This window comes from Gymnogyps californianus, chromosome 2, assembly GCF_018139145.2.
Source record: "Gymnogyps californianus isolate 813 chromosome 2, ASM1813914v2, whole genome shotgun sequence".
Lineage (NCBI taxonomy): Eukaryota > Metazoa > Chordata > Aves > Accipitriformes > Cathartidae > Gymnogyps > Gymnogyps californianus.
Window position 1 is genome coordinate 42,286,550 of NC_059472.1, and position 126,081 is coordinate 42,412,630.

At 40.9% G+C, this 126,081-nt stretch overlaps 3 protein-coding genes and 1 non-coding gene across 7 annotated transcripts; 3 read left to right on the top strand and 1 right to left on the bottom strand.

The window, feature by feature from the left end:
• The first annotated feature begins 8,792 nt into the window (after nt 1–8,792).
• On the top strand, nt 8,793–11,647 carry RPS20 (ribosomal protein S20). Its single transcript, XM_050892864.1, has 4 exons — nt 8,793–8,877; nt 10,051–10,150; nt 10,911–10,984; nt 11,424–11,647. Exons 1-4 carry the CDS (start codon nt 8,875–8,877, stop codon nt 11,604–11,606), a joined length of 360 nt encoding a protein of 119 aa, XP_050748821.1. The 5' UTR covers nt 8,793–8,874; the 3' UTR covers nt 11,607–11,647.
• LOC127013903 (small nucleolar RNA U54) lies at nt 10,769–10,833 on the top strand. Its single transcript, XR_007766145.1, has one exon. It is a non-coding gene; the product is annotated as a small nucleolar RNA U54 (small nucleolar RNA).
• Nucleotides 11,648–14,602: 2,955 nt separating the features above from the next.
• On the top strand, nt 14,603–39,001 carry LOC127013816 (kinesin-like protein KIF20A). 3 transcript variants are annotated; one of them, XM_050892847.1, is made up of 19 exons: nt 14,603–14,667; nt 14,818–14,966; nt 16,095–16,169; nt 18,925–19,044; nt 19,959–20,097; nt 20,196–20,380; nt 23,877–23,973; nt 24,437–24,634; nt 24,719–24,830; nt 26,352–26,423; nt 28,449–28,595; nt 29,212–29,377; nt 30,835–31,005; nt 31,668–31,807; nt 33,051–33,216; nt 34,864–34,981; nt 35,064–35,131; nt 36,804–36,923; nt 38,138–39,001. In XM_050892847.1, exons 2-19 carry the CDS (start codon nt 14,835–14,837, stop codon nt 38,411–38,413), a joined length of 2,502 nt encoding a protein of 833 aa, XP_050748804.1. In that variant the 5' UTR covers nt 14,603–14,667; nt 14,818–14,834; the 3' UTR covers nt 38,414–39,001. The 3 variants fall into 3 exon arrangements, with proteins under 3 accessions (XP_050748804.1, XP_050748805.1, XP_050748806.1); XM_050892848.1 differs by having other exon boundaries at nt 24,440–24,634; XM_050892849.1 differs by having other exon boundaries at nt 14,818–14,909; nt 24,440–24,634.
• A 1,405-nt stretch (nt 39,002–40,406) lies between these two features.
• LYN (LYN proto-oncogene, Src family tyrosine kinase) lies at nt 40,407–94,975 on the bottom strand. 2 transcript variants are annotated; one of them, XM_050892852.1, is made up of 13 exons: nt 94,902–94,975; nt 73,765–73,901; nt 72,482–72,530; nt 72,284–72,389; nt 71,835–71,933; nt 71,625–71,728; nt 69,958–70,107; nt 68,513–68,665; nt 60,831–61,013; nt 59,850–59,926; nt 49,162–49,315; nt 47,256–47,387; nt 40,407–42,064 (listed from the first exon to the last, which is right to left on the bottom strand). In XM_050892852.1, the coding sequence occupies exons 2-13, from the start codon at nt 73,894–73,896 to the stop codon at nt 41,862–41,864; spliced, it is 1,542 nt and encodes a 513-aa protein (XP_050748809.1). In that variant the 5' UTR covers nt 73,897–73,901; nt 94,902–94,975; the 3' UTR covers nt 40,407–41,861. The 2 variants fall into 2 exon arrangements, with proteins under 2 accessions (XP_050748809.1, XP_050748808.1); XM_050892851.1 differs by having other exon boundaries at nt 73,828–73,901; nt 94,902–94,960.
• Between the last annotated feature and the right edge of the window lie 31,106 nt (nt 94,976–126,081).

Here is a 126,081-nt window from a genome sequence, read left to right on the forward strand (position 1 = left end):
CAGTTCGGAGTGGTCACCCGTTACCACCAGGTCGTAGTAGTCTCTTGTTTAGTCAAAAGAAGCGTAGCCTTCCACTCACTCCCAGCCCCAGCCCCCCAAAAGCCCAACTGTCCTGGCCCATCAAAATGAAAAAACGGCTGATTTTAGATGCTCTGCAAACCACTACCAGCCCCCAAACTGCCTGTGAGGTCTTTTCTTTCTTTTCTTGATGATTGCACTATGTGCTAATTATGATGATGATTAGTTAGTGCTATACTTTATATATAGTTATTATTTATATATTATGTATATTTGTATATAGTTACTGCTATAACACAAATGATTTAGCAATGTGTACTAGTACACAAGTAATGGTGGATTCTTCACTGGAAAAGAAATTTCTTTTATATACAGAAGATTTGAAGAGTAAAAAGCTTAGTTTTCTATATCAAAGGTGTGTTGTGTTTTTTTCAGGAAAGAGGAGAATCAATCCCTAGGTATTAGCATACGCATTTGTGCCTGCCAGAACAAAGTGATTGACTCTACCTCCCACCAGGAACATTTCACAAGAGTGTATGAGAAGCAATTCTTCCTCTGAACACGTAAGGGACTCTCAAAAAGGAAATATACCTGCTGCAAGGGTGCGGGAAGGGGGCCATTGATAGAACGAAGTACCTGCTGGGTGCTCTCAGAAACATCTTCCAATAGTCATAATTATTGAAAGATTATTTTGTAGTATAGGGATTGTGTACTTAAAAGAAAAACATGAGATCATAATGCGGAAAAAATTACAAGTATTAATGTTTCTTGAAATTTTTTCAGGGGACATGGCTACCATACTCAAAACCACCTTCTATGTACACCACAATAATTAATTTTATTTGCCTAAAAATTGAATGCTTGAGCACAACCCTCTCAAGTGCTAATACTGTCTTTTCCGCAGTTTTAAACCAGTAGACAATACTGCTCCCCTTGATCTGCCTCTGCAAAACCTGTTGCTGGTGTTTTCACTGTGCACGGAGGTAGGAATGTTGGAAGAGTGATTGCGTGCATCTACATATAGTTGCTCTTACAGCATTTAAGTGATTGTTGCAGGGGAAAAAGACTTTTCTATTTTATGTTATTTCCTGGGAGACTAACCAAACCATATTCCATATTTGTAACAACGACGTTTTAGGTGAAAGACAAGTTTAACAGACTTGCTGTACTCTCCTGTAAGTTGTTCTCTTAAACAGAACTGCTGGGTCTTCTATGAAATGACATTACAGACTCTACGGTTGTTGTTCCTGCCCCCCTACCGCAACCTCATAATTTGTACATAGTAAGCTGCAGCTGCCGCTTTGCCACATTAGCTTTTTAGAGAAGTTAGCAAGCCCTTTGAAACCAAAACTTCTTAATATTTGATGCCTCTTGGATCGCTTTCATGTTACGTTGTGGATCCGACCAGCTGTTCTGAACAATCACAGTGTAATGATTTCCTCAGTGGCTAATAATTCCTGTTTCTAAAGCACATCTTTAACACCACAGTATCTCCTTTAGTTCCAGGCCCTAAGTTTTATGTTATTATTCCTGTTTCTGTCAGGTTTTGAGTAATTTAACTTGGCTAGTTCACAGAGTGTCAGGTCACAACAGGAGAAGCATTACTGAATTGGCTTTAGTCTTTCTTTACAGACTCCAGGGTTGGGAAGGGCATCTCTTTGCAAGTCCCACAGAAGTCAATCTGACACCTGGATGTAATCTAGATAAAATTGTGAGATGCAACTAATATCCTGCTCTAATAGTCCTGTACCATCAAGATGGTGATTCCCCCTTGCTTTAAATCTCCTCATCATCTATGGCAAGCATTTGCTAAATTTTGTGCTTGCAAACGTTTATCATCTAAAAAGCAGTTGGATCAAGAATGTCGCAAAGAGGAAACTAATCTTAAAGGGATGAGGAAAAACTTCTCAGGAAAAAAAAACAAACCATGATGCAGTGATGCATTCTGTATCAAGAGAAGTTTTTCCTCTAGTCGTAAGGCAGTGTGAGGTCAGGATCATTCCTTAAATTATCCCTGCTCCATGATAGAGAGGCAGCACAAGCACCGTGAAACAATTCCCTCCTACTCTGTCTCGCCAAAGATTTAGATTAGATTAAACTGGTCTTTGGAAGAAAAAAATGTGATCAGTGACTTCATAACTGGGCTCTAAAACAGTAGACAGAGAGTCATGGGCAAAAATATATGCGGACTACATATATTGGTAAACATAATTGCTGTAAAATTAATCAATGTTTTCTTCCCCAAGGACAGACATCCAACCGTGCAAACAGTCTGCTGCTGGTAGCTTCCCATAAAGTCTTTGCAGGAGACACACATAAGGAGGAAAGACAACTCCGAAGTCTTTATTAGCACAGTATTGCGAGACTTCGTACACACCAGCATGTACTGCTAGTTCCTAAACACTCCGAGTACAAAGCGGCTGTAGAGAAGCCAGCAAGGTAAGTGTAGCAAACCAACCTGCATCCTGGAAGCCATTTCCAATTCTGTTGTTAAAACAGCTTGCTATGTTCAAAGAGTCCCATGGATATTATTTGAATAGATGCAACTTTTCAACATGTGCTACAAACTATTGCAGTCTTCTTGAACTGTCTATTTTTTCAAAGAGACAGATGACAACAAACAGTGCTAAGCAGTGCTGCCTCAAGTGGCCAAATCTGGATTGGAGAGATTTGTGTAGTTTGGAATACATTTTTTGTACTTGATATTAACCTTTCCACACATGAAGTCTTCCAAGGTGATTTCCAAACCGAAAACTGGATGCAAAACCACTGTTTTGTTTGTGTGTCCACTAGTTCTGCTTTCACTGGACTGATGCTGGGGATTTTTTGTACAGGAATTGCATGGCCCCCTCTTGGTAATGTGGCCTGGATAACAACAGATGATACGGTAGGAATGTGAGTGTAAATAGCGTGTGTGAACAGAATACCCAAATCGGCATGTTCTGAGAGGATGTTTGCCCAAAACCTGATAACGCTAAGAGGAAATTAACAATAACAAAGCTTGCTTAAAACAATGATCACCCAGATTAAACAGTAACCAGGGGATTAGATTACAGAGAGCCTTTTGAGAAAAGAGAGTTAGCTTGAAAAGCAGCATAAGAATTTGTCATTGTTGGACGAAACCTTGGAGTGGGAAAGCACTACCAGAGCAGCAGGTATTATTACTTCTAAAGCCTGGCAACATCCTCCCCAACAGACATGGTAAGTAGCTGCCACGCCACTCCCAGTACAGGCTAGGGGACTGACAGGATGAGGCGCAGCAGCAGGGGCACACCTCTCAGGAGCACGTATGGGAACTCACAGGGTATGTTTTCACCGGCACGTGGATTAGCTGCACAGGTACACGTGCCCACATCTCCAACAAGAAGGATTTAGAAACAGGAGAATCTGCACTCCCAAAAGTGGGAGTGTGCATTTGTAACCCGCACTTCTCGCAAGAGGGGATATGCACGTAGAACTGTGTGAATACGTAAGTGGGATCAGTTGTAGAAGGGTACGTAAGAAATTTGTAGGTGCTTATTAGCACTTTGTAAGCATCTAGTATTGTAATTTCTGTTGTATTGCTGACACTGATCCACAATATATAGTTCACTGATTACTGGCAAATTACATGTTGCTAATCAATAAACCACCCTGGTTTTGTCAAGACTATGTGAGTTGCACAGTTATTCTCTGCAAAAAGTTGCTGTTTCGTTATTACAAATTTGACAGAAGCATCACATCTGCAGAGCAAGGAGTGAAGAGGCAACGAACATTCTTCCAGACAAGCAGAGAAGACATTATTCAACAATTTGGAAAAAATCTTAAGACTGAACTAGAGCAGGACAAATGCAAATAATACCCTCCTGAAAGCAGCCCAGATGTACAATCCTGTTTCAATCCTGAGTGTTCAAAGACATATTGCAGTGATGTATCACAGATTCGGTGTCACTAGAAATGCACTAGCATATTAGCAGCTACGTAATTTTTGTCACTGTGATTTGTGTCAGGAGAACAAGGCAAAACAAGCTGACAAAGGAGAGGTTTTGCTCTAACTGGGTCAATGATATTAGAAGCCAAGGGTATTATATGTCAGGTGTAAAGCACATATTTAGAAGGAGAGAGCTTGTGGTGATAACTATGAAGTTCATCTGGCCCACTTGAAAAAGTCTTTTAACAATCAATATTTCCAGCAACATTTGTCAACAGTAAAGGACCTCATCAAAGCCCAATTGCTCTTTTTCTGAGTCATGGATCTAGTTCATGTTTTCCACTGTTACACGAGAAATTTTTAAGGTAAACAGAGCCTATATTTTGAGGGGAGTTGCATTTTTATATGGTGAGCTTTATGCCAGAATTGGCACGAAAAGTTAGAAAATTTAAAATGGACAGACTAGGTGCAATATGAGAACTCCAGCTGCAGACTGGTGCTCATGCCCTGTGCGTTCTGTCCATCTGCTACCTGCAGAGAACATCAGTTGCCAGTTAGCAACTACCCAGCTACACAAATCAATCTTTAAAAAGGGGATGTTTTCAGTTCCAGTGGGTTTTCTGGAAGTTTCAATAGCTGAGGCACTTGTAGACACAGTAAATACAGATGTTCAAAACCTAGAGAGGACAAAGGGATATTAACAGGTAATACCCAACTGCTGAGCAAAGAACTTGGAGGAGAGTTCTGAGACATGATACAACTGAGTAACTTCAAGTTAACACAAGAGGATTGGCAGATACCTCCAATTAAGACCAAGCAGATGTTGAAGCCTTTCTTAAAACGCTTGAAAATAACTTTCATTGGATTGCTGCTGACTGGTTTAGATACTCCACCACCTACTGATGATTTCCTGAGAAGCCTCGAGTATGATCCTGCTTCACAGGTACTTTATGACCAGAAGTTCAAAAAAAATCTTTAAAAGTGTGTTCAGATCTCAAAGACCTTGGAGAAGGAAGTGATTTTCAAGTAAATAGGGATATATTTTGGCAATATGTTAACCACCACTGAAAGCAAAGACTAGAGGCATTAGGCTGGCATAACCCAGGTAGCTTCCAGGGAGCTGCCCACATCAAATAATCATTATGAAAAATGACAAGCAGATTTAAGGAAGCTGCTGCGAGCCCTGCCAAAACCATCCACAGGCCACCTGTGTGAAATAAGTAGAATAAGTCTACTTAAAGAATAAATGGTGTTCACAAGCCAATTGCAAAGCCTGGGGAATATGTCTGTCCTTTGAACCACCCAAAGGTAAATCAGAGTTCAGCATTCACCAGACAACCGCACAAGCCTTCATTTCGAGAAGTTACTACAATCCTTTAGAAGATGCTGAGTGACAGCAGGCACATGCTCGTTCAGTTAACTCTTCAGTCACGTAGGTAGACTCATATCAGGATCTACTCTTGAATTACGACCACTCTAGCACTACAAGAACATCTAGGAGATCTCCTCAAAGATCCTTTTTGTCACATGAACAAAGGAAGACAGAAGGTTAATTGACATCTAGACTAAATGGATTTAGATTTGTAGAACATTGGGACACCTTTTCTGGATAAAAACGTGTATAATTTAGCCTGTCACAGAGGAAAAAAAAACCTTCCCAGGCAAAACTTAGCAAGATTAAATGCAATGGCATTAAGTAGCTGAAGAATCAGGTGACCATTCATTTAGCACAAAGTCAAGATGATCAGGCTAAAATTGAGCAAATGACCACAAACCTGACAAGAACCTAACTCCCTACACACACATATTTAATTGATAGGAACTGAATTACTAATTTGGAAGCATAAATTGAATCTAATTGGTTTTACTATAAGCTAGTGGAAAATATATGGATAACAAAATATTCAGTTCATTACTCAGGACTGTTTCTGAAGGACAAACTGGTCAAAGGAAGGGATAAAAAAACCCCAGTAATCTATAAAAAACAATATAAAGTCAGAAAGTGTCATGAATGCACATGGAACAATATTCTACGTGATAAATCATGAAATTAGGTATTGTTTCTGCTACAGACTACTAAGTCATGTTAAAAGCATGGCTTGCTTCTTAATTGTTTATCTTCTTAATTACGTGACATGAAGAAAACACTCCTGGAAGCTTCACCTAAAAAGCATACACCAACAGTGTATTATAAGACCAAAGTCACAATCTCATAACTAAAGTTAGCATTATCTGGGGAGAAAAACCTACGTTAAAACCAATATGTAACCAAAGGAAAACCAGGCATAATACAAAATACGAATTAGAAGCTAAGAATGACAAAATATTAAAAAGGTAAGCAAAAAGTTGTATTTACAATGGATATTTACTCATGGGAATAGCATGAAGGAATTTTTCTTTTTTATAGCATATTTCAGGAAGTTCAGATAAATTTCTGTTCTACAATTGTGGAGAAAAACAACATATATCAGAAAATTCTAACAATAGCTAAGGAAAGCCTTAAACATAGGAAGAGAAGTAAGGCGGTTTTTAAATCAGCAGCTCCAGATAGCTTGCATCCAAGAATTTTAAGACCTGGCAAAGGAGACTTGTGTGCTGTTAATGTGGATTTTCCATAAGCTTTGAGAAATCTGGGGAAGCTCAGAAAAAAAAAAATCTCAAAGAAAGCTGAGGTGATGCCAATACTAGAAAAAAAGAGTAAGAAAGGAACAAATTCAGGAACTTACTGTCAACTTTGCATTAATCCCAGGGAAAAAAAAGTAACTGACTTCTTGATATAGGAACAAGAAATAAATGAGGAAATTCTACTTAAATTACACAAATGTATGGAAAATATCTTTTCAGATTGACTTTTTTTCTTATGCAATTACAGCATACATTTGGTAGACAATAGGAACAGCGTTGCTACAACACATTTGTACATTGACTTGTTCAGTAGGACACAGAGAAACTGGCATAGTTGTGCATATATAGTTCATAGTAAGTAAATTAAAACTAAGGTTACAGTTCTGTGTCATCAATGAGGACTCAGTCAGACATATTTCTAATTGAATCCCACAGGAATTAGTTCTTGGCAGCAAGCTACTCAATATTTTATCTGGAAATAAAGCTTACTAAGAACGTTAATGAAAGCTCTAAGTAAATAATGTAGCAAGATTGGTGATTGGGAACCATCTGGATTACTGGAAAATTAAGTGTTTCAGCATGATCAGTGTGAGGTCATGTATTTAAGAGTGATAAATACAAAACACTTATAGATGGAAAACTTCCTCAGGAAGTAGTTGGAATAGCTGATAACAGAGTAAACATGGGTTCCTTATGCATAAGTGAGTTCAAAATTGTTAATATAATTGTTACATGGCTCAGAAAACAAACCACCAAAACCAAATGCTGCTTTCATTGCAGGGAGGAAGAGGCCAGAGAAACAGGACTATTATCAAAACAGATTTTTCAAGTACTGATCTCCATTGGCAAAAGACATTGCTGTATTTCAGGAAGCAACAACAGGATGACAACTTCTGTATCCACGTTTATTGGAACTGCTTTGTCAGAATATAGCATCTAGTCCAAAGAAGTTATTAGTAAGCCAGAGATTTCAAAGAGCAAGTACAAATGATCCAAGTGCAAAACAAGCCTAAAATTGAGCATCACAATGGAATAATTGGCATACAAAAGTCAACTCCATCACATGAGGTTTAAGGACCATATGAGGACCTATAAAGCATTTGGTAGGGGAAAAAAATTATATTAAGTGCAGTGTGATAGCCGAAAGTAAGTTCATATTAAAACACCAAGCAGGCTTTTTTGAATAACTGTAATAATTACTAAGCTTCCAAAGGTGGCAGTAGTTTTGCTAACATTATACATGTCTATGGTTACTGGATAAAGCCCCAAACTAGAATTAAAATATTATTTTTAAAAGATAAGCACAGTGACCTTGCTATAGGCCATCATTTCATAACATATAACATCTGTTTCTCCAGTTCAATAAATCTGTCAAGTAGTGATGTAACTAGAAACAGGCATGCTCTCAGCAAAATGCTTGGTTTGGGACTGACAGTTATCAGTGTCCAGGCCAAATCAATGACTGTTCTCATTAAAAAACATCCATCCAATGCCCTATCTGAATAAATCAAGGGACTTCAATAAGTACAATGAATTTAAGTTCTTAAATTTAAGAATGAAGGAAAACAGCATTTTTACTTAAAGCTTCTGTTCTCGCACCTCCGCTTTCAGTAATGACTAAAAAGAAAAAAAAAAGGGGGGGGGGGGCTTAGATGGGAACGGGCTCGCTATCACTGGAAGCAATAACGACTTGCTTCTATATCAGATCCCGGTACTTCCCCCAACAGAAAGCCGAAGTCTACCGGTAAAGGCAACTAGGAGCGGAAGATGCCCACGGGGCCCGAGAGGGAACGGCGCTGTGCCCCACAGAGCGCCGGCCGGGCCCGCTGCAGGGGGCACGGCAGCCCCACGAACCGCCCTCGCCGCAGAGACCGGCCCGCTCGCCAGGTCCCGCGGCGGGCCCCGGAGCTCAGCCCTGCCGGGTGCGCGGCGGCGGCGGCAGCAGCAGCAGCCGCCCCTGCCCCTCACCGCCGCCGAGCCCGGCTGGGCGGGCGCAGCCGCTCCCGGCCCCCTCTCCCCTCTGTTACTCGCTGTCAGCGCCGCGACTAGCGCCTACGGAGCCGTTACCGCCCGGCACCCGCCGCGCAGGATGCCAAGCCGGCCCTGCTTCCCCGCCCCGGCGCTTCCGGGCCCTGGCTCGGCGGGTGAAAGGTCCCGCAGCGCCCGGATGGAGGCGGTGCCGCTCGCTATATAAGCGCCCCGCGGCCGCCGCGCCCTCCTCTCCCCGCGCCGCCCGCCGCCTCCTGGCTCACCGCTGTTCGCTGGGCCCCGCGCCGCCCCTCGCCCGGGAATAAGTCGGTCAGGAAGGCTCCGCTGCCGCCATGGTGAGGCGGGGGGCGCCGGGGCGGGGGGGAGGAGAGGGGCCGCCGCCACCTCTCGCTGCCGGCAGCGCCGCGTGGCCGCCAGGCCCGGGCGGCCGCGTGCGCCCCGCCGGTGCTGGCCCTCGGCCGCCGCCTGGGCCTCGGCCCCCGGGGCAGGGCTGCGGGGCGGGGGGTGCAGGATGGATCCCCCGCTGCTAGGGCGGCTCTCGGAGCGCCTTCCCGCAGCCCCTGACAGGCGGGGACGCGGGAGAGGGGCGCCGCAGGCCGGGGCCTTGAGCCGGCTCCCCGCGAAAGCCGGCCTGCAGGGAGGGCGGTCCGTGAGCCCGGGCCGCGGCAGGCCGCGGCGGCCGTAGCGCTTCCTTCTCGCAGAGCTCCCCTTCGGGAGCGGCTCCTGTGGCGATGGGGCCGCCGCTGCCCGCGGGGAAGAGCGGGCGGAGAGGAGGCGACTTCAGCCCGGTGTGAGTGGTGGTGGTAAGGCCTGGTGCGTTTGCCCTTAAAGTCGGCTTTAATTAGAGGAACGTGCGTCAGTTAATACGACAGGTGGTATCTCGTCAATGTGAGAAATACCGTCTTTCATCCACGGTTTTTTAAGACCTTTCTTCCTCCATATTTTGACACTTATTTTCTTTCATCAGTTCACTGGGTCCACGGTAATGCCCAATGATCTGCACGCATTTAATTGCATCAGCTCTTCAAATCAGTTTCCTGAGTGGCAGAATTAGTCTTTCTGGCCAGATGCCCCTTTTTGTTCTCGCTGTTTAAGTTGTTGCTGTTTTGTTGATACTTTTGTTACTTAATTCGTGGTGAGATTAAGTTGTAAGATAAGTGAAATCTGAAATGTGTTTATTTTTGAGGACGAGGAGTATTTGTGACTGGACAGCCTGCTGTATATAGGCGAACCAGGGAGGGATGTTCTCGCAGCTTCCCACCGTGAGATGCAGTTACCCACTTAAAAAATTGCTCTTCCTCAAAGCAGTTAGGACTTTGCCCTTCCTTTCTGTTCCCACCTTTCTTCCATGCCACCATACCCTTTGGATATGTCATCTGGTCAGTAGAATAAAATAGTCCCATAGCTAAATTGTTCTTTATGCTCTAGAAGTCTGTTTTTCAGAGGCTGCGGATAGCGTTAGTTGGTGTTGACTGTAGCATCTGATGTTTGTAATTTCAACGTTTTAGGCGTTTAAAGATACTGGCAAAGCACCTGTGGAACAAGAGGTAGCAATTCATCGCATTAGAATTACTTTGACAAGTCGCAATGTAAAATCACTTGAGAAGGGTGAGTGATACTTTTTTTTTTAATTGGGGTAGCTTGTTAAGTAATGAATGATATATATGATACAACGTATTGCAAAATAGAATGTATTGAAACCAGTTGTAATTAAAGATGTTAGCGTTTGCCTGTTTGTGTGTGACTTGGCTAACAAAGTCAACCCAAAGCACTTCATACACTGACAAGTAGATTCTAATTTAATTTTTAATGGAAGATAGTGTTTGGGGTTTTTCATCATGCTGAAGACTTCGTGTCATAATGACTAACATAAGAGTGCAGCTTCTTCCCTTTAGTTCTTGGGGGGGGGGGTGTTTAGTTGTCACTATTTGAATGTATAACAACTGAAAGGCACCGGTTTCTTGATTGATATTTTGTCACTCTTGTTATGGAGAGTTTAGTTTAGAAGTTCAATATTCTTTAAGAAATTATTTAATCTTGTTGTTTAGGAACTGGCTTTGCCAGTGTTTTAATCATATAGTGTAAATGTTGTAGAATCACTGTTTGATGCAGGATCTTAAGGCTGGTAACAGCTTAAATACAGCTTAAGCTTGTAGTAATGGCTTTTGCCTACTGTTGTAACATGATTTTGCTCACCGTGGCGTAATGCTTCCACTTGTGTGTGGTTGGCTATGAGGATAACCCTTAAAATGAATGGCAATGATCAATTCATACGCTATTCTGAGCCAGCTTCTTGTTTGAAATCTTCACTTAAGAAAACAAGCAAAAGAAATACTCACAAACCTGAGCTATTTTTTTTTTTTTTCAGTCTGTGCTGACTTGATCAGAGGTGCCAAGGAAAAAAACCTAAAGGTGAAAGGACCTGTTCGCATGCCTACCAAGGTACTTAACACTGTTTTCCTGTCTTAAAAGGTTTTTTTTTCCTGCAAATGTGCACTTAAAACATCTTTAAAAAAAAAAAAAGTTGAGATGAAAAGCAGTACTACTAAATTGAGGGTGACCCAGTGTAAACAGATAATGACTTCACAAGTTGCTTTGACACTTGGGGCAACTGCTTAGTGCAAAACGTGTTGAACATGGAACGGGCATTTTTGTCCTTCAACTTATTTTAATTGTGATTTTTTTTTTTTTAAATTAAATTGAATATAGGGAAGGAGTGTTAACATCAGTGGAATATGACTTATTATATCTATATATAACTTAAGAAGTAACTTTCCAGTGACATAGATACCATACAGTATTTTTAGGTGGATTGATTTGATTGTAGATTAGTCTTCTGTAAGTATCAACTAAGTACCCTGTGTTGATGATTTTTCTTCAGACTCTGCGAATCACTACCAGGAAGACGCCTTGTGGTGAAGGTTCCAAGACCTGGGATCGTTTCCAAATGCGTATCCATAAGCGGCTCATTGACTTACACAGCCCTTCCGAGATCGTGAAGCAGATCACTTCCATCAGCATTGAACCAGGTGTAGAAGTTGAAGTTACTATTGCCGATGCCTAAATGATGGTCATCGTTGAATAAAGTTGGTTTACAAATTTTCATCACTGTTTGTTTTCATATGTGTGCCAAGAGTCTTGGGTAGCCCTATGATGATTTTCATGAAGAAGGACGACAGAGATCATAATCAAAATGCTGTGTGAGAGGATTGTATGATATTTAAGGAAGAATATGCCAGTTGTAAACATCGGGAGGATGAAACTTGGGCGTCATAGTTTCGTTGGAGGTTGGTGACTGTATGGACGTGCAGCACTTAAATTATTAAAAGTGTATTTTCCATAAAGGATTTAACTTTGGCTGAAATCTTAGTCTATACCCAGACAAGCAATAGCATTAAAATTGATGTTTAGGTAAATTACCAAGTTTTTAATTCTTAGTTTTTGCTATGCAAGGCTGAACTAACACTTAGCTTGCTTGGCTTTTTTTTTTTTTTTCCCCCCATGCTTTTCACAGTCAAAGGATCCTGAGGATGTTATTTATAAAACTTCATAATTTGTGGTGAATACGTTGAATTTAGCAAGTTCTTTCTTTAGACTTGCATGTAGAGTCACAAAACTAAGCTGTGGAATTCTCTAGTTGTCTTCCTAGGTTTAGATTTCCATAGATTTAAATATTAAAGGTAATATTAAAGGTGAGCTTCATATGTAAAGCACTAAAACAGCCATTTTCATTGCTGCTACTTAGGCTTCTCAAGTTTGGTGGTGGGTTTTTTCTTCTGCAAACTAATCCTTAAAGGAACTATGATTAATTCTTAAACCTACAAGACATAAAGCCCTGAGTTAAATGAAAGAACACTGTTACATTTCAGCCATTTAAGATCAGGTTGCCATTTCTGCTTCAAGCATAGGAGAGAACTTGAGTTCTAATTAAACAAGTGAGGAAAGATGCTGTTGTGTGGACCTCGAGGTCCCATTTGTATTTGCTAAGACCTGAAACAGTGGTGAAAGCTTGAGCTTTCTCACTCAAGGGATTCAGGAGTCCCTCACCTGCCCACTTGTCTTAATTTCATTGAATGTAAAGCCTTAGAAGGATTCTATCCTTCTAGGTAGCAGGCTCAAGAGCTTTGGTAGAAGGGAGAAATTAGAAACTTAGTTGCATTTGCACACGCAGATTGTGACAAGCTTGCTTCTTTGGGAAACATCTCCAAGAACTGTGTGAGCAGAGAAAAAAAACCCTGTGTCTTCCTAAAGGTCAGTTTCTAGTAATATGTTATAAGCTGCCTGACAAATACTTCTAGCCTTAATTTTAAAATTATTTGTATTTTATGAGGTGCTCTGAAAAGCATTCTAAACTTGACTTCATGACACCAAGCACATTAAAAGGGGATAAGCGGGCGAACAAGTAACAGACTAGGAAGTGTTTGAGGCTGACTGACCTTTGTGTATGATCAGCTGTTAACTTTCACCCAAGTAGTCTTCCCTCTGCTGAACCCAACAGCCTTCTGACTGAAAGCACTTGGAGGCAGCTAGGGAGAGCTGGCTGGCTTTAACGTCATTTCTGTCTTTGGTCTTTCCCGTTGGTGAAAACCCATTGCTATGAAATAGCTTTTTATTGGCTTACAGCTGGCTGTACCTCTGACTTACATGGCACCCCTTAAATATACCTAAATGACCTGAAGTCCCATCTATGTTCTTTGAGCAGCCGTGGCTCTTCAAAAACAAGTTTTCTGTGGTCTTTTGAGTGCGTTTCTTTCTTTTTGCCTGCCTCCAACTTACTCTTAAGGACAAATACAACTTCACCTTTGCGTCTGGGTGTTGTGCTATGCAGAAATAAAACTGTCTCCCTACTTTCTGAACAGATGGGCTCATACATGAAGGTTTTCCAATCTTCAGCAGAAAAGCAGATCGTTTGCTTGTTGAAGGTGACGGGCCGTAGGCTGCTGCGGAGTTCCTTCAGCAGGGAGCCGGGTCCCGTCTCCCCGCAGGGTTCATCCCCCCCCCCCCCCCCGCCGTGGTACGCGGTTCGCCCGACCCGTCCCGCTTCTGGCTTCGTGTAACCTGAACGCTTCGTGATTTATGTGTTTTCTGCTGAGTTTACGACAACACCGCGTAGTGTCGAAACGGTTACATAACGCCCGTAATAACTTTATATAACGCTTTTGATGGAAATATTTAGGTATCCGCGTCTCCCCCTTCCCGCCCCCTCCCCAGCACGCTCTCAGTCAGGCAAGACACCCCTCCGCTGGCCGCTAAGCTGCCGCTGTCGGTGCCGCCTGACTTCGCCGTTCAAACCCCTTCCTTCCCCCGTGCCTTATTAAAAACGATAAATAAATCCTGCGTCACGAGCGCACGCTGCATAACGCTCCCCCCCCTCGTCCCCCTGTCCCCCCCCGCCCCTGCCGGCGGCGGCTCGGGGGCTGGCGGCGCCGCCGCTGCCTTGCGCTGTGCGGCGGCGCCCCCTGCCGGGCGGAGGGAGCCGCGCCTGTGCCCTCATGGGCCTGTCCGTCACCGCCGCTCCACCCCCCCACCCCCCGTTCGGCCAATCAGCGCCCGCCTTCCCCCCGCCCAAATGCTCCCTCCGCCGCCTGCGCGGGGGGGGTGTTTCTCGGGTTCCCGCGCGCGGCGAGGTAGCGGCGGTTGGTGCGGCGCGAGCGCTCGCCCGGCGGAGCGCGGCTTGGAGCCTTGCACCGTGCCCCGGCCGTTCCCCGGCGCGGCTGCCGGCCGCCGCGGGGCTCAGCGCGGAGCCCGGGCGGGGGGTGCCGCCTCCTCTTCGCCGGTGGGCGGCCGCCCTTGCGCTGAGGGGGGTGCGGCCCGCCTGGCGATGGCTGCCCGGTCCCCCTCGGCCGTCCCTGTCCTGGGTGTAAACGGGGCCCTGTGTGAGCCGACGGTTCGTCGGTTCATTGAGGCAGGGGACGGCGGCCTCGGGGCGGAGCGCGGGGAGTGCGGGCCTGGGGCTGATGGTCGAGTCCCTGACGCCTGGGGAGTGTTGAGCCTTTCAGGGGTGGGGGTTACAGGCTGTGGCCCAGCACTTCCAGGCGGATGAGAGTAATGCTCAAGAGACGCCGTTAGTATGCTTCCACTTGCGTGTTTCTTAGCATAACCCAACTGCCAGTTGTTTTTTTAAGGTGCCTGCATATTCCCAAACTTCTTTAGAGGACCTTATTTTCTTCAGAAGTCCTTGTTTATATAAAAGCTACCCTGATCTCTATTTTGCTCCCTGTGTATTTTTGCCTGTTCTGTGAAAAAATGATGGATTTTTTTTTTTTCCTTACAAGTTCCTTTGCACAGAAAAATGGATAATGCGGGGAAAAACTGTGTTTCTGCAGAAGTATCTGATATGTTGGAATCAGTTTCTTTTCTGAACATAGCGGGTAAACCCACACCTATGGAGTCAACAGTGTTGCCTAATACAGAGGAGCAGGAGGTGTGGATTGGTTTTGTAATATGTCTTCTGATTATGTTTTTTTTTTTAAGCTTTAATTCTGGCAAATGTTTCTTTGGTAAGAACTGCTGTATTCCCCTGCCCCCAAGATGTTTGATTCTTCTGCTTACTCCTCATTGTTTACAAATAGATCATAGCCAGTAGCAAGTGCAGATGGTCAATGCTACGTGATGTGTTGTGCTAAGCTTTTGAGAAGGAAGGACTACAGTAATTGCACTTTGAATGTAATGTGACTGTACCATTCTTTTTAGTAAGCTAAAAGATAGAGATCCTTGTTGAAAGCTTGTTAGGTGCTTGGAAATAAAAATCTGTAACGCTGTGCTGCAGTACGCTTTTCAACATAGTATAGACATCTCTGCATTTTTAGAATGGTACGTTTCCTGATTGACTTCCCTCAGGTGACTTAATTGTGTATGATTAGTGGAATGCTGGTCATGGGAGGGCTGTGGAGAGCTCTGGTAAATCCGTCTGCTGAATGAACAAGTTGCCAAAGTAGCAACTTTGAAGCTCTGTGAGAAAGGAAGGAATGCTGGGATCCTTCTCAACATCTCCCTGCTATTATCACTTCACCTGGATGGGGAGACCTTTGTATAATGGTACGGGATGGAAAAGCCCACCTCAGCAACTGAGAACTGTTTCATGGTTGTTACTGCGAGGTAGATGAGAGGCTAGTGCCTGGATGGTGGTAATGAAGCGGTCCCTTGAGGCTAAGAATATGTCCATCTATTAACTGCATATGCTCCATACAAAATGGAAGTGCAGTACTATGGAGCAGCTGTTAGAAAATACAGCTTGAATTCAATACAGAGGGAGGCCAGAAGGTGGAAGCAGTGCAGTTTATACCTCCGATAGTGTGATCTTTTTAAATCAAAATACTGGCTTTGTCATAAAAGAACACTAATGGGGGGGAACAAAAAAGGGGTTACTTAAGGACATGAGGAGGTAAAGAAGCAAATGAAAGCTTAGGGTCTGAACTTCACAAGGAAGGAGAAAGTGAGGCAGTAAGATAAAATAGGAAATATTGCATCAGAGATGTGTGCTAATATGATTTGGAGGTGTTCTATTTAAAAAGTGGCCATTATAACGGTGTATTTTTTTTTTAATGAATAGGCATATCAACCTTTGAAAGTCTTCTTGAGAGTGAGGCCCTTTTCTATAGCAGAGCTTGAAAACCATGAATCTCAGGTTAGTTGTAGAATTAAGAAACAAATTTTTCTTCTCCCCTGAAGAACACCTAGTATTGTAAGCCAGGACTTTCTTTTATAAAAGCCATGTACTGCTTCTAAATAGAATTAGTGGACATGTGGATAAATGTGATTTTTTTTATCACAATTTTTATTAATTTGCGTGGTACAGACATGCACACCTGTAGCTCTGCAAAATTCCACTGGGTACATTATTTAAAAGTTGGTGTCACTCTTGATTCTGTACAGTGCTCAAGAAACTAAGGAGTTTCATGGAAGAGATTATGCAATTCTAGAGTAATTCAGGTATCTGACCCTTGAGTTTCTTTTTGGAATGCTTGAATAGTCTACTACCTTGTCCCAGTGACTTGCTGCTCATCCTGTCAAATTTTTCTATAACCTCTACAGTTTATATGGTCAGATTCAGATACTTCAGTGTTTTACACACACATACATGTGCACATGCAAACATACAGAAATACTACTCTCCCTTCCTCCCCCCCATCCATTATGAACACTGATGCAAAGAATTCATTTAGCTGTCCTTTGAGGACAAGGTCTCTGCAGCATATCTCTCAGCCCTCGTCTTTGCAGGGCCTCACAGGCTCTCTGATAGACCTCTTGTTCCTGACCTGTTCGGAGAAGGATTTAATATTAGATCTGATTTGCTTCTCGCGATTTGCTCTTTAAAAACGTATTCTTGCATTTAATCTGCAAGAGTTGGAATCTTTGTATTTTTTTCACTTGGATTTTTTTTCCATCAACTTCCATTCACCTTTCCTTAGGCAGTTCTTGGTGAGTAGTATGCACTGCCACAGTGCTTCCAGTTTGGTATCATTCAGCAGTCTGAGCTGGATGTAAGGGTAAATTGATTTACAAAATCAAATTGTTTTATGAGTTGTTTATCTCATTCCTCTTTGGAATGGGAAATTTCTGACTACCTGACCATTAGTGAAACTACTTGTTCTTAAAAGCAGGGAGGGAGGAAAAAAGTAAGTGTTGAAGTTTGTACTAGATTTTTTTTTGAAGCTCTTGTCTTCATGTAGTTCATGATGAAATAGTTGCTCTTCCAACATATTAGCTGTATAACCTGTTTTGCATGGTATGAAGGCTTTTTCCTCAGCCTCCAAAAACTATGAATGCTTGAAAGATCTTCAATGTCTTCAATATTTTCTACTCTCTTAACTATCACCTGAATCTGTGAGGAAGATGCTTGGTAACCAATGGGAAAAAACCCAACCAAACAAAAAACCCTTCCCATCTCTATAATCAATGAGAGATCAACTTAATTTTAGGTCCTTTTTTCCTCCCTGCCATGCATAGTTTTCAGGAAAGCATCTTTGTTCCAAATATGTAACAAGAAAAGAAAAAAAGTAGAACCCAAGCCCTATGTCTTATAGCTGTAGACTGATGCTTGAAACAGCGACAATCACCAGGTTAACTGATCTGTTGTTGCTTATAGAGGTAGTGATTTAGGCAAGTAAAGCCTCAGAGCTCTGGATGAAATTCTGTACTCTTGATACAACTGCCAGTGATTCTCTGGAGTCACCCACTGGAGAGCAGGAAGTTGTGTTCTTCGGATATAAACGATGTGTACAGTGCCAGAAATGGTCCAGCTCCTGCCAGCTTACCTGTGGCGTTAGCTGGGGGAGACAACAAGAGTGGTGTGTTACCAGCTGGATTCCAGCTCTGCAGATCTGACTACTTCAAGGCCTCTACTCATGAGCTCCTATGAGGCCGGTGGCAGCTGATGGCACATGCTGCAGATACTGGATTCTTCTGTAGCTCTCTAGGATTTAGTACATCTGACCAGCATTCCTGTTTCTGGCAATGTGGGAGGAATGTTAGAGAGTATATGGGTTTAGAGCCTGACACAGTGAGCAAGTGATTGGTCTAAATTCAGTACCCAGCTTCTTAAAGCTTCTATACCAGTTGATAAACAAACTTGTTAATTGAGACTCCTAGGAAGAGCAATACTTCCTGTGTATGTGCTACATGTGGATTATTAGTCTTACCAACTCTGGCCAGCCTCTGAACGTAAATTTCAGATTTAGTTACAATCAGTCCTTGTGGCTGATGCTTCAAGACACTGTTAAACTATACTGGTCATTCAGTTTGTATTTTTGGTAGCCTGTCTGGTGTGAAATAGATTTTCCTGTGATACTGCATTCTACATTTATCCAGTTAGTGAATACTAGGTAATTGTATATCGCCTTTACTTAGTCGAGAAATAGCAATCAAATTAGTCTTGAAACTAATTCATTTTCCTTCATTGCTGATAACACCATCTATCAAGCAAAGGATAATGCTTCAAATTTTTTTAACTATGTTTAAGCTGGTCATAGCTTGTTTCACACTGAAAATGATTGAAGTGCAAAACCAGTAAATTTCTATATAGCTTTGTTTTCATAGCTGTATAGGCTACTGCGAGCCACAATCACAAAATACTAGGGTTTAGAAAGTTTAAAAAACAAACAAACAAAAACCAAACAGTTGCTGAAAGGAATCCTAGAAAATTTTTAAACCTCTCAGAAAACTCCAGGCAATTGCCCTCACTTTGTCTACACTCTGGCTTTCATGTGAAGTGACTATCTCTGTAGTTGTTACATGCCTCAAGAGAGATTATATGTAAATTTTACAACTGTTCGTAGCTCTGGTAAATAGATTAAAACACTAGTTTGGGTTTTTTTTTCAGATAGCTGTCTTCCTAAATAATTTTGTGTGGTGTTTTGGTTTACCTTGTCGTGTTTTTTAAGGGTTGTGTAACTATTGAAGATCCCCAGACCGTAATTCTTAATGCACCCAAAGAGTCTTCTGCGATGAAAAACAGCGAAAGAGGGATTGGTCATTCTGTGCACAGGTTCACCTTTTCTCAGGTAGGCAGACTTTTTCCTAATTTTTAGTTATAGTTTGCTTTTTTCACTGTAATGATAAAAATTGAATTTTTTACTATATCATGCAATGCGGCTTTTCTTCTTTGAACTACATGTGGTGGTACTTGCCTTAAAAAAACCAGACTGCTGATTATTTACTGTTAGGCTGTCAAGAAAGCTGTATTACAATGGAGGTGCCTATTAGATGAAACAAGGAAGCTTCTTTGGCAGCTCTGTTGTTTTCTTTGATTAGATGCCACAGAAGCTTCTTGTAGGCACAGACTTACTGTGGTTCTGCTGTTCCTGCACATGCCCTCATCTGGAAAGTGTTACAGGAAATCACATGTTTAAAGGGACTTATGTAAGCATGTGTTTAGGGACTTACTTTTGAAAGAATAGTAGCCTGACTGCTTAAACCTTCTATACTGGAAGTAAGTTTCTTAACTCTGTTACCTACTGCAAGAACTTCTGTTCTTACAGTATCAAAAGATAAACAGCTCCAGACATTGAGTCATTTAGACCATTGTAATGCTGATCTTCTTATCAATTGTGAGTGACTGGTGCAGAGTGAGGAGGGGATTGTGCATCGCCAGCAGAGCTCTTGAAAGTATCCACTAAACAGTGTGTGCTCAGTAGCGTTCTGAGCAGTTTATTTTAGGAGTAGGAAAATATTCAAAAATAAGTGCAAGCCTGAGTGCCTCTCAGAATTAAGCAGGCATCCTATAGAACCCAACAGAAAACGTTGAATCAGAAGGGGTTCAGGCAAGACAGAAAACTAAGCTGGTATTTCCTACTCCGCTTGCTCTGAAAAACTAGTCACTATTAATCAGTGCTTAATATTTTGATATATTAAACTTTTGTGCCATTTATCACTCCTTTTTTTCTTTCTCTTTCCCCCCCCCCCGCCCTTCTCCAAGGTCTTTGGACCAGAAACTACTCAGAGTGAATTTTTTGAAGGCTCAATGAAAGAGATAGTAAGAGCATATGTTAATGGAGTGAACGGGCTGGTGTTTACTTATGGGGTTACAAATGCAGGCAAGACATTCACTATCCAAGGTATAAAATGTTTGACAAAAAGCATATATAACAACCAAGTCAAAATCCAATGAGAAGTCTATATGAATGTCTACATTTTATCTTTTGTTATTTTTAAGGGACTTCAAAAGATTTTGGTATTTTGCCTCGCTCACTTGATGTGATTTTTAACCACATAAGGGGAAGATATTACCTGAAGATGAACTTCAAACCGTATTTGAGCAACGACGTTAAGAAACTAGAAGATGCACAAGTTAAGCAAGAAGAAGCCATAAAAACTGCTATTCTTGCATCGCTGAAAGAGGTCAGTGACCAAATACCTTGTTACTGAATGAAGCTTCTTAAAAGCTTCCCATCTGACAGACTCTCTTTAAAATCTCTGTTTCACTATTGATTCTTTAGATTTATCTAAATCTACAGTGTGGATACTTGGTGAACCTTGGAATAATAAGGCAACTGGCTGGTTTTGGAGCTCAGGGTAAACTGGAAGAACTTTCTGCAGCAGGCAGCACACAGTTCAAACCAAAAACCATTGCAAAGCCAAAGCCTGGATTTCTATAGAGGAGCAGTTCTGACACTGGTGACACTAGCCCTTGAAAAGTCTCTGAGAGCTGACCTATCTCAAACCTGCTTCTTAAGTGAATCTTCTTTTGGGTCAGGTTCCCAGGCTGGATCTCGGGGCAGTTGCTCAAATTCTAGTACTAGCTCAGGAGAGATGATGACAACATCTTAGCAGGGACAGCAAAGAAGGCAGAAGAGTCCCTTTTGGTGGAAGACAGTCTTAAGGCAGATTAAAAAGTTTGTAAACCTGTGATTTATGTAACTTCATAAAGAAACTTTTCTGATACAGCAAGTGAAGTGAGATGCCACAAAATGAATTTCCTAAAAGGATTACAGCCTGCTTTAGAGGATTGTATGTATCTTTAACTCTGGTCTCCGAAGATCATAGGTAGAATAGAGGAGTCTTTACTGTGGCAGCCTCCAGTTCTCATTATCTAGTCATTTCCGTTTCCAGCGTAAGAAACGGGTCTAACCAGAAAATGGGCACCCTTGTGTGTGTGACAGTTCTGTACTTCTAAGCCCAGCTGCAAATTGTCACAAGATGTCTGGCTTTTTTTCCTTTTGTTCAGAACATTTTTAACCTGAACTGTGATTCTGTGCATTTAATCCCAAAATGCAGTAGGCTCAGCTGATTATCATTCAAAGCAACTCTGAATTCTGGGAAGTACAGAAGTAAAGATTTACTGGGTTTTCTTTTTTCTGTGGTCTTTAATACCAACATTGTTAAAGTACTCTAGTTAGCTCTGAAAGAATATCCTTCTATGAATCAAATTCATATGTAAAGTTCCACTCTAAATTCTATTGCTTAATTTAAACTCTGCTAACTGAACTTTGTTTAGTCTGAGTCTGGTTAACTTTTGAGGAAAGATCTCAGATGAAAAATCTAAAAGATGCTAAAGATTGCATATTTATTTTGAGAGTGTCTTAAAAGCTCACTCGCACTGTGTGTGTATGTGCATGCACAGGGGTTGGGGATCTTTAAATTAAAATTGAGATGGTCAGGAGGATAGTAGGTAAATATTTTTAAAAACTTTATGGAACCTACAAGCTTGCAAGAAGGAACAAGCAGGAGCTCAAGGTCTAGAACAGGAGGTCAAATACCTTATTTTGAAGATAACTATACTTTACAAATATTCCTTTCTGTTAAATCACAATCTGACTTTATTAATAGTTTAGTTACTGAATGTTGCAGTAGGTGATCTAGATGCTGATGCACTGCAGTGAAAAACAAGCAAGACTCCACCATCAGGAAGGAAAGGTAAAAATGCATCTAGAAAATAATACATGACAAGACCTTGCTTATGTGTTACAATGCTTCCATAGTGATAGCTCAGCTATTCCCAGTACTGAAGCTGTGCTTCTTGATAGCTTGTGAATGAATAGCATCACTGTTTGGATGCTCACTCAAGCTTGTAATCTCAGAGCAGATACAGTTTGGTGGGCTTGGTTTTGGTTTACATGGATTTCTGTAGGCCCTTTTCCCACGCTCAGTTTACATGTCATGCAGAAAGAGCTTGCTGTTCCTTTCATTCTCTCAGTTAAACTGCTCTGAGTTACTGCAATACCCCTGTATTTAATGTTCTACTGTTTATGTTCTCCATACAGTACTGCTGCAAAAACTCTTGCTTGGTATGGTTCACACCCTCTCTTTCCTTCCCTTTACATGTTCTATTCATGGGATTAAATACTGGTTTTTACTGGATTAAAAGCTGCTTTACTTGCATTCCTGTTGCCATCTGTCCTCGTATTTGCTATTAAATGTCAGCTTCTGTCGCTGGCAAACAATGTCAGTTCCTGTTCCCGCTTGTTTTCAGGCAGTCATCTTCATGCTCTTTTCTGTATTTGGTCTTATGATTTGAAGAACAGTACAGCAACATAGCTAATTCACTCAGTTTTGTTGAAATACCTTTACAAAATCTTACCACATGCACAAGTACTGTGGTACTGTTTTTTTTACATTCTGTCACATTTTTGACATGCATAGATGTGCTATGCATGTCAGTCCCATACCCTGCTTTAGAATTCTGCTTTGTACTTCACAAACAGAATGAATAGAATCCATGCTTGTGGCTATACTTGTAACTACTCAAGAAACATAAACGTATAGACAGCAGTCTTTGCAAAATGGTCACTTATAAAATAAATTACAATGAAATCATGTACTATTTATCTTTAAAATGGAAGATCTGAAAGTATGGCTTCATACTTTTCTATTTGTAAAAATTCAGTTTTGGATATGCCAAGTGAGTAACACAGGCATCAGTAGATGATCCATAATGAACTTAGCACTGCATTCAAATAGCTGGAACATTCAGGTTTAGTTCTTTGAATCTGTTCCCCTCTTCTACTGTAGGATGACCCTCTATCAGGATTGGGTTTGGGGACATCAGGGTGAATGTCCGAATGAGAATTTGTATCGGCGTATAAAATATGGGGAGGGAGGTAGCATGTGGAGATGTTGGAATCTCTAAATAGTGGGAGTTGCTACTTCATTACACTAGTTTTCCTAGGGGTAATTTGAAGCCTATGCTTTGACAAGTCTTGGCAGGTTTTTAAATTTATTGATGTAAAGAAATTCAGCAAATGTATGTACTTAAAGAAACCGTGCTGTTATTTATACAGGGTTTTTAATGGCCTTTTAATTCAGTCTGAATTAAACCAACATAGACTGTTGGTTTATCAGATCTTTAAGTCCTTTATGAAGCTATCATTTCACTCTCTTTGAGGTCTTAAAGTAAGTTTGACTCATACTTTCACAGACCTGGCACAAGCCTGTGATTTGCAACAAGCAAGCAAATTAGGAATCTCTGCTGCTTTAGTCTCTCCATTGTCTACCACCCTGCCATCTGTCCCTGAAAGAAACTTACTTCTCCAGTTCTTTTGGTTGACTGAAGTACTGTTCAGATTTGTCCAGTAGTTCATAAAGGCATTCTGGGCTGTCGCAGTCTGACAGAGGATCTTGTTTGTCCCAGAAATGTAAACTAACTCTCCGATGTTAGCAGCAATTGGTGTCCAAAACAGGTTGCTGGCAGTAGCAGAGAGCAGTAATTCCTGTGGGGGAAGGAGCATTTATTGATTTCAGTTCAGTATTGTTAAAAACATTTCATTTGCAGCCAGAGTAAGGGTGGCTTAACACTACTTCAATATTTAAATCTTAAATACTGGAATTACTGTCATTTTTAACTTGTGCTATTCTCAAGTCTGTTCATGTGGATGTAATGGTCTCTTCTTTTCTCAAGGAGACAGAAGGCATCTCAAATACTATAACAAATATGTGTGATGTGGAGTCAGATTCTTCCAACTGTACTTCAAAAAGTCTTCCTTCTGATTCACTAGGTAAAATAAAGTGGAAAAATTTTGTGGAAAAAAATAATAGAAATTTAGCAATATAAGTGAGTAACTATTGGTGGATTAAAAAAATCTCTGTACTATACTACAAAGTAAATATATATAGTTTTTAACCAAATTTTAATGGCTCAACTCTGGAGAAAGAGTATGTAAAAATATTTTTACTAGCTTTGCTCCTTTGGGGGCAAGAGGGAGACTTAGTTCTGCAAACTATGTATAAACTGCTGGAAGCTTGTGGTAGAGGGAGGCAATAGCTTAACTTGGGCATATTCTGGTTACAGGTGACTGAGAAGTTTGAACGTTCTTGGGTAAACTCAAAGTTACGCAGTACTGTGTATCTAATTGTACAACAGATATATACAAGCCTCCTCCTTTTAGAAGGTTCTATATACTGTAATTAAAATTTATCAATGAGTTGTTTGATTGTTGAACTTTATCTGTTTTGGGTTAGCAGAGAAGAACTTTGTTCCACTTGACGTATACAGGACTAATATACACCAAAAAACACAAGCATCTGTGTGGATTTCATTTTGTGAAATTTATAATGAATATGTGTATGACCTATTAAATGTATTATCTACATCAAAAACTCAGAAGCGCAGAGTCTTAAGAATTTGTGAGGACCAAGGAGGAAATTCTTATATTAAAGGTAATAATACTGTTTTATGACCTCGGCAGTTTCACAGAATTTCTTTAATGATCAGAAGTGTATGTAAAAGGTCTCTTTTCACAGACTTAAAGTGGATTAACATTCAGAGCACTGAAGAAGCCTGCAAAATACTAAAAATAGGAAACAAGAACCGAAGCTTTGCTTGTACTAGAATGAATGAGCAATCAAGTAGAAGGTTTGTTCCTCTAATTATAAGCATACTCTGTCCCTTTTCTTTTAAGGGGAGGGAGGAGGGGAAGGGAGGGAGAAGACTTTAGAATATGTTTGAAATGAACCACTCTTCAATAATAGTTTAAGACTTTCCTTGATTATTTTGGTTTTATTATGAAATTCTTTTTGAAGAAAGCTAGGAGAGGCCCTATGACTTTAATAGTAGCTGGACTTGGGTTGCTTTTCATGGCTTTGGACAACCAAAAAGATCAAATCACATTCATTTTTGAGTGCCAACAGGGCTATCCATCTTGGCAAATGCTAATGGTGCTAAATGGGAACGGCTGTGCAAGGACATTGAAGGAAAAGCTGGATAATTCTTCTCTTACTCAGCTCTGGAGAGGGATCAGGAAGACTCTGGCTTGATGGAGTGGGGGGAAATAGAGAAGGTGGTATACTTTCTGTTGAAAATGCCTTCTTACTTGATTTTAGTGTCCTCTTATTAATTTGTCCTTTAAGTGTGGAAAGGCCATGTTGTATATTTAGCTAATATAATGATAGTGTTACTAAGCCTGCTTTTTCTCTAAAAAGCAAGAGTTTTGCTGTTCTGTATTAGCTAAAGACAGCTGCCATTAAATTTCATGCTATGATTCCACCTGAATTTCGCTCAAGCCTAAAGTAGTGCAGAAAAGAATTGTGTGCTTTTCTGGCAGACTTTTGTGCCTAGAATGTCCTCTTTTTTGCTCCAGAGAATATGCTGACTTCCACTTAGCTTGTTTCTAAATTGTGTTTTTGTTTGGTTTTGTTGTTTGGTTTTTTTAGAAACTTCATTCTTAAATTGTGAGTTGGTGCTGAGGAGTAAAGCACTGCTTTAAATATATATGAGAGAAGTTTGTCTTCTGTGCTTCCTGATTTACTGGATAAACTGGGGACAGGGCACTTCTGGTTCTAGGATTTTCTTTTTGGTTTCAGACAGCATGTCCACTGCCTTTGTAGCTTGATGTCTAAAACAGAATAACTGGATTTTCAAGTGCTACAAATTCAACTTTTCTAGAAAACAGAATAATTTCAAAACTGAACAAATAACTGTGTATGTTGAAGTAGGCAAAATTACAAATTACAGGACTAACCTTAACTTATTCCCTCCCCCGCACCCCCCCATTTATTTCTAAGAAGTTAATTCTTCAGATTTACTGAATTCAGATACTGCCTAAAGTTTGAATACGAAGCAGCTACCTGAGTACTCATCTTCTGATCAGTAGACTTAAGTGAACTGACTTGTTTTTTCTCCAAGACAGCTTGTAGGCTTCATGTGATATTTTTCCCTTTCCTGTATTGAAAGAAATGGAAAGTCACAAAATACAACTTATTGCTGCTTTTTGCTGCTGAATGAATGCATTGTGAAGGTAACTAATGTAAATTAGTGAATTAATTCTTGTTCTTTCCTCAGCACTGAACTTTCTGTAGCATACAAATTTTACTTTGCTTCAGTGACTGCTTAATTTTCATAATTGTGGTTATTAAAAAGGACTTCTTTCCATTCCAGTCACAGTATATTTTCAATCAGGCTACTAAAGCTAACTGATGAGCATCAGCCGCGTGTTCTTGGAGTTTCAGAGTAAGTGAATGCTTCAGCTGATTAGCAGAATGTAAATATTTTAGAAAAGTTGATAAGGTGTAAGCATGCTAAACTGGTGAACTTTCTTTTAATAAACAAATCCTCTGAGAGCTGAGAAGGAAATCAGAACTCTACTAGCTGCATAAAACTGACTGGAAACCCAATAGGGACAGGCGTAGAAGTGTTTCCCTGTCTCTTTTATTCTGTTAAGGTTTGGCTGAAGGAACCTGTTAAAACTCCGTCAGTAGTACATAAATTGAGGGAAATATATGTATATTGTATTACATAATGGGGAGGCAGGGACAGAAGCACTGTGTAATACCACACTATATATTCCGGTAAGCAGAATTCAAATGGCTGGCTGATAGAAGCCAGTCTCTAAAGTCGGAGTGCCGCAGTTAGTGCTGAAGACCCAAGGTGCAAGCTATGCCAGTGTATCTTTCTACATAAACCCCAGACTAGAGTTTATGGTTTGAATGTTTGTGGCAGCACATTTGATGTGCTCCTGGAATGCAAATTCAAGTCTAGCATCCAAAAAGAATGCAGGTGACATGCTCTGGGACTGCTCCACGGTGCAATCTACAGTAAGAGGGAATCATCAAGTGGTTTGCTTAAAAACTGTTCTCCTAATCTAAAATGCTAATGCAGGTGCACCCTGTGAGAGCAGTGCTAAGTCCTTACACCCCTCTGTTCTTTTGTGGTTTAGATGAAGTGGCCTAATCTTTTGGCTTGAAGCCATTTAGATAGCTTTTTGGTTTTTTTTTTCCTGATTAATTGTCCATTTAGCTTGATATGGAAAAATGAGGACAGCCTGTAACAAAGTGGTTTAGTTCAGTCCTAGCTCCTACTGATTTCTTTCTTATCTCTGCTGAGCAGAGATGGTAATAAATATACCTCACTGTGAGATAACACCTTTTAATGTCAGACATTACAGTGATAAATATTCTGAGGAAATGACTGCATCTGTATTCCTTGCTGTTCCCTGTCTTGGTGTATCCCCCTGGCAAAACTTGCAGCAGCTGTTAGGTGAATGACAGAGTTTGTATGTTGCTTAAGGAAGAAAAAAGCTCTTCGTCTTGTACTGAAAAGGATAAAGATCATAAGGTCATAGCCTTTCACACAGTTGAAATATGTGCCTTAATAATATGTATAGTATTAATATGTACTTATTTCAGCTGTGTGAAAGGCTATGATCTTACAAAGGTGTTAATTTATGTAACCGATTACTCACTTATACATACATTTATTTACATAAAATATCTAAATTCCAGAGCTTCCTGTATTTCAAGGGCTTTCTTAATATAGACCTGATGAAATTCCTTGATTATCCAGGATAATTGTCTCTGATTGTAACCTGTTGTACCACGAGGGACAATTCAGTGGCCTGAGTTTAGTAGCACATAATTGCTATAGTCAAACAAAGAGTTCTGAAGTGATCTGGGAAGGACTTCTGGCCTCCTATTTGCAATAGTGAACAAATGGTTCTCTAGCCAAAAGAGGCAGACTGCAGTGTATTGAAGTGTACTACTACCCTGCAATCCTCTCGGTGCTGGAACTGGTGAAGGTGACTGTCAAAGTGCTTCTGTAGTATAGCCCCACTATGCAAAACTGTTTCAGAAATTCCTCTTATCTTGTCTGGAAGTACTTACTTTAGGATTGCAACAAAATTTGGGTTCCTAAACTGAATTCTTTATGTAAGAATGTCTACAAAGTTTTAGATTAATGCTACAAGCAGATTTCTTTGAATGTGCTGAATAGACTGTCTTAGGAGCAGCAATCTTATTCAAGTATCTTCATATACAATGGGAAGATAGATAGGTTAGTGCCGTTATCCTAAATACCTTACATAGTGCCTCCTGGACAAAATGTCAACATTAAAGTACAACTTATTCTGTGATCTAGGTAGGCTGAAATGAGTCACTCATTTACACTTTAGACACATAAAGAAATAAAGACATGCAGTTCTATTTTCACACTGTTTAGAAACAAGTTCATATGTGTGTTCTGGGTAATTCTTTCATGCAGGTTGTCTTTCTGTGACTTGGCTGGATCAGAGAGGTGCAATAAAACACAAGCCTTTGGAGACAGACTAAAAGAAGCAGGAAATATTAATAATTCTCTTCATATCCTTGGAAAATGCATTGCAGCATTGAAGCAAAATCAAAATCCGAAGTAAGTGACAAGTTGTAAACAGGCCAAGTTTTAGGTTGAAACCCTAAGCATCCCTTTATGTTTCTGCGAGGTGTTCACATGGTCAGAAGAAAATGGAAATCTACAAAATCTTGTAAGCTTCTTTATTACAGATGTCACTGGAATACCTGAAATGAACATTCTTTCTCTAAAACTGTTGTTTGTGGAGAATAAAAAAAGGGCAATTAGCAGCAAACTACCAAGCTTTTTTTAGCGTGTGTGTATGAGCAATACACTGTGTACAAAGCTCCCGTTTTGTCCTCTTCCCTTCCACCTCCAAATTATACAAGTAGACTCATCAGACAGCTGACATGTCCTGTAGTTAGCTTTTGGCTTGTTCCAGTATCTGCTTTGTAACACTAGGGAACTGTGATGCAGACACTATACTACTTTTACTTTGAAATACTTCAATTTGTTGGAGAGCTTATCAGATCCAGGAAAGACCTTGCTTTTTAATGTTGAAAGAGCTTAGGCTTAAATATGAGCATCTACTGGATCTGTTTCCTGAAAGAGAGAAGGAGAATTCAGCTAAGTTACAGTATCACTCAATTTTACAATTTTTTTTGTTTCACAATTTTATTATTATTTCCTCCATGAGGATGAAGCCAAGCTATATTCCATTCAGAGAGAGCAAATTGACTCGTCTGTTTCAGCCATTCTTTTGTGGAAAAGGCAAAGCTTGTATGATTGTAAACATTAATCAGCATGCTTCCACATATGATGAAACACTACATGTAATGAAATTTTCAGCTATAGCCAAACAGGTAAGAGTGCATCTACTTTCTCTGCTATTCTGCAGTCTTTGTTACTACTGGTTTGTGAAATGATTGTATGGACTTGAGTGTGATTCAGACTTCTGATGCATCATATTAGTTCTTCTGCATGTGGCGTCCCTCTAAAAGGCTTCTAGTGGCCTTGCCCATCCTCAAACCTATTTATGGTAAGAAGTTAAGATAGGTGCAGCTGTCTGGCTTGTTCAGTTCTACACCACTGACAGTCTGTGTAAAAACTAGTCAGGGCACTTTCAGATGTGACTGGTTATAGTCTGAGCAATGCATATATCTGAGCAAATGCAAGATTTCGATTCAAGCTTTTGATGAACTGTTTAACCTGTGTGCAGTTCAGCATCTGTTGCACAAGATGACAATTGTTCAAAACTTCTTGGACAGCTAGTGGTGGTAGTAAAAGAAGTAGCCTCTTTCTTATTTTGTAGTCTAAATGAGACCTCTTGTGCCTGTACTGCTCCTATTTGGCTAAGTGCAAGTAATTAATAACAAACAAAAAGGGAAGATGCTTTATTGGTAAGTTAATGCTTGAAGGTAGTGCGCTCCTCTCCTTTGAAGGCAAAAACCCCTCTGCTAAATCTACATGCTTTCATGCTTTTTCTGCTAGCTCTGCTTGTCAGCCTCCCATTAAATTCAGGACTTGGTGTTAATGTTTGGCCTTAAGTTCATTCAGCTTCCCTGGAAGCTGCTTCTTGCAGGGAGTGGGATGGTGGGCTGTGCTGTGTCTCATGGCAGAAATAAAGTCCTTTTCTAGTCTGGAACCATGGATTAGTTCTGACACATTCCAAGTCTGTAATGGCATGTCTAATAGGATCTGAGAGAGAAAGATTTTTTAAATTCTCTTCAGCTGCAACTTTCATCATAAGATAAGAGTGTGCACTGAGACAAGCTTCCCTGATATGTTGTCCTATGACATACATACTTAAAATCTTCTATGTAACTAGCATGAATTGCTGAATCCTGGTCACAGTATTTCAGGAAGGAGCAAATGTTTTGGAGATTTGCTGCTTTTCATCAACTTTCCAGGAAACTACACTAAACCCTTGTATTTTAGGGGGAGAGAAAACACCTTTCTAGACAAGCATACTAAGTTTGTTAGTAGATAATCTTTCCCATTTTCACTTCATTAGAGTATCATAGAATCATAGAATGGTTTGGTTTGGAAGGGACCTTAAAGATCACTAGTTCCAACCTCCCTGCCATGGGCAGGGACACCTTCTACTAGACCAGGTTGCTCAAAGCCAAAGTACCAAGGTCTTATATTCGTATTGATAATGTTTTTGTCTGCTAAAAGACATGTAAAATTTTAATGTTCTTGTAATCATTAAATATAGTGTAAATACAACAATGCATTCATGCCACTTCTTCCTCGTATTCTGATATCTGCAATATTGACAGTATTGATAAATCAGCGCATTCAACTCTGGGTTTTCCAGGTAATCCAGACAATTCTACCCAAAAGTTTTGATTATTTTCCGCCCAAGCTAGTTGGAGGCGACGGCAAACCTATCATGCACTTTGATGCTAACACATCTGTAGATGACTTTTGTGACAGTACTGAAACCTCTGCAGAAGAGGAAGTGGACATCACCATTCTGAGTCATGAGGTAGATATGTATCTACTCAAAATTGTACCCAAGAAAGCCATTACTCTTAGTTCTAATATTAGAATCTTTTACCATAAGAGATGTGCTGGAAGCTGTATCAAATGAGAACTGCAAGCTTCTGCTCAGTGTCAGGCAGACCTAGACTTTAAGTGGTCTAGTTCTGAGGTAACAAGTGTAGTTGTGGAAGGCTGCCTGCAGCTTTCTAGGTAGGTCAAGTGCTAAATTTGGAATTCAACTGATTGCTCAACGAGAAGAGTAAGGAAGCAGTATGTGTGTTTAGAACAACATTTAGTCGTTTGTGCTCTTTTGGGAACAGCAGGAACAAGTTAAGATGCAGCATTTTAAAAACAAAGCTATACAATCTAATAGCAATAAACTGTAAAAATCAAGTAGGCTTTATGCTAAACGGTTGTACAAATTAATATTTAAATGCCAAAACAGTAGTAAACCTTTTGATAGCAGAAGCCATCAAGATGGAGAAAGGTTGTCTTTGCAGTAGAAATTCATGTTTGAAAATATTTAACCTTTGGTGCAGCCTGCCTGAAAATACAGGCCTGTAGAATTGCCCTCTGTAGATGGCTGTCTGTCTGAATACTTCATTTGACATGCATATCAATATGTGTTTCTAGCTTGTTTTCTGAACTGAAATGTGTTAAATTTAGGATCTTTTGAAGACTACAGAGAACCTAAAGGAGAAGCTAGTTGCAGAAAGGCAAAGTAAACTCCTTCTGGAGGTGAAGATACGTAGAGAGATGGCAGAAGCAATGTTCCGACAGCTGTTGGAAACAGAGGAAGCCTGGAGGCAAGTCATATTGCAGTCCTCTTCAAGACTGAAAGGATTTCACATATATAAATGCATACATTTATATATATACACATATGTATGTATATACATATATATGTATATGCAAGACATGCATACTCATGTTATTTAGAGAAGTTAGGGCTGGACAGTTTCAAAGCTTCTGATGAAAAGGGAAGAAGGAACATTAAAACAAACTTGTACAGATAAGCCTCTTCCCATGTACAATGAAAAAGTAATGCTGCTTTCTGTTGAACTTTTCTGTTTAATTTGTAATTAGTGGAGATTGTCCTGACTTGTTACTAGTATTTAGCAGATGTGGAAGACTGTTACAGGTACCCCACTGAGGCTTGTGATTGTTCTAAAACTTACACTTGGTCATGTTAATATGCATGCATGTGTGTGAGGTAGTGTGAGTTGTATTGTTTTGATCTCTCCTGGATTCTTGCTCCTGGATGACTTATGAACCATTGTTAGCTTACTATCTTATAAATTACTGTGGCTGCTTGCACTGATGTTACTAATTTGGGGATTTTTTTTCAAGTGTGTCCAGATTGCTCAAGCTGAATTCACTTCCTCTTAACTCTTCTCTTCTTGAAATCAGTTTCCTGCTGTTTGAATTGCTAACAGAGACTAACCCCAAGTTAAGTTGCCAGCTGAACACACTATGGTTTAACACCTGCACTGACTTTAAAATTGTTTGGGTGTGTTTGGCCAAACACATGAAACAGCAGTGATGCTTTTTCTCTGAGCTGATGTTCTGTGTCACTGCTGGGGCATTTTTTTAAACTGTGACAGGAGTAATGTGTAATGTATTGAAATAATAAGGCAAAATGAATTTGCCATTTATCTTTAATGGAAAAAAAAAAAACCAAACCCAAATCCAATGTGAAAGACACCCCCTGGAAATATGCTTTAAATATCAAGTCTAATTGGGTGTAGTCATATCTATCACTACATGTTGACACACTTTTTTTTATAAAACTTTTGTTTGACAGATCTTAAATATGTGTTCTTCTGTAGCACTTTTCTTGGTATATGCCCAGTAGAAGTTATACCTTGGTGCAAGTCTGTAGGATCATTGAGAATAAAAAGGAGAAAAGGGAAAAAGTACTTCTTGGTCTCTTAACTTCACTATTTATGATTAGATGAATAACTTTGATATTGCCAGTTAAACACATGTAGTCAAATTGTGATAGCTGAAGTGCTAGTGTATTAAATAAAACTAACATGTTCTCCTCAGCAACCGCTTGGAAGATATGAAAGACAGTTATGAAGAAAAACTGGAGAGCAAATTTGAAATGTATAAAGAGGCCATCAAGAAACATGCATATGTGTGTGCAATGGAACAAATTGAAGATCATTACGTTCCCATAGAAGAATTTCTAGCTGAACAAGAGAAAGTTGAGGTATCACTTGACTGCTGCTAAAAAATGTGTGCTAGCCTCTTAACTGTAAATTTTGCTTTTCCTTAACAGAATCATTCAGAAATCCTAAATGTAACACTGAACAGTCAAAATAACTAGCAGTTCAGCCTAGCTGTTCTGGCGTCCAATGCTAACCATAAGGATAGCGATGTCTTCTCTCTAACACTACATGTAGTGTATACCTAAACTTCCTGATCTTTGAGGGCACAGTTCAATTAAATCCAAGTCATCTTTATCTCTGTAGTGCAATGATTGGAACACCTAGAGGGATGGTGTATACAGCAGTCTGGCTTTGTGGAGATCCTTGGAATTGTAGGGTGTAGAGTAAAAAGCTAGTCTGAAAGGGCGGTGGGTAATTTAGTACAGGATAGCTATTTTAATTATAATGGATCTCTGCTCTGAAGGTCTAGAGGGAGGCTTGTGGGATAAGGAACTGTGATGAGAAATCAAACTTTATGCAGGAGAGAACTTAATCTCCTGAATGTACTTATACTAGAACTGCTCAGATTTGGCATCAGTAAGTTGCTATTTCTTTTGCAACTGAGCCACATTAGCCATGTGCAACTCTATCAGTCTTTACTTTTAGCCTCTGCATAGATGGCTAAGTGTATCCAGGCAACAGATGAGACCTGTAGGTCTCAGCCTTTTCAGAAGGTCTGTAGTAGAAGAATAGAACAACTGCAGTGTACACCAGAAGTGCTTTCTCACTGCACTCTGCTGTCCAGGAACCTGTAAGATGGCTCACTCCACTGGTAGGCAAGTTCCTTTCAAGACATGAGGGAGGTGGGTTTCTGTTGTAGATTGTGATATATAAACATTTCTGCTTTTACAGCTCTCCATTCAGGTGCTGACAAGCAATGCTGTACTGTGTAATGGCCTCTTTTTCCAGCTCCTTCACACTTGTCTTTTTTCCCCACTTAGACTCTGTTTTTATGTTCACTTAAGCCCTAGCTATACACCATGTTGGGGTGGAGGAAAAGAGTTTTAATAGTGCTCTCTATATTTATAGCTGCCTTTTACACTGGCCACAAGGCTGCATAAGGGAAGATTCAAAGAACAAGATGGCCTTGGTAGCAAGTCAGATAAGAAACTGATGAAATCCCTAAGATGTAAAATTCTTAATTGACAAAGGAGAGCACAACATGAAACCTGAGTGGGCAGCTTCAGAGAACCAGAATTAGATGAATAACTTTTTCTTGATGGTGATGCTTGTTTGATTTCTCACTGTGAAATACCACCCTAGCAATCTGACAGGTGCTGAAAAAGAGATTGAGATTAAAACTTAGTTCTATGAAATATGTTCTTCCTTATTTAGCAAGCTAACTGACAACAGTGTTTAACACAGATGCACTGAAGTTTCCTTTCTGCCATATGATTACTTTTAATACAGTTTGGAAATCTTCAGACTGGAAGAGTTGACTCCTGTGTAAAGTAACTTCCTCCTAGAAGGTCTTGTGATCTGAGTGTTATTCCTCACTGTGATTTCTCAACCATAACCATCAGAACATCCACCTGTGAAATGATTTTAAAACTGCGTATACATGTGTAGTATAATTGAAGGACATGCAGTAGTGCATCAGGTTAAGCAGAAAGTTAGACAAATTCTACCATGTGCTGTTCTTTTTTCAGGATAGAGAGAGTAAAATACTGCAATTGGAAAGGCAACTTGATGAGCAGTCAAGCAGGCTGTTGGCTCTGGGAAGTCCGAATTCAGATATACTGACTACTGAAAATAACATGGAACTAGGTAGGAATCTAATCTGGATATTCAAAGTTCAATTTACTTTTGGTATTGTGTATAAACAAGCAAACTTTTCTTTTGCCTATAGATCTTATGAACAAGACCATGAAGAGAGTCAATGAAGGATTGCAGAGACAATGCAAAGAGAAAGAAGAGGTAGCTCTTGCTTAGTATTTAACAAATCTGGAGATAATAGTCCTAAACTCTGGCATGGTTCAATGCTTAAAGATCTGCACTGTAGACAAAAGCATGAAGATTCCTGCAAATGGGCGTCAAGTTTACGAAAAAGCCTTTGCCCAATTGTGGATGACTTCTGCGAGAGATTGGCTGTGTTCTGGCTTTATTCTAGTTTGTAAAGGCATCTACTACTGTAACAAGTCACGTGGTGAACATGATGCAAGTTGGAAGTAGGGAAGTATATAGCCTTGTATTGGAATTTATTGTAAACGTTGCTGCCATGGCCTCAGTGCTTTCCTTCCTGAAATGCTGCCTGCTCATCCGCATGGCAACAGTTACAGAATCTGGTAACAGTTTAGATCTAGAGCCAAAATAGTGCCTCAAACCAGGCCTTTCTGTAAGTACTGAACTCCGCTATCCCCTTAAACTTTTAAGTAAAGGGTAATGTCTCTGTTCTTCAAACAAACAAGATCCCAGTGTTCTGAATAGCATATAGAGGTGGAAACTATGAGCTTCAGGCTGTGTTATGGAAAACAAATATTAATTATTTTTAGGTATGCATTTTTAGTCTATACCTTGAACGAACTTCTTGTAAGACTACAGTTAGTTTCCCATGTTTAAAGAGGATGGGGAGGAGGGAAGAGACAAGCCTTGCTCCTTTCACTAATAACAAATAGGAGTAGAGGTTGGAGAAATAGTTCCAGCTGGTTCTAATAAACCATGTAAATGGAAAGTGAACTTAAATCCCTTTCTATTGAGAAAGCATACTCCAAAAATAACTTTTTTTTCCTTACCAAGTTTAATGTCTCATGTTATGGCCCTGGCATTTGTTTTCCAATCCTGTTATTGAGAGGTCTACATCATTTTCCATTTCCTATGTTAATTTCAAACTTTGAAAGTTTGGCTTTTATGCTTGATATGGGGATACAGTTTTGATTGTTTTGTGTGGCTAGAAAGTGTTAGAACGATGGGATTGCTCTCACTTCAGTTATTGCCAGGCAGCAGTTTAAAGCGGTTGGTTCCATCAGTGCCCTTCTGCTGCTTTGCCTCACATATCTGTGCATGTGTGATGAGCAATTCACTACTTTTTTTTCTTCCCATTCAGTCATTAAACATGGGTAAAGGGTGTGCGTTGTTTTTTTGCAATCCAGATGTTTTCTCTCCAACCTTGTAGAAGTAAATTAATGATATAACTTTAATTTTGCTGGTTCAGAGTTTCTTTTCCCTCTCAGGACTTAATCCATCAATATTCCCATCAGAAAGGTGAGGTCTTCTGTTGTAACTGTGCTCCAATTCATTATACGAATAGTGTTAATGAGACGAGAACATTCTTTTAACTACCCTTACTGAAAAGGAGCAGACTGTTCCAGAAGTAGCTTAGTCTGTGCTGCTGTTCTTTGATTGACAGGTCTGTGTAAATCTAGTAGCTTCAGCACAATAGCCCTTGAATGCTCCAGCTGTATTTTATCACCAGAAATGATTGGACAGGAGGTTGAGAAGCAGACTTCATCTTCATTGCTTAGATCTTGCAGTTTGTACTGTTCAGTATTAATCAGAAATGCTTACAGTGTCTGTCTGAGTTCTAGTCATAAACAAAATTAATGTAAAACATGCTGTCTTGAACTTCAGTGTGTATGGGTTTTATTTTCAGCTTATAAAATCTCTGAAGTTTAAAATACAGAAATTAAATGAAACCCTGCTAGAAGCTAATGAAGGCTGCAGAAAAATGGCAGAAGAGAACAGTCAACTGAAGCGTACAATCATGCTTAAGGTTTGTCAACAATTTAAAAGCAACTTTAATATGGCTTGTATCTATAATTGTACTAGATGTTTCTGCCTCTTTGTACATGTAAAAACATTGTTCAGCCTTATTAATTTCTTTTGATGTTAGCATTTTTTCTGTCCCTAATTTCCTGAATTATGAGCTCAGAGCCCTTGTGTTTCATTCCTTGACTTTGTATCTTGTAAGACAAGATTCCTTTTTCAACTTAACTGATAGACTTGGTCAATAGAGTAACTCTGTGCTGACAACTCTTGCTAATCTAAAGATGCCACAAATTATTGTCAAGCAAAGAAAAAACTACTCAGGACTCTAGTCATGAAGTGTTTTGCTGAGGGCAAGCAAGGTGTCAGCACACAAATGCTAGTGCAACAAGACCTAAGGATCTATGGCTTTAAAGCTATACTGATACTCCTGCAGCGGTGGCCAAGCTGGATAAGAGATATGGGCAGGTAAAATACTTCATGCTGAAATAGAAATCTTTCCTTCAAAAGCAGGGACTTCATAAAGTTGACAGCATCTGACCTCAGATATCAACTAGATTCCTAAATAAAAAAAAATGAAAATTTTGAACTCTTGACACTTTGCATCTATACCTCATTTGTAATTGCAAATGAAGCAAGGCAGGTAGAAGACTGCTTAGTGATGTTTTTCTTTGAGCATTAAATTACCTTCTGCATGTTTTTTAGTCAAAGTCTGAGACTGAAAATTATTCATCTTGAACTTTGTTTCTTAATTGGTTCTAAGACATAGGAAGGTGACTTTTTGTTAACCACAAGGATTAGAGAGCATCTTTAAGACTCTGTATTCTGCCCACTCAAAGCATTTACGCAGTCCTGGTTAGCAGACTTACAACTATAAGAGTTTTGATTTGACCAGTTTTGCTTTCAGTAATTGCAGGTTAAGACAGGAAAGCCTTCTTTATTTGGTTGCTAGAACAAAAGCAATTCTTTGCATAGTGTGGCTAGCATTTTAGCATCAGCTTCTTAGTCAGACTTGGTCTCTAATTAGATCTGATGGCCCCATAGTCTGCTGTTCTCTAAATTACATAGAAGTAATTCAGAAGAAATGGGTACTGAATAGCCATTTGGCATAGTAATAACAAGAGTGTTTACTGGTATAGTAAAATAATCTGAAACAGAAAATTAACTATATGAAAAAGACCTTGGAGTGTTCACATACCTAACACAGCCTTCTCCTCATAGGATCAAGAAATTAATAGTCTTCAGAACTGGGCTAAACGTGTTCTTGAGCTTGAAGAAACAGTGTCTTCCCTTCAAAAAGAACTTGACGAACGGAAAAAGCATTTCTCTATAGAGGAGCCAAAACAACAAAAAACCAGGCGAGGTTTGTTGGCTAACCTGAAATCCACAGTAGCAGCCACTGCTAGTACACCTCTTGGTAAAGGCTGGGGGAAGTATGAAGATGCTTCATCCTCTTCAAGAAAACAAGTACTGTTTGCTCATAAAGCAAAAGAATAATATTTGATTAATCACAGTGTGCAATTACTGGGCTTCTTTATCAATCTTAAACTGTTGGTAGCTTTTTCTCACTCTTAGATGCCATCTTCACTGTCATGTTAACTGACAGAAAAATGTTTAATACAGAAATTTTTAAATTGAATCAGGGTTGAATTTAGAGCTATGTAAGTTTAGGTCTAAACTTGTGCTTTTACTGTTGATATAGGGATGTGATTTGAGAAATATATATACATAAAATTTTAATTCTTGAGTAACTGCTATCATGGTCTTCTATACTGATAAATGTGTGATTCATGCAAAGTGGGATGTTCCTCATTTGCTGCTCGTTACATTTTTAAATTAAGTATTTAATTTCATTGTTGGTTCCTAGAAATCAGATGGCTTGTAAGCTTAAACTCAAGTAGTTAAAATAGCTTGGTGGTTCACCAAACTGAGCAAACTGCTAAGAGAGGCAACAAAATGAGGTCTTACCTGACTCCTTGCTATTTTTCAGCTAACTTGGCTTTGTAAAGGAACTTGTTTTAATATTTGAATTTCCACTAAGAATATGCATTAAACTTTGAAAAATCTATTTATAATAAAATTTTCCATTGCTGAATTAAGCTCTGACTGTTCATTTTATAAAGGTGAGAACTGGTGAAATCAAGATAAGGAAAGATCATAAACTTAGAGGCCAAATGATCATAGTGATTGACATGTGATGATCTTGAGTTGAAAGAATCATAGCCTTGATTATATTACTTACCTTTATCTAGTAACTCAAGGAAGGAAGACTGGAGCACGATAAAATTTGAAATAGCTTTCTTAGAGCCATTTCAGTCAGTGAGGGTGAGAGTTCTTTTCTAACTACTGTGAAAGTACCATGCCTGTAAGTAAGTACTGGAGGATTGCTTTAGAACAAGGCAGAATCCATAAGTAAATTGGATCGATCAGTTGCTGTAATGGGACCCAGCTCAGAGCAAGAACGTCACCCTCCCTGTGGAGACACTAGGTGGTGCAGCCTTCCTGTGTGACACTGAGAACAGCCTTTTGCTAGTGTGACTGTTCTTGCCAGGTCTTTTGAGTTTTGGGTTGGTCTGTGCAAATGCAGGGATAAGTAATCGCTCTGACATGTCTTTAACCAGGCTGGAGCTGTAGCAGTTGAGCCAGTGCCGTTCTCATTTAACTGTTTCTGTTAAATATAGGTTATCTGACTCCAGGAGTTCTAAAGGCCTATAATCCCCCCAGGGTAGAATTTCTAAAATATTATTCTATTCCTACACAAACTATTCCAGCTATTAAAAAATATTTTGGTGTAGTGACACCATACACTGAGTGTTGATCCCTTGAATAAGAAAGCTGTTATGTACAAATTGCTCTAAGAACAGCAATATTCAAACAGAAGTTAAAAAAATAAATCAGCAGAACAGGCTAACGCTGGAAACTTTTTATGATATTGTTTCAAACGATCTAGTGCTACACCTTGACAGTCTGTCACTTGTCTGAGAGTGTATGATAGCAAGTTTATGTAACAGTAAATATAACCTCTTATTCCCTGAGCAACTGCTGTTTCCATGTTCCCTCCTACTTCCCAGAGCTCTTTGGTCGGCTACAGGAAATGGTTTGAAAGACGAGGTTACATTATCTTAAGCTTTTTTTTTTTTCCTTAAAATAAAATGAACCCTGTAGTGAAGTACTGACCAATTCTTAACTAATGTTGCAATGGACTGTGGTGCTATTACATTAAAGACTTTTGAGAAGCTGTTTTACAGGACAGCTGAGAACTGATTTCCTCTCTTCCTGCCCTCCAGCCAAAAAGAAACCCTAACAAAGATGCAGAAATGGCTGGTTTGGTCCTTTTCAGCTTCTCAAAGCTGAACGGGTGTAAGGAAAGCAGAATCCATTAATCTTGACAGTGGTGATGAACAGATGTTTCCCTGTTCCACATGAAGCTACCACTCTGGATAGAACATCAGCCATTTGTTTTATCTCAAATTACTACCATACAACCTGCTTCAGATTAAGTGTTTATTCAAATTAAAAATCACCATACAATAGAAACTATTTACATATTTAACTGATAGTCTGCTTAAACGGCACAGTTTGACTGAAGGAAGCCAATGGAAAAGAAAAGCAATGAATATTTATGCTGCTGAACTTCACCTGCAGGCACACTGAAGCTTTATCAAAAGGGTTTTAAGCTTCTGCAAAGTACCATTTGCCTAAATAGTTGGGCTGAGGGGTGGCAAAGATGTACTGGGTTTCAGTTGTAAGAACCAGTGTCACTTTGGAAAAAAAAAAGAATCTATGCTGTAGTTACATTGCAATTGCACTAGCTCAGCTGTTTTGGTAAGTAATTTGATAGAACAATTCAATAGGTAGAACTTAGCAAACTGCATTCACTTTTATGAATTAGATTTATATACTGAGCAACAAACCTATAGTGTCACTGCAATGTAACTTGACATCCTATTGCATATTTCCACAAATTGTTTTTGATAGTGCTAGAGCTAGTTTTAGCTTTAAAACAGATTTGAGGTTAGTTGATTAAAGCAGCAAAAATGTAAGGAATATTCTTGAATAATCACAGAGGATTAAAAATTAAGATTAAAATATTTTCACTGGTAACAGTCTCAGCGACTGCAATGCAAGTATTAACTTCCTTCAAAATCCTGTGCTTTCCCATGGACTTCAGATGATGACTTTGGCCTTGTGGGAAACTGAAGGTTGAACACAGAGCTAGGTGTGCTGCCGCTTCTGCCGTCACGTGTGTTCGTATTGCACTTCGGCATCTGTGATGGCTGTGCGATGCTTTGAAAATGATTTCAAATTTAGTATGAGTAATACAGCAGTAAAACAGAATCATCTTCAGTGTAAAGAATTACATACATAACCCTTCCTTAAAGGAAACCATGACACCGTTTAGAAAGTCTTACAAGAGGTGACAGTACTCCAGACACTAATGTGAAATAACAAGGATATAAAAATAATTTTCACAATATGCTGTATTTCAAAAAAGATAATTTAAGAACATCACCATGTCTTAAATCTCTAAGTTCTCCTTCATGACTTTTTCTTTTGAAAACAGCTGTTCGTGCATCTTCTCGCCCCTCTTATAAAGGTCTCCTTGTAATGTATTGCATGACTTAGATCCTAAGAAGGCGTTGTCAAACTACCAGTGCATGATTGCTTTCCTTCCTTCTCCCTCCCCACCCCAAAAAGCCTGCTTGCTTTGGGATGTTTCTGCAGATGCAAAACACAGAGCATTTAAGGAGAACTTCAAGCTTTACAGGAACTGTTTTAACCAAATAAAAACATTATTTCTCTGCAGAATTACTCTTTCCTTCAGCATTTCAGCTTCCGCACTCAGTTAAGACATCCAAACTCATGAAGTAATTGGTTCGAGCAGTCTGTCCAAATAAGAAGTCTGTGCCAATGATCCATTTCAATAGAAAAAGTGTTCTTTGTTCTATGGCTGTTGTTGATACTGGCCTTCTGTTGCTGTGTAGAAGTCATCAAGCACACTCTGTAGATAATCAAATGTTGGCCTCTCTTCTGCTTTGTCTTTCCAGCATGTTTTCATGATATCGTAAAGCTCCGCTGGACAGGTTTCCATGCGTGGCATTCGGTACCCGCGCTGAAGAGCAACCATCACGTCTGAATTGCTCATACCTTCAACAAAAAAAGAAGGTTTTGATGAAATGATCTCAATTCCTAAAGAAACGATTTTTTCTTTTTTATTTCCTTCATTCTCAAGATCTTCACCCGATAATACAAGACTATTGCTACTTATTAAAGGTAGCTACTAATATGAGTTCAATAAACAAGGCTGAGGCATGCACCAGCACCGAGGGACTTGCTCTGAAAATCCTGAGGGGAAGATTTCCGTTTCCCCAGTTGAGCGTAGCAACCTCTTTAGTGCCAAGTCTAACAAGACTGTGGGAGAGATCATAATTCTTGTCTCCAGAAACAGCTCCATTCTGTTCCTCTGACCAGTCCTGCCACCGTTTGTTCTGCTTCCAGTGGTGGTGAGATTCACAGCAAAAGCCCACCCTGGCATCAGCCTTTGTCTCTAGTTGCAGAGCTTCTAACCTGCTTGCTGTAGACCCCGTCCATACCGAGACGGAGAGCAGCCTACCTGTTTGACGACCCTGCCCAATGGAGTAACACACCCTCAGCTTTTCTTCTACATCAGCTTTTGTGTAAGTGCTGCTGATATTGCAAGATACTGGACATAGTCACTCGTGATATCGTTACTTGTAACAGGCAATTTCCCTTCCCTTCTTCCTCATCCTATTCCTATTGTGCAAAACCACCTTGCCAGCTGTGCTGAGCTTTGCTTTGTTTCCCTGTGATGGTTTTCTTTCAGAGGATAAGAACTGTAACTAGCAGAAGTGCATCCTGAGCCTCACATGCCAACTAGTGTCACGTGAGAGAGGCCTGCCCCGGACTCCATCCTCCTCCTCTCTTTTTTTTTTTCCCCACCCCACCCCCCACCCCCCTTTTTAAATCCTTGAGCCAGTGGTTCACAGAACGATTTCGACACCTACTCTCAGAAGTCAGTTATGCCAGGGCCAACAAAAAGGCTCACCACTTCCTACCCAGAAACCCGCCTTTCAGCTTGTCCCTTCCTCTGCAAATCTTATGCAACCCAGTAGAATAATTGTGCCAGGATTACCTTCTCCAGAACACAGACTCTAAGCTTTCTGTACTCCAGTGAATGCTGTTTCTTCCGATGACTGGGCATGCAGGAGGCACCTGTGCTTCAGCCTAGATATTTGCTACCACCAGTGAAGACTTTCCCTTTTGAGAAGGGTATTCCAGACCCCACAGCCGCTGGCCGCACCTCAGGCTAAATGCTCCACGTGGCGCAGTTCTGCCTAAGACTACAGTTTCTCATGGTTTTCTCAGGCAACTCGGCCTCTGGTCAGGTGCATGCGTGATGTTCGCTGCTCCTGCATACACCAGTTCCCCCAAGGTGCGGGGAGAGCAGCTACGCTGCTGAGAGGTGGCAGGACGGGTCCTGCTCCGAGCAAGGTCGGCAGTGGAGATGCAGATGTGGTGCTCCCCCCGGTACTCAGTGACTGTGCAGCTCTGTTGCTGCAGACTGTGTGGATCTTTGTACGTGTTATCTGACTACTAAAGCCATGATTTAAGCCACTTGGCAGGTAAGGACACATTTGAACTACAACCAAACGACAACTTTATCCGGTATAACTACTCTGATTGTTCAAGATGACTATAGTTCATATAGTTGACTTCAGTTGAAGCCTTTTGGCTTTTAACCTATTTTAGAAATACCATCAGTCGTGTAATCTGAGTCTGGATCATAGTGCTTACTTTGGGCACATCTTTTGTATTTTCAGTTCCTCTTTGGAAGAAGGAGTGAAGTTTTCCTGAGCTAATACTGCACATGTGTGTAGAAAAAAAAGTATTTTGAAGCTAGCAGTGGAATGGCATGTTGTCACAGAATAAGGAATTACTGCTATATAAAGACAAAATAAATATAGGAAGAAAGTCAATAAAGCATTTTATTGAGAACAGTGATCTGACTGCTTGAGCTTAAAGAAATGGATTGTATATAATGTATGCAGTAAAATAGTTATTCATACTATGCAAAGTCTTGGTTAACTGTGTGCTGCTACATGAGGACTCCTGCTACTGGGCTTTTGTGCAGAACGGGGCTGATTCTGTGGGTTTAAGTACTTTATAGGATTGTGCTTAGCTCTCGTGTCTGCAGGACTAATTGTTACATTCTGAATGCCAAGGACAAAGCCTGTGTTTCAGCTAACCTGCAGGAAAACTATCTGTTAACCATTTAAGTTCACAAGACAAAAATGAAAATACTTTTATCAATATTCCATAGTAAATACATCATGAACATACTTGCATATGTTTGGGGGTTTATTTAAAACAAGAAGGCTTACCTGTCTACCCCACAGTCCAAACAGTATTCTCAAAATAGCTAAAAGAAGTTTGAATTTTCCTTTTTTTAATTTTTTTTTTTTTTGTGGCTAGAGAATTTCCTGTCTCATCAGAACTACATCCTAATCAGTAAAAGAAAGATATCCACACGCATATTTATTACACTTACACCCTCTTAAATGCTAGCAAAGAACATTAGCTCTAAAGGTTTGGTACATGTCTGTTAATTTATGCTGTGGTACCTGTTAAGCTTCACAGATAAAGACATATTTCCTTACGTTAGAGCATGGGAAATGATTTGAACACAGTGGTATGGAGGAAGAATCCCACTGTACAGAAAGTGGCGTATCTTGTGAAGAGCAGCGGACATAATTGGAATGCAAGTATGGATGTTGCCAGTATTTGACGTACTATATAAGCACCTGGAAATTAGTTTTAACAACAAATTCAACTTATTTGCCCAGAGAATCAGATACTTGTTTCATATTTCAGAGGTAGTTCCTGAAACTATAGTCCCACTAATTGCTTTGAGTTTCTCAGGAAGAGAAACAGCTGTTGGAATTTAAGAACAAAGATCACAAAAGCTCCAAGTTTCTTGGCTGGAAATGCTTCCTACCAAGTTGCCTGCCTAGATTTTCTTCACAGGTATTAACTACTTGCCAGTTTCAACTCAAACTGTTTCATATGCAGCTTTATGCTGAATACTCTTTAGTTGCTGGAGCTGGCTAATAATTGAAAATAATATTTTGAAGCATTCTCATTAGCACTGAAAAAATCAATTTACTGTTTCTCTCCAGTGGCTGCTGGTGCCAACCTACCACCAAGTTACTCTTGCCATGCTGGGGTAATTTGCCCAAATCTGTCACATCTCTTCACGTAAAGTAAATTGGTTACCCATTTATTTTGCTGTCCTGATTCTTCAGTATCAACTTTCAGTCTAATAGGCTATTTCAATCTATACTTCTATTTAAAATAGACATATATCCCTCTTGCAGTTTAATGCAAGCAATGCCTGCAAACTTTTAAGATCTTCCAGTATGCAGTCAGGTGGCTTCCGCTTCTAATTGCTGGTTGACAAATGAATCCACAGTGTATGGCCTATTTATGGTGCTCATAAAAATGCTCCCATATTTTAAAAAGATATTGCCCAGACTTCCCCTAGAAGAGATATTTTCCCACAGTAGTACAGCAGTACCGTGTCTGCTGTACAGATTGATTTTGTTCTTAAAATAAAAATATGATATGTTTTATGGAGGTAAAGAGAGAGCAGACTGAGCTGCAGAACTAAGTATTGGATTGGGTTTTGTATTTTTGTAGTGCTGGTTTCCAGGTGAGCCTGTAGGTTTGCTCAGGGAAGGACAATTTTCAAGGCATCCAGAAATAACCTTGTGAGCCCAACTCAGCATAGGCAACTGTCTGGATACACAGGCACGTGCTAACAGGAAAAAAAAGTATCCCGACTGTGGGAAGAACCATGCATTACTCGGCTGCATACAACTCCCATCTGATCCTTCCTGGGGACATGAGCAGTGTTTAGAATAGCTTTGGGAGGACATGCTACTCAGTCACATATTTTATAGCCCTTACCTAAAAACCAACCCAGAGCATGCGTTTAAACACTTAGCTGTGCAAGCAGCCCTATCACCTCTTGAATTTTAAGGGGGCTACTCTTGAGCTTAAGTGCTTTCCTGGACTGGAGCTTTACCGAGCAATGAGAATGTCTGGTTTGGCTCTACCTCTTATATGGAAAGTTGCTATGTTCTTCCATAACATAGTGTAAAGCTGGCCGCCATCACCCCTTCCCTGCTGCCTGAGTCTCACGGGAGGTTCGGTCTCCCTGTGCCCGGAGGTGTTGAGCCTACTGTCATTTCAGGGACTCAGGTCTGCCCCTTTGCCATCTCTGGCAGTTCAGGATGCAGAATTTCAGCTGCTCATGAAGTGGTGGTGAAAATGTTTACACTGTTTAAACAGCAAGAGCTGCTGCACTGGAAGCTCTGGGAAAGCTTTGCTTGGATGAAATATCTGCTCTCCCTTCACTGCCTGTAAACTGCAGGATCCTAAGGGTTCTTCTCAGAAGTTACTCCATCTATGAGATGTGCAGTACAGGTGAACATGGCTGTACTTTCCCCATTTGCCCACAAGATAAGAGAATTTAGGTCAATTTTCCATAACCTCAGTAAGCTTAAATGAATGCAGTCTGCTGCCCGGAGTTAATCAGCTATGCCTGAGATGTGACAATTTTGTGTGCATAAAAATACCCTTCATACAAGCTGTCTCTGTGTGCTGGAAACATTAATATGTATTTTGTTTAACAGAAAGAAAAATGAAACATGAAGCACATAACCATTTCACAGCTACCTAATGCAGCCACAATCGATGTGGTCTCACATGGTCTCGTACCTGAACCATATGGAACAACGAAGAGTAAATATTCCTAGCAGTATGTCAACACTGCTTTAGGGTCTGCTTTCATGTTTGTTTAGATTAGCTAACACTGACGAATTATTACAGCCTATTTGCTTGTGAAAACATGCTTTCTTAGTACTTTTACATATTACGATATTAAAAACCCCAGCAGCTTACACAGCACCATCAGAACTTGTAGCACTGCATCCTCGCTATGGGACTGTGCTGCTGACCGTAAAGCCGGGATCTGTGACAATGCGGCGTTTGCTGCAGTTGTAATACCTTTTGAATATATAAAAATGACTACGTGTTCATGGTGCCATTAGTCTGCTTGCTAAAATTTACCCCAGAGAGGCACGTAGTTCACACATACGGTGACTGTAAGTTTTCAAAGCAATAAGATTACCTGCAAGACATTTTCCAAATCACTGCTGTCACTACTGTCAGATGCCAGCTCTTTCCCTGTGTATTTTGTTTGCCTTTTAACACCAAGGTATAAATACAGAGTAATGGTATAAACACACGCCCATACCTGGATAAGGAATCTTTCCATATGTAACGATTTCATACAGGAGAATCCCAAATGACCACACATCAGATTTAATAGTGAAAGATCCATAGTTAATTGCCTCTGGTGCTGTCCATTTAATAGGGAATTTCGCACCTAAAAAAAAGTATAGTCTCAATCAGTCAAAGGCAAATTTAAACGCTCAATATCAAGTCACTGAAAGGTCTTAAACAACTTGCCTATGATACCCCTAAATTAGCAAAGTTACCAGCCACTCCTTCTGTCCAAGAGTTATCAGCAGAGATGTGCTGCAGGATGCATGTTGCCACACTGCATGTCCTGTGTCAGAGGTGCAGATAAGATGCCGAAAGTTACATAGCACCTTTTGACTCTTAGGTGTGGTGAATTTTTGCTAAAATTACAGTCACCATTTTGCCTTCTGCCCAGTGGTCAGGCAACAATCTTACAATTCCCATCACCTGGAACTTCACAAGACTTTAACTAACTTTTCCTATTTTAAAGAACGTTAGTCTAGCTTCAACATACACTTTAACACATTTCAGATTCAGCCACAGATGCAAAAGCAGTAGCAAGTCACATCTTAAAAAAACATATCTTAAAATACTGTCTTTCATGTCGAATTAACTGATTCCAGAAAATCCCATATAGAAACAAACTCCTTCCAGTTAAATAAGAAAAGTTCAAGCAGCCTTTGATGGGGAATATTACATTAGCTCTTCAGACAACGAAGAGTAATACAAGCAGATCCTCTCTATGCCCTTTTTAGCCTGCTCTATCGTTCTGGCACAAAATACCAGGTAAGCTAGGAAACTTTTCTGAATGACAGAAAACACATCGGAGAAACTTGGCATAAAGGATTTATAACCTGAAAGGTTCATTTAATCAATATACAATGTCCAGAGCTAGCTAAAAAACACAGATATGGATTCTGTACCTCTGCAAACTGCTTAATCAGACCCTTCCCTCTGATCTATTGAATTACTGTTACCCAGTGACTGCTGAATAGTTCCTCTTCCTTTAATCTCAACTGTAGTGCATTCTTCTCTTTCTTCCTCATACCTTAGTTCTTCCACTCCTGTCCTACATTACCACAGTTTCTATTCAGACTGTGTGAAAATATGATGTGCTGTCTTTAAAACAAGAAGGGGAAAGCCAGCCAACAAACCTGCTCCGTAAAGTTACCCTAATCCAGTCTGTGCATGGAAGCATAAATAAAAAATTTTCACTGCAGCAAATTGACTCTGCACTTCTTGAAAGCATCCTTGACAACATTAGCAAAACACACACCCAGACAAATATCTTTAATAGTATGATTTCCCCTCTTGCCAGTCCTGACCCTGCTGCGATGTTACTTCCCATCCGTGTGCTGACAGGGACATGACCCAGCCCTCCAGTGTCCCTACACGTAGCAGCAATGCTGCTGAATGTGTAAATCAATGCTGCAGTTTCTAAAGCAGCTTCAAAAGGTGACCAGTTCTGCTAAAGGTTTTCTTGTTACCAGCAGCTACAACCCCTAGGGCTCCTTCCTTTCCCTAAGTGAAAAGGAGGTGCATATGGCATTGAAGGATGTGAAGAGAAAATAAGATCATATTTTCTTGGCATTTAATTCAGTGGGATGGAAGCTGTGGCCATGCAATTAATTTGTTCAATTTAGAAAAACTTGTGTGCAGTTAAGTACTCTCAGTTTTCTTTGTTCTTCAAGTTTATTTAAAATAAACTTTTCAAAAAGCCTGGGGAGCACAGAAAGGTTATTTGTTTCCTTATTCTTTTTTAAAGTTGTTGGCATTGGAACGCTGCCTCTAGGAAGTCATCACGGCATTTTCTGTGCTTGGTGACCATATTATTGTTAGACACAGCCTCACTGCCTCCCAGAGGCTGAAGTTTTAAAGACAAAAATAAAAATACATACCTTCCCTTGCTGTATATTCATTGTCTTCGATGACTCTCGCTAGTCCAAAATCAGCAATTTTGCACATCAGTAAGTCCGAAACCAGAACATTTGCTGCTCTCAAATCTCGATGGATATAATTTTTTCTTTCTATGTATGCCATTCCTTCTGCAATCTGTAACCAAAGAAACAACTGTTTCGATATTTCAACACCACACAACACCATCAGCAGGTCTGACCTCTCTGTTCTTTCAAGGTATCAGCAAAGCCACATCCATTTATTCACTACCAGTATCTTTGGAGCATTTTTGAGACGGAAGCAAGGCAAGGGTGATTTCCACGGAAAACCTATGCGTAGATCCAGTCCTGCAAAACTATACTTACAGTAGTAGCTTCAAAAGAATTGTTTGGGTGAATAACAGCTGGCAGGATTAGAGATATGTATCAGAGACATTTCCTGAAACAAAATCTTAATTAAAATGTTCCTAAGATTTCTACTAAAATATTCTCCTCCCCAAATTATTAACTGGTTTATTTTCCAAATACTAATAAAATGGAAGGAATTAATAAGTTAAACAAGATACAGATGTTCTTTTAAGGATTGATGAAGCAACAGTGCAGATGGAGTTAAAAAAAACCCAACAACTTTCTATTTATCTAGTATAGGCCTGGACAATCAGGAAACAATTACTAAGATAGGGCAAACAACTTTATTTTCTTCTACAACAACATGTACCTGTTCATACACGAGGAGTGTTTGGCAACAGCCAGCTCTCAGATACTATCATAAGTAAATTTAATTCGTATTTCAGCAGCCCAAATTAATTTCCAAACTAAATTAAATATGATTAATGGCCTCAAAATATGCACTGGGGATGATTTTTTCAGTATTTGCCCAGACTACCTTTTTTTTTTTTTTACCCCTGAAGAAAAACATTTTAATTTTCAGAAAAAAAAGAAACTGAAATAATAGCTTCTAAACTCAGAGCAATAAAACTGATGTGTAGATCGTATTCTGTCCAAAAGTTTAAGCGGAGCTCGGAAAAAAGAAAAATAAACCCAGTGCTTGTGAGCTGTCAGTTCTTCTCTTCCTTGTGAGACTCTGGTGATGGGTCCTTCCCAGGCAAGGCCCACGCTCCAACCTGTGCCGCAGGTACCTCTCCAGGATGTTTGTGGGTGGGTGACAGACGGCTCGCTCTCGGCCACGTGGTTTGGGGAATGCACAAGCTCTCAGGTTTGCTAATGAAGCAGCAGTAAAGCAGTAAGGGTCCTTCTCCAGCGCCAGTCCCCAGCACACTCATACACGGGCTCTTTCCCCTCCACCTCAGGAGAAGACAAGCGCACGGATCCCTTCTCAGCGCCAGAGGTGCTTCTTTCAGCCGTGCAGTAAAGCAGGCAGGAGCACCTGACCAAATTTTAAGAAAACATTAACATCGCTTCTGCTTATCCATTTTTAAAAAGTCCCCGAGGGGTACTGCGAAGGCACACACTGCCACCACTTACAACACAAAACCACACGGTCTTTGTTCCTCTTTTTTAGTTTAAGGCAATGGAAAAATAGAGCCACTTGCCCTCCCACCTCCTTCCACTGCAAACCTCTTCTCACAAAGCGACACATTCTTCAGAGCAGAGTGTTACATTGCCCTTGTACAACGCAGGGGGGTTCTCACACTAAACCAGAAAGAAACTCCGATGATGAAGAGAATGAAGAACACCTGCATTTCACATTTTCTAGAAATAAGTAAGACGTTTTATAATGAAGGAAGCAGCTACTAGTGAATAATTACCACAGACAGTCTTACTAGACACTTACAGACAAAATAGAAGAGTAGTATTTGATTCAGAGCCCACTCTGCCTCTCTCTTGTCCCCATGTCATTACTTGGGCTTGGGGAGGAATGAGAGATGAAAGGGAAGGTTTTGGTGTAAGATCAGTGCTGAGATTGGACTGGCCAGCTTGGCAGATACAGCCAAAAAGCAGACATGTCCGCTAATGTCACTAAAAATACATCAGCCATCACAAAAGAATCAACTTTCCTCCTACTTCCCTGCACAGATTTAACATTTGGGCAAACCACTGGCTCAGGAATGAAGAACCACTTCACAAAAGAGACATTCCTGACAGCGATATTTAGTTTCCAAGACCAACCAAGCAAAGCCATTGGAAAGACCATTTTATTTCCTCTTATTTGTGCCAGACTCACTGAAGTCATCATCTGATTAGTCACAAATTAAGAATGATGTGACATCAAACAATCCCTTATGTTTTCAGCAAATACAAACTACATTTCCGTGAAACTTCAGGACAATGGTTTTGACTGCATTGAATCAGAGAAATTCAAAGAAGCCACGTATGTGCAAGCATTTGGGCATGCAAAAAATTCCCAAGTCACGTTAAATCTTTGCTTGTGCGAAAAGAAAAAAAAAAGAGGATTTTTTGATCGAGGGAATGGATGCCAGAGCCCATGTGATAACTCTTTATGATAATTGCTGGGTTTTCATTGCCAAATGATATGTTAAAGGTAGAGAAATTCATGGGAACAAAAGAAAATTAAAGCCGTTTTCCCCTCTTTTAATGATCATTGGTACCTGTCAAGACTGTTCGGCTACATGTAACTACTACTCAGGAGCAGGATGGGAAAGCTAATTTGGGCTTCTGGAATATGTTTTGTGGCCTTTAAGAGAGGATTCTGCGTACACTGCACAAGTGTTACTACCAAGAAGGGAGCAGTTTCCCCTTCACTGTTAATGAACTACTGACACGCTTCTAGAAACACCCAAGTTAAATCCTTTCAAAACCAACCAACCAACCAACAAATCTCTAAATACTAGGAACTATGCACCCAGGGTAAGAATGGAAGAAAAGTCTTCTGGAAGAAATAAATCACTCCACAAGACAGCCTCTGTACTGTAAAGCTTCAGCTAAAAGTCACGCAATAAATGAATGACTCAGAGCTGCAGTTCTGCAGACAGTTCTGTCACCCATTTGGGGCGTGATTTCAGCTGGCAGTGCTCTTTCCTCTCTGTTTCTGCTCTTTCTATCTGTAAAACAGGGTAATTACTTAACCTTCTGGAACACTTGTGGGTCATTTCACAAATAGGTATAAAACTCTTTCAAAATCCTGAAAGAAAATGGTAAGAAAAGCATGGAGCGAACAGTATTGCCTTGAAAACGCGCGTTCCCTACTTTCTGACCCATTTTTTGTAGCTTCTGAAGGTGTTTGGAGAGAGCAGCAAAAGCAGCAGAGGACTTTGAAGCAGGGAGGGGAGAACCTAATAAACCAGCATTTCAGGAGAGGACACTCTACTGTCGCAGAAGAGCTACACCTTCTGAAAAGCAAAAGCACTTGGTCACAACTCACAGACTTCCTTGGTGAAACATCACAGCTGACATTAAACAGCACTTGGAGGGATGGGCAGTTCTGTGCTTTTCTTTTTTTCAGAAGGTGAAACTCAGCTTTTGTTTTGGTTTGGGTTTTCTTGCTACAAAACCAGAGAACTTCTGGATTCCTTTGTAGCTCTGTTTTTCAACTCAAAGACATATTTGATTTCAACTTCCATGCCAAGGTCTGTGATCCTCTTTTGCAAGAGTTATTTCAAACAAGCCATGTTTTACACATAATTTGCAATGACGTTTCTTCACACAGAGAGGGCGTTACAGCAACATGTGTAATGGATTCCGCTTGTGCATTTCTAGGCTGTATGTAAAAATGTGGAATACTAAAGAGGCCAGATGGGTTTGCTTAAGGTCAACCTGATAGGATGTTTTTATGTCATGCTGAGAACGTATTATATCATGTTGAGAAGGAAAACTAAATGACAGGGATCATGAAACAGAGTGGAATGAAAACGAAAGGGAATGAAAGAATGGCAAAATATGAAGGTTTTTTTACCAGGAAAGCAAGTTTTAAACAACCTGGAGGGTTGACAGGTGCAACCTCATGGGAAAAAAGTCTCAGGAACAACCACACCATCAAAAAAACAATTATAAGTGCAAGGGCAAATCACACTTATCTTAAAGACAGTGCCTGATGAGAAAAATTTGGCCAAATCATACATGGTCAGAAGCACCCAAAAATGATAAAGTCAAATTACAAAATATTAAAAAATACCCCAATATGACAAAAATCAGAAGAGCCCACCCACAAGAAGTGCTACAAATAGTAAGTATAAGTAGGGGTGCATTAATAACAGGACAAGATCAAGGAAAACATTCACATTAAACAGATGGAGAAGACTACATACCAATGCTAAAGAGAAGTTTTTAAACGCCTGCCTTTGCTTCAGTCTCCACTGAAAGGGCCAAGGACGCACACGTGGTTAACGTGAATAACAAAGGGGTAAGCACACAGGATGGAAAAGGGAAAGAACTGGGTTAGGAGAGTTTAAGTGGATAGGAGTGGTTTATGAGACACCTGAAAACTGTCAGTAAATCCAAACTCACACATCCTCAATCACCTGCAAAGCAGGCAAGCAAAATGGGGAAAAAAATATAAGTGATGAATCAGTATTTAAAGTTGAGCCTAGTTTTAATTTGGTTACAAATGAGGTCAAGTCTGGGAAAAAAACAAAAGGGCGTGACCTACAATTTCCAAAATATTGAGAAACAACTAGGCTAAGAACCTCTCCAATCCTCTCCTGCCCTATTTTAAACCAAAATCATGTAGAAATGATTACTTAGAGATGGTTTAGGTATACTTTTAAAAGATTTCCCTTTATGTTGGCAGATGTGGCTTTTTACTCTTTTCAGGAGCCGTACTATAAAACTACACGTGAAACCGCAGGCAGTAGAAGGCAGGGATTCGTGAATAAAGGCAGCTTCAAAATTCCCTCTGTATTGCTGCTGCCTGCGAGACAAGCGAAGCCGAACCACTGCGCCCGCTCCCTGGGGCCAGGCCGGGGCTGGGATGCTGCCCCTGAGGGCCCACCCATGAACAGGACATCCCGGCTGCATCCCTCGTCCTTTGCTTGGCGGGTGGGGGACAGTGGCCTCAGAGCTGCTCTCAGCTGCGCACCTGGGCTGCTCAGGCCCACGGCTCAGTGGGGTGCTCCTGCCAAAGCAGGTAAAGCAGCCCAAAACCCAGACTGGAAATCAGTGCAAAGCACTTAGGGTGGGAGGGATCATCCTGCTGGTGAATTTTAAGCAGAGGAAATAATGGAGCATATCCTGAGGTTCACATTGCCTTAAATTTGGTAATTCTCAGTTCCTAGGGAAGAGCCTCATTAAAAACAGTCTGCGGTTTTGAAAGGCTTGAAGCAGACACACGTTATTGATCTGGACAGGGATGTCTTTGGTCTGGGATTACCCAAAACCAGGTTCCTTTCAATAATGTCCAGACGCATAATAAAATAAATACACTTCTTGATTACGGAGTTTTCAAAAAGAAAGTTTGTCTTCACATGACTATTCGTCTATGAAGAGGGTGTAGACTCTTTATATCAGGCAACTGAAAACTGTTGAAAAAAAAGTCACGTTTTAATCTTTAAGTGATATATTGTGTAATATCAATTTTCAGTTTGCAGCAGTGCTTATCCTAAAGGTGAAGTCAGGAAAGGCTGCAAAAACGTATTCGTCTTGCTCCAGTCAAGCAGCTATGTAGTCAAAGCAAACCCACAGGGAAAAAAAGGATTATTAAAGTAACATATATAATTATGCACTGGAACATTAGAGGGTATAATTAAAACTGAAAAAAAACTGAAAAGGAATATGGCTAAACTGCAGTGGAAATCTCCCAATGCCAAATAAGAGTTAAAATTAATTCTGATTTAGGACTTTCCCCTCCCCTCTTAAAACACTGCATCAAAAATCTCTATTAATTTTATCCTAAGTTTATTATTATTTTAATGGCATTGTAGCCTTAGAAGGCAGAAAGAAGAGTTGCCAGTGAAGTTGTAGATCATAGAATTAATGAAAGTATCAGCACTGCGCAGGAAAGAAGAAAGACTGTTTTTAGGACAAAGCTTTGACCAGCTTGAAAGTTATGACGTGAGTATGTTCAGTAACAACTGATATCATTTTCCTAACCACAGCCACCATGCATGTGTGTGCTACACAGTAGATAACGGATTTGCATAAGAAGCAGGAAGAGTTTACACATGCAAATTCACTGAACTTGAGTTGTATGTTTTCAGCAGATCTCATCAAACAGAAGCAAGTACAATTTCAAGAACTGTGAAACAATGATTTGGGAGCTCTTTGGGTAAATTACCTCTAGGCAAGACAAAAACCAACTAGCAAAATCGAGAGTTTGCCAGTCGCTTTAGTGCTGAAGGAGCTAGGCCGTTGCCTGTAGATGACCAAGGGGAATATGGGCAATGTCCATACGGACTGTCTTGGCCTGCTGCATTAGCAAGATTTGGCAGTATAGCTCGTGGACAAACGATGAAATTCACTTACCTTCCAACTCGTAACTGGGAACCAACAGCTAACAGCACCTTTGGGTTCCCTGAGCCCCTGGCTGAGCTGACGGGCAGAAGCCCCAGGAAGGGGAACCGCTCGTCAACCGTGTCAGCTAATGCCTGCCAGATGCACGGCAGCTGCAGGACCAGCCGATGAGGTTGCCGTGCTGCTGACCCACGCACCAGCAGTGGTCACGCAGGCAGGGAAGCGGGCTCAGGTTTTGCTTTCTCCGTATTCCTGGCTGTTTCTGGCGTGTCTGACATACTGACAATTCTGCTGACTTCTACGGGAGATGCCACAGCTCTGCTCTGTACTAAAGCAGGTAGTATGTGCTTGAAGAGACGTTTGCAAAACTCAGCTTCCTTTAAAACACACTCCTTTCAGAGACTTCTAGCATTCGTCTCTAGTGGCCAAAATCATCTTTGCCAGGGCATAGCTAACACTAGATTTCCCCAGCCCCTAATCATACACACTAATTAAAACACAAAAGAGAAACTTCAGCTGTTTCAGAGGGCAGATTGCTTTAGAAACTGAGCTGGACCACCTTCCTAGCAAGCATTTTCTTGCCATGTTTTCCACAAGCCTAATTTCATAAATTGTGATTGTTGGTACAGCAAAAAAAACCAAAAAATCCTGAATCCACAGCTGTATGCTAAAGTAGTCACTAGATGTAAGTGTAACTAACTAGAATCACAGAATCATAGACTGGTTTGGGTTGGAAAGGACCTTTAAAGATCATCTAGTCCAACTCCCCTGCAATGAGCAGGGACATCTTCAACTAGATCAGGTTGCTCAGAGCCCCGTCCAACCTGACCTTGAATGCTTCCAGGGATGGGGTATCCACAACTTCTCTGGGCAACCCGTTCCAGTGTTTCATCACCCTCATCGTAAAATATTTCTTCCTTATATCTAGTCTGAATCTACCCTCTTTTAGTTTAAAACCATTACCCGTTGTCCTATCGCTACAGGCCCTGCTAAAAAGTCTGTCCCCAGTACTCAGCTATCACTGTCAAAAATGGCAATCGGTGAGGGTGGATGTTAAGTTAACAAAACAGCAAAATGAGTATAGCAGAGTAGCAGTATATTTGATTACTTGCTTGAAAAATGCTATCTTTTAAAAAGGTGTTTATTTCACCTAGGGGAGCAGTCCTTTTCTTTTTGCAAAATCAGAATGTTTCACCCCTTTAAAAAGCAGACTTCTTTCAAGACTGTTCAAGGCACAGGCGTTACGAAGTCAGCAACTGGAGCACTAACAGCAGTCTGGCAATGGAAACACCAACCCACAGCGCTCTTCAACACCACTTGGAAAATCGGATTCAGCTGGGGCTTCCTGTTCAACTACCTGCACTACATTCTCCAGCCATCTGACAGTCACAGAGACTACATCCTCCCCTCCCTTTCTCCCATTCCCAGTCCCTCCTTATCTGACAAGGCCACTGTAAGGTGGCAAAGGCCATTCCTCTGAATAAAAAGGCAACATACTAAGTGGAACCACTTCTTGCCCATTTTCCTCCTGCTGTATCGCAAGTCCATTGCTAATGTACCCTTCTGCAATGGGTCGGGTTCTTTCAGCAATTTTTGTTGCAACAGACATCTTGTGTGCAGACATGTGGACGTGAGCAAGCCGGCTGCGTAGCATGGTTGGGAGCAGGTCAGCCTTGTGCAACATCACAGATGTACGAGGGGAAAAGTAAGCCAATCCTCAGCTACCATTTCTTGCATTTTCAGTCTTTCTGAGAAGCTGGGATAGTCTGGTAAACTGCTTTGCCAGAATGGTGTGATTAGACAGTAATGAAGAGCTCAAGTGTGTGTCCACCAAGACAAAAAAATATGCCCGATCTTATTTAAGTAGTTCACCACCTCTAATGAAACATAGCTCCCCAAATTTCTTTCCCCTTAGGCTGTACAGAGAGGTTAACATCACTGCTGTAAGAATAAATTAGTGTTCCATTTGTACAAACCAGAGTCATATCAAAAATACTAGACACATTTTATGTTCTCCTTTATATACAGCCTACATTCTGGAAAAGTGTGATCCACAGGTCTGCAGTAAAATTACCATTACCTTAGCAGTAGGCCAACAGAGTTTGAAAATATTTTTGTCTGTCTTTTGCCCTAAAGACTCATCTATTAACATTCAGACTGTCAGAGTTAGAGAACACCAGTGTTGGTCAGAGGGAAATCTCTGGTCTGAGAACCACACGCAGCCTGCAAGTCTATTCCACACAGTCCTGTTATTACCCAGTGGCATTAAGAGCTTCTTACAAACGTGCTCAAAAATCCTACAAATTCTTTCCATAAGAAAAATCCCTGTACCTCTGTTCCAAAGTTTTGTCTGGACTGCAGCTAGAAATCCTCAGAGAGGCCTTCCTGAACATCCCTTTCACTCTGCAACTCAATGCATGGCGCTCTCTCAGGAATTTCTGTTGATAGCCTACATCTTACGTGAAGAGAGGGACTTCTCATATCACCTGTGCTCTACAAGGTCCTGGCCTCTGAGGCCAAGTGCAGGAACTGGCTCTGAGAGATTGCTGTCATATCGGGGTGACAAGCAATGTCCATTTCAAGTGACCTGACCTTCAAAGCTTTGTCAATGACCCCTGTCATCTTGGAAGTGATTTACCCAAGTTGTACACAGTTAGAGTTGCTCTCTAGTTCATTAAGCTTATTAAGCCTTAAATTTCTGAAAACACAATATTCATTTAAAATGAACACAACATCCCTAACTCCAATAAAAAGGTCTGCTATAAAACCACTTGTGCCTTCCTCTCCGCATTCTGGGTCTCCTTTCATATCACTGCTCACAGATGTTCTTCTCTCCCTTGAATTTTACAGACTATTTTCAAAGCTACGGGTTTTTTTCTGCCCACTGTTATTCATCTCTCCAGACCATGACCTGGGATCCAGCAGGTTTTCCACATCTACAAAGCTTTTGCCCCACTAAATTCTCAAGGACAAGTTACGCAAAGAGTTCAGAAAACTTAGAAAGCCTCTAGCTACACTGAACCAACAATTATAGCAAAACCAGCTCCTGCATTGAATCTATGTTAAATAAAAATCTATATTTGATATGTTGAACATCTATATAACAATATGTGATATATAATATACCACAGAATAGAATAGTTTCAGTTGGAAAGGACCTCCAATGATCATCTAGTCCAACTGCCTCACCACTTCAGGCCACTTCAACCAAAAGTTAAAGCATGTTATTAAAGGCATTGTCCAAATGCCTCTTAAACACTGACAAGCTTGGGGCATCAATCACCTCTCTAGGAAGCCTCTTCCAGTGTTTGACCACCCTCTTAGTAAAGAAATGTTTCCTAATATCTAATCTTATATTTATTTATATAGCAATAGTCATATAATATTCTTATAGTGAATTTTTGGTATAAATCCCTGATGTTTTTTTACGTCTTTTTCAAGTTTCTTGTCTTTCCTCATGAATTGTAACAAGTTAGTGTAGTAGAGTACAACAGTCTGTAAACTCTAATGCATAATAAAAACCCAAAAAGGTTGGTGAAACAATAACCTACCAGAAATGCCTTCATTACCTATTAGTAACATGAACTGCAACTTGCAAAAGCACAATTCTTACTCTATTTTCTTATCTGCTTCCCTGGACATCTAATGCTGGCAACTGTCTGAGGTGAAACACTGGGCTCCAAGGCACCTTTGATCCAGGCTTTGACACACAAATCACCCTGGGGTCTCTCTCTACAACTTCCGTCTATGACATGGGATAACTTGTATAATACTTTTGAAACAATCATCACGGTTCATCAATCAGATACTAGTATCTGAAACATCATTTGATTCGATTTCATTTATTTCACTGTACTTTACAGAAGAATTTGAAACCGACAATAGTCTGTTGAGGTTAACAGAGAAGTTTGACAAATGGACCTAACTTAAGTAAAAATGAGACATTTATTAACACTGAAGGAATCTCATAAGCACAAACTCACAAACTTGTACTTACACTTTCAACTCACAGCTACTTGAAGAGAAAACAGCTTTTCCACAAAGGAAAGCGGCTACGTACCACTGCCATCTAAGCAGGATACCACTGCCATCTAAGCAAGTCATCAGCAGTATCTAAGAGCTAAGCCTAAGTTCACATATTCCCTTTGAAACATCTTTTATCTATTCCCTCCTTTCAAGTAACCTTATTTACTCAGACCAAAGCTTATTTGAAAATTAAATTCTTTTTTAATGCAAAAAAAATTAGGATAAAGTTGCCCAGCATGAGTTTTGGAATCAGAGAGAAATAAACCCCGTTATTTTTGAGCATATTTCTTAAAATTTACCTGAGCAGAGAAGTCAATTAGCTTTGGAAGCAACAATTTACTTCCTTCATCACTCTTCAGAAAATCCAGCAAACTTCCTGCGACAACAGAGAAAGATTAAGTCAGTGCAGCTTATTACCAAAATAAAGGTCACACCAGGTCCTCAACTTTCTGGATCACAAAATTTTTGCAGTGAAGTGTTTTGATGTATTTTCAAGTTGACTACAGTAAGCTGGTCTCTTTACATGAACAATATGTCAGGTATCCAAGCTTTGCAATTTTCCTGGGTGTAGAAAACTCCCATCACACCAGTTCAGTGGTGCTGAGTTTGATAAGTACCCTAGTCTATGGGCTATCAGGAAAGCTGTGTAGGAGAATCACATATATTAATCCTTTCCAAGTCATAAAGAATAAGTGGCTCAACACTTGTTTATGAAGTTATCAGCAGAAGTGCTTGAAAACAGAACAAACTAAGAAAAACTACCACCCAAGACAATCTGAGAAGGAAACCTCACTTATTTTGTGTAGTAATGCTCTAATAAAGGTTGTCCTTTTCTAGTAGTGCAGCAATCCTTGCAGGACCACTCATCACTCACCTTATGACACACGTATTTATCAATTCAAGGGCCACATAAGGCAGTTTCTAAGGTTTGTTTTAAGTGCCTTGCTATGACACCCGACACAAAAGTCAGGTAGGGAGCCCAAAGGAACCAGAGCTATTTTGGGGGTTATGCTCTGAATCTGAAACAATTAAAAATGCTACATTTAAGAAAACTGTAAAAATAGTTTATTTCACAAATGCAGCAATGAATCATAAAATTAAAGCCTCAGCCCTCCTCTAGGATAGTTGCTCCTTCACTTTATATCAGAGCATTCAAAAGAATAACGCTAAAATCCCAAATTTTCATTTTTTATTCCTTCCTTTTTAAAGAAAGGGGACTAATTTAGGAGAAGCGGAAGAGTTTACTAAAACACTGCTTGCAGATCCAATGTTGTTCTCACCTTTTGCCATGAATTCTGTTATAATATAAATAGGTTCTTCTTTGGTCACTACAGCATAAAGCCTAACGAGCTTATCATGCTGAAGTGTTTTCATGAGGTTGGCTTCCTCCAGAAAGGCTTGCACAGACATCGTTCCAGGCTTCAGAGTCTTCACAGCCACTTTCGTACTGTTATGATAGTAACCTAAAAGGAGGGAATATGATCAGTGCACTTGAAGTCACTCTGCGTCGCACAGCGCCCCGACTAGTACGAATTTGTAAAGCAGGTGAGGTTGGATTCCAGTAAAAGCTGAGAGCAAATGCCAGATGTAGCACAAATATTTACACTAGAATTCCTTTTTATTTTGCAACTGATACAACATTGCAGTGAAAAATAATCCATTCCCTATTTTTAGAAATCATTTATCTGAAGAAAAAAAAAAAATTAAAGAAAGCAAATTATCTTCATACCAAGTTTTCATTTACAAGTAGCCCATAAAATATTCAAACAGTCAAGAGATGTTTTAATGAATGTCCACATAAATTGTCTCAGAATCTAACAGAGTTCATGGATTGCTTGCAAGATTCTGGAGCATCTTTAAATACAGTGATTACAACCATTTTATGCATGCCAGTCTCATGCTTGTAATCGTTTCTGTAACCCTCTGCTCAAAACGGAGCATTACAGGAAAGTGCAATCAAATGAGGATTCTCATGACTAACAAAGATACACTGCCAGGACTGCAATCCTCCAGCGTTCAGAGCAAGATTTAAAATGTGATAACTTCTTATCACATAGCCCATGCCAAGAGTGGAAGAGACTGTAGCTGTTTCATTTCTCTGTTTATCAAACCTTCTAATGTAATATTCTAATTATAGAAAAAGCAACTATCAGTAAAGAGAAAAGCAGTGAATTATTTTCTGTTTTAATGTTTTCTAAACATAAAATAAATGTTAAAATAGCATTAAAAAAATAGAGTAGCAAGCACTGATCCTAAAGTTTACCTTGTGAAGTAATTTAATTTGAAAAATAAAAGAAATAAAAGAAATAAAAGAAGAGAGAGAGAGAGAGAGAGAGAGAGAGAGGGATATACATGCAACTCTTGTTCCCACCATACCCATTTCAACATTGCAAAATTATTTCTTGGAAGAGGTAAAACTTTCATGACTCAATGAAGTAGCCTCATTTCCTTGTTCAGCAACAATCCAGACAGTATTACCACAATGGATACACCTCTAAATTGGAGTCCACAATTTCCTTATACTATTTATCATCCTAACATAAGAAATCAGTGGCAAAGCAAGGAACTAATTTCCAGATCTTAAGGGATTGCTCTAACCACTGCATCTTCTATTACCTTTTTTTAAAGAAGGATCATCACCTGAGAAAAGCCACTATGTCTATCACAAAATATTCACCTGCATGATTATTAAATATATTTTTCCAAACATGGTCAGGTCAAAGCATAACAAAGATATGACTCTAAATGATCTAATAATAAGAAATGACAACTGCAGGTCAAATCTGCTGTTAAACTTCAGGTATACAATTTATATCTATCAGAAAAACAGATGTTAAATATATTTCTTTCTGCTTAAGAAGCAGAAAGCTTGTTTGTATCTTTTCCACTATTCCATCCCATACCCTAAAGCAGAGCACTAGTTCCACTCCCGATTTGTTGAATACTCTACTGAACATACTAATTGATATCATTATTTCTGTGAAGCAATTGTGACCAACACACTTAACATTAACAACGTAACAGTATTTTACATTCACTAAAGAGATCCATCAAACTAGGGTTCTACTTACAGAAAGTTTACGTTACTACAACACCTCACCCATACTGATGTTTTCTGCAGGAAAACGGTCTACCCTGACCCTCTGGTGGTAACACACAAAGCAAATTAGCTGATGAGAGCACTAGAGATAATTGATCCTGATCTCTCTCATGTTCATTTATTTCATCAGGTATTGGGAGGGATGGGACACCACAACACCGAGGAAACGTGATCATGAACTCTATGAGCACCCACAACAGCGTCTGTAAAAAATGGATCCTTGACAGTTTGGCAAAACTGGAGTTTGTCACCTCTCTCGCCCACCCGTTATCAGCAAAACCAGCATTAGCTTGATTTAGGCTGAGGACCACATCAGACCTGGAGCAGGCAGTATCTTTTTAGTACGTCTCTGTACCACCCCAGTTTAACAAAGTCCTAGTCCTCACATCAGGTCACTTATCATTACCCTGAGAACCTCTGTGGTAGTTTCTGTAAAGATCATCTGCTTTGCCGCCACGCTCTTACTGTACAGGTAAGAAACTGCAGCCTTTGTGCACGCGCAGGGAAAATTGGTGACCTCAAACCGCTTCAGCTGGTGACAGCAAATTTAATGTTCAATCTGCATCACAGAAGGATTCCAGCGACGCACAGGGAGCTGTGGGAAGGGGTGGCTACAGCACCGCATCACCCCTGCGTTGTACAGTACCTGCAGCTCTGAACCCTTTGCTAATGTCTGCCTTGGCTGAACTGAACCTGGCTCCAGGTGTAAACCCAGCACTTGCTGTGTCACGGTATTCCTTGCCATATGATATGAATGAACATACGGTCAGTTTGCTGCCTAAACATGAATTCAAAAAGATAGGTAAGCAATGAAATTCTTGCTTACATCTAGAACACCTGACAGAAAATTCAGATTCTTTGCAACTAACATTCAGCTCATGTATGTACTGTAAAAATCCATTTCTGATACCGATGAGATGTACCAGCAAATTTTCTTAGTTCATTTTAGATGCCTTTTATTTTAATAACAGTATTTCTGCGGTAAGATTTACTTTGATTTTTCTAACAGCTGCATAAGAAAATACACATCCAAAATGCATATTACTTATATTCTAATTTGGGGGTTACCAAATGAGACAATTTTTTACACCCGAGATGCAAGCAAAATGTGTCTCATTAATAAAATACACTATAATGGCTCCATTTGGCTTGTTAACTTTTCTCTTAGCCCTGCTTGAGAATTCTCTTCATGGATTATTCATACCACAGAGCATTATGGTTCATGTCATGTCAGTGCACACTAGGAACAAAACTGCATAAAACTTAGACCCTACTCTTGCAGTGCTACTCTGGTTCATCACATCACTAAAGAAGCTGCCCAGATGCACTGAACTCCATGGTCAAAAAACCTTTCATACCATGGCAGGAAGCAAGTCTCTCTGCAGTTTAAACTTCTGTTAAAAATTAAATGTGATGCAAGCAATAGTACACAAGTCTGAGGAATGTGATGATGTCTTACACAGAGAGCCATATTCTTCTCTACATGTTAGAACAGAATCCTCCAAAAATTGTTAGTGTTTCAGGTATTTATTTTGGAGTTGATTATGATTATTTTGACAGAGTAGTATCTTGGACAGCCAGGTTGCCCCCAGATTCTTGCATGGGCTTAATCACGCCAAGCTGTGATATGAATTTGTAACAGACAATAATGGGGTCAGGCCTACCATTTCTGACCAGATCTCCAGGACTGAAGATGAACAACTTACTTTGTGAGCAAGCCTACAAGATGCCACTTTCTCCTTCCTCTGCTTTCACAGTAATTCCCTGCAAGGTTATACTGGGAACAACTTGTTTGAGCTACGGAGGTATGACACTATTAGAAGCGAGATAATGTCTCAGGCCGTTATGATTGCAGGAGGTACTGGGGAAGAGACTGAGGAACAGCAGCTTCTCTGCATCCTATTGCATGTCAGCACACCACTCCTCCTTCACCAACTACAGCCATCACTCAGCTAAAGAGCAGAGGAATGCAACTACCTCCATCTCTAGCTCATCTCCATACAGCCCATTAAATGTGAAGGCAGAAAGCACAGGCTGCCGCTTTCTAACTGCTTCCATGGTGCAGTGCATAAAACGTGAACACAACTCTGCCATGCTGTTTTCATCTACCATGTCAGCACAGCTGATGCCCAAAACACACACGTAAACACTAACTTGGTAGCCTAAAGACAGAAAGTCTTCATAAAATGTATAAAATTACACATAGCTATAATTAAGAAAGAAATTAAATGCACTTGCAGTGATAGACAAAACTGGGAAATTGATGGTCCTTTATAGCAAGTTTTCTAAGGAGATTCACCTGCCCACTTTCTGACAAAGATTCTCTGCACAGGTCACACAGGAGCACAGCTGAGTGCTTTGGGGATATTGGGTCTGCTTTTTGTTCCTAGAGTTTTCTTAGTCCTCCCATAATATAAGCTAACTCCCTCCAAAATGTGCAAGAGGAAGATGTCAACTTGGAAGCCCAAAGAGTACTTATGGACAAACTAAAAAGAAAAGACTATAAAAGATATGCTGGCATATCTTCACATTGCAGTAACAGTATTATCTCTATCTTCCCATATATCACAGAATCACAGAAGGGTTGAGGTTGGAAGGGACCTCTGGAGGGCATCTGGTCCAACCCCCCTGATCAAGCAGGGCCACCTAGAGCCGGTTGTCCAGGACTGTGTCCAGTTGGCTTTTGAGGGTCTCCATGGATAGAGACTCTACAACCTCTCTGGGCAACCTGTGCCAGTGCTTGGTCACTCACACAGTGAAAAAGTGTTTCCTGATGTTCAGAGGGAACCTCCTGTGTTTCAGTTTGTGCCCATTACTTCTGGTCCTGTCACTGGGCACCACTGAGAAGAGCCTGGCTCCGTCCTCTTTGCACCCTCCCTTCAGGTATTTATATACATTGAAGAGATCCCCCCGAGCCTTCTCTTCTCGAGGCTGAACAGTCCCAGCTCTCTCAGCCTTTCCTCATAGGAGAGATGCTCCAGTCCATTAATCGTCTTTGTGGCCCTTCGCTGGACTCTCTCCAGTAGCTCTACATCTCTCTTGTACTGGGGAGCCCAGTTCCTCTGAATGGGACACTGTTCCCTCTCAAACCACAATTCTAAGTACCCTTTATCAAGAAGAAATGTATTTAGTATTAAACCATGGAACAATATATCTCTCTAACTCACACTATGGCTGAAAAATAATTTTGTTCTATATGAGGAGAGAGGATAACAACTAGCTTTCTAATCAGGAGAGCGTAACAACTAGGTTATTTCTCAGTACCTCTACATAACTCCTGATGCCCCTGGTTGATCATTACAATATACAGTGTTTGTTGATACCCTGCACCGCACAGCTGACCTAATACGTCTTTTCCAGCTTGAACTTCCTTGGTTCTAAGATTAACCAGGCTCCTGATTCGAGAGGACCTGCGCCATGCAAATCAGCTTCTCTCGCTTCAGAAAGGAAGCGGAGAAGAGGAAACACAGCGATTGCTTTCACAGTACATTAATTTTTCTCACAGTGCAGCAATTCAGATGCAGGGGTTAGGCCCAATTTAGCTGTTACAATAATGACACAAACAAGAGGAAACATCTTGAACCAGAAACACTCTTTTAAAGTTTTATGCCTTTGTGTGTGTGTGCAGAAGTAGTCACTTCCCCAAATGATCTACATTTTCAAGCAGGTGATTACCTTCTGCCCCAAAGTCTTCCACAGAGTTTCAGTGTCAGTTAAACATTTCTTGCCCTGGTTTATTAGACAGAAAAAACTCCACAATGGCTGACGCTTGTCTTAACTAGTATGTAAATTGTCACTCACGTATATCATAGCTAGAGGGTTTCTCAAGCCTTTTCTTGTGAAGGCAGATAAAAGGCTGAATTTGGCTATATTATATTATAGAGACGTTGTCGTGGTTTAACGCCAGCCAGCAGCTAAGCACCACACAGCCGCTCCCTCTCTCCCCCCCGGCTCCCAGTGGGATGGGGAGGAGAATCGGGAAAGAAGGTAAAACTCATGGGTTGAGATAAGAACAGTTTAATAACTAAAGTAAAACATGATACTAACAATAATTATAATGAAATATAATAATAATAGTAATGAAAAGGAATATAACAAAAAAAAAAAAAAAGAAGAGGGAAAAGAAAAGAAAAACCAGTGATGCACAATGCAATTGCTCACCACCCGCTGACCGATGCCCTAGCAGCGATCTGCCCCTCCCGGCCAACTCCCTCCTGTTTATATACTGGGCATGACATTCTATGGTATGGAATACCCCTTTGGCTAGTTCGGGTCAGCTGTCCTGGCTATGCTCCCTCCCAGCTTCTTGTACACCTGCTTGCTGGCAGAGCATGGGAAATGGAAAAAATCCTTAAGATAAGCGCTACTTAGCACCAACTAAAACATCAGCGTGTTATCAACATCATTCTCACACTAAATCCAAAACACAGCACTGTACCAGCTACTAAGAAGAAAATTACCTCTATCCCAGCCAAAACCAGGACAGATGTGTTGCTTGCATTTTTTATACGATTTATATCAGAAGATTGCACCTATGACTGAATTAGAGCTTTCTGATTGACACTGTAGTTGTGTGTGGAATTTGCCACTGAAATACCACCACTCTGTGCTTTACTTCTCTAAATGAGAGCATCTCTTCAGAGCAATGACATTCCCGTCAGACTGCCACACTCCTGTGGGGCATCAGAGCCCCCTTCATAGCTTTGTGTCTTCTAGTAAGCTTTGGGATACACTTTTAAGTTGCTCAGAAATGCCCTGCCTATAGAATCTTGCCTAATAACAACAATAACAATAATTGGATCTATTATTATTATAACTGTAACAATTTTATTACTATTTAAATATAACGTCTAAAAAGGAGATTCAGGGAAGGGCTAAGGGAATGATTTGGCCTGAAAAAACATCCTAATGAAGACTTTGGGAGGAAGGTATAGTTTACCTCAAATAAGATAGTAACTGGTAACAAGTGTGTAAGTAATGAATAGTACACAGAATATGCAATATGGAACCCAAAAGAATACTCAGATGCCTGAAAAGGCAGCATTTCAAAAGCAAGAGGATTAAATCATTTTTACAGAACGTGATTAGATACTGGTCATAGCCCCTTGCCACAGGAAGTCACTGAGGCTGAGAAAATATTGTTTGTAAGCAAACAAAGCTAATTATGGTTATAATAATTAACACTATCATTTTCTGCCAGGTATATGTTAACATTTACAACTTGTAAGTCTTATGACACTTTCATTATTGGGGACTTGCATGATAATTCAAGGTAGGGGGTGACCAATCTCTAATCTTCTTACTACATAAGTCACCTACTTCCTGAGTAGCAAGCTGGCAGACAATAATTCTGGATTAAATGTCCCCTTTTTTCACCCAGTACGGCAGTCCCATGCATTACATTGCAGCGTCTTCTTTACCAAGAGACAATGAAAACTCTATACATAATTCACTAAAAGACATGATTTCTTTTTATTTCATGTTCTTTACCACTTTCTGGTTTGAAAGAAAGTTCTGAGATGCCCATCGATTTTGAGAATTGGGAATCACATCTTACTATAACCTTCTATTTCCCCCACAAAACACAACTAAAAAAACCCCTATTGTCTTTGACCTTCTAAATTACAGTGCTTACTCACTATTTTTTTCCTTTAAAAGACACCAAAGGATTTATTCCATGTCTCTGTCAGGTATCTTCCCCCTCACAAACCCTTTCTCCTCACGACAAGGTATATTCTGGGCCTGATTTTGCTGTTTTACAAGTATATAGGACCAGGTTCATGTCTGCTATTTTTCTGAATGACTCTGAAATGACACTTCTTTCAGCAGATTTAAGTACTCGTTTCAAAGGAATGAACTTACCCATCCAGACTTCTCCAAACTGACCAGCTCCAAGTTTCTTCACTAATTTAATTGATTCCCGTGGAATTTCCCATGCATCTTTATCCCATGGTTTTTGAGGCTTGGGACTTATACAAGCTTTTTCCAACTTTCTGCATAAGCCATCTGATTGCTCTAGTTTTCAAAGGAAAAACAAAATACAAAATTTGTTACACTTCCGTGCCTTACGACTTGAAACAAACATTACTTAATTGCAGGTGTGCACTAACCAGCTCAAAATAATGTTCAAAATAATCAAATGCTTTGATGAAGATGTAAGTGCCTTCTAGTGCTTTCACATAACTTTAAGCACCTCTGAACTGAAATTTGGTATTCAGAGACAAATTTGATAAAGAAGTGTCACATGCATCTGGTTACCATCAGATTACTAAGGGTTTTTAGTACAATTTGTACCAAACAAATACAATATAAGATCTGATTACTGACAGTATGTTGATGAAGACACACACTGGAGTCAGGCTTGGGACCTGTATTCTGAATTTGTCATTAAATTTTCTTGCAGCATGGTTTCAGACACATGTGCATGCAAGCATAAGTAGGTCACCATTATTTTTTCTCCAGCCACTGACCAGCTATAACTTTAATACAAATGTCAAATAATTCTCAGGTTTTCCAGCTGTGCCAAAGAATTACCACACACATCTAACAACTCAGAGAAATCTCATGGCCAAGTCCTCAGCGTGGCTTCGAAAAATCACTATGTGATTTTCTGTCCTACATTTTTCATCTTCTCTGTCTTCCCAGTTACAAGACTAAAAAAAACACATTTTGGAGCTATCCACCAGGAAATTATGCAGAGTGAAAAGTTACTTTTGTAGCTAAAACATAGGTAGAAACTCGTCCCTTCCCCTCTCCCTTTTTTTTTTTTTTAATAACAAATATATACATTCTATGTGGGTGCAAATTTCTTTCTTTGAAGTCAATGGAATTTTACTTCCTTAAAAATGCCAGTAACAATAAATAAATAAATAAATTTATAGGAAAAATAAAAAAAATTCCACACTCAACACCAGATATAAGAAGACATTCACAAGTCTATACATATTTCTGCTAATTATGAATACAAATTTACTCTCAAATACAGAATTCATTTATTTACAATGCAGGCAATTCTTACTATAGCTTCACATCATCATAACTTTGATGAGGTGTTTTATAAAGCTATTCTTTATTTCACAGTGGTATGCCACAGAGCAAGCAGCATTAGGTCTGATTATGATAACAACGCTACTTGGGTTCCAACCAGTTTTACTTTATCTTTGATAACATGCATGCCTGTGTTATTTAGAAAAAAAAAAAAAAAAAAAAAAAAAAAGGTTTGAAACAAAACAAGAAAGCATTCATTTTCCTTCACAGGAAATAATGGCTGTATTCTATTAACTAATTCACTAACTGATTTAACTTACTTTGATAATGTTTGATCATATCATTGATGTTGGGAAAAGTTATTCTCGGAGAGATGTAAAATCCTCCATTGTCTAGACTCCTAATTTTGTAGTGCTTAATAACATCGCCATGCTGTGGATCATAGTCTCTTATGGAGAGAGAATAGCTGCCTGTGGATAAAGAAAGAATGATCATTGACAGATAGCAGAAGCCTACAGTGCCCATGCATATACAGTTGAGCCTAACAAAATCACCTTTTTGTTTGTTTTTCTTTTTACTCCCTTATTTCCTCAAAAAGCATTTTGCAATCAACAGGAGGAAGTTAGCCAATAGCCGGTCCTGAACTGGTCACCAAAATGCTTACAGTCACACTTTCTTTTTCAATTTTATTCAACAAACTCAGGAGTTCCATAATCCAGGCAACTCCACGTCCAACGCCCACTTCTGCAGAAAGTCCCCCCGGCTCGAGTGGAACCGGCTGGGAAAGCAAGGCCAGGGCTGTCACACTCCTTGGGCAAAAGCTGAAATTCGGAGATAGCGTTTCGGAAAAGGAACATGCTGGATGTCGTGGGCCAACTAGCAAAAGGATAGTTTGGAGATGGCTTGAGGGGTACAGGAGAGAGAGCAGATCTGTTAGTCCCAGGGAGCCTAACCTCAGCTGGGATTTAAGATGGGGCAGCAGAGCATCTACCCTTAACTGCAGAGCTCTTCGTTTCTTCTACTCGTACAATTCTTGTTGTCCATCTTCAAAGGATAAGAAACCACCTCACCCCCTTCTCTCTCCCCACGCACAGATCCAGTGACAGAAGGGGATAGAAAGAAATATTTTGGGGGTACTTTGCCTTACTCTCAGCAGCCTATTGAATTTAGGAGTCTTCCTTTGAGAACTTCATTTAGGAGTCTTCATTTGAGACCACAGAAACAACGATATGGGCCCATTACAGAGAGCTACCTAACCAAGAATCTGCAGTGTTAGGGCCAGAAAAGCTACCCTGTGGAGAGGACAGACATATGAGCAGCTGAAGGGATTCATGCATCTTCCTCTGGAGGATGCAGTGTTAGAGTATCCAGCTGGAGCATCCAGTCTGGCTGCGTCAGAGTCCAGACGCTGGGGCAGAACCTCCTATACTCTTCTCAAAGTCCCAGCCAAAGAGTCTGGAGACTTCACTAAGATTTTCAGTACAAAGAGCTCTGTCTACAGCACAAACCTTTACCAAAAAGCTTTTTGAAACAAATCACACCACAGTGCAGAAGTGTAAAACCTCATTATGCACTAACTACATTTAAAAACTTGTAGCAATGGATACAGACCCAATAATGGAAGACTATAAAATGCAGCATCTACTATTTACAGTGAAAAGTGTCCTTCAATAAAGGAATCACAAATGTTAGGAAGAGAAAAGATCTCTCCATTCATTCCTGCTTCTTGTCAGTGTAATCACACACACACACATATTTGTTTTTTTTTTCCCTATCTCAACTTTGGGTGTTAACCTGTAACTCTCTTCTCTCTTTTTCTGGTGATTTTCTCACCCGTCTCACTCCTGCAGAACTGCAGAAAATTCACACAATAGGACACACTGGGACTACTCCACAGCCAGTGCCACCTGATGCCAATTTTTGTGAAGACAGACTGTATGTTTTTAACTCTACAATCAATTCCAAAGTAACCTACCCCAAAGCCTACCTTTTAATGTTTCACTTTCTCTGATAAGGAAAGCTCCAGGACTATTTCCAGGAGCCAAGAGTTGTCTTTCGGCATCTTTTCGGGTTATGTCTTTGAAGAACCACCTGAAAAGTATTTCAAAGCATTAGAACCATTTCTCTCCCCCACCCACAAAGGTTACACCACCAGGGTGAAGAAGTTTGCCAGTATTTAGAGCCTGGGAGAACTTACTCTTCTGTTTCCAGGGTGTTTACTTTTGCTACGTAGTTGCTGGGAATGAAGCCTTCCTTCCTCGTCGTGAGAGATTTTGCTCTCCACCATTCTCCCAGCCTGAAAAACGGAAGCAACAGTAGTATTCACAGGAATGGAAAATGATAAAGTGTTATTTGGGTTCTACTGTGCTGAGAGCTTTGCCCGTGCCGGAGAGAGAAGCAGCATCTTTCCTCTGAACTCAAGCTCCCTGAGAAGCCATTGGCTCCGTCAGATCAATGTTTGGTCGCCGTTACCGAGGGCAGCTGCCAAGTCCTACCAACAGCTCCACACGCATTTGTATTTTCACATGTAAGGAAGCTCTCCTACCATTCATACACTCATGTTATGAGTAGGATATCAAAACATTATAAAGGGAATTAGATGAGCCCAAATTAAAACTACAATAAAATCAGTACTGTCATACTTACTCCTCAATAACTTTCAATTTTTCTCCTTTTTTGAAGGACAAGTCATCTTCATGAATGCCATCATAGGGATACAAAGCTACCACAATGACTCCATGCTCCTCTGTTTCTACAAAGGTAGAAAGCCAAAGGCACGTTTGCATTATTTCGCAGGCTGACATGGGCATAGCACACAGTAGGAAGATTCCTATGAAAACGTACCTTCAGTGACAAACCTCTGTCCTGGTAAGAGCTGTGCTTCTGGATTTGCCTACAATAAAATATGTCTTTAATTAAGCAGTTTTAGATCTTTGTGACAATCTTACATTACAATTACATATTATTCAGTTGCTTTGGTATCATCTTATGTGTCTTAAATTAAAAGGAAATCCTCCAATCTTTTCCCACCATTCTTCAAAAGCGAATTACAACATAAAAATACAATAAGTCCCCACTAGATTTTGAATTGAGCAGCTCAGACCTCAGGAAGGCGTGACACAAGCTGTGGGGAGGAAGTTCACAGCTTTGTGACTTCTGCTGGAGAGGCTTTAGGCAGGGCACTTTAACAGGACAGTTACTAACATGTAGCTGTCATGCTGAAGAACTATAAGCATGGTTATGTTGCTAAGATTGTGCAAGGGAAAAAAAGAGTAATTAAAAAAAAATAATGGTAGTTTATGATGTTTGTACATTGACTGAGAGCACGCTGAGTCCACTGTGTCAGCTGGTGAGAGGGCAGAGAAGGGTGTCTTTCGCACCTCCAGAGAGCACGGCCCCTGAATAAGGGCACTCAGGAAACACGGTTTCCTCAGCACAGTAGAGAGGGTGGGGAAAAAAGGTACCAGTCAATCTGCAAAACAGCAAACTCACTTGGTACCCGACGGGATTCCCCTTCCCAGCACCCCTCCTTTCTAATGCCAGGCAGCACACACGGAACTGCCATTCCCTTGTTCCTCCTGCAGCACAGCGCTGCTCCCTTCACCACTGCACCCTCCGCTCCCCTCCCGTCCTTACCTACGCACCTCGTGCAAGGTCACGTAGTGGCCTTCAGTGACTAAAAGGCAAGTTGACTAGAGCTTGTAAAGAATTGCCCATGATTATTTCAGCCTTTTTAAACAGAATAATCAACACTTGGATCCCATAGCTATTAAAAACCTAACGCTGATGCTTTCAAAAATGGTTCTAAACTACTTCAGGTTTTCTAAAGTCACCTAGCATTCTTCTACAGACATAGCTGTATCTAGATCAAGCGTTGCCAAGGATTACTGTTTTCATGCAGAAAACTATGACAAACATAATGTAGTTAAGTAACAAACCGCCACTTTTTATTTTTTATTTCTTTAAGTACTTATTCGTTGAGGGTGAACTGCACGACACTGAATGCCCAATCATGGACTAATGATCATTAGAATTTCTTCATGCATGTGCTTTGGATTGAAATTTAAGTTATGCCAGTCATGCTTTGATCTTGCTACTGGAATTCTCCCCTGAGACTATCTACTTACTGGCCTTTGCTGTTTATTGGACGTTGGATCCCTCACATAAATAGTTCGTTCAGTTTTACGTACTGGTTGATTCTTCAAATCTAGCCCATCTCCATGCAGATTCTCTTTCCTTTTTGATTTTATACATCCCATATTTCCTGTTGGAATAAAAAAGGTATTAAACAAAAATATTATGCCATAAACCAAGCCGTTTTGCATGCAATCGTCTGGGCTATGCAGCAAAAACGTGCTTCCTTTTCATACACAATAGTTCACAGGGAGAACAACTGAAGGGTAGGAACACACGCTGAAAGCTCTTTTCTGCTGCAAAGGAAAGAAATGACTTCTTGTCTCAATCCACAGATGAAGTAAATGTTTCAAAATAGTTATTTACCATTTCAACATTTTCAGATTTATCATCTTTTCTCCCCAATCTGGCCCCCCCCCAAACCCCTTACATCTTTCTGATACTTCTGTGAGCTTCAGAATAGATACAAGAAAAATATAATGCCTGTAGTGACAACTTATTTCTGTATGTTTTAGAGAAAAGGCTGCTTTGGAAGATGTAGGAAAAAATTCCAGTCCAAATGATGAGAACTGCAGCTGGAGTTAGCAACGCCTGTATCTCCCCACCTCATTTTGCATATGCCAGTCTAGCAGGCAGCTCCATTTGATTCAAATCCTTGTCCCACATGAGACTGATGACTTGTGCAGTCCGAGCTCCATGGCAGATATGCTGCTACTGTGACCTTCAGTAATGAATCTCCTTGTTCAAATAGGCCTGTTACAGCAGTCTAAAATAGCCAATGTGTGTATCAGTGACGATAAATCACCATACAAGTATTTCTTCTTCAATATAATTTAGAAGGATAATCCTTCTCTCAGGATGTGCATCCATGCTAAACAGATGAGATACAGCTGTTAGCATCTACATGACTGGAACCTGACCGCTAATCCCATGATGTAATTACATAGTACTTCAGCAAGCATATATACAACATTATCTCTATATTCCTCCCTCAGAGGAGAGTAATTATACTTACTCTTCAAAGAATCCACTATGAATGCTTTTCAAACCTCTCCTTCCTTCCTCTCTCCTCCTTTCAGGTCAGTGCTCTAATGCTAGGTTCACAGTCACATTTTCCCTTGCAGGCACACACTCTCACTCCTCCCCTGCCCTAATTAATCTTTAAAGCCAGTTCTTTGAAGAACAATGTAAAACCTAAAATAAGAGCTCAGTGCATACACGGGCTCAAATAAACCAGCACTGACTAAAACACAGCTGGAGAAGCTAAAGCAGATTGTAATACCCTATACTACATCTCACTTTTACCTTCATCTCTAGGATAGAAAAGGTCATCATAGTAAACAGTTAAAGTAGTAGAGGTGTCCACTTGCAGACACAACTGTTTCAATGGGATGGTGCCTTACACACCCTACCCTTGTAGGTAGGAAAATTAGCTAGATTGTTCTGGGTTCATATTAAGACTTGTACTTTTGTAATAATACTGATAATAAACATAATCTTAACTGACTATAACAATAAACCAAGGCCACAAGCACTCCCACGTGGCAGGTCTCAACTTCCCACATCACCTTAATTTAATCTCCCAACCTGCCATTAAGGAAGCACCACATAATGACAGATGCACTGTCCTATCCATGGGCTGAACATTTTCTTCTAAACATGACAGGAAGGTACCTCCTCTCCTACCATTTCTGCAAATTATCTGTCACCTATTGCCAACAAATCTTGGGTGTCCATAAGATCTCAGCAGTAATGCAGTAAACTGCAATACTGGTTTAAAAGCAACATGAGAACTCATTGCTCCCCTTCTCATCTTCTCTTGAAATAAAAATAAAAGGAATCATACAGAAAATCAATAGGCACTGACCAGGCATCATCATCCTACAGAGGCAGAGAATACAGTTTCCTCTTCTTGTGTGTCAACATTTCAGTGTTCCCATACCCATTTGAAGGCACTGGGGGGCACCTTCAGCCAGGATCTTCCTTAGAAGCAAACATCTTTAATGCTTAATCTTCGTTTGTGAAAACACCCATTGGGAGGTTTTTCCAAATTCTCAGCTCTCCATGGGTTACATGCTAGTTGTTTTGGAATACGGAGAAGGACTTTTTAAAAATTTTATTTATTTATTTGTAATTGTGGATATATAGGTGACTCTTGTTCTGTAGTTAATGGTTCATAGGAAATTTCTGTACACCCACAGGCAGGCTGGTGTTTGCACGCTCACCCTAGACATCAGGAAGTCTAGTGTTTAATTACCTGCTGTATCTGCAAGATCAGGTATTTAGCCACCTAAGTGCTAACCTTTTTGCTCTTGTATAGTTCTGCTTCTACAGAACAAACAGCTAAAGTGGCGGACATAAGGTAATTTGATCTAAGTTGTCAGCCAAAAATCCCTTTCCCTATTGCTGTAAGAAAGCTGAAGATCTCTTTAGAGACTGCAGCTTGCCCAGTGCCGGTGTAAACTCAGAGAAAAGCATTTTTACTCAGGTTTTTTTCTGCAGCTCAAAGCACGTGAACAGCTGCAACTTAAGCCTGCTGTGAGGTTCTGCTGGTAAGCTCAAGGTTAGCATTTGTTCATGACAGTGACAACAATGGATCAGTAATGCCAATGTGCAGGTGATCCATAATCCCACAGAAGTCTACTCAATGTCATGTGAAATCACACAAATACAGTATGTGAGATAACACATGTGATGGCACCAAACAAAGAGAAGATCCTGAGCCTCATCATGAAGCACTGGTTTTTGTTTTTTTCCTCATGGAGATGAAAGCCCGTGGTCCTCACAGGACTTAGCTAGGTCTACGTTAGCAAATAGCCCCAACGGTTGGTTCTGAAGCCTATACCTGCTTTAAGGGGGGGTTATTGCCCCATTCACTCCAGTATAGCCCCAAGGACTGAACATTCAGTAGCAGCAAGACCATAGTAAGGGTTTACCTAAAGGTAAGACCCGCACTGCATCTTCCTAAAGCAGTCCTGTTCTTGCATTCCAACTCTGCTCCACAGCATGAACTACAGCCTAGCAAGTGGGGGCAACTGCTTCAGGAGTGGGATCCCGATCTAACTAAAATGCTAATGTAGACACATCTTGAGACTTTTAGCTTCTTTATAAAACAAGCCTCTTAAACCACGCAAAAGAAACATATGAAAAATATGCAATAACATAAAACGAATGTTTAGCACTTAATATATATCAATATAGTTAAGTATATGATATATAATTTAATATTTAATTTTCTGACCTTATGTTATTTCTAAACAATTATAGGCAGACAATGGAGACAAAGCATAAACAAAGTTGAAAAATAGGTTTTAAGCAGTAGAAACTGGATCAATGAGCACATGTTCTTTTGATACTGTGAAACAAAAGATTTTTGAACTCTTCAAAGGCCACAAGATCTTACATTTCTGTACATGCTAGCCCTCTGTAAACCTGTGTGCACTGGGTTCCGGACTGCGCATTTAAAATTCCATAAGATCAGTCCTATGCCCAAAGCAAACGTAACTGTCTTGGTTTCAAAAGCTTCTGCTCAGTGACTGCTCAGTTCATCTGCAATGCCATTTGTTTCCAGCACAGTGTTATACATTTTTACTGAAATCTGATCTGGGTCTTTCCCAGGGTTTTGAAAGTGGTATCAAAGTAAAGATTCATAGGGCAAGTATAAACAGCAGGCACTGACGAGAGAGTTTCAATCAATACACATTGTAATGGATTTCAAAATACAAAATGCTATATCATTACCAAAGTTAACTTCACAAACGTTCAACCCTGGCAAATTACCCATACAAAAAAGAAGCTTTGAAATACAAAACGTGTATGCAGTGTACATCTTTCTTAGTTTATACAGTAGTCATAAGGAAAATCTGAAGGGGGGAAGATCATTCATGCATAAATAAAATATTTCACTCTGTGTAAAATGTTTATTTGCATAGCGCTCTGTTGCCATATCACAAGGAGCAGCAAGGAAGTATTTTGTGCAGATATAAAGAGAAAGAGAATATGGTAAGCAAAGAGCAATCCAGAGAGTGCAGCATCGTTACAAATGAAACTATGTTATTGTTCGTCAGAGATAAAAAATTTAGACATCAGAGGAAATGCTGTCAGTCCCTACTCAGACGTTTCCCATTGCAACAGTTTTGCAACACAGGAGACACTACTTTTCATCCATGCTTTTCATTTATTGTCCTGTCCACGCCTCTAGACATGAAAGATAAACATTTAATTAAAAGAAACTCTATATAACATAGCTGCTAACTTCTATAAACAGATATCTAAAAAAGTAACAGCTTCTCTTTTAACAAAGAGCATATTGTATTTCACGGCTAAAAGGTAAAGACAGGTACTTGAGTTAACATCTGCAGTGTGGTGACAAGAATCTAAGTTCAGGCACCCTTCAAAAAGCCACAGGAGTATCAGTAAGAACCATCACACAGAGCGTCTGCAGCAGGTTGTTCCACAGACACCGATTTTGATGTCTAGAGGCATTTGCCTTGAATTTTCACTCTGAATCCCCTATTTCGTCTTGCTACAGCAGCACTTGTGTCTTAATTTCAAAACAGATTACGAGGGGCTAGTACAACATTTTTCCAGGGCTAAAAGCTGCTGTCTATCCCCAAAACACTGTTGCTTTATCTGCCTTTGCTGTATTACCAGCAGAGTAATGTGTCTAAAGCCACAATACTTCCTACTGCAAGCAGTCAAGCTTTGTGTGACCATTGCCTGTCCATCCACCATGAGCAGCATTTGAGGTTTCATTTCCTCCCAGCGCTTATCCTTTGCATTATCTACAAAGCCAATCTCATTTTTTGTTTTGCTCATGGTCACAACTATTCTCCTCCTTGTGATTCTGTTACACATAATATTTAGGGTGCACATTAGAAACCGTTTCCCAAAACCCCACCTGACATGTCTGGGCTCTTCTTGAGCAAAGTCATGTCTTCATGAAAATGATTCTCAAACCCTCACAGATTTTTCAATAGCTTAGAGCAGCTTTATTTTAATCTTTGCAGAAAATACTGATTTTTAAAAAACAACCAAAATAGATTACACTTTGGCTTTTCCAATAATAAAATAACTTTTAAAAATAATTAGAACTACAACTACAAACAACTCCATTTTATCAAGTAAATATCCGTTGTTCAAAAGGTCAGCAATCATGTATATAAACATCAATTCTGTGGGTGGCTTAGGCTTTTAACAGATATATAGATATGTAATTTAACAGGTACATAAATGAAACAAATTTGTATTCAATTACAAGGTTTATAAGCAGTAAACTCTTCATTTAAGTCACAAAATTTCTTATGCATACATATATAAAAGATGTTCCTTAGCAGTACAAAGAGCGAGAGACAGTGCATTAAGAAGTATAAAGAAAAAAAAATTCTAAAAAATCAAGACCCCCTAATTATTCTGAGTCTTGAACGTTGCTCTATATCTAAGCTTCTGAATCAAAGAACAGGAAGCAATTGTTTACACCTATATGTAAAAAAACCCAACTGGTTTTAAAGCTGGAGCTTTAAAGCAGCTTAGAGTGCAGAGGGGTAAATAGTTTTATTTTTTAACATCTCTTTCAAAAATTGAAAATAATATCTTTTCCCTCCTCTGTTTTAGACGTTTCATTCTGGCCTCTAATGCCAGCTGGTTTGCTGCTACGTCACAAGTTATAAAGCCAGAGGTAACACAGTGATGCCTTCATCAGATCTCCGGAATAATCGAGAATTTGAGACTTCTCTGCATTACCCTCAAGGTCAAGGCAGAAGTGTCTCGAAAACCAAACAAACTCAGAGTGACCAACTTAGATCTAAAAATGCCGGGGAGGAAGAATCATAGTCCCACTCTGCCCAAGGACACAAACACCTGCTTTCTCAGTACCCCATCCAACTTTCTACATCACTTCAATCAACTGCTCAAGTTTCCCATTCCATGGAAAAAATGGGAAAAATCTTAAATTTAAGGAATTCATGTATCTTAACCTTTATTGCTGACTTTCACTTTATGTTGATCTGCTTCCACATCATCTGTGGTACCCGAGTGTTGCAACGATCTTCTATACCTCTGTTATTGGGACTATGAGGAGGACCATGTCTGAGGGGCCTGGGAAACCTGGGTTCATTTCTGACCCATCATCACATGGTGCAGAACAGCAAAGCCATCTCCAAGGAATACAGAGGAGGAGTTTAATTTGAGGTGGTAGAGCTCAGCAAAGCCTCATCAGTACTGCTCTACACATATTTGTGCCAGTGAAGATGTGCTGCTAGTCCGGAGTGAGAATAAGAGTGACAAAAATAATCTGTGGTTGGGAGTAATGTGAAAGAATTAAACTGGAGAGCAACTGAACTGGATTCCTATTCCTTGCCTGTCTCAAAAATGATCATTTTTGGTTTTGTTCAGCCTTGTTCTTATACCTGCAATTCATCACATATATAAAAATATATTAAAATACGTGTATATATATTTAATAATATAATATATACAATATCGTATTATATATACACACACATTTAAATTTTACTGTAAGTCCTGACTGCCTGGTAACTTTCATCAAACTAGACTCTTGCAAACACAGAAATCCTGGGTCAGCTTTCATCTTGGGCTTGTTTCACTTCCTACATCTTGTTTTTGCACTGGAGACCAACTAGGGGAACTTAAGCAGTTTGTTCTTCCCTTGCCTTTCTGCTGAAACAGTTATGTATGTCTCAGTCACTCCTTGCCTCATGTATTTTAATCTCTTTTTAAATTTAGCTTATTCCCATAGGTCTGGATTACCTCATCTACATGCCTGCCAAAATGAATTTATCCCTTATATGATACACATATACATGGGCATATATATACACACATGGCACAAATCACCATGTGCTCCCTCCAATGCATATAAAAAGGTGCATGGATAGCCTAAATCTACTCAGTGTTTAACTATGATAGACTTGCCCAGTGTAGACTCCCATTGTTCTTGTGATGTGAGAGGCAGTAGTCCAGCTGACAGCATTTTTAAAAAAAGAGAAAATTTGGGGAATTTTTTAGCTGCTTCAATCTTTTTTTGGGAAAAGGTGAGACAAAGCTAAAATAATATTTTGACATGCTTATCTATATAAACAGGCAAAGAAGAGAAACAAGTTAATCCCAGTGCAACCATGAAACCCCAAATATTACTCTAGTGGAAAAGTAGGCAACAAGCATGTTACTGTGAGATTTCCTTAAACTTATTCTCATTTAAGTCAAACCCTCAAGTTTTCCAAGGATGCACTTCTATCAGAGCAAGATAACAGAGCTATCTGGTTCATCACCCATGATTAGAGCACAGGACTAAAAACTACTTTCTGGGAAAGGCAGACCTGTTCTGAGCAGCACAATCGCATCGTACAAGTTCAGAAATGAGTTTGCCATGCTCCATTTTTAGAGAGGTTAATGGGTGGTGGTGGGGAAGAACAAAATATTATTGCTGAAAGGTTTCAGAACCTCACTCCACTTGGCTTAGAAGCTGTCTCGTAATTCCCAGTCTTAAGCACGTTTTGGGGACAATAATGGCATTTAGCCCTTCATCCTCTCGAGCAACTAGAAGTCACATCTCTTTCAGCTTCTTTTCTAGGCTTTAAAGACCATGCCCTCTCAGTCTTTTCCATTTCCACTGGAGCCCTCCTTATCCTAGGAGCCCTTCTCCACATCTGTTTCAGTTTGAACTCATCCCTCTTAAGGACAAGAGGCTGGAGTTGGTCAGGTGTTCCAAGATGACTTTCAGCAATGCCTGCAGCAAATAGTATTAATATTTCTTCCATCTACAGAAATACATTTTCCAGTAAATTCCAGAAATAAATTTATTATTTTCACACTTTCAGCACACTAGCCTTTTATAATCATCTTGCGATCCGTTAAGACATCCAAGTTTGTCTCATTGTTCATAATGACACACTGTTGTCACAGCAGACTTTCATTTCTCCAGTGGCATGACCTTACACCTGGATATTAAATTTCTCCCCATTATTTTGCCAGACCATTCTTTCTGCATATTCTCAGCCGCCTGTGTGTTTCTAATGCCTCGTAGTATCACAAGGGGACCCCTACTTTTTCATTGCAAATGAAAATATTAAAAAAAAAGTCTCAATGTAATGCTAATGTAACATTAGGCAACAGAGAGCGGTCTTGCCAAGAGTTTGGGGAAGTGCAGCAGACAGGCACCACTACCCCGTTCAGCTTCTTTCACAATTCTTTCCTTAGCAATTGTGACCAAGACAAATTCTACTTTGTCCATGCAATCTCCGATTATTTTTTATGGTTTTCCTGTATCGGTTACAGAAAGTAACACCCTGTCACCTTCGTGCTCTCCAACACTTGCGTTCCTACTACAGTTATAAATCCATCACGTTTCTACTTCCTCTGCAACATTCAGTTTTAGGCCCTGCACTGGTATTTCTGCTCCTCCTTTTCAGAGCCCAGATACCCGACATTAGCACACCAATATCTTAGTCCAGCTAAACCAACCTGGGTTGGCAGAAACCTCTCTTGAACTCATTACTAAGCTGACTACTGTTCTCATTGACGTTCTCGACACCCATTCTTCCACCCTTTGCTGTCCTGTTTTCCTTTCCCACATTGGCCTGCATATTGAAATCAGGGGTAGGACTCTAACATTCATAACTGTCCTGGTTTCGGCTGGGATAGAGTTAATTTTCTTCCACTTCCTAATTTAAACATTTTTTTAAAATCAAAATTCAAGTTAGACCAGGGAAAGAAGGTGTGCTGCCATCTGACTACAGTGGAAGTGGACTGTGTATTACATCATACAGCAAAAATCCCCCAACAGCTGACATAAGAACAGGAAACTTCTGGTGAGATAAAATACCTGGAGCTGCTGTACTGATGCTGTATTGATGTGTTTCTGGGAAAGGCAGACCTCTTCTGAACAACACAATTGCATCGTACAAGGAAAAATCTTTTCTCCTATATCATCCCCCCCATTTTTTACCTTTTTTTTTTTTTTTTTTTACTTACTAGACCAGGCATTTTAGCCATGTAATAACCAAGATTAATTAACACATTGCTATACTAAATGGAAAATAAAATTACTTAAGTTATCACACCTCAAACTTCCAAGGATGAAGTGATCCAATACAGTTATACAGAAATCAGGTGTGGTCAGGTGAGATTTGAGGATTATGTACTTCCATCTGCAGCCTTTGAAATAGAGTGCTTTGCTAAAACTAACTGTATCAGTTCAGGTAAACAGTCTTCTATATTCAAATGATAGTAATCCACAGTCCAACCTTTGCCTGTCTTGCCTTTAAGCCTCTGGGGAGAGGATAAGTTTATTCAGTGCTCAGCTAAATGATACATGATCTTTGTTGGAACTCATAAATGACAGCATAACATATATAATAAATATCATCATAGTTGATGACATGAAAGGTAGCTCTAATAGGGGTGGGGGGCCTTGACCATGAAAGAAGCATCTTCTATTTTTCTATAAATCCACCACAGTTTTTGCCTAGATTTGTTAAAAGCTTGGTTTCATGCAGGAATTTTGTCAGTGGTTAAAAAAAAAATTAAAACAAAAAAAAAATCAAGAAGAAACACTGAATGTCATTGTGGTAGTATAATAATGTTATAATGCTTGTAAAAGGATGAAAATAAAATTCTGAAACAAAACATTACATTGAAATGAAGCGGAATATAATTTATACAAACTACTGTTCCTTTTCCTTGTTTATTCAATTGAAGAAAAATACCAAAACACAAGAAAGTTAATCCACACAAGATTGTAATTTTGTTAACATTGCATAATAGACTTCATATATTATGAAAATGTTCCAGATTCATGTAGTCAGTATTTTTGGCACTGATTTTAAACTGAGTCTTACATTAAGCTAACATCTGTTTTCTGACCTTATAACACTTGCTTCATTTTATTACAATCATTTGCCTCAACTGCATCCTCCAGAATTTTGAATCAATATCAGCAATGAATTAATTCACTTTGCCAGCTCTCAGGCAACCGCATCTTCCATTTCCTCAACTTTTTTCCACTGTACTATATCTTTTGAAGATAGGGGCAAAGGTCAAATAACATCTTAATTTGTCATAACAGAATAAATACTTCTATCAAATTCTTCAAAAGGATCATATGAAATGGAACAGAGAAAAACTGTACCAACATGTTAACCAACTTAAAGGGAAGGTTCCCAAAATACTTTACAGACTTAAAAGTGTCATGCAAACTATAAGTAAAAATGTCATTTTCTTTACTAGTAAAGAACCTCAGTAATGACAAACAGCAGCTCCATATAACCAAATCTCCGTTTCCAGAGGAAAATTTGGCCAAACCACTACACTGAAGAGGATCAACATTTTTCCTAAGTATTAGGAAGTGTGCCACTCCAGCTAGCAAACCCCAAGGACTATGTCTACATTCCAAGCTCAGTGTATCTATGACTCACATACAATTTTTTCAGCTTTAAATTGATGACTTTGGCCAATAATGGCAGCATGCTAAAGTTTCAGTAGTCTAATATTTGCCCTGAGCTTTATAGATGATCATGTCTACCGGTAGTATAAGGATCCTTCTCCCCTCCCTTTTTAATGACTAGAGCAATCACTGTGGAATAGGAAAATGAGAAACTACCCATAAAAACAACAAGGTTTTGGAGAGAGGTCCAGGGGTAGCCCAAATGACATCATCCTCCTAACAAATGATGCGACAGAAGGGCAGGACAAGCTTCACACAGTTTCTTTGGAGAACTCAGATCTGAGACCTACCCTTCTTCACTCCCAACAGTATTTATCTAGCTCTTCACTCTCTCCTTCTCCTTCACACACACACAGTTAGCCTCCCAAAATAAGGTGCAGTTCTGTCACTCTGTCCACCCCCTCCAGAAGGCACATAGGAAGGTATATTTGCAGGTAGCAGCTGATACTTGAAACCTTCACCTTATTCAAGAAAGGCAGCCTAATGCTCAACCTCCACATGCCCGGATGAATGTATTAATATGACATTTGTTAGGGAGCATCATTAATAGCTACTATGACTAAGGGGAGAAGACAGTTATTTATGAACGTGGCCTTCAACGAGTTAAAGATGATGTTGGCAGTAAAGAGTCTTTTACAGATGTGATCTTTTGCTTTGAGATGTGCCTGTAATTCAAACCCATTGCTATACTGTAAACAAAACTCAAAGATCATGAAATTATCACAACATGTTAATGAAAATGTGATGGAGGATATCAAATTCACAGCCAACAACCCCTGATGAAGGTTTTGAGGGTGGCCTCATAGAAAGTATACCACTTCTCCTTTGGGTTTATCTTCTGTTTTCAGTGTGTTTAAAAAAAGGAGGAAAGGAAGAGCAGATCACTCAGGCATATTAGCTTTTGTTCTCTCAAATTCAGGTAACCATATCCCCATGGAATAAATCAATTATTATAAACCTTACCTGGTTTTATGCATTCTACAATCCACTTTCAACATGGATTAAGATAGTTGTGACTAAATTAGTGCAGAATGACTTCCGTGTCAATGAATCTTAACTCTGTACTAGCCTGGTCATTTTGTAACTCATATTACTTTGCACCACGCTGCATTTACCATCCTGCTCCATTGGTCGGAGGGCTTCTTCATCTGCTGTCACCTCCACGTTTAAATGCTGACACGTACTCATGACCAAACTTGCAACTTAAACATAACATTCTTGTTATAATAGCATCATATTATGCCTTGGGCACCTGTCTAAAGCACTGAATTTCACAAATAACTCACAAAAGAAAAACAGATTTTTTTTTTCACCCTCTTCAAATGCCAGCATATAGTTCAGTTGCAAAAAAAGAGTTACTTCTCCAGCAGACTGTCTTGTGTTTCATTAGCTGTACAGCATTAGATATACACAGAGGAATCCTCCTGAAACACAGGCCATTGTACTGGGGTATTTAATATGGATTTAAGAATGAACTCTAAGCTCAGATGAAAATTTGGGGTTAAATCATTCATGCTGATGTGGACTCTTACTCAGAGTCCAGTTCCTCCTGGAAGTTTGCAAACCTTGGACAAGTTTTCTTAAGTCACAAGAGGAAGTTGCAAGAGTTCTCAAAAAAAATGAGACAGCGTCAAATCCGGTGCCAGTAAATTACACTTGCAGAAACAAAGTTTTGTGCTATTTCATCTTTACAGGGATACTAGAAGAACATTCAGCACTAATCATGTAAGTATTCCTGTGAGGAACCACCTCATCTTGTTCTCACTGATGTAAGTAGCAGAACCTCCCTTAACTTCAAGGGTGTAAGATTGCACTCCAGGTTCTGACACTTCACAGAGGTCTATTTATAACTCATTTATTTTACTTAATTTTAAACTGCGTGTTAATTATATTCCTTTGAGGTCCTGAATCTAAACCAGGCATATTCCAGTTGATTTCTCGCCCAGCTTAGTAAACTGTTCTAAGCAACTGTTGCAATTTGGGATACACGCGGGGGCACCAAAGGATATTGTCTGAACTAACTGTTTGATGCAAACATGATACATAGAACTAAAAGAGCTATATCATGAGTAATTTTTGGAGGTTTTTAGATGAAGTCCTGGAGATCAGGGTTTTTTAATAGATATGAGTACACTCTGCATAAGTCTACCAAACGTATCCTGAAGGACTGCAAATTGCCACTGATTCAGGTCTGAAAGCCTGGCGTGTAAAGACAGCAGCACACTTTAACTGAAGTTTTGTGAAACTACATGCTCAAGCTGGGGTGACAGTAAGAGTGTAAAAGGAAATATGTCACTGAATGAACATGGACTAAGAATTCACATCCAAGTTTCTAAGCATGCTTTTCACATTTGTTGCACACATGAGCATGAATAAGAAGTTTCTCTAAAGTTAACCAAAATTAAAAATATTTTACGTTCTTTCCATTTTCAGAGAGGAGCGAGAGTGGGAATCTGGAAACTCTCTTTTGAGGGAGGGTTGTGAATCGTTGGTGTGATGGTTCACTTGATTGTTCCTGCTTCAAACGTTCTAAGGAAGAACTGGAGACTTTGGATTTTAAACACATGTATGTCTTTGCCGATGATCTTTCTCAAGGGCAAGAATGAACACAGAGTTCCCCAAATCACCAGGACAGCAGCTGTGCAAGAATATTAACTTGATTAAAGTTCTTTTATATTTGAGATAATTTATTCTACACTAAATAGAAGTTCTGAGTGGAGGACTGACTTGAAGAAGCACGTTGCATTTGCTCAATATGTTAATTTATTTCATTTTCAGAAACCGATTAACACTTTGACTGCTGCTACTATTTTGACTTTGCCTTGACATTTCTTGTTTTCTCTCTCTAACAACAATCGACATTGCTGTATTCACAACGTATCATTACTGGATTGCACAGCATTTAGTATTCTCTGTTGTTTCTAGTCCTGCTTAATGGTCAAGAGCCTTGCAATTGATAGCAGATGAAGACCTAGCAGTTACAACCACAGCCAGTTCCACTGAACCACGCTCTGATCCTGTAAGTGACTGCACACAACTTGCAGGAGCTCTACAGACTTTGAGAGACTCAGGCCAGGACTTTCTAAACAAAGTACAGGACACAGACCTTAATGAGTAGGACAGCATGCATGATAATTTTGGCAGATTTAGACTCACGGTAAACTGGAGGTCCGTGACCAGAATTATTTTCACATTCATACTGCAGACTGCAAGAAATTTACAGCACTCTTATTATGACCATACTGGCTGCTCATTAAAGCTTATAACCTTTGTAACTTCAAATATCAAATATACAGCTCATAGGCAGGCCATGTGATTACACTGTACCTAACAAAAAGATCTTAGACTGTGCACAAGCCCCATTGTTTATATGTGATTTTAGCACTCACGGCCCATGCAGCTAACTTTCCTAGCAAGAAGTAAGAATAAATCAGTGTTCATGATGGTTACCTTAGTTTGTTTCAGAAGAACTGTAATGAGTCCACAATGAACTTACATTTGAATTCCGTAGAACTAAGCACTGTGCAAAGAAGATGCTTTAAAAAACAGTAAGACTACTTCATTCTTAGGCATGCATGGGAATTTCTCAGGACAACACAAACCATATGAGAAAAGGTGTAGGAAAGGAGGCTGAAATCCCTGAGAAGTCAGAATTGGGGTTGATGCTGAGAAATAAATGAAGAGGGAAGACTGCAGAAGCAGAGATAAAAGGAGAAAAAACAATCAAATAAGAATGCAAAGGATGATAACTAATGGGGTAGAGACAATTACAGTCCCTAGGAAAGCACATAATACATTACAGAAGAGAATACTGTTCTGATCTCTGATTCAAATAAGCTATTCAAACACTGAATTTTGCATTTCTGACACTTGTATCCAATGCCCTCAGACTTGCTCAAATTGAGAGCAGAAACATCTCACCTGAAGCACCGTTTTCCCACTTGTTCACTCCACCAGCCAAACCTTTTTTCTGCTGGTGCCAGCTCTGCCGAAGTTGGTTCTTCAAAACTTGCACTGCCTTCACAAAGCTAAATTTCTTAAGTTTCACTTTCTGTGGCGACAGAGCGTACAGGGCATGTCGACACCAAGGAGCACAGCATAGAAGTCTTGGAACAAGAGCTGTTGCTTTGGCACCACACCCCCACAATACCAAGCCTTGGTTTCTTCTTCACAGGCCAGCACACATACCAATAAATCCACGCTCTGCTTCACTGAACTAGCTGTATTTACAAGTATGGTCAATGCTGGCTCAAAAACCTTTTACATGTGCCACCACACAGTACAGAAAAACCTCCTGCATACAACAGAAATGAAACTTGACCAGAGAAGGTCGAAGCAACATCGCAGAACGGCAGACAAAGGGGTAGCAGACAATCCACGCTGACCATCTTCAAGACATAAACCAATCTGTTTCAAGTCAGGTTGAGGTCACCATTTTAAATCAGATGTGGTAAACATCTGGTAGTTGGCTTTAAAGATAGATCACACCTACACATAATACATGCTCTACGTAGAAGAGTCTTGCTGGCCATCTACAGAAGTACAAAGCTGCCCTTTAAGGAGGCACGGGCTTCTTAAAACACTGTGAAGACCACATTAGTACTGCCAGGTTGGTACTCCATTGGACTTCACACTTCTTCAAGAGGCTGGCGGTACATATTTCTGGGTGCATATTCCCTGATAAGGTAGCACAAGTAGATTACAAATGATAATTAGATTATGAAAGGTGCTGAGACTTATTTTTCTGGAAGGGGAAGAAGAAAAGTTGCTGCACAGAGATCTAAATCAAGAGATGAAATAAACAGCTTATACTACTGACAGTCCTGAAGACAAAGTTGGAGAGAAAGAAACAACAGAATGATGTTGCAGAAATAAAAGAACGATGGGAGAAGAAAAAAGGAAAGAGCAGTAGGAAGGGAGTACAGCTACAGCAGGATAAAGACTGAAACATGGCTTTTTCCAGGAAATTGGGGAGAAAAAGCCCCAAATAAACAGCACATTATTACTAATGAAGACATTTGAAGCACAGTGACTCCACGACTTTCTCAGACATACTGGTAAGCATCATGGCAGAAAGATGGGAACTGCTACCAAGGAAATTTAGTGGGAGATTTTCAGAAGAGGCAAGCTCTCCTGGTCAGACCTAGTGGGAGTACTGCTGTCCACCACCTGCCTAGCAGAAACCATCAATCAGGCCATCTACATCCCAAGAGAAACAGGCTTAGCATTCACCTAAGTATGGCCCGGTGCTTCTCCACTGGTGCCAGGACAGCTGCTGCAATCTCTCTCACAGCCAGTGCAAGTACAGCTGGAAATCAGTGACAGAGCAAAGACCTCACAAGACAGAAAAAGGAAGACAAAGCGCCACGCCAGCAATACAGCAGCACAGTTGCTTAAAAGGCAAGTTTTCCTACACCCCTCATGGGCTGCAATGCTTCTCTCTAGCCTTTGCATAGTTTAGCAGATCTTTTGCAATAGTAGATCTGTAGTTACAAAAATGTACTTTGAATCCCATTTGAGTGCTCTGCTACGCCATAACGGCACATTCAAATGACTCTTGCAATGTATTTTGAACAAGTTGAACCCTGAACATCCAACGTAGGATTTCCTCTTTCTCCTGCCCATCCCCTTCCTGTGTGTTTACCAAAAACTTTCACTTCCTCAGTGGCACTGACACCAGCTCTGGCGATCACTTAACTCTGTTCTCCAGCTCTCCTCCGCTCACATCTGAATCACAGCTACCCTAGGGCATTCAGCACTTACTGAAGGGTTTTAGAAATCCCATCAAGACACATGGTAAGGCTGGGGTTGCCCTGGAGAAAACCATTTACCGTCCACTGGATCTAATGAATGTAAGCCTCATGATTCTGGCAAGGGATACTCGAGCAGGCAATTTCAATAAATGCAATAGATGCACTATTATCCAGATCTTTTTCTACTCAGCTGATACTACCAGGAAATGCTCTCTTTGTCTGAATAGAGTAAAACTTAGTCATAGGTCAGATCTACCGATTTATAAATATGTTATCATTATGTAGGAATTCACTCAAACGTACTTTTTACCTTTTAATATTAATTTTGTTCTAAGCCCCTCGTACAGTCATACATGGAAACAACAAACCTGCTTAGCGCAAATATACTTTTGCGCTAACTCCTGTAATACCATATTGTTTCATTTTATGCCCAAGAAAAAGCTTGAATAAGATTTCATCAAAAAATTGATCAAATACGTTTGTATACAACTATCCATACAAACTAATGAAGGAAACATGAAAAGCAAAGCAATATATTATAGATGCCACATCAGAAAGCCCACTTAACAGACTATGTTTTTGTTGACGAACTTCCTGAGACAGCTTTCTGTTAAACCAACAAAGGAGTAGTTAAGAACACATCCCAGAGGGAGTCTGTTCCCTCCAAACCTTTATCACGTCCAGACTTCCAGTAGCCCTCTAAAATAGAGAAAACTGCAGAAAACGCCATTCCAGAAGAGCAGCTGCATCCCATACATACTTCAAACCCTGTGGTGAGCTATCAGATTTTCCAGTTTAAGATCACACAGTTTGCTATCACAGGCACTTTCAAGAAATGGCTTGGTCACAAGAACGTGCACAGTAAAAAGCAGGCCTTTGCAAATTAAAGTAGCAAATTCTACAACATATCAACCACAATTTAGACAGGAAGAAGTAGCCTCATGCTACACACAGCAGAGATCATAGAGGAAGAAGGACACATTGTTCAGACTGTTTATCATTTGAGTCCTTTGAACTGAAGAAGTAAGATAGTATGCTGCGCAAACACAGGAACCAATTGTAGATACTTAAGATGCCAGCAGTTTGAAAAAGATAGACAATGCTGACCTAAGGGATAGCAAATACTGGCCTGAACGGTGCTAGTCTACCCTTTTTCCCCCAGAGAAATGAGATCTACGCATTCCCCCCTTCACCTTTCCCTGGTCTTCTCCTCCTTCTCTCCCCTGCAAAGTGTTACTGGCAAAATACCGTCTCTCTTCTGATGTTCGGCTGACAAAAATAACTAATCTATTTCCCTGTATGAGCAGTTCTTTACGGCACACAACTAATACAAGTATCTCATAAATATTTGGAGGAAATGCTTCCAACACATGATGAATTCTGCCTTTGCATTTTGTTCCATGATCCCACATTTTCAGGAAAGATGCTGAACATGACTCTGAATGATTCAGCCTCGGAAATTACAGCATTTAATGACAATGTCAACAGGAAACGTATTTGAATCAGGCAAAAATAAATATGAAAGCACAGACCTTTCCATCCTTCCCTGAAGGACAATTAAGTTTAAACTAGGAACAGTCACACTAAGGACAGTTACATTGTATTTGCCTTTTATAAGTAGAAGCTGATTTCTTTGAGAAGGTACCATTACTGTTTACAGTATGGCAGTCTCCTTCTCCTTGTATGCTTCACTAAAGACAGTTTTCATACGAATGTAATTTTACATTCTTTATCTACATATTTTCCTGTGGCATGGCTCGGCAAGTCTGGAAGCCTTTCTGTACCATCTCTAGCACTCCTACACTCTCATGAAAGAGGGGACACAAATAAATGGGAGAAATAGGAAGTAGGCATATGATCAGCAGGAGAACAATCCTAATTCTCAACTGGGCAACTGGTTCTTCTACAGAATGAAGCTGTTCTTCTTAGAGACAGAAATCCTATAGAGGTAAAATAACAATAAATACTACTTAACAGAGTCACGTGGTTTGGTGTAATTATTTACGCACTCGGCTCCATATCTTCAGAAGGAAGTATCACCTACAGCACACAAAGCTCACACAACCCAGGATCCCCAGCCAACGGATCCTACTCCCATCCCTTGCATTAGCACCTGACAGCTCACATCCTTCAGGGATCACTGGTGCTGCAGAAATACACCTCTGTGTACAGCCATGCTGCTAGAGCAGAGTTCTAGGAATCCTAGTCTGCACCTAATGCCCACCCCATGCCTTTACTTACTTATTTATTTACTCCTCATCTGCTTGTTTTCTGTGTTCATTCAGTTTTGCAAAGGGCTCCCTGAACCCCAAGAGCAAAACTGGCTCTACAATTCCCTGGACACAAGAAATAAAGTTACGCAGTCACTCAGAATATGCACTTATGGAAAGGAGGAAAGACCTCACTGCCTCCCCAGATCACCTAGCCCCTTGAGCAAAATAAGAATTCGTTCATGGTCAACATGTTTCCATCCAAAAACTTCAAAGATGCCCATTAAAATTCCAAATAACATGCAAAGTACAGATAGGAAAACATCTCCTTTTTGTGACAGAGATGGAATCACATCTGAGATTAAATACTGCACTTCTTAAACTTTCCTGAATAGCTACAGAGAGGTCAAATGCTGCTCTCTGATGTGCAGCACAAGAAGGGCCAGATGTAGCGTCTCTGGTCTTATGAGCCACCCCACTGAAGATCAGCTACTAAGCTGAGCTAGGAGGACCTTGGACCTTTTTCATTGCCTGTTTTAGGCATTGCTTCCCACAACACTTGCTGTTCCGTGATGCCATTTATCTTACAGGAGCCAACAAGGCCATAGGAAGATAGCTCACTTCAGTTACATAGATAAAATGGGGGGGGGAAGTGTTATGAAAGAGTTACTTATACATTCATAAATACATGCAAGAATTAATTTCACATTTATGGAAACTCTCTTGAAAGGGTAAAATTAAAAACCGGAATCTTAAACATCTTAAAGGCAATGGGGTTTAACGTCATATGCGAAAGTTTCATAATCAATTGCATTGTCAGAAAAAAGTCATTGTGCAACTCCACTGGTCAAAGAACTTATAAGGAAAGGCCTTACCTTGTCCTCTGTATATTTATATAGGAAAAAAACCCTCATTTACCAAAAAAAACTACAGCAGAAAAGCAGAATAACTTCAAGTCAGCCAGCTACTGTACAAAGACGACCGTTCTACACCACTACAGTTTAAAAAAATATATCTCAACAGCACACAATTAAAATAGATCTTTACGTTATTAAATCAAGAATTCTTTTCTAACTAGCTAAAAGCTATAAATCTCAGAAGAGATCCATAGAATGAGACGTCTGTTGATCTCAGAGTTCATTAATTTTAATCCTTGCCCAAGATTTCATAATGTCCTATTAACAGTATCTAACTGATTTCTAGCCTATTGCTACTTTTTCAGAGAAAACTATTTGATTTTTTTCTCATCCATACTTTCAGTGCTGTTGATGGTACCTGTTATAAAGATACAAAGTCCCAACACATAAAAGATAAGTAACACCTACTCTGCATTCAATACTGGGTTGGAAACAATTCACACAAACACAATTTGAATATCCCTTTGCTAAAACTGAGCTACATTTTCCCAACGTAGCTTTGCAATTTTCCAACAAAAATCTTCCTCTTTTTTTTTTTTTTAACTCTTTAGTGATACTACGATGAGTGCAGACTTATTTACCTGGCACTCATACTTTACAGATACTTGCAACTAACATTAAGATTTCTAAATTACAAAAGTCTTCCAGGTACTTTATGGGGTCAAGCTAAAAAACGTAATTTCCAATTTGTATTACAACGTGCTAAAATTCCTTAAGATTGGTCAGGCTGTTTCTTTTTTTCAAAAGTGGGAATGAAAGGCAAGAGATGGGATATTGATTTGAGGTTTCAGATGAAACAACAGAATAAGAACTCAACCTTTGTGCTCCCTATGTATAACCACAGTAATATGATCTAGTTAAACAAGTTTTAAGTGTTAATCTCTTTGGTCTTTAGTGCCAACAGAGGGGAGCGAAGCAGCAAGATGAGTTCTTGCAAATCCATTCCCTGCAAACACATAAAAGATGCAATTTCCACAGAAACTCTTAACTGCTTTACTGAAGGTACGGCATCAGCTAGGGAGATCTAGCTTGACTTTCAGATCCTAAATTAAAACTGGAAGGAGAAAACCCCTCAAGACCATTCCTTAGGCATACTGTACTGTTACAATAGTAGTCAGCAAGAAACACCATGCACCAAACATCACAATACCATTTTCTCGTCTTTCCTTTCAGCTAAAGCACATTTGAACATACAGTTAAGAGGAAGCAGCTTTAACTTGGAAGACGCTCCAGGAATTACTCTCCTAGAAAAAAGCAGCGTAAGAAGGAATACCCAGAGGCCACATTGCCTCTCCTAAGTCAAGGCTATCACCTTGGCTTGAAACACCGACTGCAGACTTTGATCAGCTAATTTTACACGCAAACAGCCAGAAGGCACCCGAGCCCTCAAGCTCATAGCAGAAGCCGGGCAAAGCGGCAAGACGTAAATCATGCTTTTGAGAATGATTTTTTTTTTTTTCTTTTTTTGCAAATGCCGTATTTCCTTTAAGACCCCATCCAGTCCTACTGGGAAGGTGAGGCGGCAGCAGCACCTCCTCCGGGAGGCAGAAGCGAGGGCAAGCCTCCCGGGAAAGCACCTTGTACCCGCCGTGCCGTGCCGTGCTGTGCCGTGCCGGGGGCACGGAGGCAGCCCGGCCGGGCACCACACACACACACACACACACCCCCCCCCGCTCCCACCCGGTGCACCCCCGTGGGAGAAGCCGGGAGAGCTGGGGCTGCCTCCCCCGCTGCCGCCGGCCGCTCCCGGCGCTGCCGCCCGGCGGGGCGACGGCCGAAGGCACTTACTTTCCCGGGTGCGAAAGTTGAGCGGCAGCGAGCGAACTCCACGGTTACCGCCGGGGCGCCGAGAAGGGTGTCCCGGGGGCGGCGGGGCTGGGCCGGGCTGGTCTCGGTGTGCGTGCGGGGCGCGGCGCTGCTGCCCCGCCGGCCGGGAGAGGGGGGCAGCCGGCGGAGGAACCTCGCACGGCCGCCGGCGGTTGGCTCGCAGCCTCCGGGCTTACTTCCTGGTGCCGGGCTCGATTTGCATGAGGGGCTGCGAAGGGAGAGCGGGGCGAGAGAGGGAGATGGCGGGCGGCGGGGGTAGCGGGCGGCCCCTGCCACCGGCCCCAGCGGCTGCCGGCGGGGAGGCGCAGCTCCTCCGGCTGAAGCGCGGAAGGCTGAGCGGAGGGAGGCTGTGACGGGGACGAGGTGGGGCAGGAGCTGTGGAAGGGGTGTAGGGGATCTGCCTCGGCCGGGCTGCCTCAGGGCCGGCGGAGCTGCTGCAGTCGAGGGGTGAGTGCCCCTGTGCCCCAGAGCGAGCTTCGTGAGGCGAGCTAGCCGCCGTTAAAAGTCATAACTGAATCAAACCGTGTTAGTCTGAGAGGCAAAACAGAAAAGGCTGTCTTGTTCCACCGGCAGCCTAAAAAACCATCGTGAACTTCTCCAAAACTCAACTATAGCAACTTCTAAGGTCCATTGGAGGCTGGGTTGGAAGAAAAGAAAGAACAAGTAAGGTTATCTTTTAATTTTTCTTTCTTTTTTTTTTAAGAATGATTTACTAGCCTGTTGAAAAGTGAAATAAAATCTCACAGGTCAGCAAAACAGGAAATATGACTGTGTGGACATAACACCCAGAGGATGCAGCTGAAAAGCTCTACAAGAACTGGAGTCAAGGTGTCCGATGTGTACTGCCAGACCACCTGGATGAGTTCGGGTCATGGAGATTTCAAAGGCAGAATTTCAAAAGAAAAGCATTTAAGCTTTCCATATAAAGTGTTGAAGACAGCGGAACAAGTTTGGGGAACAGTCAAAGTGGTGCTAGGTGCAAGATGCTCAAAGGTATCTCTGTACCCTTTCTTGAAATCCACCAATAAGGCCTAGCTGTGAGTTGGAGCAGACTGGGGAGCTGGCGAGGACTTCCAGCAGGGCATCCAAATAGCTGAAAATGGCTCAATGCAGCTCACTCACTGTGGGTTTAAGAGAAGAACCTGAATCATGTCAGTAGGACTTGCAGATCTTTGGCACTGATGTAAAGACCTGCCACTCATGGTGATGTGCAACTGGCACAATCGCTTCACTCTGGTGTGTGCTGCAGTCCTGTCTCGAGACTGTGGCTCCAGCACACAGGCCACTACTTTGATCCCATAGAAGACTCAGTCTGTAGAAGCAGTCAGACCATAATATGTCACATTTCTAAATCAGTCCCAGATGTCCCTGGGCATCTGTAGAGCTCTGAAAAGCAGTGAGCAATAGTTGCTTGTCTTCTTTGAATTATATCATCAATGATTAAAATAATGTCGTGTAGATACTCAGTATAAGACCAGCCTCTAAAAACATTGTAGGGTGAGACAGTAAGGAATTCCTTCAAGTTCTATCAATAAAAAGTTGGTAAATGTTTTCTCCCTACCCCCAACTTATTTAAAGATGTTTATAAAGGAAAAAAAAAAACAAACCACAAAACAACCTTTTTCCCTATGAAAAGTTTATACAAAAAGGAAAGATCTGATTTAATTTACACTATCTTGGGTTTGGGGATTTTTTTTTGCTTGGAAATTTGGATTCCAAAAGTTTATATAAAATGAGCTATTTCTGTTTGGAAGTGCTATCACAGAGGCTCAAGAGAATGTACTGTTAGTGCCTCATGTTTCCATTTTCCTCTATAGGATAAGTACCTTGATCTTGTATCTTTCTTCTTGGAGAGGAGAAATGGTGCACAGATGCCATGTCTGTCTTGGCCCCCTCCTTTCCTCCCTGTTTCTTCTTTTCATTATCAAGTATTCCGCTGGGTTTAAAATTCCTCTTCTCCTACCAATGCATTAGTGAAAATAAAACGAAATTTAGTTTTATAAATGCAGAATAGAGTCTAGCAGTCTAGTAAAATACAATCTTACCTATAATGTGAATAATTTGGAAAAATAAAAAAAGTGCTGAATTACCCTTAATAGGCTCCTATGCAGTAGTAGATTGAGGAGCATAGCACAAACTCATCAGTTCTGCCCCAAAAGAAATAATATGAAGAAGGGTTAGAGTAGAATAAATACACTGTGCTTTATAAGAAGAAAAAACAAAGACAAGCTGTTAATATCGTTTGAAATAAGTCACAGTTTTATGCATCCTTGTTCCCACTGATAAGAGGAATATGTACAAAATCTACCTTAGAAAGCGTAAGCAGGAAAGGAACTCTCTCTCTCTCATTATATATTCACCAAAAGGGAAAAAAAGCTGGTTCCAGGCTCCCTACATCTGTAGATCTGCTGTTAGTCACATGTTTTAAATGTCTTTGCGTATAGATCAAGACAGTTGGGGGGTGGTGTAAAATGGGGCAAGAAAGAAACTTCAAGCCTGTCACTGAAGTGGAAGTCCTCGCATGAAGGACTGTGAGTCATGTTAGCCAGCTAGCATTCACGCTCAGCAACTGATTTTCCACTTTGGGCCAGCTTGACTTCCAGACTATGTCTCTACTGCTGGATGAAGCATGGCTGCAAAACAGTGCTCCAGTACTGAGGCCAACTGGCACTGTAAGAATCCATGTCCGTGCTCTTGGCATCCAGAACATGGGGACTACACCAAACTGGTGGTTGAGTAGACCCTGGCCCAGGTTAGCTCCCAGATCAGCTCTGGAAATTTTTTGAGAGTGGTAAGCGGCCTGGGCCAGGGATCAATCCAGCAATCTGTCAGTAGACTCAGAGGAATGTCCAGCAGTATTTCCTTGGGCACTGTTAATTACTGGCCTATACGTCGTGCTGTAGACTCCAGACCAATCCAGCTACGCACCCGTGTAGGTAGCTGCTGATCAGTTTGGATTGCGTCTGGGAGCATGAAGTGGCACGAACTGTAGGGAACAGTGGCTCTGGGCAGTAAATCAAACTTTGTCACGGACAATGAAAACAGACAGCAAACTTCACTCTATGTTTTTATATATTCCTTAATCTCATCGTTGCTGAGCACTTTCTACAGTATGCTTGAACCCAAAAGCAGAGCAGTAATAGAAGAATACTAGTTAGTCATGAAAGCATAAGTGGCACAGCCAGAGCAGTAATTTGAGAGAGATCCCAAGGAACACCTGGGTTCATTCAGTAAAAAAAAAGTAGGGAAAAGATGACTTTGTTCAAAAATAGGTTTACAAGGATTTAAATTCTTCATAGAAGAACAGGGAAAGAGAGAGCAAAGATACATGTAAAACTAAGACATTGAGACATCTGGCTTTTTTGAATGAGCCGGAGTTTTGGAAACTCATTCTCAATTTGTTGACACAGTAAAATGTGTTTTCTTTAGAAATTCCAGCATTTACATGGTCACCGCTTGCATTGTTTTTCTGTATTTTATTTCTTCGTCAAGGGATTATCATTAAGTAGTTAAAGTCCAAATTGTTAACCTGCTTTGTAATAATGTAGCAATTTTTAAACAAGTAGTGAAGAGTGGATTATAAAAAATGAGATCCAAGTCACACAGTCATTCTTCACACAAGGTTGTTGGAGGAAAAAAAAACCAGAAAATAAAAGCAGTATGTTTTGGCATTAATTTTGCATCGTTTCCTTTCTTATTGTAACCTACGATTTTAGAGAAAGCCATATTGACCTATGTAAGAAGAATATTTAAAAATTTTATTCTAAGAAATGTGCTCTTCATGTGATAAAGATGGTTTGCTTTTGTTTGTTCAAAGAAAAATAATATAAGAAAGAAATGTTACTTTCAAGTATGAAGCAACAAGTTAATGCACTCTTATGTGTGGATATTCATCAGTTCCTGTTCTTGTTTCCAGTTTGGAGCCTGGGAAAATAAGTTTTGCGACACTAAAGAGAAATGAAAAAAAAAAACAACTTAATTTTTAATGGTAGTTCCATTGTAATTATTTGAAATGTATCACACATTAATTTACAATCTTGACTAATTTTATGGCTAAAATTTTGGAAGTTATTTAAAAACACTTTGGAGAATAATGCACAGATCCCTATATTGACTCAACCTGCATTTGACCTGTCATTCAGACAAACGCTACACATACTCAGTAGGTTAAATTGGGGAAAGCTGGCATCTTTCCTGTAGACAGGGTTCTGCCTAATGCACAGCTGCTTACATTTTATTACACTGATATTTTCTGGCCATAAATCCTAAATTCACCCTTTTTTATTTCATCTTGTTACTTCTAATTCCCATGAACAACCCATAATAATACAGCACATAGAAAAAGTGCTTGCCTTGAGGTACTCTAATTCTGAAAGTTAATAAAAGCTGCTGCTTCTGTGTCTTTGCTGATTTTAAATATTTTATTTATTACCTGCCATTACCCTTTTTTATATACAGGAATCTTTCCCATTTTGTTTCCACTTGTTTCATGGCTGTGAGCAGAAAAATTGCTAGTTAGTGAATCAAAACGTGTCCAACACCAGAAGCCAATTTAAGAACCAGTTGCACTGAGCTAGGTTTTGTTGGTGGCACGGCACTGGTGAGTATCTTGTTGGAGACTGAAAATGGCCTATGTGTGCTCTACAGAATATCCTGATTGCCTTTCTGTAGAAATGACAGCTCAAATAAAGGGTCGTCTTGGTTCTCATGAATATCATCTTACTCACAGAGCCAAGAAAAGCAGCTGGACTGATGGGTTCTTCACAGCTCATTCGGGTAGGCAATGATAAGGGTGAGCTGACGACAATGGTTCCAGAAGCCCCGTGCTTTCAAAGATTTGTGACCATTTGCAGATATTCTTATCGGTCTGAAGAGGCTGCCCCCACTATTAAAGAATGTGTTTAATTTATGCTTAATTTAGTACACAGTTCTGTGATCACTGATATTTAATTACCTGAAAGACCAGATTTGAGCTAATTCAGAAGCAGATGTATGATCATTTCAAATTAGCAAGATTACACAGTGGTGATATTTTTGTTTGTTTGCTACCTTGTACTCCGGGCATTACACCTAGTATCACCAGCCTGGATGGGCGTCCAGCCTGCATCTTGCCTGTCATGCGCCGCGTGAATTGTTAGTTCAGAAGCAACATGGTGTTTCTGGAGGCAGCTTCCAGAGTGGGCTGCTGTTGAAGTGTGGCTTTCCTTTTCCAAGATCAGCCGGTTGCTACAGAAAATTTCCTCATGGAGAGGCACTGGACCATCATTAGCATTGCCGCTGTGCAAGAGCAGCACAGTGTTCAAGCTGCTCTTGAACAGCTGCAGTAGCAGTAGGAAGGCAGTCCCATTCCTGGTCACAGCCATACAGCAGTATGAGGCATCCCTGTACCAAGTGCAGCTCTCATTTTCCTCTGGCACAGCACAGAGCATCAGGCAACATATGTGGATGTTGAGTTAATGAAGTCAGAGCTGGTAGCACTGATGAAAACATTTGGTACCAATTAAAGTTATCAACCCCCTCCCCTTGCTGCGCGGGGTTTGTGAGAAGTAGCTCTTGTCTGGGACAGAAGATCGTTATCACCGGAGTACCACTGAGCATCAAGAAGAAGGTTGCCTTGGGTTATATGAAACCTGGAAACACTTAACTTTTGCTGGTGCATTCCCTATTACCAAGCGTGGGCTTGGGAAGGTGACAGCTACCTGTGTGAGTTAGGACATGACACCTGCCGCCCATAAAGTTCTCAGCCTGCACCCTCTGTGGACATGGAGGATGTGTTGGAAGGCTGTGCTACCTGTAATGGTAACATGGTAGGGTGATCTCTTTATTCCCTGTGTCCTGACCTGGCACAATTTTCCATCAGCAGGAATGCCAAGAGGAGCCATCGTGGATCATTACAGATACTTTGCTGCTGTCAGTTCAGGCTGACTGGTCTGGCAAGGCATATGGCACTCACATCTTTCATATCTCTTGCCCGTCTGATGCTGCGCAGCCATGCCAAGTACAAACCTGCTGCTGAGCCCATTTGGAGCAATGGAGTTGCTTAATCGCCCTCATACTGGATGAGCCTGCTTACCTCTTCTTGAATTTAGCAGCAACTTAGCTGTTGGTAGAACCTCTTGCATTACCAGCTCAGGGTAGGACTTCAAAATGGCTGTGCAGTATGTGTAAAAGGATGCTGGAGGGCTACTGAACTGCCCTTCCGAACCAGGCTCCTGTTTGCATGCTGTGTCCTTCACAAAAACTCAGAGAGCCAAAAGAGCAGATGGTGGCGGGGTAGGAGTGTAACAAGTGGAACTACAGCCAGTCCCTCCACCAGCTGCAGCTCGCTTGTTTCCTGTGAAAACTGGGAGGCTCACATTGTCAGGGACAACCTGACTAATTGTTCTCTGCTGAGTGGTTGACAGCTGTTTGCTGTAACTTGAAATCACGCATATGTTGGACATGAGCAGTAAATCAACTTTTCTCTGACTTCCCTGTTCCCAGTTGCTGTTTCCCCCTGAAGCCCTTTGTATCCCGCTCTTGGAGCCAGGCCCTACTGGCTTTGAAATCCCAGCTGTGCCATCCCATCCGTTGCAGCTCTTTGCCCCAGGCTTTGAAATGTTTGAAATTTCAACCCTTAACATCTCTGATGCCATCCAGCCCTGCTGTGAAAGCCCCCAGATAATGCTCTCAGCTGGAAACAAATGAAAAATAGGAAGTAATTGAAAAACAAAGACAAAAAGAAAATCAAATCTTGAACAAAACTGGACACAGCAACTGTTTCCAGGCGTACTTGAGTTGAAGTGTGGCAGATGGGCACTGCCCAAGTTCTTGTCCGGGATCAGGTTCTAGCAGGAATCTCATACGGTTTCTCCTACAGGCAATGCCTGCTGTATTAGGAGTTGTTCCTTAGCAGCTACTGAGCCTTGGGTAAGTTATCTGGTGTGGAGGTGTTTAGGATAGGATATGAAGGGGTCAGGAAGGCTAAGTCTCAGGTAGCAGGAGATTCTGAGGGAGTAGGAATTACTGATGTTCATTATGGTCACTACCAACCTACTCTGAGTCTATGCTAGCATTTGTAATCTCAACAGCAGCTGCATTTGTCACCTGGCTCCACTCTTTGGATGTCCTAGGATACTTTATTTAGTCCAGGACAGAGTCTGTTCTTTCTTGTCATCACAGCCACCTCTTTCCCGCATCTACACATTTGCTGCCACAGAACTGCCGAGCTTACTGGCTATCGTGCACGCCCTGTGCTTGCTGTTCTGTTTTCTGCCACAGTAAGCAGAATTGGTTTAGTAAGTGAATAAAAGTAATCCTTGTTCTTTCCTTAGCTAGACAGGTCATTAACCTTTCCAAAGGTTATTTGAAGGTCTACACCAGCAGCTTCTGCCCTGCCTGGATCAGCTCAACTGTTGACAGCTTCCATGTGCGTATTCTTTGGATAAGTTGCTCCTAAGCCATGAAGGGCTGTTGGATTGGAGTCAGTGAGGGATGGCAAACCTATATTGGCGTTAGACTTGGGGAAAAGGAGACCTCCTAGGAAGAGTGGAAGCATATACATTTCTGAAGGATGCATGGCATGATCTACTGCCTTTGAGACAGAAAACAAGTGGACTTGCAACAGGCGGAGGGCAGTGAAGGCAGATTGCTCCACTGGTGAAACCTCTTTCACTTTACAGACAAGCCTAAGTCTTGATAATGTGGCAAGTGGCTCTTTCCAAGGGAGGGGACTGCTGGGGATGAGAGAGCAATACTGGGACATACTGGGATCACAGACCTGGAAGGCTTGCAGGAGTATGACATGCAATTCAACCTGACACAAAGTATGGTGGTGCAGGTGTCGGAGGGACACTCTGGGTGGTAATGGGGAGGTACCATATGGCACAAGCCTGTGCCAAACCAAGGCAGAAGCCTCTGGCACAGACTTAGTGGCATGCAAGAGTTAGGGAGCAGCATTCCTCATGTACTAGTTACTTTGTTAGTAAAAGTTAGTAAAGTACTTGGGACCAGAATGAATGCCTAAAAAATGCTAAGATAACGCAGGAAAAGAAAAAAAAAGCCTTCTTGGAGCATTTGGGAATAGATGGGGCTTTTGGCTACCAAGAGTATTTCATTTCTCCTTGGCTGTCTTTTCCACGTGGGCAGGTTTTTGTGCTCAAATTTGTCCTCTCCCTTAAAGTCAGTGACCTCAAGTATAACAGAGGAATACCCTAGATTCTTTGTCATGGAGTCCCCTTTCTTCTCTGAAAGTATGTGTATGTCCCTGCTCAGGATATGGTCCACCACCGCAATGACAGTAAACCTGTCAGCACCCATCTCACCCATCCTTTCCTTTCCACTGTTGCCCCTAACCACCTAGCAGAACTTTTCAGAGACATGTCTTTTGCCCTTAACTTTCCCAAGTCCCTTTGATGACCCCACTGAAGCATCTGTGGGAAATGGTGAACTGTATCTTGATATGTATTGCTCACAAAGACTGCAAGAAACTCCAAAACTGTCTGCAGCACGGTGCAGCGTAATGGGTGGTTTCTGAGGAACACCAGCTACATTTATGGCTTGCATAGATTTATGGCTTGACTTTAGTTAGCTTGGCTGTAAGTCAGTGACAGTGCTGTATTGGCAGACTGGTTGTGCGAACGCTGAGGCAAAGGCAAGGGTTAAGGACAAGATCTGATGAAGGGATCTGATGCAAGGCAGGAATCTAGGATAAGATCTATGGCAAAGAAGCCTGACTGGTGAGTGTCCATTAGAGATGGCCAACACATGTAAGATTGCAAGCTTGCAGGTGACAGCCAAGGTTCATTGTCTTTGAATAGAAAGAGCAGGGCAGAGGCAAGAGGGCATTGGGGCAGACTCTTGGGATGGCACTAGCTGTGAGAGAGCCACTGAATTTATTCTACAGCAAAGCCAGCTTAAAATTCATTGTTACGAATTTATGCATCAAAACTTTCTACTATATGTATCAGGGCAGTGCTTTGTATTAGAAGGCCACTGCAGTTTTGGTCCAACAGTATTTAGAATGAAGTTTACTGTTGTATTGGACCACAGCCTTAGAGGCAAGGGTGGCACTATAAATACAACTCAAATGTCAAAAGCAATTTAAGACTGAGCTCTGGGGGGATTAGGCTAATCTTGTAGATGGCATGCACGTTAAGAGATGTCTGATTAACTAAGTTAATTTTCATCCATATGAAGTAAAATGGCAAACATATGGACATTTTTTTTCTATGGTCCATACTGTAACATAAAAATTTATTAAACAGCTTCCATGAACAAGTCAAATAGTTCACACTACTAACACGAGGTTATTAGTGCAACCTGCAACTAGGTTCCACACATGTGCACACACTGCTGTTACTAAGGCAGCCCTCTTGCTCATAAAGGGTTAAATTTAAGCGAGCTGGTACTCAGAAGTAAATCAAGTTTGCTCACAAAAAGAAACAGAGGTGCACTGTGTAGTCCCCCAGTGCATAGAAATGCATACATTACATTAGGCATGCAAATTGCCTAATGATAAGTGTGGCTAATTTGTAATTTGTGTGTATATATCAGCATTTCTTCAGGTGCAGCTGTGAGGGTGCTTGTGAAATGTGCAAGCTCAGCGATAAACTGAATGAACCCAATCTTTAACATTCCTAACTAAAATATGTGATACACAGTAGATTCTAATCTAATTCTGATCTACTACCTAAATTACTGTAGAGACAGTTTTTCCAACCTTACGATTTGTGCTAAATAAAGCTGGTGAAAGTAGGTAGAAAAAACCATTATTTTGGGCCTAAGAAATCAAAAGGATGATATGTCTTTTCCAAGTCTTTCACCTCCCAGGAAGGCCACCAAATAGGGAGCTACAAGGAGAGTGGAGGGTATCAGAACCATCCAGAAGAAGCGTACCTGCTAAGGGACTCCCAGCACCTTGATGTCGTTGCCAAAATCACTCAACTGGATTCCATCTCTTTCAGGCTCTTAAATGGGCTCAAATGGGCCACAGCTGACCATATCTGACTCTGCATGTTCTCCTACTTCTCTGACTTCTGATTTCCTCTTCAATTTGGCATTTAGACCTAATAAGAGTATATAGAGCTACGAAGATTTTAGCTCTTTCTGTAAATTTTCTAATGCCTTTTATTGATAACATTATTTCAGTATAGATCACTGTTCTGGATAACTGTTGACATTTATTTAGATGATTAAGCAGATTGATTAGTCATAAAAGGATTTTAAAAGTGGAAAAAACCCCACCCACAGCAGAGATAGGTATATGCTTCATAATTTGCAGGAATAGCTGGCAATGTAAAATGTCTACTTGACCGAGTAATACACTAAATGAGAAAAAACTATCAGACAATCCCTAAAACCATATATTGGATTAGATTTTTAGATAATTGCACAAACGTTTTATCTAAAAAGGCAAATGTACACACATTTTAAAACATGGTAGTTGTTGTCCCATTGCTTGGTGACATTACTCAAAATGCTGCTCTGCTTTGCCATCACCTCTGCCCGAATGTAGGGCATTGGCAGGGACTGACATTACCTGGCTCCAAAGTAGCTGCCTGCCCTGATGTGTCAGATCAATGATGTCTGCCAACCATGGTGATGAGGTCACTGAGCAACAGCCAGTTGATCTGTCAAGCTTATGATCAGAGGAACAGTTTACAGCAGTCCCAAAGCAGCAGAAGAAATTTCTATTAGTGACAGCTACAGCCCTGATGACCATTTTGAGCAAAAACTGCCAAGTGACTCTTATGCCACTAAGCTAGAGAGCAGCTTCCAGAAGATTAGGATGCTTCAAAACAAACGGGAATGTGGCTGCACAGCAAGCTCATGGCCACGCCTGCTGTAATAAAGAAAATCAAGGAATCAGAGCCTGGGCATCACTATCTGCCACCCCCTCATCTGTGTCTCAGAGCTGTCCGTCTTAGACAACCATGTTTGTGAGAGAATAAGTCTAATGCAAAAACCAATATCATTCACTTCTCTGGGTAACTATCTTATGTGAATAACCTCCCATTTCATACTTTCCATAATTTATGCACATTACTGCAAAATTAATTAGATTTTTAGTAAGCCATTTTTGAAAGAAATCCACGTCAACACTAACCTTTAAAATGAAACAGTGGAACAACAGCTCTTTCAGATAAAAGCTTTTTGGGCTGAATTCTTGAGATACTCTAGTAACAGAGCTACTACAGGGCACAGATGGAACTATGCGACCACTTTCCTCATGCTATTTTTTTGCCTTCCTACCTTCCATTTTCTTTTGCATACAGTATCCTAATTACTCTAGGCTTTGCTTTTTGAAAGTTTTCCTCCTCGTTCTCTTTTGTCTCCTACCTTTTCTCCTATCCTATTATCTTTTACCTCTTCTTCATCAGGGATCAATTTGCAAATTGGAGCAGGTTCAGCAGAGGGCCACAAAGATGATTAGAGAACTGGATTGCGTTATGTATGAGGAGAAGCTGAGACCTGTGTTCATCATGGAGAAAAGATGGCTCAGTGAAGGTCTAATAGTCTTCAGCTACTTGAAGATGTGTTATAGAGAAGAAGGTGCCAGATTCTTGGAGGTGCAGAGTGAAACGACAAGAGGCAATGGCCAAAGTTGCAGCAATAAAAATTCCAGATGGATCTAAGGAAAAATATTTTCTCCATGAGAGTGGTTAAACCTGCAACAGGTGCCTAGAGAGCCTGTAGGATCTCCATCCTTGGAGATACTCAAAACTACTAGACAGGGCCCTCAGCAACCTGATCTAACTTTGAAGCTAGCCCTGATTTGAGTGGGAAGTTGAACTCCAACATAAATTATTCTATGATTCTGTTTTCAAATCTCTTTGGTCTGCTAATCTCCATTTTCTTAAGGCCGCCTTCTCAAGTAAGGTTCCATTTAACCCACCCCACTCAAGCCTTCTGCCCTGCCTGGTCAGCCATCAGCAACACTGGCCCCAAAGCGAGACCATGCTTTTGGTTCATTTGCACACCTTCCACTCTGCAATTTTTCATGATGCTTTCCCATCCCCAGTTGTCTTTGAACTGGAGGAAGTTACTTTAGCTCTCAGCTGCTCTGCAGGTAGTGACTGGAAGAAATCTATTGAACAATAAGAAAACTGCTGAGAGAGTCACACCCGGCTTTGTTGCGTATGAGGTTGAGCCCACCCATCCAGATTGCATCCAGATGCTGTATCCAGTGTTTGCATAGGACAGCACTGTCTTACACTGTGCAGCTATTTCACTGCTTGATATTTGAAAGCCAGATTTAGAAATACGGCTCTTAACATCCAATTTAGTACAATGACAAGAATAGCAAAATCCTGATGAAAAAACATAAAAACATAACAAAGATATTAAGACACATTTTTTCTCATCCAAGTATATCACTAAGGCAAAGCATAGGAAAAAGACTATTAATTAATTGCATAGGTTTAACCTTGCCTGCCAGAGCAAAATTTCTGTGCTCCATTTAAAGACTGAATGGCATTTAAAAATCAAAAATCAAAGTAGCAAATATCTGAGAACTGCATGGTAGCTGTAGTCAGTAGTATATTGTTTCTTGAAAGGCAAGTTATGAATAGCAGTTTTAGCAAGAGTCTGGTTTTGACTACCAACAGCAATATTAACTTGCTATTACGGCACACAGAGCGAAGTTAAGGCTACTTGCTAACTGTAAGCACGCAGAGAAACCTAACAAGCTGATGCTTCCTGAAAGAATTAACCCAGAATAGAAACTGTTTAGAATGATAAAAATATTAAATTATAGCACTTAGAAATGTCATTGGCCAGACAGATCCCTCAGGCATGGCAGATAAAGCCTTCAAGGACCAAGCAGCCTATTTACTTTTGACCTCATGGGTTCCCCTCATGTATGCAGAATGGAGAACACAAATGAAGATAAACAGGAACCAGCGTGGGCTACTTCTTTAAAAAGAGAAACACCAAAAATCTCTGTGAAGGAGTCCCACAGGACTCCCACTGCTCAAAGAAACTGTCAGGTTGAATGAGACAGCCAGAGGAAAGAGAGACTCAGTGGTGTAGAGGACTTCTCCACCAAGCAGCCACACTTTGGTGGCATGTGGCAGGAGAGAGCTGACAAGGAGCTCCCAAGACTTTGTGGACCCTCAGATGGGGAGCGTGTGAACATGATGAGGTCTGGGGGGAAGCCAGAGCCCCCAGCTGTGGGGGGAAGCTTCAGCCAGGTTCCCAGGACCACTTTCCTGGGTGTCACACTCGTGAGGGGGAGTATGTCTGCCACACTGTACTGTGGCAGGACATGAAGGCAAAGGAAGGCAGATCTAGGCAGATGTTCATGAGGCACAAAGACATCTATAGGACAGTCTGATGATTATCATTCAGCCGGCTGTGTGGGTGAAGGGAAGGCTATGCAGAGGAGGGGTGTTCGACCCAGCCACGGCTCCAAGGCGGTCAGGAAGCACCTGCACAGGACAGCCACACTGTGCACCTACCTCTGCCAGCAGCTGCCTACAGCCTTCTGAGGCTGAGCACATCAGCCAGGATCAAACTCCTGTGCAGAGGAGTCACGCAGTGTCTGCCAGAGCCTCATGCAACTGCAGGCACAGGCTACAGCTTCCAGGAGGGAACACCGCATCACCTCCCTGGACACTGCTGCTCTGCAGCTACAGGCTCCGTCACCAAGACTGTCCAACCCCAGGAGACTGGGGCGAAGCCAAGCCATGAAAGGACAGTTTCCTTTGTTTCCCTATCATTCTCCTGCATTGCCTGCAAACAACGACATGAACCCTGAGGATGGTTTGTGCTGTATTTAAGGAAGGGTACAGTGGTGACCTCCATATAAGCCATCCACCAGTTCTCTGACAGAGATGCTTTTTGGCTCGACTGAAGTAGGCTAGATATGGACAGTGGGAGGAGAATTACCCACTCTCTCATGCAAAATACAGCATGCTGCTTCTGAACACGCTGCTGTGTATGCTTTGTGAGTATTATGCTTCTTGACATTATCCAGTATGTGGGTTATGTTGAAACAGGCTTTACAAAAATAAACAAACACAATGATAAATGTAAAACCTAACAGCAGCATAACACAAACTCTCTTTCCCTTCCCAGCTTCACTATTTATTTTCTGTGACAATTTAAAAAAACTTTTCAATTAACTACTCAGAAAATACTCACTATTTTTGTGAACTGGCTCAACTGTCAGTCATCAAAGATAAAGGAAACAAGTACAACCCTAAACTGGTGTATTAGGCGTGCTCTGAAGTACAAAGAGAAGTAAAGGATTACAGTGATTACACCAGACTAGGTGATGAGAACGTAATAGAAAAGTGATACCACAATCACCAACAACAAACACTGAAAGCAGATTAGTGGGTAAACTAAAGAGAGTTCCCAGCTATTACAGAAATAAAAATACCATCTGGAACAAAGCAACACTTTCTTTCCTGTGGCATTTTTCATAGCATGTTTTACTAAGCCAAATAAATCAAAGGTTTTAGAAAACAATACTGTGAGAACAATTAGGAGAGGAAGATAAGGTTCAGGTAATATTTGAAGAAAAGCAGGGAAAATCCAAATTATTCAGGAAGGCTATTGCAATTAAAAGGGAGAAAAAGAAAAGGCTCTACACTACTAGTGTCGAACAGCCTCAACAGAGGCTGCAGAGCCTGAAGCTGGATGAAAGAAGAGCTCAAGGGTTAGGAGGGCCATGAAGAAATTGATGATAACCTTTACCTTTTGGTCAAGGCTAGAAAGTAGTGTTTAGAGTGGTTCCTGGAATTAATAGGTTAAAGCTTTTTCACCCACACCATCATTAGTTACTGTAATAGGACTTTGAGGTTTGGAGCTGGGGCTTTTTGAGGATAAGTAAACATACATACATGTCAACCTAGAGACAGCGGCTGCCCCGGAGACTTCCCAGTCTAGACTTAAGGCATGAATCTGATGTGCAAAGCAGATAGGGAGTGGAAGATGTTTTGTTGACAAAAACAGTTGTGAAATAGATGGCACTTGAAGAGGATAGCAGAATCGGTGATTGAAAAGTGGAAAAAAAAGTTTGCCAATATAAAGAACAAAATGCCTGCTGCCAATATGACTGTGACCAGATCAGGAAAAGACTCAAAGAATGAGGGAGTGGGGGAAGTATATATGAGAGGTGTGTAAAAGAACTACAAGGAACTTCTCACACTGGAGAAAATGTTGATATAAATAGCAAATGAAACCAAGGAGCCTCCTTTTTATTGTCCTGCCTCCTGAGGCTGTGTGTGTATGGGAGAGAGAGGAACAGTGCCAGAATTAGACATGCATGATAGCAGTTAGACACTGACTTTTCCTCATTTCACTGTCAGATCATGAAGTTATGAGACTTATTTATTGACAGATTTGGTTCCTGGTAATTATTAATGGGATTTATTGAAACCACAGCTGTAGACCACCGTGGTATGTACTGTGTAAACACAGAAAGGCATTTCCTGACACTAAGTAAAGGGAATATATAATAAGTGGCAATGAAAAAATGAAGTAAAATCCTCTGTACCTCAGTAACACATGACAATTCCCGTTTCATCAGCTTCTAAGTGTCACAGTAGGGGCAAGTCTTGAAAAGGGATTTTGAGGAGGAAGATGGATTTCAGGAGATTCCAGTTATTTGATGTGAAGACATGCCTCCGGAATTCTGTCAGGAATTATTACTGAAAGTTAGGCTTTATTCATTTGTTATCTCTCCACTAATTCCCTTTCACTTGGTCTGTCATCATAAAGTTGTCTGTTTAATTTTTGGTGATTATATATGTATACACACACACACACAAACTGTCTCTCAGGCTTACTCTAAGATTTCTGACTAGATGTTTATCTACCTAATATCAGATATTCTTTTTCCAAGGCCTTTGGGTAAGATCAGATCGCCTTTTGATAGATCTAAGGTTCAAAGCTCTGTTTGTACTTGCAGATAGATTAGAAAGAAGAAAGCATTTTTTTTTGCCAGTTTTTCACCTTTTCCTTCTCTCTCTGTTACCTTTAAATATGCCAACTCTATGACCAGAATTATTGTGTTCTGATTTATTGTTTTCTTTTGTTGGGAGCAGGATTTGTTTGACTTCACTTGTGCCACTCTTACTGGTATTCTGGTCAGCTGTATCCCTTTATCAACATCCAAAAGAAAGAAGAGAAATCTCTTAGAAATTCTTCTACTGGCATGCAAGAGCTAAAAAAATGGCTGGGGGGAGATTAGTGTCAAGACTGTGGGTGAGAGAAAGGACTGGTGGCACAGAAAACGCCCTTCCAGGTCTTTTCCAGGAAAGCTCCAGTGAAGACTCAGCTACACTCTCCCTCTGATGCTAGAAACCCCTCCATGAAGCAAAATGCTCGGAAAAATAACATCAGCTTCTCTAACCTCCCTCAGGAGGCTTTGCCTTTGAATTCCCTGCCGCTGGCCAGGAGAGGACCACAATCCGTCTGTATATCTCAGTACTGAGGTGGGTAGTCACCCCAAGAGGTGACTGACTTCCCTCTCCTGATGTGGGAGAGGATCCAAGCAAAGAGGAGTGCCCAGCCAGGACTCCACTGCCACTTTCTTCCCTACTTCACTATTTATGTTATAGGGAAAAAAAAGTAGAAGTTAAAGAAACTGCACAACGGTTACAGGATGTCCTGTTGCATTTATCTAGCGATGCAGGCGAATGACTCACCCAAAATATTTGATGATCGGAAACTATTATGTTTTTCTTTCTTTCTCACATTTCTTCCTGAAAATATCAAGCATTCAAACTCTGAAACATGGTTAAAAGCGACATCTTAAAGCTATATGAATTCAAGGAAAGAATAAGGAAACTGAGTCTGTCTTTGAAAGCTTATCATAGTCCAGAAAAAATCACGTGACAAAAATGTGCTTGCCCATCTCTGAAAGCTATGCTACAAGAAAGCAAATAGTATCATCCAGATCACTGGAAAAAGTCCTGCCCAGAGCATATTCTTTGACATGGATTATATACGGAATTTATTAACCTGATTCTTTTTTTTTTTTAATTAAAAAATGTCGTGAATAGTTAGTAATGCCAGCCACAATTCACATCAGCATCAACAACCTTAAACTGTTCCCAGTTTGTGTTTTATGGAACCCAGTGCAAGATTACTCACCTATGAGTGTCCAGGCTGTATATCGCTGGCGTGTGGCCTGTACACAGCTATGGGGACGCTTGGTGTCTGCTTCCTCCCTTTGTCACATCTCCTCTGGAGCAGCCTGGGAGGGGGGAAACCTGAATCCCAGTCCCTGCTCCAAGGGATGTATAAAGTAAACAGAGATTGGTTATAAAACCTGGTTGGGTATGGCCCTGTACGTACCTGTGCTAAGAAATGATCTGTCCAAAAGAGCCTGCAGTCCAAAACAGACCAGGAAAGGAAATACGATTATCCTCACTTCATACAGAAAAAATGGAGGAACTGTTACGGTGACTTTCCCAAAGTCATGCGGGAAGTCTGCGAGAATGGAGCCTATTTCCATTGAGTACCAGTGTAACAGCCTGAGCACGCAGTGTTTAAGGAAGAAGAAGAGCACACGAGCCCTTTATTAAAGCTACAGAGAGAACAAGCCATGTGTAAGTTGTGAGAATATCCAACACACATTGCCGTAGACTGACTGTCAGCACACACTTTTGGACCTGTAAAGGAGAAAAAAAAATCATAAAGGTGGCTGACTGGGGGTGAGAGCAAAGTCTGTTACAAGATATTTCACGATGAACCAATTTTTTGTGTGGTCATGTCTAAGAAGCAACCAAGAAACATTAGCTCCTGTTAGCCCAGGAGGAGTGAAAAAAAGGTCAGAATGACAATCAGATGATTTTATTTACCTTCAGGATTTAAAACTGTCTTGCTTCATATTTTCTCATCAACCACAAAGCTAGAAATTTACATGTGATTTTTTCATTGTGTTAATGAAGTCAAGATTATCATGTGGTTCCTCGATTACTATCAGCCGGAGAATTAAGAAAATGTCAGATCCCATGACATTCACAAGATTGTGAGAGTTGATAGGACTGGCTCTAAGCACACAGAATTATCTCTACATGGTATGCTTATTTTTGGTACTGAGCACTCAGCTATTTCTGGGTAAACTTTCTACCTCTCTCTTTTGCTTATAAGAAGGAATTTTTCAGTGCTATGCAATAAAGAAACAGATAGGAAATGGCAAATCCTGTCCCAGGGACAGGCAGAAAAAAAGGTGGGAGGCAGAAGAAGAACAATTTAAGCAGCTCAATGGCTTGGCCAGACACCAAGCTCTGTTCTGACTTTCAACTCAGAGCTTTGGACCCCCAGCACCATTTACACAGAAGATATTGTTTTATAAAAGTCCACTGGGTTATGCAAAGCAAGGCATAACTAAAGGCAGCCTAAGAATATCATACTTAAGACTCACAAAGTCCATGTCTTAAAAAGTCCTTTTATGGGCCTTTTCCAAAATAATAGCTCCCTCAGGCCCAAATGCCTCATACTCAAGTAAAGATTTTGTTTAATTCATAAAGAAGTTGATTTGTCTGCTAGATTGTTTCCCATGGATCAGCTTGTTCGCAAACACAAAACATACCGGCATCCAGCTGGGTGTTACTGCTGCCAATTTCAAGACAATAAATGGTTCAGTACAGAGCAAAATTCAAAACTTTTATTCCACAGAGCAATAAAAACAGTAGACATTGCCTACTGACACACTGCCAGAGTAAATATTACCTACTGTATAAGTTTCCTTTCAGAGCTTTCATCAGGTTAAAGTACAACCACAGACTTTATCAAGCTTTATACTGCATTGAAAGAGTTTTCATGAATGATTGGAAAACATTTTAATTACATTTTCAAACATATTACTCATTGCATCTTAATGAGCTACAATCTCCCTCAACAGCCGTGTGTAACAGGTTGGCGCTCTTCTCCTGAAGACAGGGGGTTTATTTTGGGATGAAGCCTTCAGGGAAGAGTTAAATGGCTTCCATGGTATTTCTCGCACCCCAAGACAGGTGTCCCCAGCACAGAAAAAACAAGGGGAAGTGTCTGAGTTCAGCACGTCTACAATGTGGCCCCTGGCAGCAGCCAAGCCAGGAGCAGGGTTTTGAGCTCACCTTTATTATTTGGTTGTTGTTTGCTTTATTAATACACTCAATTACCACAGAAAGGAGGATGTGTTGGTTGTACGCAGTAAGTGGACCATTGGTAGGTTAGGTTAGGGAGCTGTCTCTTAGTGTTGGTGGAAACACTCGCTACAAATAGACCTGCTAGAAATCAAATAAATGTGCTAGAAATAGGAGCATTTGTATATTTTTTCCTTAAAAATAAACCCAGTATGCTCTAACCTTGTCATGTTTAACAAAAAGTCAGTTTGGCTCTTTCTGTACCTTTAGTAAAGCCACATACCAGTTCACAGCTTTATCTTGCAGTCAGAGCAAGACATCCTGTGTGCAAACACACCCAGGCAGCGATCAACAGACCTGGTTCTGTCCTGAGCTCCAATACGGCCATTTAATCTCTCCCCACGTTGGCAGTTAAATGGAGGATGCGTTTGCTATTTGAGCAATTTGACCTATTGCGCAGATAGAAAACCCCATATCAGCGGTGAGAAAAATGCAGGCTTTGTAGTGGGCCTGGAAGCTGAAGGGCCTTGGTTGATGGCAAATCCAAGGTGTGAAGTGAGCTTCAAACACGATGACTTATCATAAAGAATAGCTGCCAGCAGCTCCTTTACTTTCATACTGTAATAAAACCAGCTGAGATGCTTCGACTGGCAATAGGAGAGCGGCACACTTCTGGGTAACAAGGTGAACAGGCTTTAGCTTCTGAATGATATGCAAGCGTAATCCAGTGAGGAGGACAACAGTTTACCTGATTAAATAGAGCTGGCTGTGCCACAGTTTCAGGGCTCTAGGTATCTTCCAATCATTAAAAAGGCAGATTTTGCTTCCCTCTGAGAAAATTATATTCCCCAGACAGGAGGTAGACTCCTGCACACGCACCCTCCTAACAAGGCTTTTAAAAAACATTCAGTCACTTCTATTAGATAACCCAGTCTCTTTTCCTTAGTTTAATGTAAGTCCTTGTGGACCATCTTCCAAGGTTTCATCTGGTCTGGATTTTTTTTTTTTCCCCTTTGGTTGTTCTTCCTTTAAAATGTCCCTTTAGAGCTTTCTCCAATGAAATAGCATGAGTTTTTCAGGAAAATATTTTTCTGGTTTAATAACATACCTTAAGCTGTCGTTGCATCCAGCAGTGCCACACTATCTTATCCTCCCTTCTCTTTGCTCTTATTGACTTCCTCTGCTGCTTTGCTTCTTTTTAGGTCAGACTCAGATTTTTTTTTTAAGGCAATTGTTAAAAGCAAGATTTTTCTCTGCTCTACCCACTGCTCACCAGCTTTGTTTTCAGCTAGATGGGCACACATGGCATTTTCAGGCTGCTCCAGGCTGTAGCCTGGCAATGGTCAGAAGTGTCCCCTCCTGGGGCTGGGGAATGCGTACACAATTGATAGGAAATGTAAGAGCATCCCAGGAGAGGCTAATATGGAAGCTGTTCATTAGGGATGCTTCGAGTAAATATGCTCTACAGCAACATGCCAAGGGATGGGAATTGCTTAGGGACTGCATTTTTATTTCGGCCAAAAAGAGGCACTCCTTTGCAAGATACATCATTTGGTGGGAGAGAAACTGAAGAAATGACAGGAAAGAACCACGGAAAAGACGAAGGCAGGAAGGATGGTCTTTGGGACATCAAGAGTTAAAACTAGGAGGTTGTAATCTATTTATGGAAAAGAGCTAAGGGCTTTGTGTATGTGGTAACCAGTCCCAGCTCTTGGAGCAATCGAGGTGGCAGAATCAAACTCAGAATGCTAATTACTGTAACTGAAGAATGAGTATACTTATTATCTGATATAAAGCAATTTTAGAAACACCCACAGTTTTAAAATAATAGTAATAACAGTAATTGAAAACATGAACTGACAAGTCACTAACAACCCATTATATCACAGCAGTGTGGAGGAGCCTCCTATCTTTACAAAGCACCCTTCTGTCAATCCTTGACATATATACACACCCCAACATGGTCTAAAGAGCTGCTGCACAGAAGATATTAAAATATGTCACAGCCCAACACCCAAATCGTGGTGTTTCTGCTAGGTCTTTTTGTTACTGGAGTAAGGTGGAACTCAAAAAAACCTATCAGTAGCTGGCTTCAAAATCACATACCGGTTTGTCCAAACAGGTTTGTCTATTGGTGTAAATCAAATTAACTTTTCTGAGCTACCTGTTTTCACTTGGACCCAGACAGGGGTCTCAGGCTTCTCTTATTTGGGCTCATGTGGGATAAGAATAAAACTTAGAGACACCAGAAGCTAAAAGACTGGCCCTTTTTATCACACAGAGAAACGATTCAGAAAGCATGTGGCACAGAGACTTGTGGCTTGCGCCAGAAGTCTCAGGTAAGCACTCTCTCCCCAGAGATCTGCAGCTCATGCTTGCCCGCATGTCTCCTGAGTCAAGGCAGGCGAGGCGAGGGAGGAGGACATGGACACAAGTCCCATGTTGCTGTCTGTTTCCTCAACTTGCCTTGAAAGGGAAAAAAGACAAAAAGTTTTGCAAAGAATCAAGAAACTTAGTCAAATACAAACTGGATGCAGTAGGGGGAAGGAAAAAAACCCCAACTCTCTTTTCTTCCAGCCATTCTTGTCTTCATTTCATGGAATTCAATTTTTGGAAGTAGTAGCATAATGCAACTGAGAAAACAGCTACATAAAAATTCCCCCTCCCTATTCCACGTTGGCATTTAGCAGCTCTAGGATACCTTATCCTGTGGCTACCCATGCAGAGTGACAAGCAAAGGAAGTGGAAGGAGGGAACATATTTGCATTCCTTGTGCTTTCTGATTTTGGAATTTTATTCTGATATAATCTACAGGATGATCCAGTCTCTAATTAGCCCTACAGCTAATGAGCTGCAACAGCACTATAAGTCAGTTTGTCTTCCTACAGCCCTTCTGTGTGCCCTGCACCAAGAGCAGCTCAGCCACATCCAGGCTTGTCATTTCTTCCAGATTTGTGCAACCTTAGAAGATGAGATCGATCCGGACCCTCGTCCTGATTTTTCAGTTACGCAGAGGAAGTTGGGGAATTGGGGTCTGACTTTGTCAGCGTTTTCCCGTGAGCTCGCACCAGGGCTGTGATTTGCAAGTTTCCATCTGTGGACAGACCCAGCATGCTTACTGCCATGCACAATGCGGTTACGCTTTGCTCTCTCCTTGTGTCTTTCCGGATGTCTGCCATCTGGCAGACCCCGCTCACATTTACTGTACTCTCCGAAGAGGGTGACGGATTTGCTTGCCACCAGCCGCACAAACACACACATTGTGTGGGGCTGGCTGTGTGCCTGGCTTCTCCCAGCTATAGCGTAGCCCACCCATTCTGTACATCTCAACCTGGATGCATAATCTGCTTAGTATACAATAATAATTCATTCTTATTTCAAAACAATCTTGCCCTACTTGCTACCACGTCATTAATTTCTTAGACCGAGTTGCAACATTTCTTTTCTGAGTTACACCCAGCAGCTCCGCTTCTGCATCACGGCTCCAGAGCTGCACTGTCCCGAGCACCTGCAGGCGTAAGGATGGACAGCATCTGTGTGCACTCGGTGGCTCACAAGATCAAGACAAATGGGAAAGAGGTGGAGGTAGTGTGTGAGATAACCTGTCTAGATAACTGTGGTGTTTACATAGCAGCATCTGATATTTTAGGAAACCCCACAGTAGATATATAATTAACAGAATAATATTTATTACTAAATTAATCTCTGAGCCAACACCTGTAAGGGTGGTGCATGCCTGCAGCTCGCACATGAGGTGACATACAGTTTTAGTCCATAGAAAATGCCATGGAAGTGAAAGAATGATAATTTTGGAGAGGCAGCCAGGATTTGGGTGTTCCCTGTCCTGTGCTATGCCAGTGATACTCCAGCTCCCCGCTGCCTTTTGCTGCTTCAAACCAGCCCTCACGGCTCGGAGCAGGAACAGCCCTGTGTGCCCTGCATTCACAGGGACCTTGCCTGCAGCTGATGGGCACTGCTTTCACAGGCCCATCTGAGACTGCTGCTCCCTAGAGAATGAGATACTGGTAGTTTGCCAGCCAGCCTGAAATCACTCAGCTCAAACTGAAATGAATTTTAAGTGAAGGCAAAGTGAAATTATATTGACATGCAAAGTAGAAGTGTTCAGTTGCTGTCTGTAGAGACAGACAGACATAGAAATAAGGAGAACAAACACAGATGGCTAGCAGTGATTTTTTTTTTTTTTTTTTTTTTAGCTCCAGTTGGCCCTCCAGTTCTTCCAGCTAGAGCTGGGGTTCAGTCCCTCGGTAAGGCACCGTTATCTCTAGGTATCTCTAGACTGGTAGTTTAATTTGGATCAAGAACACATTTTTCAAATTAATTTTGTTGTTGCCCCCCTTACTGTGGCTCACATTGCAGCGTAGTCCTGGGGGTGTGCAAGCTGGATTCCTGCCAGGGGAAACGTGGCAAGAAGATCACTTCAACCACCAATGCGTGCTCAGCGCACAGGACCAGATTAGAGCTGGTCTGTGATAAAATCCCAGCGACGTCTGCTGCGTGGGGCCTCTGTGCTGGCTGTTTTCCTCTGTAGCTCCCTTCCCAGGGTGCTGCATGACTTGCTTATGTGGACCTAGCTGTAGTAACCTCTCCTGCATGGCTGGACACTGATTTTGGGATTGGAATCTGGGTTGCCCTGGTAGGAAGGCAATATGACAGAAAAAAATGGGAATCTCTCCTTGGCTACAAGGAAGGGATTTGGGGCTCACGCCATCCGTGGTACCAAGTAAGTGTTCAGCTAGAATAACCAGGCATCAGCAAGAAGTCATGACCTCAAAACTTCTACTGTATACTCTTACATATATTGTTTATTCACAGCTCTTTGTGTTAACCCCCAATGGTCTTAGCAAATACATTTTATAGTGCAAGCAGCAAACTGCAGCATCGATATTTTCTCTTATGACCAGAAAACTAGCAGTTATCACACCTCAGCAGCTAAGTGTCACCGCCTCAGGCCACTGACTCATTTTGACCTGTTTTTAATGAAAAACTAAGCAGGAAAGGACAGTGCAGGTGCTAGCCCACATAGATGGGGGCTGGCTGCTGGTTGCACTGCCTTCTTCCCCCAGCTTTCTTCAGAGACCCATGGGGAGCTTGAAGTGTTTCAGATGCTGTGAAGAGGGTACCTGGTACCACCCTGCTGCCTATTCGGGTCACATTGGCCGGTTATTCTTTACCCCCAGCACAGGACAGCTGGCTCCCAGGCCTACCAGCTGAAGCATCTGTGGTATTTTTCTTTAAAACGCAGTTTGCCTGGCGTGCTACTGTGCTTGGGAGTCCTGCTGTGGCCAGCACGGAGCAGCTCGTGCATTTACTTCCTCTGCAATAAGCTGTGGAAAATGATACTGCTGGTGGGGATCCTAGCATTGCCGCTCAGCGTGTAGTCTCAAAAACATGACTTGATACCTGTCACCAAGGTCATCTGATCGCTCTTCTCATGTAAATGAAAAATAAAGTTCCCTGCATGGCCCGAAAGGCAATACAAAACTCATATTGCAGACAAAGAGAGGAAAGGAAGAGACAGTGTTTGGGTAACACAACGTGGACTCCCGCAGGAAATTGATCTTTTCTTAGTGACAGGACAAGGGGTAATGGCTTTAAACTGAGGGTAGATTTAGATTAGATGTAAGGAAGAAGTTCTTCACTGTGAGGGTGGTGAGGCACTGGAACAGGTTGCCCAGAGAGGTTGTGGATGCCCCATCCCTGGAAGTGTTCAAGGCCAGGTTGGATGGGGCTTTGAGCAACCTGGTCTAGTGGAAGGTGTCCCTACCCATGGCAGAGGGGTTGGAAGTAGATGATCTTTAAGGTCCCTTCCAACCCAAACCATTCTATGATTCTATGATAATACTGCTTTATCTAAGTTATTGTGAATTGCCATGGATTTTGCCATTCGTCTTTGCTCATGATGGTCCTGCTGTGCAAGGCAGCAGCATCTTTAGCATCAGTAAACCTGTGCAGTAATCCAGGTCTGCTCCCAGGCATTCCCTCAAACACCTGCACTAGCCTAGGCATGACGATCTGCTTCTTCTTTCTCTCTTAAAACACATGAAATTTCTGCAAGACTGAATGCCTATAAACTGTGATCTATAAATTCTGGCTCTTTTTATTTCTCACCCAAGCAGCTGACTTCCAAGCTGGGACCCACTGCTCCTTGGAATTTGTTCTCCTGGGAGTTCTCCCGGCAGTTCTCCCAGGTCCCTAATCCCTACCACATATGTCTGTTCACATGCTCTGAGCTGGCCAAATACTCAGGTTCACTTCTCTCATGGTTCATAGCTGTCAAACAGCTGCTCGTCGCTGGTTCCTCCTCTGGGCTGAGCTGAGATCATGAATCTTCTAGGGTTTTTTGAGTCTTCTGTGCTGGCATAGATCATTTTTCTAGCTAACTGGGCAGTGCTAATTTTGCCAAATCAGCCAAATTGGATTGTTTCTTGGCAGACCTTGATTCTGCAGCCTCCGCATCCATTTGTGAACTGGTCTTCTACTTGAAGAGAGATTAAATGATTTCTCCACTTTGAATTTTTATAACAAGTGACAATAATTTTGGATTAGGTCGTTCTTCTTATTAACAGAGAAAATAAACGTGCAAGAAGTCAGACTGTTTCCTGCTTTAACTTATTTATAATGAATGCCCCCAGTTCTTAAACAAAGCTGATAAATCAGAGCAGCAGCAGACACAAGCAGCATGGTCAGTCCCAAATGCTGAAAAATCCTGTCAGCCTTTCTCCATCTCTGTGCCTCAGGCAAAAACATGAGGTGGACCTGCCTACGAAGCAATTGCAAAATAGTTACATTTCGGACATTCTTATCTGATTTCTGAACTATTATGATGCATCCAGGTCTTGTTTTTGTGGCAGCTGGTTTTGTTTGTTTTTTTTTAACTGCAAGAACTACAGATTTATTTTTAGATGAAAGCTTGTTTTTTGTTGTTTTTTTTTTTTTTTCTGACAATGCTCTTTACAAGCTGCAGAAAAAAAAAAATCAAAAGACTGCCAGTAAAGTCACAAAACTTGGCAGCAAGGAGCAGAAGTGGACACAGTGTCTCTTGCAGAAGCTACAATCCAGGCACCATGGCATTCAGCTCTGCAGCCTGAACACAGCTCCGTTGGCCCTGCGTTCTGTCCTGCTCCCAGTACTCGGCTCATTCCTGAGCCATCGGGAGCCCTTGCTTGTAGAAGACGTCCCGCTCTACATTACATGACCACAAAGGTTGTTCTCAAATCTGACTCTTAACAGCACCTCTTCTAGACAGGGTTAATGAATACCCTGGCTGGTAATTTCTGTATTAGGTGAAGAACTTCCATGAGACTCACTTTCCTTGGAAGAACTGGGCTTTTCGATGTCAAAACCCAGCAGTAAAAGCACTTCCCAGAGCGCAGTTTCTGCCGCAGCAGGAGCTGCAGCCTGGGGTTCCCCACACAGCCACTTCCTGGGGAACTCCAGCTTCCCGTTTGGGGACGGTTGCTTTCCAGAAGTACAGGTCTGAGCCTGAGCTGGAGATAACATTGCATCTGCTGGGAACATCCAAACGTTCTGACATCTGATGGAACCCCTTGGATAAGCCCAGCTGCAACCTGCATCCATGAAAATAATTCCCGCACGGGCACGGATGTTTGGCACGGGCAGTCCCCCCCGAGCAACCCTCCAGGGTGATGGGCTCCGCCAGTCTGGAGTTCTCGTGAGCAAAGCTGTCCGTGTTTAACCTTCCTAGGCAGACTTTCAGATTAAGTTCGTGTATACCGGGAAAGCAGAGCGTACAGTTTCCTCCCCTGTTTGACATAATCATAGGCTGTCCTGGTGCCTGGAACAATTTAATGAATACCTTAGGACGGGTTTTGCTGTCAGATCATAATACCGCCTTTCACAAAAGCTCTTGCCACTGTCACCATCGCTGTGTCTGATGCTGTGACAATGTGAAGAACCCCCAGAGCTCTAGGTAGCGGTGCACTGATATGATAAATGTATTTATTCAACCTCCATCAACCTGCAATAACTATGCAGATGAATATCCTCTCTGATGCCCATTCTTTGGCCACATTTTTAGGATAAAAGATTGGGGAAAGGTATTTCATTACTCCCAATACACCAAAGGCGCACTGTGAGCCTCTTTACTCATCTTTATGCAGTGCTAAAGCTCTGGTGATGCCATTGCACTCCTCTGACAAACCACAGGTGTTTCACAAGAAGGTTGCAGTGCAGCCTTGAGAAAAAGGAAGAAAATGAGTTGAGCCACAGAGACAGACAGGAAGGATCGTGCTGTCATCAAACCCAGACTGCCTCCAACAGCACTTTTTTTTCCTCAGCAGCCTGAGAACCCAGAAACCCAGGGTGACGTTTCGGGTTTTCAGCGAAGCCCATGCTGCTGGGAAGCGCTTTGAAACCTGCTCCAGTTTTGGTACATTGTGACATGACAGGCCAAGACCTCAGGGATGTACCGAAAGGAAGAGCTCAGAAAATACATTTGCATGAGACTTGAAGAAGGGTACACAAGGGGTTGATGGCAAAACCATGCTCCCTGACACCCAGAGATACCCCTGTCATGGCATGTGCTAAAAAGACATGGATCCTTGGGTGTTTATATGGAGAAATCTGGGGCTGACTCTTAGGTTGCAGGGGGTGTTTTGCAGAGCTGTGTGCACAGCCTGGCTGGGGAGTTCCCCTGTGCAGGGAAACCCTTGAACAGAGCCCACTTGCTGTCACGGCTCCCAGGTGGGCTGCTGCCCTCTCCACCTCTGCCCCAGGCAACAGCCCTGCTCACAGCATCACTCAGGCACTCAGTACTAAAGCCTCAGGCATCTTTAAGAGACACCACAGGACCATGCTGAGTAGAGGTGGAAACCAAACCCTGGGGTGGACAAGCCCTGTTTGCAGACTCAGCCTTTTCTCCTGCCTCTTCCCTGCATGGTTGCAGCTAGGATTTTCACTGCTTGGGTAAATCTCCAGCCTCACTAGATTCAATCACTCCAGCTCGTTTTAGCCATTCCTGCTGCTTCCTTTGAGCTAGTGATGACTTCTGCAGCCTCCCAAGTAACTAGCTGCTTTTTTTTTTCTGGTATGAATTATTTTGGGCATCTGGGGGACTTAACTGAATCAACACAGCATTACTCTTACAAGTACTTCCCTGGAGTGTGTATATGGATAATATTCTGCCCTGATGGAGCAGGCTGGGCCACTTGACAGCTTCACCATCTGACAGTTGAAACAGGAGAGGGTCTGAATTGATTTCAAGCCTGGTTTTAGAGCATTTAGTCCTTCACCACTGCACCACACACTTGCAAAAATATCTCTGTTCTGTTTTCATACAGAAATCTAAAACTTCCTTGCCACTGAAAATCAACTTTAAGTGCTCTGGACCACGCCAAGATATTCCGGTGGCAGGAGTACTAAGATACCTGTGTTGGAAAGGCTATACTAGCAATGGTAAATTAGTTCATACTACGTGTTAGGATTACCCTCCTTCCTTCGTATTTGGAGGTGGGAAGACTTGCGTGTGAGGGGAGGACAGTTAATGCAAACAATGAGTATGAGGCATATGAAAGCAGAGAGAGTAAACCAAGTGAAAACAACCCAATTTTCTACTGATTTGTTCAATGAATTACTGCAAGTAATTTTTTCCTTCTGCTATTTATGGGGTTTCCCTCTTCTAAACGTTACCACAGTCACTGTGGTGTAACATTAATTTGTTTATATAACCCCTGAGTTGCACATATAGACCCAGATGTTATTTCAGAACCACTACACTTGGGGAAGATTTTCTAAAACCTGTACATCAAAACTTCATGGAACAGTGATTTTTTTTACCATAACACTAACGGGGCCTCCTTCAGAGAAGGGCACAACGCTAACTGACCTACCATGAAGAGACAGTTGCTCAGCCCTGCCGATGCTCTGCTCTGATCCCCTTGAACCTGCAATTAGGCTTCAGCCTTGTAACGCACTTGTTTTAACTGCATGTTCCATTGCTTCTCTTCATACCATGCACCAGAAAAGGAAACTGATGGGCTTGGTTTAATATTGGATTTAATTAAGATAAACCTAAGAGATTAGGAGCTCAAGAGCACAGTGGAAAGTATAAAACAGTATGTATTTAATGCATTTAGTCCAAATATTAGTTAACTTACAAAAAAAAAAAAAAATCTGCATTTTTCCTACAGCTTATTTTGTGGCTTAAAATTGGTAAAAGACCAAACCTCTATGAGTATTTACTTTATAGTAGCACCGTAACTTCTTCGTAGCCTAACATACTATATGCAAAATACTACTCGAATCCCAAAAGGGTATTAAAACTCTGGGCATGAGATGTCCAGAAATTTAACTGTGTCTCAGCCCGTGTTAACTTTTTTTCTACAATATAAAGCAGAATAACGTTTTACAGAAACTCATATCATGAATGAAGCTGTCCTCCATGAAGCGTTTGTTAGCTGAAATTACTAACAACAAAGTAAAAAATACTCGTAGATGTATTTTAGGCTTAACAGATTGACTGATTCACAGCCCTGGGGAACTTCACCTGTTCTGTGCGAGTGGGAAGCTGAGGGCAAACATTTATCGCAATCTAGCAGAGTGTATTCTGACTTCAAGTTGTATTTAAAAAAAAAAAAATTAAAAAAAGACTAAAAAAAAGACCTTTTGTACTTGTTGGTTACAGAGAGGAACAGCCATGAACAAGGATATTCTTCCGCTTTTGGTGCTTCACGTGCTTGCAGAAGTCAGCAGAGACCTTTGATAAATTGTTCCTTTTTACCAGTAAGTTCATTATATAGGAAGTAAACATTAAAACAGTAAATGTTGTACCTTTTATGTCATATTTCAGCTTCCACATTTTACATACTGGGCTGTCGTGGTTTAACCCCAGCCAGCAGCTAAGCACCACGCAGCTGCTCCCTCACTCCCCCCTGGCTCCCAGTGGGATGAGGGGAGGAGACTCGCGAAAAAAGGTAAAACTTGTGGGTTGAGATAAGAACAGTTTAATAACTAAAGTAAAATAGAATCCTAACAATAATAATAATGAAATATAATAATAGTAATGAAAAGGAATATTAAAAAAAAAAGAGGGGAAAAAAAGGAAAAAAAAAACCAACCAGTGATACACAATGCAATTGCTCACCACCCACTGACCGATGCCTGAGCAGCGATCCGCGCCTCCCAGCCAACTCCCCCCTGTTTATATACTGGGCATGACGTTCTATGGTATGGAATATCCCTCTGGCTAGTTCGGGTCAGCTGTCCTGGCCATGCTCCCTCCCAGCTTCTTGCACACCTGCTTGCTGGCAGAGCATGGGAAACTGAAAATCCTTAACTTAGGATAAGCACTACTTAGCAACAACTAAAACATCAGCTTATTATCAACATTATTCTCACACTAAATCCAAAACACAGCACTGTACCAGCTACTAAGAAGAGAATTAACTCTATCCCAGCCGAAACCAGGACATGGGCACTGAACAAAATCCGACTACTTTCCTGAAGGTAATTCACTGGTATTTCCCCCATAGAGCTTCCTTTTACAGGAGCAGCATCAGCAAGATCTCAAAATGCTTCTAAAGCTACTCCCTAACTTTAGGGAGGAAAAGAGGACTGAAGAATAAGACAACAGTATTTCTGTAAGCAGCAAGAAGCCCAATATAGTCAAATTTTAGTGTACAGAGTACTGTGACATACACAGTATGAATTTATTTATTCTTCATTTGGCTTCATGACTCTTTCTTGGATTTTTTTGTAGCTTGTAGTGAAAATTTAACAGCATCATTACATTCACATGCCACCGCTACAGTAGGTTTGGACCTCCTTTAATACTAGCACTCTTGCCAACTCTCCTGCCTCCTAGTAGCAAACTTTTAAGGAATATTGAAGAGCAAATAATTTCTTTCTTTTACAATTCCCTTTAAATATTGACACAGAGGCTGGTACTATCACAGCACTTCTTCCTCACTGTAGTACAGTGGCAAAATGCAGTGATGCAAATTAGTCAAATTGTCTTCAAAGTAATCTAAAACACCTTACATGAAACATGGATGTAACGGTCATTAACAGTTCAGCACTTGTCTGGTACTGGATGGACA

Bases quoted from the DNA above. Each gene is read 5' to 3' on its own strand.
- RPS20 (XM_050892864.1), top strand. The intron at 10,151-10,910 runs GTGAGTGATACT...TTTTTTTTTCAG, and splicing joins TGTAAAATCACTTGAGAAGG to TCTGTGCTGACTTGATCAGA. The intron at 10,985-11,423 runs GTACTTAACACT...ATTTTTCTTCAG, and splicing joins CTGTTCGCATGCCTACCAAG to ACTCTGCGAATCACTACCAG.
- LOC127013816 (XM_050892847.1), top strand. From the start codon at position 14,835: ATGGATAATGCGGGGAAAAACTGTGTTTCTGCAGAAGTATCTGATATG. The intron at 28,596-29,211 runs GTAAGTGACAAG...TTCCTCCATGAG, and splicing joins AAGCAAAATCAAAATCCGAA to GATGAAGCCAAGCTATATTC. The intron at 31,006-31,667 runs GTAGATATGTAT...TGTTAAATTTAG, and splicing joins TCACCATTCTGAGTCATGAG to GATCTTTTGAAGACTACAGA.
- LYN (XM_050892852.1), bottom strand. From the start codon at position 73,896: ATGGGATGTATAAAATCAAAAAGGAAAGAGAATCTGCATGGAGATGGG. The intron at 61,014-68,512 runs GTAAGTTCATTC...CCCTCCTTTTAG, and splicing joins GTTTGGAGAAGTCTGGATGG to GTTACTATCATAACAGTACG. The intron at 47,388-49,161 runs GTATGTATTTTT...ACTTTTTTTTAG, and splicing joins TGAATATACAGCAAGGGAAG to GTGCGAAATTCCCTATTAAA.